Consider the following 143,621-nt stretch of genomic DNA (forward strand, 5'->3'; position numbering starts at 1 on the left):
CACTAGGAAATCCAGGTCTCTGCACAGCAGCATGTTTTAATATTTTATCATTTAAATAGTAATCCCTTTTGCTGCTGTTCCTACCAAAATGGATAACCTCACATTTGTCAACATTGTATTCCATCTGCCAGACCCTAGCCCATTCAAACTATCCAAATCCCTCTGCAGACTTCCAGTATCCTCTGTACTTTTTGCTTTACCACTCATCTTAGTGTCGTCTGCAAACGTGAACACATTGCATTTGGCCCCCAACTCCAAATCATCTGTGTCAATTGTGGGCCCAACACTGATCCCTGAGGGACACCACTAGCTACTGATTGCCAGCCAGAGAAACACCCATTAATCCCCACTCTTGCTTTCTATTAATTAACCAATCCTCAATCCATGCTACTACTTTACCCTTAACGCCATGCATCTTTATCTTATGCAGCAACCTTTTGTGTGCCACAAAAGGTCAAAAGCTTTCTGGAAATCCAGATATACCACATCCATTGGTTCCCCGTTGTCTACCGCGCTGATAATGTCCTCAAAAAATTCCACTAAATTAGTTGGGCATGACCTGCCCTTTATGAACCTATGCTGCATCTGCCCAATGGGACAATTTCCATCCAGATGCCTTGCTATATCTTCCTTGATGACAGATTCCAGCATCTTCCCTACTACCAAAGTTAAGCCAACTGGCCTATAATTACCCGCTTTCTGACCTACCTCCTTTTTTAAAGAGTGGTGTCACGTTTGCTAATTTCCAAACCACTGAGACCGCCCCAAAGTCTAGTGAATTTTGGTAAATTATCCCGAATGCATTAGCAATTTCCCTCGCCATCTCATTACATTTTCTGCATATTGAATTCTAACTTTTCACATTTACAAACCGGGTGACTGTAGTTATTGGGCGGGCAACCAAGGGCAAAGACTCTGGGTGTTTTTCTGAAATCATTTGTTAATTTTAATTGGGTTGGGACTCCGGGTCACGTGAAGCTGGAATTGACTTCCTCAGCTACCTCAGGAGGTCGTAACAATATAGTCAGTCTGATTATTGTAATCACTGCACACACTGATCTTACTCCTGGTCACTCCAGTGATATTGGGTTGCTGTTTTTAACCGTGCAATGTATTTTTGTTATTCCTTCACAAGGTTTGGGCATCACCAGCTATAAACCAGCATTTGTTGTCCATCCCTAATTGCTCTTGAGGTGGTGCTGAGTGACCTTGACCTGCTGCACTCCATATGATATAGATACACCCACACAAAAGGGAGGAAGCTGAAGGAATGTTGAACCGCCCCTGTTTATTTGATAAAGGGCCTCGGGGAAGAGGGGGGGGGGGGATTGCTGCCGCTTGAGGGATCCTGGTGGCAGGGTGTAATTCCGCCTCTAGCCGCCCGGCGGCGCTGGAGAGCAGCTCCAGTTTCAGTGACGCCGAATTGCCGCGCCGCCAGCGCATGACGTCACAAGGCCGCGCCACCATGGATTCCGCCGCTTGGTTCAGGGCGCTGGGCGGCAGCGCGGCGGTGAGTGACCCCCCTCCCCCACCCCCAGAGAGACCCTCACCCCCGGGGGGGGGCGGATGAGGGAGGGAGGAGATGGGGGAGCGGGTGGGGGAGGGAGTGAGGGCAGGAAGGAGTGGGATGATTCAGGGAGGGGAAAGAGTGAGGAAGGGAATGACCCGATGGGAGTCTGTGACAAGGGAGATGGGGAGTGAGTGAGGAACGGGTATGTTATGAGGGAAGGAGTGAGGATGGAATGGAGGAGGAGGGATATGGCAGAGGGAATGGAGTGTGAGGGTGGGGAGAGGAGGTGGCAGAATTTGTAATCCTGGGAGGAGCAGGGCTAAGGTGGGACGGGAGAGGCGGGAGAGGATGTGTGGCTGCGAGTGAAGAGAGGGTTTTCCTGCTGCAACTCTCCCAAATGAAGCCTTTGGAAACAGGGGATCGGGGTCACGGACAACACCAATAGCTGTCAGCCTCTATCTGGTGATCTGTCATTCTCCAGCTGTGATGTGGAGATGCCGGTGTTGGACTGAGATGGGCACAGTAAGAAGTCTTACAACACCAGGTTAAAGTCCAACAGGTTTTTTCAAATTACTAGCTTTCGGAGTGCAACTCCTTCCTCAGGTGAATGAAGAGGTGGGTTCCAGAAACACATATATAGACAAAGTCAATGATGCAAGACTATACTTGAATGCAAGTCTTTGCAGGTAATTAAGTCTTTTCAAGTCGGAACAGAAGACCGAGAGATCTGCGGTGCAGCAACCGAAGAGGAAAGAGTCAAATTGGACCCCTCCGAGGGTCGCTGCCCTAGACTCGACATGTATGCTCAAGTCGTCAAGTGTCGCGTCAATGCCAGATTCATCAATTGCATTCTTAAGACAGCCCAGAGCGTCACCCAAGCACAACACAACGGCATCCGCGCTCTCAAGACCAACCGCAACATCGTCAAAACCAGCAGACAAAGGAGGGACCATGTCATACTGAACAGAACGGACTACTGCAAAGAAGTGTACCAACAACTCAGCAACCAGGAACACGACAGACAGTTACCCGCAGATCCGACCAAAGGACACACCCGCCAACTCAACAGACTGATCAAGACCTTGGATCCAGACCTTCAGAGCACCCTACGTGCTTTCACCCACATACTCCCTGTGTTGGAGATCTCTACTGCCTCCCAAAAATACACAAGGTCAGCACACCAGGCCGTCCTATCTTATCAGGCAATGGAACCCTGTGCGAGAACCTCTCTGGCTACATCTAGGGCATCTTGAAACCCATCGTACATGGAACGCCCAGTTTGATGGACTTGTTACAGAAACGCAGCACCCATGGACCAGTTGAACCACGAACATTCCTCGTCACAATGGACGTCTCGGCACTCTGCACCAGCATCCCCAATGACGACGGCATTACTGCAACAGCCTCAGTACTCAACACCGACAACTGCCAATCTCCAAGCGCAATTCCACAACTCACCCTTTTGATTCTGGATCACAACGTCTTCACCTTCAACAACAAGTTCTTCATCCAGACACTGAACAGCCATGGGGAACAAATGCGCACCTCGATACGCCAACATCTTCATGCACAAGTTTGAACAAGACCTCCTCACCCCACAGGACCTTCAACCGACATCATACACCAGGTACATCAATGACATTTTTTCTTTGGACCCACGGTGAAGAATCACTGAAACGACTACACGATGACATCAATAATTTCCATCCCACCATCAGACCTCTCTCCAGAATCGGTTGCATTCTTGGACACCCTCATCTCCATCAAGGATGGTCACATCAGCACTTCGCTTTACGCAAGCCCACGGATAACCTCACAACGCTCCACTTCTCTCCGTGGACAAAGAATCTGCTCAGACAAGAAGGAACGTAACAGACATCTACAGATGCTGAAAGATGCCCTCGTACGAACAGAATATAGCGTTCCACTCATTGATCGACAGAATCACCTTTGTCGTCCAGTACTTCCCCGGAGTGGAGAAACTACGACATTTTGTTCGCAGCCTTCAACATGTCATTGATAAAGACAAACATCTTGCCAAGGCCATCCCCACAACCCCACTATTTGCCTTCAATCAACCGCGTAACCTCAAACAGATCATTGTTTGCAGCAAACTACCCAGCCTTCAGGAGAACAGCGACCGCGACACCACACAACCCTGCCATGGCAATCTCTGCAAGACGTGCCAGATCATCGACATGGGTACCACCATTACACGTGAGATCACCAGGTATGCGGTACATACTCATGCGACTCGCCCAACATTGTCTACCTCATACGCTGCAGGAAAGGATGTTCCGAGGCATGGTACATTGGCAAGACCATGCAGATGCTGCGACAATGGATGAACGGACATTGCGTTACAATCGCCAGGCAGGAATGTTCCCTTCCAGTTGGAGAACACTTCGGCAGTCAAGGGCATTCAGCCTCTGATCTTTGGGTAAGCGTTCTCCATGGCGGCTTTCAGGCCACGTAACAATGCAGAATCGCCGAGCAGAAACTTGATAGCCAAGTTCCAAACACATGAGTATGGCCTCAACCTTGACCTTGGATTCATGTTGCATTACATTCATCCCCCACCATCTGGCCTGGGCTTGCGAAATCCTAACAACTGTCCTGGCTTGAGACAATTCACACCTCTTTAATCTGTGATTATCCCTTTCTCCAATTGCTCCATCTGGACCTGTAAAGACTTAATTACCTGCAAAGACTCTCATTCAAAGTATCATCTTGCATCATTGACTTTGTCTATATATGTGTTTCTGGAACCCATCTCTTCAATCACCTGAGGAAGGAGCTGCGCTCCGAAAGCTAGTGATTCGCAACAAACCTGTTGTACTTTAACCTGGTGCTGTAAGACCTCTTACCATTCTCCAGCTGCACCATTTACTTCACAAACAAACACTGTTTCATCCTATATTTATAGATAGTGAGGAATGGTCACTGGCATGTAAATGTACTGGGGGGTTTTTCTCTTCATTTATCAAATCTGAATTTTTTGATTTGAATGCAGCAATCTAAACGCTCTCTAAATTGTGTCACTGCCCTGTTTCTGCTCATCTGCTCAAACCCTCACCCAGGTTATTTTATCCTCTGATTTGACCAGTGCTCTACTGGGTGGTTTCCAGTCTCCCACCCTGCATAAACGTAAAGCTCACCAAATCTTTGCTGTCCCTGACCTCACTCACTAAAGTCCTGTTCGTCCATATCCCTTTTGTGTGTTAACCCTCATTTGGTTCCCACTCTGGCAACATCTAAGTTTTTAAATTTTAACCCCCCCCTCCCTGTTCAAACCCTCTCTTCCTTATTTCTGTAACATTGCTCAACCCATTTGAGGTGTTTAAGATCATTAAAGGAGTGAATAGGGTGGATATAGAGCAACTGTCCTCTTGAGAAAACACACAACAAGAAGGAATTATTTTCAAATTAGAGCTAAATTGTTCAGGGGTAATGTGGGGAAGCATTTCTTCACACAAGAGAAAGTGGAAATCTGCAATTCTTTCCGCCAAGAAGTTGTAGAGGCTGCCATTCACTGAAAGTTTCAAAACAGATTTCATAGATTTCTGTTCGGTGGGGTGGGGTTAAGGAATACAACCCTAAAATGAGAAATGGAACGGGGGTGCAGATTATTTGTGCACTAAGTGGCAGGTGGGCTCAATTTGCTGATTGACCGACTCTAGTTGCTCATACTTCTCGATAATCATTGCATCGCTGTGCCTTGTTCGGTGAATGTTCTGTGGACGAAATTGCTGAACAGAGCTGGCTATTAACCAGCTATTCTTTCACTCCTAGAGACTCACACTTTCCAGTACGATAAGAAGAGCCTTGTCGTCACAGACCAGTGGCGAGGTCCGTCTTGCCGATGTTTTAAGAAAGAAGTTTCCACTTGCTTCTGCAGTTGAAGTTGTGGATATTTCAGGCAAGTAGAGCAAACGTGTGTTCCAAGCACTGACTTTCAGGAAGCGAACAAAGGATTGGAGAAGGGGTATTGACACTTTTATCCAAAGGGAGCTTAAAAAAAACACGCAGCCCAATATTAAAAAGTACAGGAGGGAAGGGGGACTTTGCATCTGGTGCTGATAGTCGGAATGTTTCTGACTTGTGTCAGAATCACCCTGGTGCCAACACCCTTTAATAAAAGCCTTGGATAATCTAGCAGATTATGAGCTGAGGCTTTGATTGGCAATCTCTGCGCAATCAGCGAGCAGATCTCTGCTGGGAAGGCAGTTGTAACCTTGTAGGTGGACTTCAATGCTAAATTGACCACCGTCCCTGTGCAGGGATCGGGATCTTTGTCAGGGAATCTGCTCCCAGTCTGGTAAACTCACCTGGAAATTACAAGTGTGTGTGGAGGTGTGGGTGTAAGGAGAAGGAATTCTCTAGCGATGGGGGGTGGCAGCACAGAGCAATTGCACTCAGGGAATAAACTCGAGGGATGAGACTGGATAAATGTGAGCCCAGACTGCGGGGGAATTAAATCCTGAACCGTGGTTTGGCACTTGTTTACTTGAACCCTACTCTAACTCAGTGAGCAACCTTTGCATCGCTAAGCTTAAAGAATTGAAAGCAGCATGTCTAAGATGAGATGGAACTATTGCAAAGCGGAAGTTTGAGATTGGGCTGGACTTTTTCAAATGTATTCCCAGCATCACTCCTGCCCCAGCATCCGTGTCTATACAAAGTAAATACTTTAACGCTTTTACCAGTTTCCTGCAAGCAAGAATTGACCACTGGCTTACATACAGATTGTTGTAACAGCTTTCCAGTCAAACTAACCTTTCGGAATTAAAAGTAACTGGACAGCACACAGTCACCTGGGTGGTGTTCACCGTTCAAAGCATATTGAACAGTGGGCAGCACGGTAGCCTTGTGGATAGCACAAATGCTTCACAGCTCCAGGGTCCCAGGTTCGATTCCGGCTTGGGTCACTGTCTGTGCGGAGTCTGCACATCCTCCCCGTGTGTGCGTGGGTTTCCTCCGGATGCTCCGGTTTCCTCCCACAGTCCAAAGATGTGCGGGTTAGGTGGATTGGCCATGCTAAATTGCCCATAGTGTCCAAAATTGCCCTTAGTGTTGGGTGGGGTTACTGGGTTATGGGGATAGGGTGGAGGTGTGGACCTTGGGTGGGGTGCTCTTTCCAAGAGCTGGTGCAGACTCGATGGGCCGAATGGCCTCCTTCTGCACTGTAAATTCTATGATTCTATGATTGTGGGGTGACTTTAGAAGCACATTAGCAGCAAGCCCCAGTATGTCTGACAGATAGCTGAGGTCAGGACTGTTCAGCTAACGCACTGCAGTTTCTGAGTCGGCAGGGCAGTACATTGAGAAAGATTGACGAATGCTTTCTCCAGTGAATCGCTCAAAATTATGTTCGGATTGAGATCCCAAGCAGAGATTGCCAATCAAAGCCTCACCTCATAATCCAAGGTTGGTGACGCCCGAGCCCATTTTGACTGTGCGGGCATGTTAAACATGCAACCCATGGACAAAGCCAAACAATTGTTGCAGGGCAGCAACTCGCCAAAGCTTCTTTGGCAGCACCGTACAAACTCATGACCTTTACTACGTAGAAGAACAGGGGCAACAGGTATGTCACCTCTACGTCACATACCACCCTGACTTGGAACTCTGTTGTTTATTTTTCTCTTCCTTCACCGAGTGGTGTGTACAAGGCAGACTTTCACCTGTTCCCATAATGAGGTTTTCCCATGGGACGGGTCGCTGGCCTGTCACCAGAGGCGTCCAGCTTGACAGGTGCCACTCCACATCAAGCGTGGCTGACCAGGAATTTCTCCCATTCTTACTGCCATTGGCACGCGCTGGAAGGATTTTGCAGGTTGATACTCAGCCTGTTGGCTGTGTTATGAACGCACCTTCCTTGGCGACCGAGTCCTGGGGTGGGGACCCGAACCCGGAGCTTCTGGTTCAGAAGCTGGTTCAGAAGCAGGGACGCTAAGACCTCCTTTGGAACTGTGTCACAGGCTCAAAGTCCTGAAACACCACGACAGCACTGGGAGCACCTTCACAATACCGACTGCAGCAGTTCAAGAAGGCAGCTTAACATCACCACCTCAAAGGGCAGTTCGGGAATGGGCAATAAATGTTGGATGGGGAGGCGGTGGCGTAGTGGTATTGGTACTGGACTCGTAAACCAGAGACCCAGAGTAATGCTCTGGGATCCAGGTTCAAATCCCACTACTGCAAATGGTGGGAATTCAGTAAAAATCTGGAATTAAAAGTCTAATGATGACCATGAAACCATTGTCATAAAACCCCACCTGGTTCACTAATGTCCTTTAGATTTCCTTAGGGAAGGAAATCTACCCTCCTTACCTGGTCTGGCCTACATGTGACTCCAGACCCCAGCAATGTGGTTGACTCTTAACTGCCCCCTTAGGGCAATTAGGGATGGGTAATAAATGTTGGCACAGCCTGCTCATTCATCCGATGAACGGGAAAAACATTGCCACGTTCCAAAGAACAATCTTTTTGTGAAAGGGGTAGTCTTGTGGGAGAGATTCCTGGTCAACCACACTTGATGTGGAGTGGCACCCGTCAAGCTAGAAGCCTCTGGTGACAGGCTAGCGACCCGTCCCATGAAAAGCCTCTCTGTGGGAACAGGTGTGGTATAAGGAGAGTACCTGAGGCACCCACAGTCCACACCCTATTACTGATGTAACTCTAATTATAAAGAAGGATTGGGCCTTGCTTAAAATGGTCCAGCTCTCTTCACGAAGGCCACTGTGATGATCCACAAGTCACAGTGTGCCACCAGATGTATCACATAGAGGTTATGGAGCCACTGAATGTGATGATTTCTCTCCCACAGGCGGATGCGGGGCCATGTATGAAGTCCACGTGGAATCAGTGGAGTTCAAAGGAAAGCGGGTTGTCCAGCAACACCAGATGATTAATCAGGTATTGGCAGCTTTACATTTTTCCAAGTGTGAGGTCCCAATGTAACTTAAACCAGAATTAGTTTCCAGTTTAGCCTAAATCTAGTGAAAGCTGCACTCCTCACAGGCAGTACAACATGTGCTGATGACTTCCAAAAGCACATAAACAATTTTTTAGAAACATTTACGTTTGTCGTATTTCCACTGAGAACAGTATTCATAGAACATTACAGCGCAGTACAGGCCCTTCGGCCCTCGACATTGCACCAACCTGTGAAACCAATCTAAAGCCCATCTACACTATTCCCTTATCATCCATATGTTTATCCAATGACCATTTAAATGCCCTTAATGTTGGCGAGTCCACTACTGTTGCAGGCAGGGCATTCCACGCCCTTACTACTCTCTGAGTAAAGAACCTACCTCTCACAACTGTCCTATATCTATCTCCCCTCAATTTAAAGCTATGTACCCTCGTGCTAGCCATCACCATCCAAGGAAAAAGGTTCTCCCTGTCCACTCTATCTAATCCTCTGATCATCTTGTATGCCTCTATTAAGTCACCTCTTAACCTTCTTCTCTCTAACGAAAACAGCCTCAAGTCCCTCAGCCTTTCCTCATAAGATCTTCCCTCCATACCAGGCAACATTCTGGTAAATCTCCTCTGCATCCTTTCCAATGCTTCCTCATCCTTCCTATAATGCGCCGACCAGAACTGAACGCAATACTCCAAATGTGGCCGCACCAGAGTTATGTACAGATGCAACATGACCTCATGGCTCCGAAACTCAATCCCTCTATCAATAAAAGCTAACACACCGTACGCCTTCTTAACAACCCTATCAACCTGGGTGGCAACTTTCAGGGATCTATGTACATGGACACCGAGATCTCTCTGCTCATCCACACTACCAAGAATCTTACCATTAGCCCAGTACTCCGTATTCCTGTTACTCCTTCCAAAATGAAGCATCTCACACTTTTCTGCATTAAAACTCAATTTGCCACCTCTCAGCCCAGCTCTGCAGCTTATCTATGTCCCTCTGTAACCTGCAACATCCTTCCGCACTGTCCACAACTCCACCGACTTTAGTGTCATCCGCAAATTTAATCACCCATCCTTCTACGCCCTCCTCCAGGTCATTTATAAAAATGACAAACAGCAGTGGCCCCAAAACAGATCCTTGTGGTACATCACTAGTAACGGAACTCCAGGCTGAACATTTCCCATCAACCACCCTCTGACTTCTTGCAGCTAGCCAATTTCGGATCCAAACCGCTAAATCACCCTCAATCCCATGCCTCCGTATTTTCTGCAATAGCCTACCGTGGGGAATCTATTCAAACGCTTTACTGAAATCCATATACACCCCATCAACTGCTTTACCCTCGTCCACCTGTTTGGTCACCTTCTCAAAGAACTCAATAAGGTTTGTGAGGCACGACCTACCCTTCACAAAAACGTGTTGACTATCCCTAATCAAATTATTCCTTTCTAGATGATTATAAATCCTATCTCCCATAATCCTTTCCAAGACTTTGCCCACAACAAAAGTAAGGCTTACTGGTCTATAGTTACCGGGGTTGTCTCTACTCCCCTTCTTGAACAAAGGGGCAACATTTGCTATCCTCCAGTCTTCTGGCACTATTCCTGTAGACAATGACGACATAAAGATCAAAGCTAAAGGCTCTGCAATCTCCTCCCTAGCTTCCCAGACAATCCTAGGATAAATCCCATCCGGCCCAGGGGACTTATCTGTTTTCACACTTTGCAGAATTGCTAACACCTCCTCCTTATGAACCTCAGTCCCGTCTAGTCTAGTAGCCTGTATCTCAGTATTCTCCTCGACAACATTGTCTTTTTCCTGTGGGAATACTGATGAAAAATATTCAGTTTAGCGCCTCTCCTATCTTCTCGGAATCCACGCACAACTTCCCACTACTGTCCTTGCCTGACCCTACTCTTACCCTAGTCATTCTTTTATTCGTGAATTCTCACCCAGCTTTGTATCATCAGAAAACCTGCATACATTACTCCCAGTTCTTCCACTAAGTCATTAATAAAGATTGTGAGTAGCCGAGGCTCTAGCACTGTTCCTTGCACCACTCCACTAATTGCAGTCTGCCAACTTGAAACTGCCCGTTTATCGCTACTTTCTGCATCTTGTCCATTAACCAGTCCTCTTATCCATGCTAACATATCGCCCCAACTCCAAAAGCTTTTATTTTGCCTTATTTGCAGCACCTTATTGAAGGTCTTTTGGAAGTCCAAGGTTCCCTTTTATCTACCCTACCAGGTACATCCTCAAATAAGCCATGTTGACGTGTTCTTAGAAATACTGTTTTTCTCAGTACATTATTAAGACTTCCTTAATACTAAATTCCAGCACTTCCCTTCTGTCAGGCTACCTGGCCTCTTATTCCCTCTTTTGTCCTCCCTCCACGGTGACGCAGTGGCTAGCACTGCTGCCTCGCAGTGCCAAGGGCCAGGGTTCTATTCCGGCCTTGGGTGACTGTGTGTGGAGTTTGCACTTTCCCCCCATGTCTGCGTGGGTTTCCTCTGGGCGCTCCGGTTTCCTCCCACAGTCCAAAGATGCACAGGTTGGGCGGTTTGGCCATGCTAAATTGCCCCTTAGTGTCCAGGGATGCTCAGGTTAGGTGGGGTTATGGGGACAGGGCGGGGGAGTGGGCCTAGGTAGGGTCCTCTTACAGAGGGCCAGTGCCAATTCAGTGAACCAAATGGCCTCCTGCACTTCAGGAATTCTATAGTTCTAGTCTATGGTTCTCCTTTCTTGAATAGTGTGGTACGTTTGCTAGCTTCCAATTTGGGAAATTCCAGAATTTTGGAAAATCACAGCAGCTGCATCTGCAGTTATTCCTTTGAGAACCTTAGACTGTCGGCCATGTGTTTTGGATTTTAATCCCTTGAATTTTTCCGCTTTTTTTCCCTCCTGGTATTAATTATCCTGATTTCCTCACCCTTAATCACCCCTTGGTTACCCTCTTTCTCTGGTAAGTAACTTGTGCATTTTATTGTGAAGACTTACGACTATTATTTGCAGCATTATAAACCTTTTAACCGAATATTCTTAACTTTCTTAGTGTGCCACATGTAATTTTGTTGAAAATTTTGACCTGTTTCTTTATATGTTTATATGTTTTCCACTGTTTATTTATCACCGTACATTTTAGTCTATTTATCCAATCAACCGTATCTGCCTCTTCCCTCATACCCATGTAAAGGTTGGGTGGGGTTACTTGGTTGCAGGGATAGGGTGGAGGTGTGGGCTTAAGTGGGGTGCCCTTTCCAAGGGCCGGTGCAGACCCGATGGGCCGAATGGCCTCCTCCTGCACTGTAAATTATATGATTCTATGTTTAAGGTTTAAGATTCTTAAGTTTTCAAACTTTTTATGAAATTCAATTGAATTATGACCACAGTTTTCCAGTGGATCTTTTACAATAAAATTATGAATTGACCATGCCTCATTGCACAATACTAGATCTAGAATAGCTATCCCTAGTTGGTCCCACAACATATTGTTCCAGGAAGCTGTCATGAAAGCATTCTGCAAATTCTACAAACCCATCTTCTGGTCCACCCACGCCATTATGATTGGTCCAGACTACATGTAGAAGTTCCCCAAATATTACATTGCCTTTATTACGGCTCCATAATTTCTTGTTTAGTGCTCTGTCTAACAGTATAACAACTATTAGGGGGCCTATAAATTATTCCTACCAACATTTTCTGCTATTCCTAATCTCTGCCCATACTGATTATACTTCCTGATTTTCTGAGCAGAGATCCTTTCCCACTAATGTCCTTATGTCATCCTTTATTTGCAGGGTTATCCCTCCTTTTCTAGCCTTCCTGTCTTTTCGAAATGTTGTGCACCGTCAAATATTTATTTCCCAATCTTGGTCACCTTGTAACCATGTCTCTATAATGGCGATTAGATCTATACCTTTCATCTTAATTTGCGCTAAAAGTTTATCTATCTTGAGATGAAATATCTTGACTATTAATAGAACAAGAACAAAGAACAAAGAAATGTACAGCACAGGAACAGGCACTTCGGCCCTCCAAGCCCGTGCCGACCATGCTGCCTGACTAAACCACAATCTTCTACACTTCCTGGGTCCGTATCCTTCTGTTCCCATCCTATTCATGTATTTGTCAAGATGCCCCTTAAATGTCACTATCGTCCCTGCTTCCACCACCTCCTCCAGTAGCCAGTTCCAGGCACCCACTACCCTTTGCGTAAAAAACTTGCCTCGTACATCTACTCTAAACCTTGCCCCTCTCACCTTAAACCTATGCCCCCTAGTAATTGACCCCTCTACCCTGGGGAAAAGCCTCTGAGTATCCACTCTGTCTATGCCCCTCATAATTTTGTAGACCTCTATCAGGTCGCCCCTCAACCTCCTTCGTTCCAGTGAGAACAAACCGAGTTTATTCAACCGCTCCTCATAGCTAATGCCCTCCATACCAGGCAACATTCTGGTAAATCTCTTCTGCAGCCTCTCCAAAGCCTCCACATCCTTCTGGTAGTGTGGCGACCAGAAATGAACACTATACTCCAAGTGTGGCCTAACTAAGGTTCTATACAGCTGCAACATGACTTGCCAATTCTTATACTCAATGCCCCGGCCAATGAAGGCAAGCATGCTGTATGCCTTCTTGACTACCTTCTCCACCTGTGTTGCCCCTTTCAATGACCTGTGGACCTGTACTCCTAGATCTCTTTGACTTTCAATACTCTTGAGGGTTCTACCATTCACTGTATATTCCCTACCTGCATTAGACCTTCCAAAATGCATTACCTCACATTTGTCCGGATTAAACTCCATCTGCCATCTCTCCGCCCAAGTCTCCAAACAATCTAAATCCTGCTGTATCCTCTGACAGTCCTCATCGCTATCCGCAATTCCACCAACCGTTGTGTCGTCTGCAAACTTACTAATCAGACCAGTTACATTTTCCTCCAAATCATTTATATATACTACAAAGAGCAACGGTCCCAGCACTGATCCCTGTGGAACACCACTGGTCACAGCCCTCCAATTAGAAAAGCATCCTTCCATTACTACTCTCTGCCTTCTATGACCTAGCCAGTTCTGTATCCACCTTGCCAGCTCATCCCTGATCCCGTGTGACTTCACCTTTTGTACTAGTCTACCATGAGGAACCTTGTCAAAGGCCTTACTGAAGTCCATATCGACAACATCCACTGCCCTACCTGCATCAATCATCTTTGTGACCTCCTCAAAAAACTCTATCAAGTTAGTGAGACATGACCTCCCCTTCACAAAACCATGCTGCCTCTCACTAATACGTCCATTTGCTTCCAAATGGGAGTAGATCCTGTCTCGGAGAATTCTCTCCAGTAATTTCCCTACCACTGAAGTAAGGCTCACCATCCTGTAGTTCCCTGGATTATCCTTGCTCCCTTTCTTAAACAGAGGAACAACATTGGCTATTCTCCAGTCCTCCGGGACATCCCCTGAAGACAGTGAGGATCCAAAGATTTCTGTCAAGGCCTCAGCAATTTCCTCTCCAGCCTCCTTCAGTATTCTGGGGTAGATCCCATCAGGCCCTGGGGACTTATCTACCTTAATATTTTTTAAGCCACCCAACACCTCGTCTTTTTGGATCTCAATGTGACCCAGGCTATCTACACACCCTTCTCCAGACTCAACATCTACCAATTTCTTCTCTTTGGTGAATACTGATGCAAAGTATTCATTTAGTACCTCACCCATTTCCTCTGGCTCCACACATAGATTCCCTTGCCTATCCTTCAGTGGGCCAACCGTTTCCCTGGCTACCCTCTTGCTTTTTATGTACGTGTAAAAAGCCTTGGGATTTTCCTTAACCCTATTTGCCAATGACTTTTCGTGACCCCTTCTAGCCCTCCTGACTCCTTGCTTAAGTTCCTTCCTACTTTCCTTATATTCCACGCAGGCTTCGTCTGTTCCCAGCCTTTTAGCCCTGACAAATGCCTCCTTTTTCTTTTTGATGAGGCCTACAATATCCTCCAAAGGAAAGTTGAAAATTAAATCGCATTGCTTCCTTCAGGCCAACAGTCAGTACAAGTGGTTAAGGTGGCAAATGCTCAGAAATGTCCCAATTCTCAGAAAAGATTAGTGCCTTATTCACTGGTATATGTTATTTTTAAACTATAATATTTCCCGCAACCAAGTGGGAGGCAGTGCTGTCGTGTTATTACCGCTGAACTAGTAATCCAGAGACCCAGGGTAATGCTTTGAGGATTGGGGTTCGAGTCCCTCTGCGGCAGATGGTGAAATCTGAATTCAATACAGATCTAGAGTTAACAAAGACTAACGATGACCAGGAAACCATTGTCGATTGTCTTCACAATCCATCTGGTTCACTAATGTACTTGAGGAAAGGAAATCTGCCATCCTTACCTGCTCTGCCTTAGATGTGACTCCAGACTCACAGCATTCACTACTATCCTGTGAAATGGCCTAGCCAGCCGCCCAGTTCAAGGGCAATTAAGGATGGGCAATAAATGCTGGCGGCCCTGCCTGTGCGCCCACATCCACTGAATTAATAAAGAAAACTTCTGAGTTTCTCCGTCTTTGGCAACGTAATGTATAGGTGGGTTCAATAAAACTTGAGTGGACAGCCAAGTTGGCTTCTGTCCTTTTACTTCACGGAATCTGGGTTCTGTAGAGTCTGGGCAGATGGCGATGCTGGATATGAGTGCAAGGGGTCAAGATGGTTAATCGTCTGTAGTGTGGCTAAAATGCACTCTGTTAATTTGCTTGAGACTGTTTTGATGAGATTTGTAATTAGTCAGGGAATCAAGGGTTATGGGGATAAGGTGGGAAAGTGGAGTTGAGGATTCTCACAACAGATCAGCCATGATCACATTGAATGGCGGAGCAGATTCGATGAGCTGAATGGCCTCCTGCTCCACGTCTTATGGTTTTATGTCAGTAATGCCACACTGGTGGATGCACAGGGCATTCTTGTGAGATTGGGGCTGTATGTACTTAACGGGAAAGTTTTAGACAGCAGCATTCGGTCGGTCATTCTGTACCTGATTCAGGGAATGCCACATGTTCCATTCGCTAATGCTGACACCAGTGGTTTTCACGACTGTCAAGTGGGAGAAGGGATCAAAGGGGACTTCACACTTTTTATGAAGCCCATGACACTGTCGCAGCCTTTATGGCATCAGCTGTGGGTCGCTGAGTCGCACTTACACCCATGAGTCAGAAAGTCATTGGTTCAAGTCCCACCCCAGAGATTGGGGCACGTAATCTGGGCTGACACTGTCAGTGCGGTACTGAGAGAGATCTGCACTGTCAGAGTTGCTGAGATGTTATCCCGAGAACCCACCTGCCCTCCAGCTATTTTGAAGTATCTCCCTCCGTTGTATCCTGCCCACTATCTCGCGATGTTACAAAAATATATTATCTGGTCATTATCCCATTCTGTCTGTGCAACCTTACTGTGAAAAAATTAACTTGCCAAGTTTTCGGCATCACAGTAATGACGACACTTCAAAAATGGGTTTCGTTGGCTGTAAAACGCGGTAGGGCACTTTGTAAATGTCAGTTTTCTTTTTCTTGTTTAATACAGGCACTGAAAGATGAAATCCAAGCCATGCACGGACTGAGGATATTTACTACTGTTCCTAAATAGCCAGAGTTCGTGATGGAGGAGAGGATTCTCGGTAGAATGTAGCAGATAACAGACGAACAAACACTCAGCCACGCAACAAACGCACAACAGGGGCAAGGAGGAGGACGTGTGGTGGGCCGGGGAAGTCTTCCAAGCTGCTAAATGTCCCAGGATTACCTCAAACTCTTTTGTTCTTGAGTTTGAATGCTGCTCAAGAACCCTCCCCCCCCCCCCCCCCCCCCCCCCCCACACCGCTCAGGATTTTGATATTGAATGACTCCAGGTCGATTAAAGTAGCCTTTAAAAAGAAAGTATTGTAAAGAGAGAATGAAGTATTTGTGGCAAATGGTGAATGCGTTGTGATCTTTGTACTGCCTGCAAAATAATTCAAGTTAAGAGGACTTGGGAATGCTGGCAACACCCAGCAGGTGAGTTAGCTTCTGAAAAGGGAAAACGCAGGGTGGGGTTGTCCTTCCTAGAACTGAAACAGTGGGTGTAGCACATCTTGGAAAAGCCACGGGTGAGCTGCTAATTCGTATCACAGTAGTTTAATATTCTACAGTCAAGGCTATTAAACCTGTTAACAGGATTTAGCATTTTCCAGTGCTTTCCTCTTACTTTGTTATCCTTTTTGCACCCTGTGCTTCTTTAAAGGGGGTTTTCTGGTGCTTGTACTGACCTCTGCCTGCTTACCTCAGCTTTTCCCTTTTCACAAACTGTTGGGCCTGCTGCCAGTAATTGGTATTTTGTTAAAGGTAATGGGCTGGATTCTCCGGTCCCCCAGCCGTTCGCTGGCAGCATGATTCTGTACACCCGCAGCTTGTCAATGGGATTTCCTATTGAGGCCACTCCCCCGTTGCCGGGAAACCCGCAGGCGGGGGTGCGCTTCCGCTGCCGGCAGAAAAAGAGAATTCCGGCCAAGATTGCTGTGGCAGTAACTGACTCCCATTTCGGCGAGTTGCATTGGTGTTATATCAGGCCGTGGCACTGAGGTGCACAGACAGACACGCTGCCTGCCCTTTCTCCTCTCGGACAGTGGCGCTGTTCATCATGGCCTCCATGCGTGCAGCCACGGAACTGACCTCGCGGAATCGAGAGCAGTCAGAATCACTGTCTGCGAGAGAGGAGAGGGTCAAATTAGAAACAGTGTTAGCTTCTGAATTGTTTCTCAGTTTTATAAATGGCTGCAGCTGTTTTAATTAGTTTAAACATGAAGGATTAATCTGTTAAATACCAATCTCTGTGTCAGCAAATGTTCCTTTACGGCCAGGACTAAAATGTGTGCTCGTACTAAAAATGATTCCTGTTGAGATTACTTCACAGCCTATAGTGTTGAAACATCTGAAAAGATATTTTGTTTTGAAAGCAGGCAGTAACTGCAGCAGTTATACCACACCAGCCAAATCCGACAAACAACATTAACCCCATGTTTCTCAGTTGAAGAAATAAAGCCACCTCACGCGGGGCTCGTCTGAGATACACCTTAATGGGAGATGGGTTTAACATCTTGTTCACGGAATGGAGCCCCCCAGCACGGCAATGGGCTCTCGGTTACTGCACTCGGAAGGCTGTGTGTGCATGTGTTTGAGCCCACAGCCGTCTTCTGAATCTTTGGTTATAGTCGAGTGAAGGAAAGGCCAGGCATCCTTAAGTTTAATACTGAGAGAAATTTTTAGCAAGGAATTGACCTCACTGAATCTCGGGTTTAAACCTTTGAGGAGGAATGTTATCCATTGTGTGTGTGTGTGTACATTATTCACTCGCATCCTGGTGTTTCAGTGGAATTTCCAACCTTGGTTAGATCAGGCAGTACGAACAAATGTCTGTGTTTAGATGTCTTCCTCAGGGAGCTTATTAACATTTTTACTTCCTTTCATTCAGAAAGGGAATATTTAGTGCAGTTCTGGTGCACAGCCTCCAGAGGGCACTGTTGCTAAACAGCTGAACAATCTTTGTTCCTCAGTCTGCAGCATGCGTATAATCCCCACACCACACAGCAAAGATAAGAAATCAACAGTGACAGGCATGCTTTGGCTGAAGAACCAAGGACTGTCCATGACTCGCCACAGCAGAATATTTTAAACCACTTCTACCACAAAGCTGTTTTTGTAACTGTTACTCTGCATGTGGGAGAGGACTGATATTGCAGTGGGTTACATACTCTTCATTGCTGGGATTAAATCGAACACTGACGAATTAAATGAGATGCCCTCTATTGTGGCGCGCTCGATACAGTTCCGACAGGGTGGGAGTCCACAGCTTACGGAAAATTGTCCATAAATCAGGATAAATGGGGACTAAATTAACAACCGCTGGGGTGGAAAATAGAAGCTTCACACCCTCTCTCTTTGGTCGGTCTTGTATCAGAGTATTACACGGCTACCAAGTCACCTGTTCTGAACATTAATGTGGCTTTCTTTTCACCATGGGTGGCACGGTGCTTGGCGCTGCTGCCTCACAGTGCCCGGGACCCCGGCTTCAGTACTGGCCTAGGGTCACTATGCAGAGTTTGTACGTTCTCCCCATGTCTAGGTGGGTTTCCTCCGGCTGCTCCGGTTTCCTCCCATAGCCGAAAGATGTGCAGGTTATGTGGATTGGCCATGATAAAATTGCCCCTTAGTGTCCAGGGATGTGCAGGTTGGATGATAGGGTGACGGGGATAGGGCAGGGCAGACACAGGTAGAGTGCTCATTCGAAGGGTCAGTGCAGACTCAATGGGCTGAATGACTTCCTGCACTGCAGGGAATCTGATATTGATCTGACATCCAAACATTCACTGTTGTTAATTGTGTTCACCAGGGCCCTAGACACTTCAAATAAAATGTGTACAGTGTTGGGGCTCATAACAAGGACAAGTTCATATGTGTGTCATGGACTGTGTGAAGAGTATTGACCTAGTGATGTATTTTTTTCCCTCCCCACGTGCAGATAGCACCAACACTTGGTACAATATGTTTCTGACTGCTATATTAAGTTGTTTCGATATTTCTGTTTTCCAGCTGTATTTCTCAAAAGTCCCATAAAACCAACCCCCTTCATTGTGCCTTTGTCACCTTCCTGAATTTGCTTTAACTTCTGCTGAATAAAACTCACTTTCTGTCTGACTATTGACGTGGGCATAAAAGATCCCATCGCAGGAATTGAACAGTCGGTTCTGACGCCCTGGAACCAAGATTCCCCTGTTAGCTGATAAGAGATCAACTGATCGCTGGTCTTATTTGATGCCTGTGGGATCTTGCTGTGTGTAAATCAGCTGCGGTTATAACCGCACAGCTTCACTTCAGAATAACCCATTGGCATGACAAAACACTATATGAATACAAGTGCTTTATTTCTGCTCTTGTCATAGTATTAATGGACGTGTGGAAATGCAAAGTTGTGGATGACGTGTGAATATATTGTCTGTATGAAGAATGAGAGAAAAAATTGTGGATAATGGAAAACCAAATTAAAGAATGATTTACTTGATTCCCTATTCACTGATTTCTCAATGGATGTTTTGCTCTTGTTTTTCCTTTGGGTTGTGAAGGTGGCTGCTCCCCAGCTGTGGGTGCTCGTTCAATAACAACTTATGTTTATACAGCACTTTCAGTGTGATAAAAATGTTTCACAGGAGAGTTAGAAAGTTTAATTAGACACATAAGACAATATTAGGGCAGCTTGGCCAAAGAGGACGATGTTAAGGAGCAAGAGGCAGTGAGGTTTAAGGGGGGAATTCCAGAGCTCACGGCCCAGGCAGCTAAAGGCATGGCCACCAATGGTGGAGCGATTAAAATCGGGGATGCTCAAGAGGCCAGAATACGATGAGTGCAGGTTTCTCTTGAGTGGGACTGGAGGAGGCTAGCAAGATGGGGGAAGGGTGAGTCAGTGTAGGTCAGCAAGCGTGGGATGATGAATGGATAGGATCTGCCGTGATTAAGGCAGCAGGCCTGGGTGAGGTAAGGGAGGGCAGCATATGGGAAACCAGCCAGGAGTGTATTAAAATTGTCAAGTCCAAAGGCAAGAATGAGGGTTTCAGCAGCAAATGAGTTGGGGCTAGGGCAGGGACAAAGTTGGGCGGTATTATGTTGGTGGTGGTGCGAATATGTGGTCAGAAGCTCATAATGAGGTCCATAATCAAGGTTGCAAGCAGTCCGATTCAGTCACAGACAGTTGCCAGGGAGAGGGATGGAGTTGATGACGAGGGAACAAGGACAATAATGTCCATCCTCCCAACATGTGTTTTCATATCAAGGCCCCTACCTCTGGGGCAGCATGTGGTGCAGTGGTTAACACTGGGACTGTGGCGCTGAGGACCTGGGTTCAAGTCCCGGCCCTGGGTCACTGCCCGTGTGGAGTTTGCACATTCTCCCCATGTCTGCGTGGGTTTCACCCCCCATAACCCAAAGATGTGCAGAGTAGATGGATTGGCCATTTTAAATTGCCCCTTAATTGGGAAAAAAAATGATTGGGTACCCTAAATTTATTTTTTTTAAAGACCCCTGCCTCCAACAGCCCCACCCTCACACTTCTGCTACTGGACAGCCAACATCAGGGTGTGTTACTTTCCCTGGCCAATCAGAAGCAAAATAGACGTAAAATTAACCTTTTGAAATGAAAATCGCTTATTGTCACAAGAAGGCTTCAAATGAAGTACTGTGAAAAGCCCCTAGTCGCCATATTCCGGTGCCTGTTTGGTGAGGTTGGTACGGGAATTGAACCGTGTTAGTCCTGTGCTAAACCAGCCCCTTTTGGATAACGATTGACCCTGTATTGAAACAGGTTTCCACTATTTTTATAACGTATTCAAAGAATTTGTCTTTTAGTGAAAAACTAAATTGTCTTAACAAACGACTTATCTCCTGTGCTTCTAGCGATGCTCTGCAGGCCAGGCTTAAATATCTGGAGACTCCAGGACAATCCTGGAAGGTTGTTCACACTATCCTCCCTTGATGCATTAACGGGGTAATTTTCTGAGTGCACGGTGCAAATGCAGATTCTGTTCCTTAATCGTACATGACAGGAAATCGAGGGCAGCTCTTTTCCCGAGGTGGCCACCAAGTGCCTCTGAGCTTAGCAACAGCAGAGAGCATTACCTGAAGGGGGACAGTGAGACACCAACAGGTGAAAGTGGCAAAAGTCAGTGAGTGTGTCTCTCAGAGGTCAGTTTCGAAGTATGGATCCAAGGTCGGGCAGCACGATCCTTTGGGGGGGGGGGGTGCGCTGGAGGTGGTTATGGGACAAAGAGAGCAACAGGAGACTTATAAGCAGCAAATCCCTGAGGGTAGACCTCAACAAGCCTGGGGGTAAGGGAGTGAGAGAAAGAAAACACCTGAAGTCACTTCACAAGGGAAGGAATTGATTAATGAGCAATTGGTAAGAGGTTTTATTTATGTCCATATCGGATTGGCTACGAATCAGATTGATAAGGTAGCCAGGAAAATGAGCTTGTAGAGTGTATGCAGGAGAATTTCTTTAAGCAATATGTTCCAGGGAGCAGGCACGGTAGCATAGATGGGCAGCACGGTAGCACAGTTGTTAGCACAGTTGCTTCACCGCTCCAGGGTCCCAGGTTTGATTCCCGGCTTGGGTCACTGTCTGCGGAGTCTGCACGTTCTCACCGTGTCTGCGTGGGTTTCCTCCGGGTGCTCTGGTTTCCTCCCACAGCCCAAGATATGCAGGTTAGGTGGATTTGGCCATGCTAAATTGCCCTTAGTATCCAAAAAGGTTATGTGGGGTTACTGGGTTATGGGCATAGGTTGGAGGTGTGGGCTTGGGTAGGTTGCTCTGTCCCTGGGCCGGTGCAGACTTGATGGGCCAAATGGCCTCCTTCTCCACTGTAAATTTTAATGATTCTATTTTAGACAAACAAGAAGACAGGATTAATCAATAGCCTCATGATAAATGAGCCTTTAGGTGATAACAATCATAAAACAATCAAGTTTTATGTTCAGTTTGAAGGGTCTAAGACTAGTGTTTTATACCAAGGCCATGGTGGCTTAGGTGAGCTGGGAAGATAAGTTAAAATGCAGGACAGTAGAGACGTCGTGGCAGACTCTGAAGGCGACATTTCATAACAGCAAAGATGTGTCCCAGTAAAAAAGAAAGACTGGGAAGGATACATCATCCGTGGCTGAATAAAAAGTTAAGAAAGAAACTCTACAAACCTGCAAACATTAATGGTAGTTGAGAAGATTGGTAGATTTTAAGAACCAACAAAGGATGACTAAAAATAATGAAGAGGGATATGAAAGAAAACCAGCCGATAATGTAAAAACAGATAGCAAGAGTTTCTGCAAGTATTTAAATGGAGAAAAAAAAAAACTAAAACTAGTGTTTGTCCTCTAGAGAGTGACTATGGGGAATTGATCATGGACGATAAGGGTGTGGCGTTGAACAGGTATTTTGTGTCTCTTGACTCCAAAGATACTTTAAAATCAAAACGTGAATACGAGGGTGGAATGTAAATCAATCACTATTAAGAAAAAAGTGCTGGAAAAACCTCAAACTAAAGGCTGGTAAGTCCCCGGGATGGCCTACATCTTGCAGAGAGAGTAGATGCATTGGTTGTAATCTTCCAAAAATTCCTTAGATCCTGGAAGGGTCCCAGTGGATTGGGAAATGGCTCATGTAACATGCTTATTCAAGACAGGAGGAAGATAGGATGTGAAAATTACAGGTCAGTTGGTCTAACATTTGCCATAGGAAATTGCCAGAATCCATTATTAAGGAGGTTATCGCAGGAAACTTAGAAAATCATAATGTGATGAGGCAGAGACAACATGGCTTTGCGAAAAGAAAATTATGTTTCATTTAGTAGAGGTTTTCGAGGAAGTAAATAGGTAGATAAAGGGGAACCCTGTGGTTGTGGTGTACTTAGATTTCCAACGGCATTTGATGAGGCGCCGGGTCAAAGGTTACGATGATATGGAGTTGCCGGTGTAGGACTGGGCTGAGCGCAGTAAGAAGTTTTACAACAGGTTAAAGTCCAACAGGTTTGTTTCAAATCACTCGCTTTCGCAGCACTGCTTCTTCCTCAGGTAAAAAAGGTTACGACAGAAGAGTTCATGGTGCACAGGGTGTAGCATTAGTCTGGATAAAGGATTGGCTAGCGAACATAGCAGAGAGCAGGGTTAATTGGGTCTTTTTTGAGTTGGCAAGCTAATACTAATGGAGTGGCACAGAGATAATTGCTGGGGCCTCAACTATTTACAAACTATCAATGATTCGGATGAAGGTTGAATGGTAGCTAAATTTTCAATAACACCAAGATAGGTAGGAAAGTAAGTTGCCAAGAGGAGGCAGAGACGCTGCAAAGGGATAAAAACAGGTTAAGGGAGTGGGCAAAAGTTTGGCAGAAGGAGTATAAAGTGGGTAAATGTGAACTTATCCACTTTGGCAGGAAGAATGAAGCTGGGCAAGTAGCGGGCAGCATTTTGGTTGTACTGAACGTACACATTGCCTCAATATGGCCTTGGCTTCAACAAATGTTGAACTTTAAACTTTTGATGAAATGAGTCAGAGTTTTACTCCACAGAAAGCGGCCCTTCGGCCCATCATGTCTGCCAGCCATCAAACACCTATCCTAATCCCATTTTCCAGCACTTGTTATGCTATGGCGTTCGAAATGCTCATCTAAATGCTTCTTAAATGTTATCAGGGTTCCTGCCTCTACCACCCTTTCGGGCAGTGAGTTCCAGATTCCCACCACACTGGTTCAAAATGATTTTCCTCAAAACCCCTCTAAATCTGCTTTTACGATCCCAGTTGATGTCATAATTGGATGGGAAGCTCCCAGAATACAACCCTGGCTCAAACAACCATCACTTTTTTTAAGAATAAAACATGGAGGTTCAGAATCATAGGCCCACTAATTTGTTTTAACAACTAGGAAAAAATATTTATTAAACATGAACCAACTGTCCTTCAGTTCCTCTGGAGCTTGCTTTCTTGCATATTACTCCTTTGTACAGCTTTTCCAGCTCTGAGCAGAGCTATGAGAGCTGCCTTCAGCTCTCTCTCCCTGTCTCCAACTGCTGTGGCTTTCAGTTGAAACTGAGAACAAAAGAAAGCTCTCCCCAGAGGGACTAGGCCTCCTGTTGCTAAGCAACACCTCATGCTTATGCCTGTTTTATTGAGCTTTCACACCGTAGCCCTTTCTAAGCACAATTGAAACCCAGATGGAACTGAAACCAACCCCTACACGTACAATTACCCTTTGTCCAGCATAAACCTCGCTATAGGTCAATCCAGGCACAGAAACATTAAATTAAACCCACCTAAAAGTATACCTTACTGCTAATGTTTACCCATACAAATATACGCCCCTAAACTACCGTTGTTTTCCGAACAAAATGAATGTTTAAGTTTGTGGATATGGTCAAGTGGGGCTGCTTTGACCCGAATGGTGTCGAGCTTCTTCGGTGTTTTCGGAGCGGTGCTCATCCAGGCAAGTGGAGAATATTCCATCACACTTAAGATTTGTTCCTTGTAGATAGGTAGAAAGGCTTTTGGGAGTCAGGAGGTGAGTTATTTGCTGCAGAATTCCCAGCCGCTGAACTGTCCTTGTAGCCACAGCATTCATGTGGCAGTTGTATTTCCGGTTGATGGATGTTGATGACGGAAGATTCAGCGATGATAATGCCATTGGATATCAAGTGTAGGTGGTCATTGCCTGGCACTAGTGTGACACAAATATTACTTATCTATCCAAGCCTGAAAGTTGTCCAGAACTTGTTGCACTGACTGCTTCAGTATCTGAGAAATTGACAGTTCGACTGAACGCTGTGCAAACATCAGCGGACATCCCCACTTCTGACCTTTATGATGGAGGAAAGGTCATTGTCCATTGATCCATCTATTGGATTTGGAATCGTTGTGTTAACATTATGGAACCATTAAGAACACTGTGCTAGTCGGCACTGTGGTTAGGAGTACTGCCTCACAGCGCGAGGGACCCAGGTTCGATTCCGACCTTGGGTCACTGTGTGGAGTTTTACACATTCGCCCTGTGTCTATGTGGGTTTCCTCCGGGTGCGCTGGTTTCCTCCCACAGTCCAAAATGAGCAGGTTGGTGGATTGGTCATGCCAAAGTGCCCCCCCACCCCCCACCCCCAGTGTCCAGAGATGTGCAGGTTAGGTGGTGGTACAGAGCTATGGGGTTTAAGGTGGAGGAGTGGGCCCGGGTAGGCTGCTCTTTCAGAGAGTCGATGCAGACTCGATGGGCTGAATTGTCTCCTTCTGCGTTGTAGGAATTCTTTGATTCTTTGGCCCGGAGGTCAGATAAAAAGGCACCCCTGCCAAAGTGATGATTTGAGTGTGCCATGTTAGGTGCTGGCATTTGTTGCTCGCAATGACATCGTGGAATAACACACCCAAACTGCACATGTGCGGCAATGGCAGAAAGAAATGGCCCCTGGGTTCCCTTCCTGGTTTAGGGGCTGGTTTAGTACAGGGCTAAATAGCTGACTTTTAAAGCAGACCCAGGCAGGCCAGCAGCACGGTTCAATACCCGTACCAGCCTCCCCGAACAGGTGCCGGAATGTGGCGACTTGGGGCTTGTCACAGTAACTTCATTTGAAGCCTACTTGTGACAATAAGCAATTTTCATTTCATTTTCATTCCCATCTAACCAGTTTGGCTGAGAAGCATCCACCAGAGGGGGTTCACACTGTTATTCAGCTCCAAACTGCCGACAGGACTGGAGAGTCAGACAAGGAAATACTTCTACAAGCCAATCCCTTAGTGACGGGGTGGAAAGGCAAGGAAGAATGGAGGGTGTAGATTGTAATAGGTGGCTGGGGACTGCCACTCAAATAGAATACTGTGAGCACTCTGTTACAGAGAGGATAGAGTAGCACTAGAGCAGGTGCTAAAATAAAAAGATTCATCAGAATGATGCTGGAACTGAGAGGATAGAACTATCATCTCACCCTTTAGAAACTAGTGCTTATGGACTTCCGGTTACGGCCATGCCTGAATAGGTTGCACGTTCGGCAGCTCCCGCCGGGAACGGACTTTAGGGCTCTCTAGAGGGGCCCCAACGGCACTTGTTCGACGGCTTCCAGTGGGAAGGTGATAGCAAGGTCCCCCCGACAGTATACGGATTGGACCAGGAGTGGAGCGGTGAAAAAAGAGATCTTGGAGCAGCGAAAAGTGAGAGGGGGAAAAGCAAGATGGCGGCGGGTGGAGAGCAAGCAGTGTGGGCGCAGTGGGCGCAGGAGCAGCAGGAGTTTCTTAAACGCTGCTTTGAGGAGCTGAAGACAGAAATGCTGGCGCCAATGAAGGCGGCGATTGAGAAGCTAGTGGAGACCCAGAGGGCCCAGGGGGCGACGATCCGGGAGGTGCGACAGAAAGCCTCGGAGAACGAGGATGAGACCTTGGGCCTGGCGGTGAAGGTGGAGGCACACGAGGCGCTGCATAAGAGGTGGGCGGAAAGATTTGAGGACCTGGAGAATAGGTCGAGGAGGAAGAATCTTCGGATTCTGGGTCTCCCTGAAGGAGTTGAAGGGCCTGATACCGGGGCATATGTGAGCACGATGCTCAATTCGCTGATGGGCGCAGGAGCTTTCCCGAGGCCCCTGGAGCTAGATAGGGCTCATCGGGTCCTGGCAAGGAGACCCAAGGCCAACGAGCCGCCAAGGGCTGTAGTGGTGAGGTTTCACCGCTTTATGGGTAGAGAGTGTGTCCTGAGATGGGCCAAGAAAGAGCGGAGCAGCAGGTGGGAGAACACGGAGATCCAAATCTACCAGGACTGGAGTGCAGAGGTGGCCAAGAAGAGAGCTGGCTTTAATCGGGCCAAGGCGGTGCTCCATCGGAAGGGGGTGAAGTTCGGTATGCTGCAGCCAGCGCGATTGTGGGTCACATTCCAAGATCGGCACAACTATTTTGAAACGCCTGAGGAGGCTTGGGGCTTTATACAGACTGAAAAGTTGGACTCAAATTGAGGGTCTGTGGTTGTGGGGGGGATGTCTGCTGTATATATGGTTTTAACAACGTGTAGGGAATGTTCCCTTGGTTGGGTGCTGGATGAGGATGGATGAAGGGATTTGATGGGGAGACTGTGGGAGAGTGTGGGCGCCGGTGGTGGAGGGACGAGAGATCCGGGGATGGGGGAATTGAGATAAGGCCGCAAAAGGAGCTGCGCCAGAGGGGGCGGGGCAGGATCAGGAAAGCACGGGCTTTTTCCCGCGCTAGGGAAGGACGGCGGTGGGGGTCGGAGGAGCGCACACTGAATGCTAGGGGGGATTCCCACACTGGGGGGAGGGTCGATGGGAAGGTGGGAGAGGCCGCGGTCAACAGGAGTCAGCTGACTTACGGGAGTGTTATGGGGGGAGCAAAAGAGCTGGATATGGATCTAGCGGGGGGAGGGGGGTATAGGGTTGCTGCTGCATTGGCCAATGGGGAACTGGAAATAGGAGAGGTGGTCGGGGCGGGGGTCCGCCGTCTGGGGGACTGGAGGTTGCGGGAGGCGCTGGCACGTGACTGGCCTAGAAAAGGAGATGGCTAGTCGGCGGGGGGGGGAAGGGGGGTGAGAAGCCCCCCAATCCGGCTGATAACTTGGAATGTGAGGGGCCTGAATGGGCCGGTTAAGAGGGCCCGAGTGTTCGCGCACTTAAAGGGACTGAAGGCAGACGTGGTCATGCTTCAGGAGACACATTTGAAGGTGGCAGACCAGGTCAGGTTGAGAAAGGGATGGGTAGGACAGGTATTCCATTCGGGGCTGGATGCGAAGAACAGAGGGGTGGCAATACTGGTGGGGAAGCGGCTGTCATTTGAGGCCAAGAATATTGTAGTGGATAATGGGGGTCGATGCGTGATGGTGAGCGGTAGGTTGTAGGGGGTGTGGGTGGTATTGGTAAACGTATACGCCCCGAACTGGGATGATGCTAGATTTATGAAGCGCATGCTGGGTCGGATTCCGGACCTGGAGGCAGGAAGCTTGATAATGGGGGGGATTCCAACACGGTGCTGGATCCAGCATTAGATCGCTCCAGATCCAAGACGGGGAAGAGGCCGGCTGCGGCCAAGGTGCTTAGGGGGTTTATGCACCAGATGGGGGGAGTGGATCCGTGGAGGTTTGCTAGGCCCCTGGCCAGGGAATTCTCATTCTTTTCCCATGTACATAGAGCCTACTCCCGGATAGATTTTTTTGTTTTGAGTAGGGCGCTAATCCCGAAAGTGGAAGGAACGGAGTATTCGGCCATAGCCATCTCAGACCACGCCCCGCACTGGGTGGAGCTGGAGTTAGGAGAGGAGAGGGACCAGCGTCCGCTGTGGCGTCTTGATGTGGGATTACTGGCGGATGAGGAGGTGCGCGGGAGGGTGCGGGGGTGCATTGAGAGATACTTGGAGGCCAATGACAACGGAGAGGTGCAGGTGGGGGTAGTCTGGGAGGCGTTGAAGGCGGTGGTCAGGGGAGAATTAATCTCCATTAGGGCACACAGGGAGAAGAGAGAGGGCAGGGAAAGGGAGAGGTTAGTAGGGGAGATCGTAAGGGTGGACAGGAGATATGCAGAGGCCCCCGAGGAGAGACTACTTAGGGAGCGGCGAAGCCTCCAGACGGAGTTTGACCTGTTGACCACAGGGAAGGCAGAGGCACAGTGGAGGAAAGCACAGGGGGTGAAGTACGAGTATGGGGAGAAGGCGAGCCGGATGCTGGCACACCAGCTCAGTAAGAGGGTGGCAGCGAGGGAGATAGGTGGAGTTAAGGATAGCAGGGGGAATACGGTGCGGAGTGCGGTGAGAGTAAATGAGGTATTTAAGGATTTCTATGAGGAACTGTACAGATCTGAGCCGCCAGCAGGGGAAGAGGGGATGCGACGATTTTTGGATCAACTGAGGTTCCCGAGGGTGCAGGAGCAGGAGGTGGCTGGTTTAGGGGTGCCAATTGGGTTGGAGGAGCTGGTTAAAGGATTGGGGAACATGCAGGCGGGGAAGGCCCAGGGGCCAGATGGGTTCCCGGTCGAGTTTTATAGGAAATATGTGGACCTGCTAGGCCCGTTGTTAGTGAGAACTTTCAATGAGGCAAGGGAGAGGGGGACCCAGCCCCCGACAATGTCCGGGGCGCTGATCTCGCTGATTCTGAAGCGGGAGAAGGACCCGCTGCAATGTGGGTCGTATAGACCGATCTCGCTCCTCAATGTGAATGCTAAGTTGCTGGCAAAATTGCTGGCTACGAGAATTGAGGACTGTGTCCCTGGGGTGATTCATGAGGACCAGAGGGATTTGTAAAGGGCAGGCAGCTAAACACTAATGTGCGGAGGCTCCTGTGGTAGTATGCATTAGGGGTCATGTGGGACTGTGAAGCCGTGATGTCATTGGCTGACAGATCCAGGGTCCTGGTTGGCTGTTGACCTCTAGCTCCGCCCTGAAGGCGGAGTATAAGAACCAGGAGTTCTCCCCCGCAGGCCAGTCTGCTACTGAACTGCGGGGAACAAGTCACGCTTAATAAAGCCTCATCGACTTCATCTCTATTCGTCTCTCGTGAGTCTTTGTGCGCTACAGCTCCTCAACGTGATTATGATGCCATCGGTGGAGGGAGAGGCGGAGGTAGTGGCAGCTATGGACGCGGAGAAGGCCTTCGACCGGGTGGAGTGGGAGTATCTTTGGGAAGTGTTGCAGAGGTTTGGGTTCGGGGAGGGGTTTATCAGTTGGGTTAGGCTCCTATATAGAGCCCCGGTGGCGAGTGTGGCTACGAATCAGCGGAGGTCGGAGCACTTTCGGCTGTACCGAACGACGAGGCAGGGGTGCCCCCTGTCCCCCTTGTTGTTTGCATTGGCAATTGAGCCTTTGGCCATGGCACTAAGGGAGTCCAGGAAATGGAGGGGGTTGGTCCGAGGGGGAGAGGAACATTGGTTGTCGCTGTATGCGGACGACCTGTTGCTGTCTGTGGCAGATCCAGTGGAGGGGATGGCGGTGGTCATGCGGATCCTAAGGGCGTTTGGGGACTTCTCGGGGTATAAGCTCAGCGTAGGGAAAAGTGAGCTCTTTGTGTGGTGCATTCAGGGGACCAGGGAAGGGGGATAGACGACCTACCATTGAAGAGTGCGGAAAGGAACTTTTGGTACTTGGGGATCCAGGTGGCTGGGAGCTGGGGGGCCCTGCACAAGCTCAATTTGACGCGGTTGGTGGAGCAGATGGAGGAGGATTTCAAAAGATGGGATGTGCTGCCACTCTCGCTAGAGGGCATGGTGCAGTCGATTAAAATGATGGTCCTCCCGAGGTTTCTCTTTGTGTTCCAGTGCCTTCCCATTGTGATTACCAGGGCCTTTTTTAAACGGGTAGGTAGGAGCATCATGGGTTTCGTGTGGGCAAAGAAGACCCAGAGGGTAAAGAGGGTGTTTCTGGAGCGTAGCAGGGACAGGGAGGGCTGGCGCAGCCGAATCTGTGTGGCTACTATTGGGCAGCCAACGTGGCGATGATCCGTAACTGGGTAATAGAGGGAGGGGGGTGGCGTGGAAGAGGTTGGAGATGGCGTCCTGCAGGGGCACGAGCTTGAGGGCGCTGGTGACGGCACCGCTGCCGCTCTCGCCGACAAGGTACACCACGAGTCCGGTGGTGGCGGCAACATTGAAGATCTGGGGGCAGTGGAGACGGCATAGGGGCGAGATGGGAGCCTCGGTTTGGTCCCCAATTCGGGAGAACCATCGGTTCGTCCCGGGAAGGATGGATGGGGGGTTTCGGAGCTGGCATCGGGCAGGGATCAGAAGGATGGGGGACCTGTTTATAGATGGGACATTTGCGAGCCTAGGGGCGCTGGAGGAGAAGTTTGGGTTACCCCCGGGAAATGCGTTCAGGTACATGCAAGTGAGGGCGTTTGTGAAGTGGCAGGTGAGGGAATTCCCGTTGCTCCCGGCACAGAGGATTCAGGACAGGGTGATTTTGGGTGTATGGGTCGGAGAAGGCAAGGTTTCGGCGATCTATCAAGTGATGAAAGAAGAGGAGGAGGTTTCGGTAGAGGAGCTAAAGGGCAAGTGGGAGGAGGAGCTTGGGGAGGAGATTGATGAGGGTCTGTGGGCTGATGCCCCGAGTAGGGTTAATTCTTCCTCCTCTTGCGCCAGGCTCAGCCTAATACAATTCAAGGTTGTTCACAGAGCGCATATGACAGGGGCGAGGATGAGTAGGTTCTTTGGGGTGGAGGACGGGTGTGGGAGGTGCTCGGGGAGTCCGGCAAATCACGTCCACATGTTCTGGTCGTGCCCGGCACTGGATGGGTTTTGGAGGGGTTTCGCGAGGACTATGTCCAAGGTGGTGAAAGTCCAGGTCAAGCCGAGTTGGGGGTTGGCATTATTTGGGGTAACGGATGAGCCGGGAGTGCAGGAGGCTAAAGAGGCCGGTATCCTGGCCTTTGCGTCCCTGGTAGCCCGGCGGAGGATCTTGTTATCTTGGAGGCCTGGATAAATGACATGGCAGAGTTCATTAAGCTGGAGAGGATAAAGTTTGCCTTGAGAGGGTCTGCGCAGGGGTTCTTCAGGCGGTGGCAACCGTTCCTAGACTATCTCGCGGAGCGTTAGGAGGAGGTCAGCAGCAGCAGCAACCCCGGGGGGGGGGTCTCTTTCGGTGGGGTATTTGGGCGGGTGGGGGTGTCCCCAAGGGTACTCCTGAATGTCATATGGGGGGGGGGGGTTAATATATGCGGGAGAAACCCAATGTATAAGTAGTTTATTATTTTTGATTGTGGTGTTTGTGTTCTTTCTTCTTTTTGTTATGGGGGGGGGGGGGCTTGTTTGTTAAAAAATGTTGTTGGAAAAAGTTGAATAAACATATTTTAGAAAAAAGAAACTCGTGCTTATACAAAGGAAAATATCACCACACTGGACTGGCAGCTAATCAGGATTTCAGTTCAGACCTTTCCAAGCAGGTAATACTTATGACTGACACTGAGACACAAACAGTAACGTCACAAACTAGAAGCTCAGGATAAAGCTGCGCCCTGCAGGCACACTGTCATTAACACCAGCATCACCAAGGAGCTTGTTTTGGGAGGAAGAAAAATGAGCACAAGCTGGAAATGTGGAGGCAATACGAGACTAGAAATCTAAACTGGACATGGAAAAGCACCCAGAGATACCCGCCAGCTCATTAGCCATGAACCACCCACACACCACGTCGAACCATTCACTACTGGCGCACAGCGGTCGAAAAACTGAAATTAAATAAAAGGCTGTGAGAGAGAGCTGGAATGTGATGTGTTTATTAAAGGACTGTATAATTGAAATGTTATTCGCGACACCAGCCTCATGTTTTCCAGGACATCTTAAGGCAGTGAGCATTCAACAGCTCACTCGAACGTTCACATCCTAAACCATTCAGGTGTATGTGGTTCGACGGAACAGGTGATCTTGGACTGCCAAGCGGTAAACTTTTCTTTACACAGTCCATTTATTGTGTTGCGTGGTATACTCGAGATTGATACAAGACCGATCACCCACCCGCTCAATTTAAAGGTAGCGTTGAGTGCCAAGGTGGTAGAAGGTCCTTTGTTTGTCTGCCAGGACCACTGAGAACTGCAGTCTCAGAGGCTCGAGATCGCATAATCAGGATCCCAAATTTCACCTTTTCGACATATTACACGTTGGAATAGGCGTACACGCCTCCTGCAGCTTATTAGCTTTTAAAACCTAATGTTAGCCTCACCTAAATTCAATGGCCATGATGCCATTTTTTGGTGTACACTTTAAATCTCTCTCAGGTGGAAAAGATCCCATGCCTCTGTAAAAGAAGAGTAACAAATTGACTGGTCAGCCTTTAACCCTTAGCCACCACCATGAAAGCAGATTCTTCGTTTATCAAATTGCAGCTTGTGGTATTGTACTGTGCCTAAACTGGCTAACGCACTTGTCTGCAACAGTGATGACACAGTGATGAAAAACAGAATGCCAAACACACTAGCTCACTGGCCCAGATTTCAGGCCGGTTTCATGATTTTTAAAAGCAGAAGTGAACTGCGCCATCGGGAACTCGGCCCATCGGAGACGGTGAATCGCGGAGACCCTGGAGAATACTGGGACGGGTCCGCGAATGATATGCAATTGATGCCTAGTGTACGTGTGGAGTGAAATGCATTGATGCCGTTTTAGAGGTAATGGAGAATCCCGATTTCGGCGTCGGAAGTTATTCTCTGCCGAACCGCATTTCCCGATTTCAGTGTCGGCTAACGGAGAATCCCGCTCAATGTGTTTGCTGTCGGTGTGGAGGAAACAGCAGCAATGAAGGTACTCTTCCCCTTGACCGGGATGCCAGGGGGCACTTGCTCCGCCGGGAGGGCAGGAGGCGCTCGCTCCGCTGGGAGGACAGAAGGTGCTCGCTCCGCCGGGAGGGCAGGAGGCGCTCACTCCGCCAGGGGGTGCTCGCTCCACCAGGGGGCGCTCGCTCCGCCGGGAGGTCAGGAGGCGCTCGCTCCGCCAGGGGGCGCTCGCTCCGCCGGGATGCCAGGGGGCGCTCGTTCCGCCAGGGGGCGCTCGTTCCGCCGGGAGGCGCTCGCTCCACCAGGGGGCGCTCGCTCCGCCAGGAGGCGCTCGCTCCCCCAGGGGGTGCTGGCTCCGCCGGGAGACGCTCGCTCCGCCAGGGGGCGCTCGTTCCGCCAGGTGGCGCTCGCTCCACCAGGGGACGCTCGCTCCGCCGGGATGCCGGGTGACGCTCGCTCCGCCAGGGGACGCTCGCTCCGCCGGGAGGCGCTGTCGGAGGAGCCGTTCACGCCCCAGTTCTCTCTCGCTCCGCTCGGTCGCTGATTGTTGTTCCCATTGGAAGGCGCTCGGCGGAGGGATGGCGGATGCTGGAAGGTCTCTCGTGTCAGCCCAAGTAAATCCGCGGTGTGTGGGGGGGTTCATTGTGGTCCACAGCCCGGGGAGTTGGGAGGCAGGGGGGGGGGGGGGGGGAGCCGGGAGCCGGGAGCCGGGAGCCGGGACTGAATCTGGGAACTTTGGCAATGAACCGCCAGTAACGACTGCCGGTGGGGCGGGGTTGGGGACTAAGGGGCGCGGCCTACAAATAGGGACGGGGCTAGCGTCTAGAGGAGTGACAGGGGCGTGGTCCCAGTTCGGCCTGGTGACGGTTGGGGGCAGGGCGGGGCGTGAGGGGCCTGGGGCGGGGCCTGGTGACGGTTGGGGGCAGGGCGGGGCGTGAGGGGCCTGGGGCGGGGCCTGGTGACGGTTGGGGGCAGGGCGGGGCGTGAGGGGCCTGGGGCGGGGCCTGGTGACGGTTGGGGGCAGGGCGGGGCGTGAGGGGCCTGGGGCGGGGCCTGGTGACGGTTGGGGGCAGGGCGGGGCGTGAGGGGCCTGGGGCGGGGCCTGGTGACGGTTGGGGGCGGAGTGCCTGTGGGGAGGGGCGTTGGGCGCTGGAAACAGCTGCACAGGGGCGCCGCCAGAGGGCAGGGCATGGGGAGGGCAGTGATACTGACAAACCCCCCACACTCATTTAAACACCAGTATGTTAAACATATAATATTTACACATTTACTTAACTACCCTTTCATCACAGAGAGGGACAAATGTATTTGTTTTGTTCCAGGAGAAGGTTTAAGTTTAAGCTCTGCTTCCTAACTGGACAAAGTACGAAGTCTTACAACACCAGGTTAAAGTCCAACAGGTTTGTTTCAATGTCACTGGCTTTCGGAGCGCTGCTCCTTCCTCAGGTGAATGAAGAGGTCTGTTCCAGAAACACATATATAGATAAATTCAAAGATACCAAACAATGCTTGGAATGCGAGCATTAGCAGGTGATTAAATCTTTACAGATCCACAGATGGGGTGACCCCAGGTTGGCCGAGTCATGGGACACAACCGACAGAATACCCTTCGTCGTCCAGTTCTTCCCCGGAGCGGAGAAACTACGTCATCTTCTTCACAGCCTTCAACACGTCATTGATGACGATGAACATCTTGCCAAGGTCATCCCCACACCCCCACTACTTGCCTTCAAACAACCGCGCAACCTCAAACGAACCATTGTTTGCAGCAAACTACCCAGTCTTCAGAACAGTGACCACGACACCACACAATCCTGTCATGACAATCTCTGCAAGACGTGCCAGATCATCAACATGGATACCACTATTACACGTGAGAACACCACCCACCAGGTACGCGGTACATACTCGTGCGACTCGGCCAACGTTGTCTACCTCATACGCTGCAGGAAAGGATGTCCCGAAGCGTGGTACATTGGCGAGACCATGCAGACGCTGCGACAACGAATGAACGGACATCGCGCAACAATCACCAGGCAGGAATGTTCCCTTCCAGTCGGGGAACACTTCAGCAGTCAAGGGCATTCAGCCTCTGATCTCCGGGTAAGCGTTCTCCAAGGCGGCCTTCAGGACCCGCGACAACGCAGAATCGCCGAGCAGAAACTTATAGCCAAGTTCCGCACACATGGGTGCAGCCTCAACCGGGACCTGGGATTCATGTCGCATTACATTCATCCCCCACCATCTGGCCTGCGAAATCCTACCAACTATCCTGGCTTGACACAATTCACACCTCTTTAACCTGGGGTCACCCCATCTGTGGATCTGTAAAGATTTAATCACCTGCTAATGCTCGCATTCCAAGCATTGTTTGGCATCTTTGAATTTGTCTATATATGTGTTTCTGGAACAGACCTCTTCATTCACCTGAGGAAGGAGCAGCGCTCCGAAAGCTAGTGACATCGAAACAAACCTGTTGGACTTTAACCTGGTGTTGTAAGACTTCGTACTGTGCTCACCCCAGTCCAACGCCGGCATCTCCACATCATAACTGGACAAAGCCAATGTTTATGCCCCACTATCAAAGGCCTTTTAAAATTCCTAATCTATCACATCGACTATGTAATAATAATATAATAATAATCACTTATTGTCACAAGTAGGCTTCAATGAAGTTACTGTGAAAAGCCCCTAGTCGCCACATTCCGGCGCCTGTTCGGGGAGGCCGATACGGGAATTGAACCCGCGCTGCTGGCCTTGTTCTGCATTACAAGCCAGCTGTTTAGCCCACTGTGCTAAACCATCCCCTACCCAATTAACCTTGTCTACTCTTTTTTTTTTGTTTTTCAAATAATTCAGTAACTATTCTCAAATATATATATTTTCTTTTGAAATCTGTGCTGACTATTACATTTTCAGTTTCCAGATCATTCCCTGTTGCAAATTTGAGCAAAAGGTCCATTATCCTTCCCGCCATGGATGTTAAATGAATCAGTTTATAGCTCTCTGGACTTACTCCACATCCCTTTCTTTAAAATATGGAAGTTTGTCTGTCCGTCTTTTGGCAATATTCCCTTTTCTTCATAATGTGTATAACAATGCCTCCGCTCGGACTTCCGATGGTAACTGAAGGTGGATGTCGCACGTTGCTCCTGCTCGAGCTTTCGGTTTTTGGCCCTTTTCACCCAGATTTGAGGGCGGGGGATATTTTATATGATCAGTCTTCAGAAAAGTTGTGGTAATTGGAGGATGTTGAAAACCCAGCTGAAGAATGTGAGACAAAAATGAACGAGCGCAAGTCTGCCAGAGAACTCATGTATTTGCTTTGTTCCACACCGTAACCGATCACTATTTGTCGATGTACTATTTGTCGATGTATTCTTTTTGTCTACTGTGTACGTACGTGTACATTTCCTTGGCCGCAGCAAAATACTTTTCACTGTATCTCGGTATATGTGGCAATCAATCAATTAAGGTTGGGTGCGGAGTTCTGTGGGAGGAAAGATGACGGGAGCAAGCTCGCCAGTTGGGGCTGCGCCCATTACAGTGGACACGCTGGCCGAGGTGATGGCAGTGGAGTTTGAGCGGCAGTTTTCCAAACATATTGAGCGGCATGGAAATGAGATGATGAAAACGCTCAAATAGCTGGTGGACGATACATTGGCTCCGATAAAGGTAGATCCTGGAAAGATGTTGGCGGGAGCAAGGAGAGATATTGATAGGGGTGGAGGAGGCATTGTCGTGGCACAGCGACCAGCTCGCCTCGATGGGAGAGGAGCTTTGGAGGAGAATAATAAAGGGTTGAGAGCCAAGGTGGAGGACCTGGAGAACAGGTCGCAGCGGCGGAATATGCGGATAATGGGTCTGCCCCAGGGGCTGGAGGGCCGTAGGATGACGGAATACTTTTCAGAGATGTTCGGCAAGTTGTTGGGGAAGGAAGAGAACGCCTTCCTCTGAGCTGGATAGAGCTCATTCGTTACTCCGGCTGAAGCCGAACTATCCACCGAGAGCTGTGATAGTTTGTTTCCACAGCTATCAGATGAAGGAGAAGGTGTTGAGATGGGCCAAGCAGAATCGAGCGGTGAGGTGGAAAGGCAGTGGTATTCGTAAATACGAGGTCGTCACAGTGGAGCTGGCAAGTCAGCGGGCGGCCTTTAACAGGGTGAAGGCACGCTTTGCAAGAGTAATGTGTGGTTCGGAGTGGTCCACTCGGAGAAGTTGAGAGTTATGCATAATTCCAAGGACTATTACTCTGAGATGGCTGAGGCGTTCGTGAGGGCTGTATCCCTCTAAATGTGGACACCAAGATTCTTGCCAAGGTATTGGACCTTCGGGTGGAAGGGTACCTTCCGCAGGTGATGGGGGGGATCAGACGGGGTTTGTAAAGGGTAGGCAGTTGTCCTTGAATGTGAGGCGCTTGTTGAATATGGTGTTCTCCCCATCAGAGGGGGGGGGGGGGGGGGGGGGGGGGAGGTGGGCGGTGAGTCCTAGGTGGTGGCATTGGAGAAGACGTTTGATCAAGTAGAGTGGAGTTATTTGTTTGCACTATTGGGCAGTTTGGGATTGGGTCTAGGTTTGTATCGAGGGTCAAAATGTTGTATAAGGAACCAAAGGCGACTGTTCGTACGAATGATGTGAACTCGGAATATTTTCCTCACCCACATTTCTCCAGCTGCCTACCCCAGCACCTTCTTACCGTTCGCCTCCCAATAGTAATACAACAGATTTGGAAGAGCATAGGGGAACGAGGTAGGGGCGTTCCATGTCCCCCCTCTTGTGTGCGCTGGCGATAGAGCCCTTGCCCATTGCACTGAGGTGCTCAGAGAGATGGAGGGGGATACTGAGGTGGGTTGGAGTACAAGGTATCCCCGTGAGCCGACAATCTTTTGTTATATATTTCTAACCCGGGTCCAACGGCGGGGGATATAATGGGGCTGCTCAAGAGGTTTGGGGCTTTATCAGGATATAAACTGAATTTGGAAAAGAATGAGTGCTTTTTGGTTTCTTCTCCGGGATAGGAGCTGGCTTGGGGATTGCTGCTTCGTGCGGCGACTACTCATTTCAGGTACTTGGGAGTGCAGGTGGCTTGAGACTGGGCCCGGCTCCGTAAATTGAATTTGAAAAGCCTGGTGGGTAGGGCCAAGGCAGATTTGTTGAGATGGGTCAGCTCTCCCATTATCATTGGCAGGCCGGGTGCAGGCAGTTGCCGCGATTTTAATTTTTATTCCAGTGCTTACCGGTCTTTTTGCCGTGGGCATTTTTTGTGGGGGTAAAATAGTTGACATTGTCGTTTGTATGGGCGGGTGGGGTGGCAAGGATTCGGAAGACGGTGCTTCAGAGTGGGCGACAGTTGGGAGGTGTTTGGCTCTTCCAAATCTGTTGTATTAATATTGGGCGGCGAACGGCGAGAAGGTGCGGGGCGGGGATAGGGAGCTGGAGGCGATGTGGGTGAGGCAGGCTCTTGTAGGGGGTTGGGTTTGCGGATGCTGGCAACGACGCCGCTTCCGTTGCCCCTGGGAAATACTCGGGTAGTCCGGTGGTGGTAGCCACACTGAAGATACGGAGGCAATTTCGGCAGCAATTTAAGTTGGGGGGGTGGGGTCGAGGCTGATGCCAATCTGAGAGAATCGTGTTTGAGCCGGCGAGGCTGGATGCTAGATATCAGGGGTGGGAGGGGGCGGGGGGGGGGAATGGAAATGGAAATGAAGGACTTATTTTTGGAAGGGTGGTTTGGAGGAGAAGTTTGGGGTTCCGCGGGGGGTGGAGGTGGGGGTGGGGGGGAGGCTTTTTGGTACATGCCAGTGCGGGACTTTGCAAAAAAGATTGTTCCAACGTTTCCAGTGACACTGCCCTCATCGTTGTCGGAGAGGGTATTGTCGGGGATGGGATTGGGGGGGGTCATCTCGGTGAATTATGGGAGGATTATGGAGGAGGCTATGGCGTCGCTGGAGTGGTTAAGGCCAGTGGGTGGAGGAGCTGGGGGTGGCGCTAGAGGAGGGGTTGTAGTATGAGGGGTTAATACATTTAAAGGTGGTGCACAGGGCGTACCTGATGCGGTCGAGGCGGTTTGAGGGGGTGGAGGACACTTGCGAACGGTGTGGGAGAGGACCGGCCAATCATGTACGTAAGTTCTGATCCTGCCCGAAGTGGGATAAATGTCGGTGATCTTTTCCAACACCATGTCGGCGATCCTGCACGTGGATTTGGAACCTAGTCCTCTGGGGGCCATATTTGGGGTGTTGGACTTGCTGGCTTTGCGGACAGGAGCGGGGGCAGATGTTTTAGCCTTTGCCTCACCAATTGCTCTAGCCGGGTCTTGCTGGGTTTGAGGTCAGCTTCTCCACCCTGTGCCTCAGTGTGACTTGGGGACTTGGTGGAGTTCCTGAATTTGGAGAAGGTGAAGTTTGCTTTGAGGGGGGTGATGGAGGAGTTCCACAAGTGATGGGGTCTGTTCATTCTACACTTTGAAGAGTTGGACACTGTCAGCTGCTAGGGGGACGGGGGTGGTTGGTGGGAGGGGGTGGGTTAGGGACGGGTGGGGTTACTTTGAGTTATTGGGGTGTTGGTTAGTGGAGTTGGGGGGGATTTCTGTTGTTCTTGATGTATTGCATTTCTTCCATGTATAAAATGTTGAAAACCGAATAAATATATATTTTTAAACAGTTCCACACTCACTCCCTGGTTTAAATACCTATGGATGCAATCTTACTGCGTAGGGCCTTTCTTGTCTTGTTTGGTTACATGATATTTACATTATGTTTACATCACAAAACCAGAACCTTTCGCCCAGTTGGTCTACACCCGTGTTTCTGCTCCACACAAACCTCCTCCCAGATCCTCCTTAATATAATCCTATCATCATATCCTTCTATTCCTTTCCCCTTCGTATTGTCGTCTAATTTCCCCAAACGTGAACCTCCTACCCCAATAAAATCTTGATTTTTGTCTTCCAATGACACGCCTACCTTGAGTTTGTTTCCCTGGTAAATACTCAGGTGAAGAACCTTCTGTATTTTACCTGTGAATTAATCACGTGCAGTGACGTAATCTCGCAGTGATCCAATAGCCATCTTGAGTTTTCTCTTTTTTTTAATTCATTTATGGGATGTGGGCGTCGCTGGTTAGGCCAGCATTTATTGCCCATCCCTCGTTGCCCTTCAGAAGGTGCTGGTGAGTTGCATTCTTGAACCTCTGCAGTCCTTGACGTGTAGGTACACCCACTGTGCTGTTAGGGAGGGAGTTCCTGGATGTTGCCCCGGCGACTGAAGGAGCGGTGATATATTTTCAAGTCAGGGTGGTGAGTGACTTGGAGAGGAACCTCCAGGTGGTGGGGTTCCCAGGTATCTGCTGCTCTTGTTCTTCTAGATGGTAGTGGTCGTAGGTTTGGAAGGTGTTGTCTCAGGATCCTTGGTGAGTTACTGAAGTGCATCTTGTAAATGGTACACACGGCTGCCACTGTTCGTCGGTGGCGGAGGGTTTGAATGTTTGTGGAAGGGGAAGCAATCATGCCGGCTGCTTTGTCCTGGATAGTGTCGAGTTTCTTGAGTGTTGTTGGAGCTGCACAAATTCAGGCAAGTGGAGAGTATTCCATTACACTCCTGACTTGTGCCTTATAGATGCTGGACAGGCTTTGGGGGTTCAAGAGGTGAGTTACTCATCGTAGGATTCCTAGTCTTTGACCTACCTTGATAGCCACAGTATTAATGTGGCCAGTCCAGTTCAGTTTCTGATCATGGTAACCCTCAGGATGTTGATTGTGGGAGATTCAGCGATGGTAATGCTATTGAATGTCATGGGGTGGTGGTTAAATCGTCTGTGGGTAGCATAGTGGTTAGTACTATGGCTTCACAGCACCAGGGTCCCAGGTTCGATTCCCGGCTAGGGTCACTATCTGTAGTCTGCACGTTCTCCCTGTGTCTGCGTGGGTTTCCTCCGGATGCTCCGGTTTCTCCCACAAGTCCCGAAAGACATGCTAGGGTTGGTTTAGCACAGTGGGCTAAACAGCTGGTTTGTAATACAGAATAAGGCCAGCAGCACGGGTTCAATTCCCGTACCGGCCTCCCCGAACAGGCGCTGGAATGTGGCGACTAGGGGCTTTTCACAGTAACTTCATTGAAGCTTACTTGTGACAATAATAATAATAATTATTATTATTATTAGGTAATTTGGACATTCTGAATTCTCCCTCTGTGTACCCGAGCAGGCGCCGGAATGTGGCGACTAGGGACTTTTCACAGTAACTTCATTGCAGTGTTAATGTAAGCCTACTTGTGACAATAAAGATTATTATTATCTTGTAGGAGATGGTCATTGCCTGGCATTTGTGTGGCACAAATGTAAGTTGCCACTTGTCAGCCCCAGCCTGGATATTGTCCAGGTCTTGCTGCATTTGGACACGGACTGCTTCATTATCGGAGGAGTCACGAATGGTGCTGAGCGTTGTGCAGTTATCCACAAACATCCCCACTTCTGACCTTATGGTGGAAGGGAGGTCATTGATGAAGCAGCTGAAGATGGTTGGGCCCAGGACACTACCCTGAGGAACTCTTGCATTGATGTCCTGCAGTTGAGATGATTGACCTCCAACCACCACAACCATCTTCCTTTTTGCCAGGTATGACTCCAACCAGCGGAGAGTTTTCTGCCTGATTCCCATTGACTCCAGTTTAGCTGAGTTCCTTGATGCCACACTCGGTCAAATGCTGCCTTGATGTCAAGGGCAACCACTCTCACCTCACCTCTGGCATTCAGCTCTTCTGTCCATGTTTGAACCAAGGTAATGAGGTCAGGAGCTGAGTGACCCTGGCGGAACCCAAACTGAGCGTCCGTGAGCAGGTTACTGCTGAGTGTGTGCCACTTGATAGCACTGTTGCTGACTGCTTCCATCACTTTGCTGATGATGGAGAGCAGATTGACAGGGTGGTAATTGGCCTGGTTGGATTTGTCCTGTTTCTTGTGTACAGTACACACCTGGGCAATTTTCCACGTTGCTGGGGAGATGCCAGTGTTGTAGCTGTTCTGGAACAGCTTGGCGAGGGGTGTGGCAAGTTCTGGAGCACAAGTCTTCAGCACTATTGTTGGGATATTGTCAGGGCCCTAAGCCTTTGCAGTATCCAGTGCCTTCAGCCGTTTCTTGATACCACATGGAGTGAATTGTATTGGCGAAGACTGACATCTGTGTTGCTGTGGATCTCTGGAGGAGACCGAGATGGATCATCCACTCGGCACTTCTGGCTGAAGATTATTGCAAATGCCCCAGCCTTGTCTTTTGCACCTATGTGCTGGGCTCCTCCGTCATTGAGGCTGGGGATATTTGTGGAACCTCCTCCTCCAGTAAGTTGTTTAATTGTCCACCACCATTCATGACTGGATGTGGCAGGACTACAGAGCTTAGATCTGATGCGTTTATTGTGGAATCGCTTAGCTCTGTCCATTACTTGCTGCTTATTCCATTTGGCACACAAGTAGTTCATCCAGGGTGGCACGGTAGCCCAGTGGTTAGCACTGCTGCATCACAGCGTCGAAGTCCCAGGTTCGATCCTGGCTCTGGCTCACTGTCCGTGTGGAGTTTGCGCATTCTCCCCGTATCTGCATGGGTCTCACCCCCACAACCCAAAAATGTGCAGGGTAGGTGGATTGGCCACGCTAAATTGCCCCTTTGGGTACTGTAAATTTAAGAAAGACAGAGAATCCAAATAACTAAAATTTTTGGGAGCACAAGTGGATAGCACTGTGGCTTCACAGCGCCAGGGTCCCAGGTTCGATTCCCCGCTGGGTCACTGTCTGTGCAGAGTCTGCACGTTCTCCCCGTGTCTGCGTGGGTTTCCTCCGGGTGCTCCGGTTTCCTCCCACAGTCCAAGGAAGTGCAGGTTAGGTGGATTGGCCAAGCTAAATTGCCCTTAGTGTCCAAAAAAGTTAGGAGGGGTTGTTGGGTTATGGGGATAGGGTGGAAGTGAGGGTTTAAGTGGGTCGGTGCAGACTCGATGGGCCGATTGGCGTACTTCTGCACTGTATGTTCTATGTTATAGTCCTGCAGTTTGGTTTTAGCTTTCCTGATTGTTTTAACTTTTTTCCTTCATCAGAATACATAGCTCAGTGCATCCCCCCCTATAGAATCGTTTTACTATTTCAAAGACTTCAACTAGTTCATCCCTCAGGCTTCTAAATTCAAGAGAGTAAAACTCATGTGTTTGCAGTCTGCCATTATTTGACCCTTTAAACCCCCCATGGAAGATTAGTGTGCTGAGTGGATGCTAATCTTAATCTTTTGTTCCTGGATAGTTAGGTATCAAAGCACTATAAAAGTTGTGAATCTAAACTAACAAAGTTCAGTGCGATGACACTACTTGTCCAATATTATTCACTAATTACATAGAACATAGAACTGTACAGCACAGTACAGGCCCTTTGGCCCACGATGTCGTGCCCAACTAGTCTGAAACTAAGATCAAATCAACCTACTCCCAATCATTCTAGTGCACTCCATGTGCCTATCCAATAACCGCTTGAAAGTTCCTAAAGTGTCCGACTCCATTACCACAGCTGGGAGTGCGTTCCACCCCCCAACCACTCTCTGAGTAAAGAACCTACCTCTGACAGCCTTCCTATATCTTCCACCATGAACCTTATAGTTATGCCCCCTTGTAACAGCTACATCCACCCGGGGAAAAAGTTGCTGAACATCCACTCTATCTATCCCTCTCACCATCTTAATTACTCTAAATTGTTCCAAGGGAGAGAGCTGTAATCGCCGGTATTTCATTTTGTGTTTTGCAGCTCAAATTTAGATGCAGAACGTCTATAACAGTAATGCTGGGCTTTTGACCAGTCTTGTTGATTTAGCAGAGAGATTTCACTGCTGGCGTTGCAGCAATCCCAGGGATTGCTCCCCTCTCAGCTACCTTTCATTTTTATTTCCCACATCATTGGTTCCTCAGACATTTCCGAAAACTATTGCCCAATTTGCGCTGGATTATGGCTGAGGCCCATCTCTCCGCTGGGTTCTGGCCAGGCACATTTGTACTGAGGAGCCTTAAATATGACGAGAGCAAGGAGAGACAGCATCCGTACATGCAGAATTCAAAAAGAAGGTTGCTGGAGTAAAGATTTTGGAAAGCTGCAGACAGGAGGCATGGGCTTGGAGAGTTACATTGCTAATCGTCTTTTGCCACTGTGCCACCGTTCCATATAATAGCACGCTGAGGAAGATTGCAGCCTCCAGGGAGCATTCCCTGCAAGGGCAAGCGGGGGTGTTGGTTTAAAGTCTTATGTAAAAGAGAGCAGCCCCAACAACATGGTGCTCCCCCCATTACAGAAATTCCAGCCTAGATTTCATGTCCCTGTCCCTGGATTGGGACTTAATCCACAATTTTCAGACTTGGAAGTGAGAGTGCTAACCACTGGGACACCCTTCCCCAATGTCAGAGGAAGGTTTAGACTGAGCGTGAATCTTCATCAATGGAGAACGGCATCTGGTGCTCGTTATTTACCTTTTCCAATTCTTGCTGTTCTCCCAAACATTGAGAAGCTCCGTGCTATTGGCAACAAAGTGGTATGAGCCTCTCATTAGTCTTGAGAGCGCTCCCTGATAACTTCTGGTTTATAATGCGGACTGTGTTAGTCTCAGAGCATTCTTTATTTGTTCTATCACTGGTTGTCATAGTAACTGACCGGTTACACCTCGTCCTCAAAAGAAGACTAACAATGCTCGGGCCTTTACTCCAGGTGTAAGAGTTATATGCAAATCAGATTCCAGGAGAGTCTCTGAAGTGCGCACCCAATATTTAATTACTGTTTAAACATTTGAAAATCCTAACAATGATTATGCAGAATAAGATGCATCGCGGGGTTGCTAAGAATTTTCATAGAATTTACAGTGCAGAAGGAGGCCATTCGGCCCATTGAGCCTGCACCGGCTCTTGGAAAGAGCACCCTACCCAAGCCCACACCTCCACTCTATCCCCATAACCCAGTAACCCCACCCAACACTAAGGGCAATTTTGGACACTAAGGACAATTTAGCATGGCCAAACCACCTAACCTGCACATCTTTGGACAGTGGGAGGAAACCGGAACACCCGGAGGAAACCCACGCACACACGGGGAGAACGTGCAGACTCCGCACAGACAGTGAGCCAAGCCGGGAACCGAACCTGGGACCCTGGAGCTGTGAAGTAATTGTGCTAACCACCGTGCTACCGTGCTGACAAAGAGTGCTAAAATCTACAGCGATGCTATGCCTGTGTCTATTTTGGATACCAGAAAGCTGCCGGCTGATTGCAAGGTTGTAATTAACTGAGGATTTTATTTGCTGATAAATGATTAAAGCAAAGTGTGTGCATTTTGAATCGATTATCTGAACCCCCCCCCCCCCCCCCCCCCCCCACACACACACACAAGTTAATATTGTAGCCATGAAAACACACATTTCAAACAGTTTTCTGACCAGCTTGGCTCACCCATCAAAATTCTTCCCTGTCCCAGTTCATTTTTGTGCCAGTTTCTGCCTAAATGCCATACCTGAAATCCCCGGATGTTCCCCAGTCGCCCACAGGAAATTTTATCCCACACCTCCCATCCATTGACTCGGTCTACACCTCCCGCTGCCTGGGGAAAGCGGACAGCATAATCAAGGACCCCTCCCACCCAGCTTACTCACTCTTCCATCGGGCAGGAGATACAAAAGCCTGAGAACACGCACTAACAGATTCCAAAACAGCTTCTTCTCCGCTGTTACCTGACTCCTAAACGACCCACTGTGGACTGATCTGATCTCTTCACACATCTTCCCTACTGAGTAGTGCTACATCCTGCATTCTTCACCTGATATCTGTGTATGTATTTACATTGTGTATTTTATGTTTGCCCTATTATATATTTTCTTTTTATGTACGGAATGATCTGTTTGAGCTGCACTCAGAACAATACTTTTTACTGTACCTCGGTACACGTGACAATAAACCAATCCAATTTCCTCCCTACACTGTGATTATGACCTTGAATCAACGCATAGCTGTCATTGGAACCAGGAAGGAAATAACTTCATTTCTTTCATTGATTTTTTTCTCATTTTCACCGCGCCAAGATTCAACCCTGTGGCCAATTTGCATTACTTTGTAGCCAGTTGCAAAACCTAAACCTTGGGCTGTGGTTCAACGTGTGATGTTTCTTCTTTTTTTTAAATTTCTTCATCAGAACGTCAGTGAAGGAGAAGGCCAAGCATGTGCTGAAGACTTACGATGTCGGAAATAAATACTCAGACTTGACCCTTCCCAGAGCATCAGTGCTTGTGCCTCTGTTGATCAAAAATGAGGAGCTGCAAGTTCTGCTCACGGTCCGATCCATGAAGGTACGGGTAAATGGAGAGCGTAGGAACGATGATCTTAGTTTGTAGGACCGGTGGGGAGCTTAGCTTATTGGTCACTCTGATCCAAGATTTGCAGGCACGCTGCCCTCACTCGTTCCATCCGTTTGAATCGATGTGAAGTTGGGCAGCCAATCTTCTGGTTGGCGAGAAGTTCTTCGATTACCTGTAATTAGATTTTGATTGTTTATACATTTATTTTTCAAATGTATAATCAACTTTATAATCTAGGTTAGACTATTCTTTAAGGGAAGTGGATTGCTTCATTACAAGTACTGTACATGGTAAGCACTTACTCAAAGGTGTGACCCAGTTCGCAATTTATTGAACTTTATTTAATTTTGGAAGTATTCCCATTTATACTACACTTTGACATGCATGCCAACCACTCATGTCTCACACGGACAGCCAGAATGCTCAGGCTGGGCTCTGCTTGTCCAAGTTCACAGACAAAAATCAATACTGTTTCCCGACAGCATCCTTCCCTGTCACACTGTCAACATAATGCAGCTCCTGGCTTCTCACAGTAATTTAGTGAGATTGAATGGTTTGTGGCGTTGAGAGGGGATGTGAATATCAGTGATTCAAGAAGACCTTCTCAAAGCAGCTAGAGATGAGTAATAAATGCTGGCCTTGCCAGTGACACCAACATTTCTCGAATGAGTATTGAAAAAAAAGACAATCATGGAAACTGGTTGAAGGTAACTTAAACTTGGCAACAGAATCACAACACTGCAATTCTTGCTGCCACTGATGGATATCCCGGCGATGTAAATGCTGGCCAGCCATTTCCGACTGCACTTTGAGCGTAGCTGCAGGGCTGGACTGAAAATACAGCTCTATATTCAAAGCTGGTTTTGAATTGCTTTTCCGATAGTGTCAGCTTCCTTGAAGGTCTTGGCCAGATTTTTATCAGCTAACAAGCTGGCATGTATACATTTGTGGAGGCATCAATGTTACTCACTCAAACAGTGAAGTGACTATCTTCTGGTAATGACCAATAAATATTGAGTGTGGCCACCTTGCTGTTTATTTGCCATTAAGGTTTGTTTGGAAAAAAAACTGATGGAGACTTGAGAAAATCAGGAGGTAATTCTTTTTGTGGGGGGCCTGGTGGAGTGGGCTGCAGTAGGGCATGGGAGCGAGGCCGTGTGGTAGAGTGGGCAGGGATTGGGGCAGTGGATAGTTTGGATAGTCAGAGGCTTTTCCCCAAGGTAGAGGGGTCAATTACTAGGGGGCATAGGTTTAAGGTGCGAGGGGCAAGGTTTAGAGGAGATGTACGAGGCAAGTTTTTAACACAGAGGGCAGTGGGTGGCTGGAACACGATGCCGGAGGAGGTGGTGGAAGCAGGGACGATAGTGACGTTTAAGGGGCATCTTGACAAATACATAAATAGGATGGGAATAGAGGGATATGGACCCAGGAAGTGTAGAAGATTGTAGATTAGACGGGCAGCATGGTCAGCACGGGCTTGGAGAGCCGAAGGGCCTGTTCCTGTGCTGTACTTTTCTTTGTTCTTTGTTCAGTGGGAGTGAGGGTGTGGTGAAGCGGGCAGGGATCGGAGCGGTGGGAGTGAGGGTGTGGTGAAGCGGGCAGGGATCGGGGCGGTGGGAGTGAGGGTGTGGTGAAGCGGCAGGGATCGGGGCAGTGGGAGTGAGGGTGTGGTGAAACGGGCATGGATCGGGGCGGTGGGAGTGAGGGTGTGGTGAAACGGGCAGGGATCGGGGCGGTGGGAGTGAGGGTGGTGAAGTGGGCAGGGATCGGGTCAGTGGGAGTGAGGGTGTGGTGAGGCGGGCAGGGATCGGGGCAGTGGAAGTGAGGGTGGTGAAGTGGGCAGGGATCGGGTCAGTGGGAGTGAGGGTGTGGTGAAGCGGGCAGGGATCGGGGTGGTGGGAGTGAGGGTGTGGTGAAGCGGGCAGGGATCGGGGCGGTGGAAGTGAGGGTGGTGAAGTGGGCAGGGATCGGGTCAGTGGGAGTGAGGGTGTGGTGAAGCGGGCAGGGATCGGGGTGGTGGGAGTGAGGGTGTGGTGAAGCGAGCAGGGATCGGGGCGGTGGGAGTGAGGGTGTGGCGAAGCGGGCAGGGATCGGGGCAGTGAGGGTGTGGTGAAGCGAGTAGGGATCGGGGCGGTGGGAGTGAGGGTGTGGCGAAGCGGGCAGGGATCGGGGCGGTGGGAGTGAGGGTGTGGTGAAGCGGGCAGGGATCGGGGTGGTGGGAGTGAGGGTGTGGTGAAGCGAGTAGGGATCGGGGCGGTGGGAGTGAGGGTGTGGTGAAGCGGGCAGGGATTGGGGCGGTGGGAGTGAGGGTGTGGTGAAGCGGGCAGGGATCGGAGCGGTGAGGGTGTGGTGAAGTGGGCAGGGATCGGGGCAGTGGGAGTGAGGGTGTTGTGAAGCGGGCAGGGATCGGGGCAGTGGGAGTGAGGGTGTGGTGAAGCGGGCAGGGATCGGGGCGGTGGGAGTGAGGGTGTTGTGAAGCGGGCAGGGATCGGGGCAGTGGGAGTGAGGGTGTGGTGAAGCGGGCAGGGACCGGGGCTATGGGAGTGAGGGTGTGGTGAAGCGGGCAGGGATCTGGGCGGTGGGAGTGAGGGTGTGGTGAAGCGGACAGGGATCGGGGCGGTGGGAGTGAGGGTGTGGTGAAGCGGGCAGGGATCGGGTCAGTGGGAGTGAGGGTGTGGTGAAGCGGGCAGGGATCGGGGCGGTGAGGGTGTGGTGAAGCGGGCAGGGATCGGGGCAGTGGGAGTGAGGGTGTTGTGAAGCGGGCAGGGATCGAGGCGGTGAGAGTGTGGTGAAGCGGGCAGGGATCGGGGCGGTGGGAGTGAGGGTGTGGTGAAGCGGGCAGGGATCGGGGCGGTGAGGGTGTGGTGAAGCGGGCAGTGATCGGGGCGGTGGGAGTGAGGGTGTGGTGAAGAGGGCAGGGATCGGGGCGGTGGGAGTGAGGGTGTGGTGAAGCGGGCAGGGATCGGGGCAGTGGGAGTGAGGGTGTGGTGAAGCGGGCAGGGATCGGGGCAGTGGGAGTGAGGGTGTGGTGAAGCGGGCAGGGATGACTTCCGGTCGCGGTGATGCCTTGCTAGCCACACGTTTCGGCGGCTCCAGCTCCGACGGACCCAGCCCCAACGGGGAATTTTTTGACGACGCAACCCGGTGTGGGGTGTGTGAGAAGGGAGTCCCCCCCCCCCCCCAACGAAGGAGGAAAAAACCGGCGGCGGCGGCTGCAGCGCGAGGAATCGTCGACCAAAGGGTCAGAAAGAGAGAAGCACAAGATGGCGGCGGAGAAAGCGCAGGCGACATGGGGGCCTGAGCAGGATGAAATTTTGAGACGGTGCGTGGAGCTGCTGAAGAGGGAGGTGCTGACCCCGATGCTACAGGCAATTGAGGGGCTCAAGGAGACACTAAAGACCCAGGAGGCAGAGCTCCCCGTGGTGGAGCAGAAGGTGACAGATAATGAGGACGAGATCCTGGGCCTGGTGGTTAAGACACAGACGCACGAGGCACTTCATAAAAAGTGTACTGAAAGGATCGAGGCCCTAGAAAACGGAGCGCGAAGGAAGAACCTTCGGATACTGGGTCTCCCTGAGGGTGTGGAAGGAGTGGACTGTGGAGCTTATGCAAGTACGATGCTGAGCTCACTGATGGGTGCTGAGGCCCCTACGGGCCCCTTGGAGGTGGAGTGGGCACATCGGATCCCGGCGAGAAGACCAAAAGCGGGAGAACCACCCAGGGCGATAATCGTGCGATTTCACCGCCTTAAGGATAGAGAAGAGGTCCTAAGATGGGCTAAAAAGGTGCGGAGTAGCAGATGGGAGAATGCAGTGGTACGGGTGTACCAGGATTGGAGTGCGGAGGTGGCGGGAAGGAGGGCGAGCTTTAACCGAGCCAAAGAGGTGTTGCATAAAAGGAAGGTGAAGTTCGCGATGCTGCAGCCGGCAAGACTATGGGTCACGTATCAGGAGAGACACCATTATTTCGAGACGGCGGAGGAAGCATGGACCTTTATCAAAGAGGAGAAATTGGATCGGAACTGAGGGACTGATGCTGCAGGAAATGTTATTGTTAATGTTATGGTTGAAGTTAATTGAGAAGTAAATTGGGAAGGGGGGAGACATGGGGAAATGTGGGCGCCGGCGAGGGGGGAAAGACGGGACATAGTTGGAGAATGGGGAAGGGGAGGGGGAGGGGAAAGGGAGCTGCGCCATAAGAGGCGGGTCAGGTAAAGGGATGTTCCCGCGCCAGAAAGAATAAGGCGGGAAGACAGGCGCAAGGCGGATGGGAATTCCCCACACGGGGGGGTCGAGGAGTGAGCAGGAGTAGCCGGGGTCAGTTGAAGTCAGCTGACTTACGGAAGTAATATGGGGGGAGCAATCACGCTAGAAAGAGATCTAGCGGGGGGGGGGGGACAACTGGGTTGCTGCTGCGGAAATCCAAAAGGAAATGGCTAAAGAGTGGGTGGACGGGGATGGTGTGCGACGCTGGGGGAGCGAGCGGGAGCGCGGAGGCGGGATATGGGACTGGCCTAGAGAAGGTAATGGCTAGTCGACACGGGAGGGGGGCAGGTAGCCCCCTAGTGAGGCTGATCACGTGGAACGTGAGAGGCCTGAACGGACCGATAAAAAGGGCCCGAGTGCTCGCGCATTTGAAAGGACTAAGGGCAGACGTGGTTATGCTCCAAGAGACGCACCTAAAGGTGGCGGACCAAGTTAGGTTAAGGAAAGGATGGGTGGGACAGGTGTTCCACTCAGGACTAGACGCAAAGAACAGAGGGGTGGCCATTTTGGTGGGGAAACGGGTAGCATTTGAAGCAAAGAACATCGTAGCAGATAGCGGAGGTAGATATGTAATGGTGAGTGGCAGGCTGGAGGGAATGGAGGTCGTGTTGGTTAATGTGTATGCCCCAAACTGGGACGATGCGGGATTTATGAGACGGATGCTGGGGCGTATACCGGACCTGGAGGTAGGAAACTTGATTTTAGGAGGGGACTTTAATACGGTGCTGGACCCGGGGCTAGATAGATCCAGCTCAAGGACCGGAAGAAGGCCGGCAGCGGCCAAGGTACTTAAGGGGTTTATGGACCAAATGGGGGGAGTGGATCCATGGCGATTTCTTAGACCTAGGGCTAGGGAGTTCTCCTTCTTCTCCCATGTCCATAAAGTGTACTCCCGGATAGATTTTTTTGTTTTGGGAAGGTCGTTGATCTCTAGGGTGGAAGAAGCTGAGTACTCAGCCATAGCGGTTTCGGACCATGCCCCACATTGGGTGGACCTGGAATTAGGAAAGGAAAGGGAGCAGAGAACACTCTGGCGATTAGATGTGGGACTGATGGCGGATGAGGGAGTGTGTGCAAGAGTGCGGGGGTGTATTGAGAGATACCTGGAGGTCAATGACGACGGCGAGGTCCCTGTGGGAGTGGTATGGGAAGCACTAAAAGCGGTGGTCAGAGGAGAGCTGATCTCCATTGGGGCCCACAAAAGGAAAACAGAGGCCAAGGAAAGGGAAAGATTACTGGGGGAGATTTTAAGGGTGGAAAGGAAATTTGCAGAGACCCAGGAGGAGGAACTGTACAGGGAGAGGAGACTACTCCAGACGGAATTTGACCTTCTGACCACCAGAAAGGCGGAGGTACTGTGGAGGAAGGCACAGGGGAGGAAGTATGAGTATGGGGAAAAGGCTAGTCGCCTGTTGGCTCATCAATTGCGAAAGAGGACAGCAGCGAGGGAGATAGGAGGAATTAGAGACGAAAGGGGAGACACGGTGTGAAGGGCAGGAAAGATAAATGAGGTGTTCAAGACCTTTTATGAGGAACTGTATAGGTCTCAACCCCCAGAGGGAGAGGAGGGGATGCGGCAGTTCCTGGACCAATTGAGGTTCCCGAAAGTGGAGGAGCAGGAGGTGGTAGGCCTGGGGGCACCGATTGGGGTGGACGAGGTTATTAAGGGACTGGGAAGCATGCAAGCAGGGAAGGCCCCGGGACCAGACGAGTTCCCGGTGGAATATTACAGAAAATATGTGGATTTGTTGGCCCCGTTGATGGTGAGGACGTTCAATGAGGCCAGGGAAGGGGGGACTCTACCCCCGACGATGTCGGAGGCGACGATATCGCTAATTTTGAAGAGGGTTAAAGATCCGTTGCAGTGAACGTGGACGCCAAATTGTTGGCAAAGGTACTGGCATCGAGGATAGAGGACTGTGTCCCGGGGGTGGTGCACGAAGACCAGACAGGGTTCGTAAAAGGGAGACAACTGAATGTTAACGTGCGACGACTTAGAGGTGATAATGATGCCCCCAGTGGAGGGGGAGGCAGAGATAGTGGCAGCAATGCTTGCAGAGAAGGCATTTGATAGGGTGGAGTGGGAGTATTTATGGGAAGTGTTAAGGAGGTTTGGGTTCGGGAACGGGTTTTTAGCTGAGTTAGACTTCTTTATGGGGCTCCAACGGCAAGTGTAGTTACTATATAGGGGAACAAGACAGGGATGCCCGCTGTCTCCATTGTTGTTCGCGTTGGCAATTGAACCTCTGGCCATGGCGTTGAGAGACTCCAGGAAATGGAGAGGGGTGATTAGAGGGGGAGAAGAACACCGAGTCTCGTTATACGCAGATGACCTATTGTTATACGTGTCGGACCCAGCGGGGGGATGATAGAGGTTATGCGAATGTTGAGGGAGTTCGGGGATTTCTCGGGGTATAGGCTAAACATGGGGAAGAGTGAATTATTTGTGATACATCCAGGGGACCAGAGTAGAGAGATAGAAGGCTTGCCTCTAAGGAAAGTGGAAAGAAACTTCCGATACCTGGGGATTCAGATCGCTAGGAGCTGGGGAACCTTGCACAGACTTAATCTGACACGGCTGGTAGAACAAATGGAGGAGGACTTCAAGAGGTGGGACATGCAGCCTCTGTCGCTGGCGGGCAGGGTGCAAGCAATTAAGATGATGGTCCTCCCGAGGTTCTTATTTGTATTTCAATGTCTCCCTATACTAATCACTAAGACCTTTTTTAATAAAATAGACAGGAGCATAACGAGCTTCGTGTGGGCAGGGAAAGTTCCGAGAGTAAGGAGGGGGTTCCTTCAGCGTAGTAGGGACAGAGGAGGATTGGCACTACCGAACTTGGGCGATTACTATTGGGCCGCCAATGTGGCAATGATACGTAAATGGATGATGGAGGGTGAGGGAGCGGCGTGGAAAAGACTGGAGAGAAAGTCCTGTAAAGGGACGAGTTTAGAGGCGCTGGTGACGGCGCCGCTACCGTTCTCACCTAGAAAGTTTACCACGAACCCGGTGGTGGCGGCAACATTGAATATCTGGGGACAGTGGAGGCGACAGAGAGGGGTGCGGGGAGCCCTGGTGGGGTCCCCAATCAGGAACAACCATAGGTTTGCCCCAGGAAGAATGGATGGAGGATTTCAGAGCTGGCACCAGTTGGGAATTAGGAGGGTGGGAGATTTATTTATAGATGGGACTTTTGGGAGCATTGGAGGAAAAGTATAAGTTGCCCCGGGGAAATTTCTTGAGATATATGCAGGTGAGGGCGTTTACTAGACAACAGGTGAGGGAATTTCCGTTGCTCCCGACACAGGGGATTCAGGACAGAGTGCTTTCAGGGGTGTGGGTCGGAGAGGGCAAGGTGTCAGAGATATACCGAGAGATGAGGGAAGAGGGGGAGGAGTCGGTGGGCGAACTAAAAGGAAAGTGGGAAGAAGAACTAGGGGAGGAGATAGAGGAGGGTATGTGGGCTGATGCCCTAAGCAGGGTAAATTCCTCTTCCTCATGCGCCAGGCTTAGCCTGATTCAATTCAAGGTGCTACATAGAGCACACATAACGCGAGCAAGATTGAGCAGGTTCTTTGGAGTGGAGGACAGATGTGGGAGGTGTGGCGGGAGCCCGGCAAACCACGCACATATGTTTTGGGCGTGCCCGGCACTGGAAGGGTATTGGAAGGGAGTGACGGGAGTGATTTCGAAGGTGGTGAAGGCCCAGGTCAAACCAGGCTGGGGGTTAGCTCTATTTGGAGTTGCGGATGAGCCGGGAGTGCAGGAGGCGAAAGAGGCCGACGTTGTGGCCTTTGCGTCCCTAGTAGCCCGGCGCAGGATCCTACTCATGTGGAAGGATGCGAAACCCCCCGGACTGGAGGCCTGGGTAAATGATATGGCGGGGTTCATTAAATTGGAGCAGATAAAGTTTGCCCTGAGAGGGTCGGCTCAAGGGTTCACCAGGCGGTGGCAGCCATTTCTCGACTACCTAGGGGAACGTTAGAGCGAAGACAGATGACCTGCAGCAGCAACCCAGGGGGGGAGGGTTAGTTTAGTTTATGTCAAAAGATAATGGGGTTTTGTTATTTGTGTATTGTTAAAAATTTCTTTATTGTTACGTTTGCTTTGTAAAAAGGGAAAAATTGTTGTCTGGAAAAAATTTTGAATAAAATATAATTTCAAAAAAAAAGAAGCGGGCAGGGATCGGGGCAGTGGGAGTGAGGGTGTGGTGAAGCGGGCAGGGATCGGGGCGGTGGGAGTGAGGGTGTGGTGAAGCGGGCAGGGATCGGGGCAGTGGAAGTGAGAGTGTGGTGAAGCGGGCAGGGATCGGGGCGGTGGGAGTGAGGGTGTGGTGAAGCGGGCAGGGATCGGGTCCGTGGGAGTGAGGGTGTGGTGATGCGGGCAGGGATCGGGGCAGTGGGAGTGTGGTGAAGCGGGCAGGGATCGGGGCGGTGGGAGTGAGGGTGTGGTGAAGCGGGCAGGGATCTGGGCAGTGGGAGTGAGGGTGTGGTGAAGCGGGCAGGGATCGGGTCAGTGGGAGTGAGGGTGTGGTGAAGCGGGCAGGGATCGTGGCAGTGGGAGTGAGGGTGTGGTGAAGCGGGCATGGATTGGGGCAATGGGAGTGAGGGTGTGGTGAAGCGGGCAGGGATCGGGGCGGTGGGAGTGATGGTGTTGTGAAGCGGGCAGGGATCGGGGCAGTGGGAGTGAGGGTGTGGTGAAGCGGGCAGGGATCGGGGCGGTGGGAGTGATGGTGTTGTGAAGCGGGCAGGGATCGGGGCGGTGAGGGTGTGGTGAAGCGGGCAGGGATCGGGGCGGTGGGAGTGAGGGTGTGGTGAAGCTGGCAGGGATCGGGGCGGTAGGAGTGAGGGTGTGGTGAAGCTGGCAGGGATCGGGGCGGTGGGAGTGAGGGTGTGGTGAAGCGGGCAGGGATTGGGGCGGTGTGGGTGTGGTGAAGCGGGCAGGGATCAGGGCGGTGGGAGTGAGGGTGTGGTGAAGCTTGCAGGGACGGGGCGGTGAGGGTGTGGTGAAGCGGGCAGGGATCGGGGCAGTGGGAGTGAGGGTGTGGTGAAGCGGGCAGGGATCGGGGCGGTCGGAGTGAGGGTGTGGCGAAGCGGGCAGGGATCGGGGTGGTGGGAGTGAGGGTGTGGTGTAGCGGGCAGGTATCGGGGCGGTGGGAGTGAGGGTGTGGTGAAGCGGGCAGGGACCGGGGCGGTGGGAGTGAGGGTGTGGTGAAGCGGGCAGGTATCGGGGCGGTGGGAGTGAGGGTGTGGTGAAGCGGGCAGGGACCGGGGCGGTGGGAGTGAGGGTGTGGTGAAGCGGGCAGGGATCGGGGTGGTGGGAGTGAGGGTGTGGTGAAGCGGGCAGGGATCGGGGCGGTGGGAGTGAGGGTGTGGTGTAGCGGGCAGGGATCGGGTAGGTGGGAGTGAGGATGTGGTGTAGCGGGCAGGGATAGGGGCAGTGGGAGTGAGGGTGTGGTGTAGCGGGCAGGTATCGGGGCGGTTGGAGTGAGGGTGTGGTGTAGCGGGCAGGGATCGGGGCGGTGGAAGCGTGGTGAAGCGGGCAGGGATCGGGGCGGTGGGAGTGAGGGTGTGGTGAAGCGGGCAGGGATCGGGGCGGTGGAAGTGAGAGTGTGGTGAAGCGGGCAGGGATCGGGGCGGTGGGAGTGAGGGTGTGGTGAAGCGGGCAGGGATCGGGTCCGTGGGAGTGAGGGTGTGGTGATGCGGGCAGGGATCGGGGCAGTGGGAGTGTGGTGAAGCGGGCAGGGATCGGGGCGGTGGGAGTGAGGGTGTGGTGAAGCGGGCAGGGATCTGGGCAGTGGGAGTGAGGGTGTGGTGAAGCGGGCAGGGATCGGGTCAGTGGGAGTGAGGGTGTGGTGAAGCGGGCAGGGATCGTGGCAGTGGGAGTGAGGGTGTGGTGAAGCGGGCATGGATTGGGGCAATGGGAGTGAGGGTGTGGTGAAGCGGGCAGGAATCGGGGCAGTGGGAGTGAGGGTGTGGTGAAGCGGGCAGGGATCGGGGCGGTGGGAGTGAGGGTGTGGTGAAGCGGGCAGGGATTGGGGCGGTGTGGGTGTGGTGAAGCGGGCAGGGATCGGGGCGGTGGGAGTGAGGGTGTGGTGAAGCGGGCAGGGATCGGGGCGGTGAGGGTGTGGTGAAGCGGGCAGGGATCGGGGCGGTGGGAGTGAGGGTGTGGTGAAGCTGGCAGGGATCGGGGCGGTAGGAGTGAGGGTGTGGTGAAGCTGGCAGGGATCGGGGCGGTGGGAGTGAGGGTGTGGTGAAGCGGGCAGGGATTGGGGCGGTGTGGGTGTGGTGAAGCGGGCAGGGATCGGGGCGGTGGGAGTGAGGGTGTGGTGAAGCAGGCAGGGATCGGGGCAGTGGGAGTGAGGGTGTGGTGAAGCGGGCAGGGATCGGGGCGGTCGGAGTGAGGGTGTGGTGAAGCGGGCAGGGATCGGGGTGGTGGGAGTGAGGGTGTGGTGAAGCGGGCAGGGATTGGGGCGGAGGGAGTGAGGGTGTGGTGAAGCGGGCAGGGATTGGGGTGGTGGGAGTGAGGGTGTGGTGAAGCGGGCAGGGATCGGGGTGGTGGGAGTGAGGGTGTGGTGAAGCGGGCAGGGATCGGGGTGGTGGGAGTGTGGGTGTGGTGAAGCGGGCAGGGATCGGGGCGGTGGGAGTGAGGGTGTGGTGAAGCAGGCAGGGATCGGGGCAGTGGGAGTGAGGGTGTGGTGAAGTGGGCAGGGATCGGGGCGGTGGGAGTGAGGGTGTGGTGAAGCGGGCAGGGATCGGGGCGGTGGGAGTGAGGGTGTGGTGTAGCGGGCAGGTATCGGGGCGGTTGGAGTGAGGGTGTGGTGTAGCGGGCAGGGATCGGGGCGGTGGGAGTGAGGGTGTGGTGAAGCGGGCAGGAATCGGGGCAGTGGGAGTGAGGGTGTGGTGTAGCGGGCAGGGATAGGGGCGGTGGGAGTGAGGGTGTGGTGTAGCGGGCAGGTATCGGGGCGGTTGGAGTGAGGGTGTGGTGTAGCGGGCAGGGATCGGGGCGGTGGGAGTGAGGGTGTGGTGTAGCGGGCAGGTATCGGGGCGGTTGGAGTGAGGGTGTGGTGTAGCGGGCAGGGATCGGGGCGGTGGGAGTGAGGGTGTGGTGAAGCGGGCAGGGATCGGGGCAGTGGGAGTGAGGGTGTGGTGTAGCGGGCAGGGATCGGGGAGGTGGGAGTGAGGGTGTGGTGTAGCGGGCAGGGATAGGGGCGGTGGGAGTGAGGGTGTGGTGTAGCGGGCAGGTATCGGGGCGGTTGGAGTGAGGGTGTGGTGTAGCGGGCAGGGATCGGGGCGGTGGGAGTGAGGGTGTGGTGAAGCGGGCAGGGATCGGGGCAGTGGGAGTGAGGGTGTGGTGTAGCGGGCAGGGATCGGGGCGGTGGGAGTGAGGGTGTGGTGTAGCGGGCAGGGATCGGGGCGGTGGGAGTGAGGGTGTGGTGAAGCGGGCAGGGATCGGGGTGGTGGGAGTGAGGGTGTGGTGTAGCGGGCAGGGATCGGGGTGGTGGGAGTGAGGGTGTGGTGAAGCGTGCAGGGATCGGGGCAGTGGGAGTGAGGGTGTGGTGAAGCGTGCAGGGATCGGGGCAGTGGGAGTGAGGGTGTGGTGAAACGGGCAGGGATCGGGGCAGTGGGAGTGAGGAGACTAGGGGAAGGGCCAGGAGAAAATTCTTAATTGGGCTGACACCATAGAATGATGCCAGTGAGAGGAAGCAGGCAGGACTCAAGTGGTTCCCGGGACTGGCATCACTAGAATATATATATTCACCAGCTGTTTCACTGGGCAAATGAAAAAATATCGACTGCTGTTGGAATATGTTTGTACAGGGGGTGTTTTCGAGGGCGGCACAGTGGTTAGCACTGCTGCCTCACAGCACTGAGGACATGGGTTCGATCCCGGATCCGGGTCACTACATGGGACTCACCCGCACAACCCAAAAAGATGTGCAGGGTAGGTGGATTGGCCACCCTAAATTACCCCTCAATTGGAAAAGCATAATTGAGGACGCTAAATTTAAAAACAATGAATAAAAAAATGTGAGGATGTTTTCAATCTTAGTGGCTATGAACCTATTTATCGGGGGCAAGTGTTTGGAGTAAATGCTTGCCATTCACTGTGCTTAACCTTTGAGTTGCTTTCTCATTACAAAAAATACCTTTTCAATGCAGCAAGGCTGCTTGGGGCTGGTTCATTTATCAAAAAATGCATCAATCTTTATAATTAAATGAAATGAATGACACACCTGTATTCATGGACCATCTTTCAGGATACCCTGAAACATTTTACAGCTAGCAAAGTACTTTTGTAAGGAAGAGAAACATAACACACTTGCGCATTGCAAGGTTCCACAAAACAAAATGGAAGGACCAGGCATCTGTTTTACTGATGTTGGTGAAGGGATAAATGAAAGAGAAGTGTTGGTGAGGACATCAGAAGAACTCCCCTGCTCTTCTTTGACAGCAGCATAGAAGATTTTATCTTCTCCGGAGAGAGCACATGAGACCTCGGTTTAACACCTCCCAACAGTACAGCACTGCTGTGAAATGTCAGGCTAGATTCTCTGTTTCCAGTCCTGGACGTGGGGCTTGAACCTACAACCTGCTGACTACAAAGCAAGATTGTTATTACTGAAGTAAGCAAAATATTGAGTATGCATCCGTGTTGCCCAGCGCGAACTGAAACAACAAGACCTTCCAATCAGACATGTTACAGTCTTCTAGACTCAATATTCGGTTAACTCAATGTAATTTTGGGCTCGATTGACGGGGTGTTTCGTGACGGCCGCGTTGGCATGATTGCACCCTGTATCTAACGCCACTTAGTGCTGGAAATGTGCCTCCACAAGCTTCTCGCCATTACTGGCTGTCTCACTGTCTGATTCACCGGACTGGTGCCTCAGCGGCTCGTCGCTAACAAAGGGAAGCTGCTTTTAAACACTCCTTCCCCACTGACTCCCAGTCAACACACAAGCATAGCAGTACGCAGACCTGCTCCTTGTTTTGGGGAAGTCAACCTGGCCAGGCTTCTCGACGCTGTGAATAAGGGCATCCTATTCCCCCAAGCAGGTTAGATGACCAGCAGCAGGGTCACCAATACCGCCTGGGAGACAGTGGCAGCAGTTGTCAGTGTGGGCAGCATGATCAGGAGGACCAGCGGCCAGTGTCGGATGAAGACCAAGACTTCCACCGAGCTGCAAGGGTAAGTTACCACCTCTCTCCTGGCATCAGCTCCGCCTGTCAACCCTCAAATTCCCAACCCACCCCCCTCCTCCCACAAATCACTGGCTGATACCCCGCACCCTCCCCACATCTGATCTTCGTGCTTGCTCCTCAGAACCCGCTGGAAACCACCAGCAGAGCCCCTTCATGTTGAGGTGCGGTGCCCACACATAGACCCCCTGATCCAACAAGCACACGGCTTACAATGCACTCTCATTGTCCCTGCAGGAGATGATAGCCCATAATGAAAGGGAAAGGGCCAAGACGGGGCGGGGCACCAAGATCCGAGTCCTCACCCTCTTTAAGGAATGGGCCCTGGAAATCGCGGGAGAGAGCAGTCACCGACAGCGAGGGTGACCTGTGCCGCAGAGGTGAGGATTCACTGCCCCTCCACCTGAAAGTGCCGACACTGGCCCATCACCCAGGGGTGATGTTACACTGAACCCTGGAGGGGGGAGCAGAGTAGTCGGGGGTTGGGAGGGTCAGGGAGTGGGGGGGGTTTGGGAGGTGAGCTGACGGACAAAGCCTCGTCCTATGAGAAGCTGGTGAGTATGAGGGCCTCTCTGGCCCTCCTGGCATGCCGGACCCTTGCTGCCTGTCCTTCATCCTCCGGCGCCACTTGTGGGTCCTCCCTGGGCTCGCCCACCTAGTCCTCCTCCTCAAATGAGGCCAAATATCCCTGCTCCTCCAGCATGTCTCTATGTTGCTGTGCCAGGTATAGAAGGCACCGCAGATCACCACAAAGCGGGAGACCCACTTTGGGCAGCAGGGTAGCACAAGTGTCTAGCACTGGCTTCTCGGCGCCAGGATCCCAGATTCGATTCCCCGCTGGCGAATGCGGAGTCTGCACGTTCTCCCCGTGTCTGCGTGGGTTTCCTCTGGGTGCTCCGGTTTCCTCCCACAGTCCAAAGACGTGCAGGTTAGGTGGATTGGCCATGCTAAATTGCCCTTAGTGTCCATAAAGGCTAGGAGGGGTTATTGGGTTACAGGGATAGGGTGGAAGTGAGGGCTTAAGTGGGTCAGTGCCGACTCGATGGGCCGAATGGCCTCCTTCGGTACTGTATGTTCTATATGTATGTTCTATGCTCAACCCTCTGGGGGGTTTACTGCAGTGTCCTAGGCCCAACCATCAATGACCTCCCATCCAAAATAAGGCCAGAAGTGGGATGTTTGCCGATGACTGCACAATGATCAGCCCCATAGGCGATTTTTCAGTAATGAAGCAGTCCATGTCCAAATGAGCAAAACCTGGACAATACATAGGCTTGGACTGACAAGTGGCAAGTTACATTCGTGCCATACAAGTGCCAGGCAATGCCCATCTCCTACAAGAGATGATCGAACTAATGCCACTTGACATTCAATGGCATTACCATCGCTGAATACCCAAAATCAACATCCTGTGGGGTTACCATTGATCAGAAACTGAACTGGACTAGACACATTAATACTGTGGCTACCAGGGCAGGCCAAAGACTAGGAATCCTACAGAGAGTAACTCACATCCTGACCCCCTCCAAAGCCAGTCCACCATCTACAAGGCACAAATCAGGAGTGTAATGGAATACTCTCCACCTGCCTGGATGAGTGCAGCTCCAACAACACTCAAGAAGCTCAACACCATCCAGAACAAAGCAGCCCGCTTGATTGCTCCTTCCACAAACATTCAAACCCTCCCCCACCGACGAACAGTGGCAGCCGTGTGCAACATCTGCAAGAGGCACTGCAGTGACTCACCAAGGTTCCTTCGCCAACACCTTCCAAACCCATGCTCACTACCATCTGGAAGGACAAGAGCAGCAGATTCCTGGGCATCTGGCTGGCTGGGCTGCCACCAATACTGCGAGGGCAACCTCTCCAAGACCGACAACACCAGTCATATTGTCATGTCTGTAAGGAATTGGAACAGAGAGTCTGACAATCAGATAGGGCTTCCACCCGGGATCCTCAAATCCCCCCAAACCTTGCCCACCCTTACATGTCCTGCCTTCTCTCGGAGTGTCACCAGCGAGCCAGTTGTGCTGGAAAACTTTGCTCTGCACACTCACCCCCGGCTTCAGCAGGAGCCCTTAGACCACAGACCCCTGCAGTGAACATTAGGTAGATCATGCTCAGGTGGCCTCCCCTGATCTACACACAAACTTTGGTCACGAGGATACCCCCAGTGCTGAAGCTCAGCTCGAGTGTTTGATTGTTGGCTTGTGCCTTTATGCTGCTGTTAAGGTAGAGGCTGCCCACAGTCAAAGGGAGTTAAAGTGACCATCAGCATATACAAGAACAGGGCTCTGTCCTGGAAGTTCTTCGTAGGACAGACAGGCTGCAGCTGTAGTTGCTCCTATTATGGATCTCCACAGTTTTTAAAGATGGCTTGAGATCTCATAGACGAAAAGTCCCTCATCCGCGGGGCGACCCCTGACCTGGAATGCTTCATTCTACCTGACCAAGCCCAATCCTCCTGAGGGGTCCCCCACCGCCAGCAATGGGGCAGCAGCTCCGGTGCCCTTGAGCTGCATGCTGGAAGATGGAAATGGCTACTCACCTCCTCAGTCCCCCTCAGCAGCCATCTCGCCAGCTTCACGTTTTTAAAAAGGAGTACTAAACGACGGCTGCGTGATTTCTCACGAAGAAGCCGGTTAATTCCCGGGAGATCGTCGCATTTAACGTCAAAAACAAAACAAAGAAAAGTACAGCACAGGAACAGGCCCTTCGGCCCTCCAAGCCTGTGCGGACCATGCTGCCCATCTAAACTAAAACCTTCTACACTTCCTGGGTCCGTATCCCTCTATTCCCATCCTATTCATGTATTTGTCAAGATGCCCCTTAAATGTCACTATCGTCCCTGCTTTCACCACCTCCGGCAGTGAGTTCCAGGCACCCTCTGTGTAAAAAAACTTGCCTCATACATCTCCTCTAAACCTTGCCCCTCGCACCTTAAACCTAAGCCCCCTAGTAATTGACCCCTCTACCCTGGGAAAAAGCCTCTGACTATCCACTCTGTCTATGCCCCTCATAATTTTGTAGACCATTCGTTCCAGTGAGAGCAAACCAAGTTTATTCAACCGTTCCTCATAGCTAATGCCCTTCATACCAGGCAACATCCTGATAAATGTCTTCTGCACCCCCTCTAAAGCCTCCACATCCTTCTGGTAGTGTGGTGACCAGAATTGAACACTATATACTCCAAGTGTGGCCTAACTAAGGTTCTATACAGCTATAACATGACTTGCCAATTCTTATACTCAATGCCCCGGCCAATGAAGGCAAGCATGCCGTATGCCTTGACTACCTTCTCCACCTGTGTTGCCCCTCTCAGTGACCTGTGGACCTGTACACCTGGATCTCTCTGATTTTCAATACTCTTGAAGATTCTACCATTCACTGTATATTCCCTACCTGCATTAGACCTTCCAAAATGCATTACCTCACATTTGTCCAGATTAAACTCCATCTGCCATCTCTCCGCCCAAGTCTCCAAACGATCTAAATCCTGCTGGATCCTCTGACAGTCCTCATCGCTATCCACATTTCCACCACCCTTTGTGTCGTCTGCAAATTTACTAATCAGACCAGTTACATTTTCCTCCAAATCATTTATATATACTATGAACAGCAAAGGTCCCAGCACTGATCCCTGCGGAACACCACTAGTCACAGCCCTCCAATTAGAAAAGCACCCTTCCATTGCTACTTTCTGCCTTCTATGACCTAGCCAGTTCTGAATCCATCTTGCCAGCTCACCCCTGATCCCGTGTCAATCTAGCTAATGAGATGGAAATGAATGCAAATGAGGATTAATTATATGCTCACCATATTTGGGCGAGATCCGGAACTTGCCATCCGGAGCGGGCTGGTTAGATAGCAAACCGATTCGAGCCTGGCGTGAATCTCGATTTTGGCCTTTCCCGCTAGTTAACCAGCACGCCCAGATATGCGCTGGGCGGAACTTGGTGGTTAAATCGCGCCCTCTATTTCTCTCTCCACAGATGCTGCCAGATCTGCTGTCTTTATCCAGCATTTTCCATTTTTATTATTGTTATTACTGAACAAGGCTGACTCAGCAGTACGAGTTCACTGAATGGATTCCTCCTCTCTGCAATATTAACCCCTCAGCATCAATAATAACAGTAACCACCTGGTGAAGCATCAGTGGTACTGATTTTACTGCCCCATCCTCACGGTCATTGACCAACAATCCAAACCGATCGTACTCTGATTCAGAGACTTATTGTCATGCAAATTAGATCAAGGTGGAAGATGAGACAGTATTCAGTGAAACTAATTAATGTCAAAAAATTGAATAGCATAATTCAGATAGGCATTATCTTAATCTGCAAGCTGTAGGTAATTAGCTACTATTTATATATAATGGGGGTCGGTTAGCTCAGTTGGCTGGATGGCTGGTTCATGATGCGGAGAGAAGCCAGCAGCGCTGGTTCAACTGCCTGAGGTTATCGATGAAGGCCCTGCCTGAGGTGTGGGGATCCTCAAGTTAAATCGCCACCAGTCAGCTCTCTCTCTCAAAGGGGAAAGCAGCTGACGGTCCTCCAGAACTGGCAACATTTCACTTTCATTTTTCATATATAATGAATAATACAACACGCAGGCCATCGTGTGTTAAAGACAGCTTCCTGCAAGAATTTCCCCGACGAAACTGCATTTTTAACTCCAAAGTGACATGGCTGCAAAATGTTTCAGAGCCACAAGTATCGGAATATTATAGATGTGAGAAACAGGGATAAAAGATCGGGAGTGGACGCCAACTGATAGGTAATCCAATTAAGGTGATACAGATGGCTCAGGTTTCAACTATTTTCTGAACTATGAATAAAGAAAGCAGCAATCAGTCCCGTGCAAAAGTGTGTTTTGGAAATATGAATATATTGTGCATGGCAGAGGCTTTGTTCCAATCTGAGCCCTTATGTTTGTCTGCAGCAGATGTGTCAGTCGATTTGACAGGTGGATAGAAATGTGTGTGAAGATGTGTGCTGAAGGTTCCCAATTCTGATATCAGGGCTGCGAATGAATCCATACCTGATTAAGGAGGAATATTAAACAGTGTACTGTGAACTGTTTCCCCTCGGAGCAGTGGAGGCCGGGTCCTCGGATATTTTTAAGGTTGGGTTAGGTAGATTCTTGATTGATGAGGGAGTTAAAAGGTTACGGGGCAGGCAGGCAGGTAGAGTTGAGACCACAATCAGATCAGCCACGATCTTATCGAAAGGCAGAGCAGGCTTGAAGGCCTGAATGGCCGAATAATAATAATCTTTATTGTCACAAGTAGGTTTACATTAACACTGCAATGAAGTTGCTGTGAAAATCCCCTGCTCGCCACACTCCGACGCCTGTTCGGGTACACAGAGGGAGAATTCCGAATGTCCAATTCACCGAACACGCACGTCTTTTGGGACTTTTTGGAGGAAACCGGAGCACCTGGAGGAAACCCACGCAGACACGGGGAGAACGTACAGACTCCGCACAGACAGTGACCCATTCCAGTGGCCAGGAATCGAACCTGGGACCCTGGTGCTGTGAAGCAACAGTGCTAATCAATGTACTACCCTGCCGCCAAACTCCTGCCTTGTTTGTTTATATGTTCATACATGGCCCACAGATTGGAGGCTTTTATAGGCTGATACACTTTGCGAGATTCAGATGATGTCTAAATTATAATGTCTATATCCTGGAACTGTATATAATATATTTTGTATTGGGTAACAAGAGGGTTACACTTGGGCTTTCTTCTTTCTGTTGATGGCAGCATTTTCCTGGTAGAGAAGAATAACAGGCTGTTCTGATTAAATGTGAACTGAAATACCAGTGAGCTGCCTGACTCATCTACTGCGGCGATGCTGGATTTTATTGCTGGCTCCTGCAGGAAAATACTTTATCCTAGATTCAGAGCATTGAAAGGACAACACTCATTTGAGGTTTCAAATGACCCTTTAGCAATGTGCAGGCTGCAAATATGAAAGAGGCAAAAGGAACAGAAGTGTGCAGCATTCATTTGACTTCTGAGCACCACCATTGCAGTCAGAGTACCCAGTAGTCTAGCAATATATCACCGTTGACGTTCTGCATCCAGAACGATAATCTCACAGACACAGCTTTGGAGCAATTGAGCATACACATTCAATGGCATTGCTCTCCTTGTTTACCCCACCGCCATATTGACAGTGGCCATGCCTCTCACCGCACCAATAAACTACTCAAATAAACACTTTAAAAAAAAAACTTAGAGTCCCCAATTATTTATTTTTTACCCTACACATCTTTTGGGTTGTGGGGGTGAGACCCACACACACACACACGGGGAGAATGTGCAAACTCCACATGGACAGTGACCCGGGATTGAACCCGGGTCCTCGGCACCGTGAGGCAGCTGTGCTAACCACTGCGTCACTGGGCCGTCCCCCAACCCAAATAAACACGCACTGGATAAGTTACTCCAGTTCTGAAAAATTCTAAAATTAACAGACGAGATTGGTAAGAATCCTGCCGGCGCCATTAGTGAGAAAAGTCACCGTATATTCAGACACTTACAGAAAAAAAATGTTTTCTCGAGTTTCACGCTCTCGCCGTGGCGGCTTGGCTCTGATTCGCTTGTCCCAGTAACACTTAATCTCTGCATTCAGTGGAATGCGCTCTTTAAGCCTCACCAACACTCCCCAGCATTCTTTTCAAGCCCGATCAAAGGTATGGCTGCCAGCAAGACAGCACACAACGATTCACGGAGGGACCCCCCTCACCAAACGTCTAGATGGTGTCGAGCAGAGGCGTGACATCCTGTACCCATGATTGGCCAGACATCCAGCAAGCAAGGTCATTAACCCCGCCTGGGAGGCTGTGTTTGCGATTGTTAGCGCCAGCTCCCTCGAGGAGAGGACGGAGCTACACTACCGAAAGAAAATGAATTACCTTCTTTGTGCAGCCAGGGTACGTCTGTTTCTTCGTGTCTCCCGCAGCAACCCTTACCACACCTCCACGGTCATCACACTCTCAGCCATCTCACAGTGTCCCCACACTTATCATGGTGCCCTCTCCAACCACGTTTGAGGAAAGAACCCTTGAGTTGGCCAACAGGGAGCAGGATCACACCTGTGCAGGGGGCAAGGTGGGTCAAGGAACACAAGTGTAAACATTCAACACATCCAGCCATGATGCAAGCCTCGTGTGAGTTTACTTTCTTCAATCAGTTTGTACCTGCCCCGCACTGGTGCCAGCTTGCTTCCCTTGCAGGTCAATCAGTCGACCTGCCCGGATCATCGCCGCACTCTCCGAGGGAGGCATCTCGCACACGATCATTGAAGAGGTGTCACTCGCACCCTCCACTAGCAAAGATACACACACTCCTGTTGGTGTAAGCAGTAGGCAGGCTTCTGGGCCACTCACTGGTGAGCACCTCACACCTGATGACCCACAGCAGGCCGAGGCAGGGACGTCCCAGGAATCGGGCCCTCGGAGGGATGCTGGAGCCCAGGACTCTGCTGATCCCCGGAGAGCTGATGTGCCCCTGGACTCGTCGCCTCACAGCTGCTGGAGCCACAAAAGCAGAGTCGGGAATATCAGGAATTCATGGCAGCAGCCCTCCTCGAATTGCAAGACCGATCCGAGGAGTCCCATTGCTTTCTGTCCGAGGAGATGGTTCCGCCACTTTGATGCACTGAGGCCAACACTGCGAAGGTGGCATCCGCAGTGGAGATCTTGGCGCAGGACATGCGCTCCATGGCGGGCGATGTCCACTCAGTTGTTCAGGTCATGAGCTCCATGGTGCAGGGCTTCAATTGCATGGTGCAGGCACTTGTGGGAATCCACAAGTGTCAGCGGGGCTTCTGGATCTCATTCCAGCTGCCCCTAAACCATGAAGCAGCCCAGGGGCCCCAGGGAAGAGGATCAGCCCGAAGCTTTCCACTCAGGAGACCTGGGGGCATCCAGCCCTCCTGACACCCCCCGCCCTGTGACTGGCACAGCTCCAGCCCCGTACTCTGCGGAGGGTAGCACTGCAACACCCGTGCTGCCCAAAAGCAGGCCGGGACCCTCAAGGCATGTACCTTATCCATGTTTACATTAGCTGCTGTGTACAAGTAATTAACTGTGAACTGGCTGAGTATCTAATGAGTTTGACTGCATGGCCCCTTTGTAGAATGTCATGAGGTGAATTGCATTGCTTGCTGTTTATGTGTCAGAACAACAAAGCAAGGACAGAGAGAAGATATCTGCTGTGATATTTCTAGTCTTTGACACACATTCACAATTTTGATATAAATAGCAATCAGGAGAAACCTTTCAATGAAGATTTACAATCCAAATGCCCCAGCCATCTCATCAGTTTGTATTTAAAATGTTAAAATGATTGGTAAGGTAAATGAAGAAAAACTTTCCCCTGGTGGGGGAATCACAAACAAGCTCACATAATCATAAAATTAGAGCTGGACCCTCCAGGAGCAAAATAACTTTTACACACAAAGCAGTGGAAATCTGGAACCCCCATCCTGAGAAAGTTGGGAATGCTGGATAAGCTGAATCTTTCAGGTAGATTTCCATGAGGAAAGGGTTATTGTGGGGGGGGGGAATAAATAAATGGAATTGAGGTTCTGTACAGCTCTGACCTAACTGAATGGCGGAGCAGACTCGGGGGGGACACTTCTGCATCTGTGCCAGTTCTCTCATGACACAAATAGGATATTTGCTGCCCGCTGAATTCCTGGTTTTTCCCTGAGCTGCTGGTCTGGAATGCGGATGGCAGTTGGGCTGCTACACTTTGTCTCAGCGGCCTTGGGGTTATGGAGCAGGTAAATCATAGAACATACAGTGCAGAAGGAGGCCATTCGGCCCATCGGGTCTGCACCAACCCACTTAAGCCCTCACTTCCACCCTATCCCCGTAACCCAATAACCCCTCCTAAACTTTTTGGTCACTAAGGGCAATTTATCACGGCCAATCCACCTCACCTGCACGTCTTTGGACTGTGGGAGGAAACCGGAGCACCCAGAGGAAACCCACGCAGACACGGGGAGAACGTGCAGACTCCGCATTCGCCAGCGGGGAATCGAACCTGGGATCCTGGCGCTGTGAAGCCACAGTGCTATCCACTTGTGCTACCCTGCTGCCCAGCATGCTTTCTGCATCCAGGGTGCTCTGTATTGACCCTTGCTTGTGAGTGCAGCATTGTCAGCACCTGGAGAGGACAGCAGTGGCCCCATCCTAACAGTTCAGACTTAAAAAGAATGACCAGTCAGTGACAGTACTGGAGGGAATTCTCAGTACCATTTCCCAGCCTGACTAGGGACGACACGGTCGCACAACGGTTAGCACTGTTGCTTCACATGTCAGGGTCCCAGGTTCAATTCCCAGCTTGGGTCACTGTCTGTGCAGAGTTTGCATGGATTTCCTCCGGGTGCTCCGGTTTCCTCCCGAAAGACGCGCTTGTTAGGTGAATTGGACATTCTGTATTCTCCCTTAGTGTACATGAACAGGCACCAGAATGTGGCGACTAGGGGACTTTCACAGTAACTTCATGTAAATGTTAATGTAAGCCTACTTATGATATTAATAACGATCATTATTACTTATCCTCAAGAGAGTAGGGAGAGAAAGAACCTGCATGACTGACAATGTGTCCAACATAAAGAGTGATTAAGACCAAAGCAGATGAAGTGCAGTTATGCCAAACTCTTAAAAAGCAGGTGAAATTCTGTAATGGGGGCCAGAATTCTCCGGTTGCAGGGGTTCACTCTTCCCGCTGGCCGCGCATCTCCACCAGCAGATTTTGCAGTGGCGGGAGGTGGTTTAAATGGAAAATCCCATTGACAAGCGGCGGGGGAGCGGAGAATCCCAAGATTTCTAAACACTGTAGAGAGAAATTCCAATGATTCAGCTTTGCTCACTAACCTTTCTCAACAACTGACTTTGGTTTCACAGATGCGCAGCAGCCGTGGCGAGGTTTGCTTTCCTGGCGGGAAGCAAGACACAAGGGATAGGACTGAAATAGATACAGCTCTTCGTGAAGCACAGGAAGAAATCGGCCTTCCCCCAGATCAGGTGGAAGTTATCTGTAAATTGGTCCCCATAATCAACAAGGTAAGTGACTGCAGGCATGTTGCCAGTCAACTATTAGCACTGGACTATCGAGTATCCAGACAAATCAATACCTGCACCAAATAAAAACAGAAAGTGCTGGAAAACTGCAGCAGGGTTGGCAACATCTGTGGAGAAACAAGAATTAATGTTTCAAGTCCAGTCTGACTCTTCTTCAAAGATCATTTCAGGTCTGCAGTATTTTGCTTTTATTTCGCTGTTTAATTCAGGACGCAGTCCAGCGTTTCGAGCTGAGACATGCTGATATGTTTGTACCACCCGTGTTTCACAGAGTCAGCAGGGCATGAATTGTGTGCCTGTCATGGTCCAAGTTCCGATCTTGGAGGCCAGGCACATCTGCAAGGAAGGAGGGTAAAGCTAGGAGGTCGAGTCACTCACTCCCATAGTCAGTCCACCTCCCTGTCACCAGGGCAAACATGCTGTTGTAGATGCCTGAACGTAAGAGATTTCAAGTAGAGTGGTGAATCTTCGAAAGGATAAGGGAGTAGAAAGCAGTCAGTACAAAGCTGACACTGCAAATTGATGTATTGTGATTCACTAAGTCATTCTGCTTTTTCAACTTGGTTGACTATTGCAGACATCTGCCAGAATAAACATCAGTGAAGAAGTCTTTTTGTGCAGAGTGTGGCTGTTTTAGAAGTCAGTGACGGTAAAGATCAAAGATTGATTTCTTAAAGAAAGGAGATTAAATTTTAATCTAGTGGGAGATAAATAGGTTTGTCTGTAAATCAAATTGCAACAAACTGAAATTCCTGCCACTGGCTTCGTGCTTATGCTTCCCTATAAAATTGTGATCAAAAGCCTAAAGACTAAAGTGCTGGGAAATGAGATTAGAATAGATAGGTGTTTGATGGCCGCACGGTAGCATTGTGGATAGCACAATTGCTTCACAGCTCCAGGGTCCCAGGTTCAATTCCGGCTTGGGTCACTGTCTGTGCGGAGTCTGCACATCCTCCCCGTGTGTGCGTGGGTTTCCTCCGGGTGCTCCGGTTTCCTCCCACAGTCCAAAGATGTGCAGGTTAGGTGGATTGGCCATGATAAATTGCCATTAGTGTCCAAAATTGCCCTTAGTGTTGGGTGGGGTTTACTGGGTTATGGGGATGGGGTGGAGGTGTTGACCTTGGGTGGGGTGCTCTTTCCAAGAGCCGGTGCAGACTCGATGGGCCGAATGGCCTCCTTCTGCACTGTAAATTCTATGATAATCTATGATGGCCGGCGCAGATACGATGGGCCGATGGGCCTTTTTCTGTGCTGTAAAACTATGATTATTATATACACGGCAAGTGTTGATGTGTAAACTCCTTACAATTAGTTTTTGAAATGGCACCAAGTCAGAGAGCAAGGGCGATTCCATCTGTTCTAATGTGGATGGTACGCTGGCCTTAAGCATCAGAGGTGTGACATTTGGAGACCTCCTTTTGTGAATTTGTGAGAATATTTATCCTAGAGAATGAAACACTTCTCCATTTTGAGTCACCACATCAGCATCCGGCACTTGTGGATCAGCTGTAACGTCTCAAGCTAAGTAGAGCTCCTGCTCCCTGCCCCACCTGCGACCTGCAGCTTTGCCCTTGTTCCTTACTGATCAGCGTGACATTTCTTTTCCTTTTTTCATCTTGTAGCCTCTCTGAGTGAGGCAGACAATCCAGTGTCTATATTAAGTGTGGTTCTCTATGTGTATGAATTGGAGCATGCATAAAATATTTTGCACATGCTAGTCTCGCCGTACGTCTCCCGTTGTAAAGGCCCGGAAGAAAGTCAGTCTTGTTTGGTTCACATGGTTTGCTGACATATTTTACCCTAACATCTGGCTTGTATTCACCCCACCTCCCCACCCACAGGATGACATTCTGGTGACGCCAGTGGTGGCATTTATAGCTGATACGTTCCATCCACAGCCCAACGCTGACGAAGTGAGTGATGTGTTTATCCTTCCATTGTACCACTTCTTAAAGTCGGAAGAGCACTCTTCAACTCTTTACGATGCGGGAATGTTGCTACACTTCTTCACATTCAAGGACCAGCAGCTGAACAAGTCATTCACTGTTTGGGGCCTCACTGCCCAGATTTGTATTATTGTGGCCTTTATAGCTCTAGGCCAGAGCCCTTTGTTTAAGGTCGATTTTGACATAGATAATCCCTTTGCAAGTTTGGAAAAATATCTTATGGTAAAATATGCCACCAGTAAGCTATGAGTTTACTAATTCCTTGCTCTATCTTTAAACAGGCGGTGGTTAAACACTAATCTCTCAGTAAAATCTGAAGCCCGAATTTATGTTGGCCAATTACGTGCCATATTAATTGTTCAACCTTTATGTAAAGTCTTCTCAATTTCTTCATTTTTAATTTGTCGTTTTCTAAACAATTGCCTTGGCATAAGCCAGCGGTTAACTACAGTAAGAAGTCTTACAACACCAGGTTAAAGTCCAACATATTTCTTTGGAATCACTAGCTTTAGGAGCATAGCTCCTTCATCAGGTGAGTCACTCACCTGATGGAGGAGCTACCCTCTGAAAGGCAGCGATTCCAAAGAAATATGTTGGACTTTAACCTGGTGTTGTGAGACGTCATACTGTGACCACCTCAGTCCAACGCCGGCATCTCCACATCATAGCGTTTAACTAGGTTGAGTCTTTTGTGATGTTACTGCAGTGTTTAATGGTAACTTTTGTTCTGATCTCATGCTGTGGACCAATTTGAAATCTTGGCAGAGTTTGTGTCACTTAAACAAATATGTATATGTTATGTAATAAATTGATACTTATGCAGAAAAATAATAAATTGTTTAATTTACAAATATATGCTTGAATAGACTATCCTACATTATTAATAATAATAATAATAATCTTTATTGTCACAAGTAGGCTTACATTAACACTGCATTGAAGTTACTGTGAAAAGCCCTCGTCGCCACATTCTGGCTCCTGTTCGGGTACACAGAGGGAGAACTCAGAATGTCCAAATTACCTAACAGCACGTCTTTTGGGGCTTGTGGGAGGAAACTCCGGAGCACCCGGAGGAAACCCACGCAGACACGGGGAGAACAGGCAGACTCCACACAGGCAGTGACCCAAGCTGGGAATCGAACCTGGGACCCTGGAGCTGTGAAGCAACAGCGCTAACCACTGTACATTACTTGTGAGCCTGCACTTCTTATCAGTTCACTGGCTCCGTCATCCACTGAGACACACATTCAGAATGGCCAGGGTGGCTTGCCTGCTGAGTTCTTCCCCCATTAGGTTCAGTTCCCTCCAGTAATGCGCTGATAATTTTAAATGGATTAATGGCTTTGTTGAAGTAGCACACACCAATCTGTCAAGCAGAGAAAATTGACGAAGCTTCTCTCAAATGGCCCTGTCACCTTGCAATCCTATCTCACCACGTTGCACATGAGCCTTTCCACCACACCCACCTACCCAAGAAAATAATTCTACTCTTTTCTTGCTTCATTGTCAGCTGAGTTCCTTCCCCCTTGCTTCTACGTTTTTACACAGTTCATGCTGGCTCTCGGCTGGAGCAGCTTTCAACAACGCGGCGCACTGTCAAAAAATGCTTCTCCTACAGGTAGCTGTTTCCCAGGATAATCAGTTCACAAAATCAGTTGCCTGCGGTGTGTTCTGCTGTAATTAGAATTCGGTCTTTAGGCCAGCTACAGCGACTGAAACATTGGACAAATATCTCAAACCAGTGGATTCCAAGCGTATCGGCATTCTGGGGGCTAAATCAGACATGCCAGAAGGCCACATGAAATGCACGTTTCTTGCAGTCGAGGGTGACATGTGTTGTGTTTCCTTCACTGGTTCCCCCCAGTCCATACAAATGCGGTTGAATGGACCATTCAGTGTTCTAGCTGCCAGTTTTCTCCTCTCCTCCACTTAAAGAATTTGACATCTTGCAGTTTCACGGGACAGTTGGCATCGTACAGAAGTCAGATGCCCAAGCTTGAGTTCCACGTGGAGACTGTCCCACCGGAACATGGACCTGTCTTCAGCCGACGTATCGGAAAGCACGTGCTTCCAGCTGATCGATTACCCCCACCTTCCTCCTCACTCCACACCCAGCCATGAAGTGCTGAGATATATCAGCTGAGCAAGGAATGCAACACAAACCAAGGATAGAAAATAGGGCCCCTCCCGATCTGTACAGATCAGCTGCTCACTGAAAAAAAATATATCTCTGGGGGCTCTCTGGGCTTTGCAGTGTTGATGATTTTTAAATTTCAAAACCGGTCAATGTTACCCTTGTAAGATTTTGAAGTCTTGTTATAAAAATTGCAGATTTTACTAACAACTGGAGTTAAAGCTGCAGAGCTTTTGAGTTTTGTTTTCAAGGATATATTTTCAAGCAGAGGAAGAGGGAGGAAACCGGAGCACCCGGAGGAAACCCACATTGATATATACAGGCCAGAAATATAACTCCATGGATTTGTAACATTCCTCATGGATCTTTAACATTCCCTGGATGCTAATCACCTTGCTCCTACCTGTAATGAAAGCTACTCCACACTATAGGTTCCTGGCAGTGTTTGAAAAAAATACATTTTAAAGATCTGAAATACATTGTTGAACACCTCTTACGTTTTTAGGTCACAACAGGAATTCCTTTTGGTTAACCACATGCACTAAGCATTGACCATTTCCTACAAGGGAGAAACTAACCCACTCCCCTTGACATCCAATGGCATTACCATTGCTGAATCTCCCACTATCAACATTCCAGGGCAGGTTTTCCCAAACATTTCCAGTCACAGAACCCTTTCGACCTCCCAAGAGTACTGACAAAACCCCTGAGAAACTTATTATGCTGAAGGATTGATTGTGTTTTGTGCAATAGGCACAAACGTAGAAAAACAAACGAGAAAGGTATTTTCTCTTTCACAAACACAAACATACAAAATCAAATTGAAAGAAGTGTAGAGGGTTCCATCTCTGCTACTCCACTACTGGGCCGATATCTGGGGTTTGAGTATCTGTGTGTGTCTCTCTCCAGCTGGCACTGAAACTTCAGAGGCCAGGGGATGCCGCACTGGGACACCTCCACGGAAGAGAGCACTGAATCAAGCCTGCCGTTTATCCCTAACCGGAAGCCTGAGGCTTATATCACACAGATATCCAGACCCCCACCAATGCCCAGGTGATTCTCTCTCTTGCCGGTGGTGCAACACCCACCCGGTTCCTACTTCGCTGGAGTAGCTTTCCCAAGAGAGAGAATAGGACACTGCTGTTTATTACCTAACCAGCAGCCTGTCCTGAGTGAACGGGTTCGAATCGTTCAAGATGACCCTAGATTCTCGACCCCGGAATTAAGGTGAGGAATATCTTAACAATGACTTGGTCAGAGATCGCTGGTGAGAGATTGAAGAATTTAAACGATTCCAATTATCAGCAAATCGAGGTTTATTGCAAAACCCAGGTCAAAATCATCAAACAGAAGAAATTATAATAAAATCTTAAACTCTAACACAAACTAAGTCTATTCAGAAAGTACTATAACGGACACAACGTAAAATCTTATTGTTACACAATTTTAGCAATGACACAAAACACAAATCAAGTCCCCTTCCCCAAAGCCTCAACCACTATCAAAGTCAAGGGAGTTTCGCAAGCTGCTGCAGGGTACTTACAGTCACAGGCTGCAGGAGGTCAAGTCAAAGGTGGAGAGGACAAGCCAAGAGACCCTCAATCGAAACACAGCCCCTTTTATATCCGTTTTACCTGGCTTTCTCCTGTGTTCGGCCAGCCCCCTTTGCATTGAATTGGTAAGGTTTAAAGTTCCCGCTGGTCCCGCCCCCTTTGAGCCAGTCAGAGCTGTCGACTTCCGGGTTTTCCTCCCCTTTTGCGTTGTATCGGTTCAAGTTTAAAGTTCCCGCTGATCCGCCCCCTTTGAGCCGGTCAGACCTGTTAACGTCCGGGTTCTCCTCGCAGGTCCGCTTCTTCCAGCCAGGCAGACCTGCCGCGATTTGAATTTGGCGCAGAATCCGCCCCCTCCACCCAGTGAGTTCCTGCCGGTGGCTTCTGTCAGGATTGGAGTACCTCCCCCAGGTCCGCCTCCAACTTGGTTTTTTTCTACCGTTTATCTTCAAGGGGCTTTTCCAGCGCAATATACTGAGCCCAGACTGTCTGCTTTTTGGGATAACAAGGTTAAGCTCTCTTGTGAAGATTTTCAAAGTCTTCCATCTGCTCCGGAGATCGCTGCTATTCTCACCTTGCTATGTTGATGGGGTGTTGATTGGATTCTGCTCTGGTGGAGGCCAAGTCATTTACATCTGCATGGGGCTATGACCATCCCATTGTCCTGCTTGCAGGCAGGCCCCCCTGTGTATTCCCGTGCCCCTTTGTCTGTGTTTTAATCTTATCTAGTTGTCTGGCTCCTTCTTCCTTGTAGCTCCTGGGGGGGGGTTGTAAATACCTATACCTATGCCCCTACTTGGCTCAGCGGACCAAGCCTGCTGGGAAATCTGGTTACGTTCTTTTGGCTGACAAGTGTCCAGTTTACAGTCTCTGGGTTTTATTCCTGGGCAGTCCAAAAAAGGCCGGATTGCCCGAAAACCTTACAGAAGTATTTTCTATTTATTGTATATACATTTATGATAATTAAGAAGTTCTCTTCTTGAACAAAGTACTTACATCTTAAACCCTTTCTGTCATTTTTCGTGGGAGGAGTGATGGTGCTTCTTTCGGTCACAAGTGTGTTTAATATTAAGTGTATGTCTCTCGGTCTCTCTCCCTCTCTTTCACTCACATTCCCTCTCTCTCACACACACTTTCTCTCTCACACGCACATTCACAATCCCACCTCTGCCTCACGCATACACACACTCACCTCTCTCTCATACACACAACTTTCACCGCTCCCTCATTCCATGACCACTGCCTCTCTTGCCCACGGCAGCTTCACCTCCTAGCCCCACGGCAATACCTACCTCGCTGCACCTTTTGCTCTCTTTCTCACTCCACCTTTTTCTCTCTTCTTCTCCTGGACATTTGATGATTTACTTTCCCAGTTTCCAGCCTGTCCAATCAGAGGCTGGCTTCTCACAGGTCAGCTTGACGGCCACCGGGAGCGGGAGTGCTCCCCCATTACCCCGCATTTCCAGATGCGCCATGATCCCGCACAGGTATCGCACAGTCTCCCTGTTCAGCGGCGGCACACCTGGTCCGGCAGTGTGCCAGGGAGGGTGACAAGGGGCACAGTGCATACGTCCGCTATTCTGTAGATCCCCAAATTTCTTTCTCTGTCAGTCTGGCCTCAATAAAAGTTGAGACGGATTCGCACGTAAAAAGAAGTTATTTATTTAGCTTGCAAGCTTGAATCATCTTACAGAAACGTAAAAGACATCCAGCCTCTTACATCCCAGAAAACGACTGACTAAAAGACAAAGGGATCTCTGCAAAATCAATTCAAATGTTATCAAGTTTCACATACTCGACGGACATAGGTCAGCCTATGTCCCTCCTGACCTGTTCGATCTATTCTGATTGGCTCACTTCCAATCCCTTTCTCTGGCCCCTATCAATGCAGCATCACTCTCATAGACACACCTCTTCCTGCTTTTTCCATGCGGTCTCAAACCCCTTTGTCTCTAACTGCCAGAATCAAAGTGGCTTATTTCTACATTACATTAACTAGTAACTCTAAAGTAACTATTTTATATCACATTCGTCATTCCCTCCTTTTATCATTCCATGATAACCGAACTATCCAATCCATAGCTACGGTTCCTCATCTAAAAAGATCCGTCGCTGCATTTCCAATTCCTGTCTTAGCCCCCCTTCATCTGCCTCACCCTCATGGATTTTAACAGTTAAATTTTTTTTCCGGTGATTGGGGCGGTGATCTGATCTAGTGCACCCCGCATTCTACCCATCACACATTTAAGGATGGCCAGGCCCACAAAGATGCAGCCGATAGCTACCACTAGATACATGGCCATATTTATCAACCAGTCCTTCCATCCTCCAAATCCCCAGTTACCCCAAGAGTCAGGATCCTGCATCCCGTCCAAGTGATCCCGTATGCGATCCATAAATTTAGTAATGTTAGCGGTCAAGTCCTGAACACCCATGATACACTTGCCCTGTACTATGGCGCATACCCCACCCTCACGGGCCAGAAGATAGTCAAGAGCATACCGGTTCTGCATTGCAAACAACCGTAGCTGAGACAACTCCTTAGTTATTGCCCCGAGGGCTCCCAAGGTTTCATTTCCCAAGATGGTAAGGCCGCAAATAAAATAATTCCGATCACTAACAGCCAATGAACCCCCCACACCTCCCAGTGTCAATACGCTCAGAATGCCCCACCCGGCTGAGTGGCCCCGGTTGGGTGCAAGAACCTGAGGTTTTTTCCAGTTCTCGCAAAATTCAGCAGAGACTGCCCGGCGTGCTAACTGATTATGCAGGTTCCACGCCGAAGGGCAGGGGACTGTGGTAGGGACTAGAGTCCCTATAGCAATTCGGCGGGGAAATGGGGGTGACAAAACGTTGGTCGCCGTACCATTAAATAAAAAGTAGTATCCTTGTTCCGTGTGGAGACTAGCATCACAATCAGCATATCGGTTGCGTAAGGACCTCCCAGTAGCCCAGTTTATCCAATTTTGAAATGCCCATTCGGGCCGCCCAACAATGCGGAAAGCCCTATTCCCAACAGTGATATGAGAGACATTCGCCCAGCCACAAAGGAGCTGGAGGCCAGCGTTCAATGGAACGCAAGTGGTGTTATAACAAACGCATTGGCCAGACGCCTGGGTGATATGGCACCTCCTGTCCGTACAGGTGGGAAACAGACATGTTATATTTGTGTCCACCTCTACCAGCAAACAGCCATATCCTTCACTGCTGAAGCAATTCTCGTACAACCGGGAATCCCTATTGGGAGTGAAGTGGCTAGGTATGTACGCCCTCCACCGTCGCAGCCTATCGTACTGTGAATGGGAATTATCCCGAGGGAGGGGAAGGCAAATAGCCGGTGGTGCTGAATCCGGATCGTAAGGAAGAGTGACGTGCTCGGGCAATGGCTCGGAACGCTGACAATGAACCACCGTTTGGGGAGTGCCCCAAAGCGGTGAAACAGAAAATAACCTAGACACCGCTGCGGGGTTTGGGTAGCAGACAACCCGTCCCTGGCCATACAGACGGTGGTAAATCTGGTAGAAGAGATTCATACTACCCGGGTTTTCCTCAGTTTGGCCTTTAATTAACTTAAGTGCATCTCCCGGTAACCTACGTTCTAGCTGTACTTCCCTTCTCACACGCCCCGTCCTCTCTCTAGTCCCTTTCTCTTTCTCATGGTCTCTTCCTACACTCTTCTGACAGCCTGATGTTACCTTTATTGTACCACTTTTAACACATCCAAAATCAAATTTACATGTATTCCAAAAACAAGGCAATGTCCATATAATGTTCCCTTCCCATCGCCGGGACCGGTGCAGCTGCTTCATGACTCCCGCATTCTCCTTAACTTTGATGACCTTCCATGAGTCGATACCATGTCCTCGTATATGGGGGCAGTGAAGAACATCACCTTTGCATAGGTGATGTATCCTTGTAGATTGGTTGGGGCTACACAGATACATAATATTCCCCTTTTCCATGTCCATCGCCAATAACACGCCAAGCGAAGTGAGGCCAAATATCAGACAGACGATGCGTAGCCACTCCATCATGCTCCACACCTGTAAAATAGCACTGGAGAAGGGAGGCAGGTTAGTATCCGACCTTTTACAGTAGTGGAGATGGACTCAATTTACAGTGATGTAGGTGGACCCAAGCACTTTGCCCCTCCACTTTAACTGCTGTGGGGGTGGTAAGGAGAACTTGGAAGGGCCCGTCCCATCGCGGCTCCGACCCCTTCCTAGTCCAATTTTTTGACCATGACATAACTACCGGGCTGGACTGAAAGTGAGCTAGGTACTGGGGCAATGGCTGGTGAGCCGCACGGACTGGGCCATGGAGTTCCTTGAGCACTTGCGTAAGGGCTAGAACATAGGTGGTCATTTCTTCAGTCATCTGATGAAACTGAACCCGTCTGGGAACCTGCAGGCTCCAAGGAGTTCTAAGAGGCCTGCCATAAAGAATCTCGGCGGGAGAGAGCCGGGCTGGTCCCGCAGGTGTAACCCGCAGCTGGAAGAGGGCAACGGGGAGCAACTTAAGCCATGTCAGTCCCGTGTCTGCTCTTAATTTAGCCAATTTAGTTTTGAGGGTCTGATTGTGTCTCTCAACCACCCCGGCTGCCTGCGGTCTGTAAGCACAGTGTAACTGCTGGCGTATGCCCAACTGGGAGCAAAACTCCTTGTTAATTTGTCCAATAAAATGAGGCCCATTATCAGAACTTAACTGAGCTGGTATACCGTACCGGGGAATGATTTCCCTCATCAAGACTTTAACCACAGGAGCAGCTTTACTATAGATAGTCGGATACGCCTCGACCCATCTGCTGAACACATCCACAATGACCAAAACATATTTGTAACATTGACACCTTTCCAACTCAATGTAATCCATTTGGAGCGTCTCAAAGGGACCACTGGGCAACGGGGTTTGCCCCTTCCCACAAGGGATACCTTTTCCGGTGTTATATTGCTGACAAATCAAACACCGATTACTGATACTTTGGGCCAACCCCTGCATTTTAGGGTGCCACCAAGTGTCCAGCAACAAATCACTAGTCCCTCGAGCCCCACAATGAGTTGCAAAGTGTACACATTCGATGACCCATAAAGCCAGTACATCAGACATACAAGTCTGATGTGCAGGCGTGGTCCATAAAGAGGAAACAGAATCATATGTACAACCTAACCGTTTCCACATTTGTTTATCACTCTCAGGAGCGTCCTCCTGTAACCTTATGACGTCTTGGATGGTTGGCATTGGCTTGTCAGAAGCAGACACATTCATAGTAGATCGTTTAGTCTGACTTAACATTTTAGGCACCATCACTTGCTGAATTTGTGCGGCTGTGCGCGCTGCACAATCTGCTCGTTCATTACCAACGTCAACTGGGGTTGTACCATTCGTGTGGGCAGCGCATTTAATAACGGAAATCTGCGCTGGCAGAAGGAGGGCCTGCAGTAGGTCATTAACTAAACCCCGGTGGGATATTTGACCACACATAATCATGTCAGGTTGTTCTGACGAAATGTCACTCAAATCGCCCCTTATTGTGGTAGTTTCCTGAATCAAGGCTAAACAGTCGTGGCCAGGTGCGTCTTCATGGACAGGGGGACCACTAAGAAAACAGGCTGGATTGATAGTGGTACAGTATTTAAATGTCAGACGTGGATTGTTCAAAAGGTATATCTCATACCTATTCTGACGAGCTGCGGTAAGATGCTGACCATTCGCCCCATATCCCTGGCATGGTACTGGTCATGGACCTGACGTGTAATATGAGGGCTTACCGAAGCTGACTGTGGCCATAAATGTGGTGATATTGTAACAAAATCGGCTGTACCTTCTTTTCCCGTGACTGTGGCTGTAACCTTGACTGGCCATTCGGTCTCAAGTAATGGCCGGTATTTGTCCTCCAACTCCCTGTTTCGTCCAGTTCTGTCATAGGCCAGGGTAACGTGATGCAGTGACTGTTCAATGTCTAACGTCCACCACTGGGGGGTGATAGAAATATAGCACTGTTGTCTCATCCTCCTCTTCGCTGATCCACCCACCCAAAGTCACTATATTGGAGCTCCTGCTGGTAAACTACCATTTCTGCCGCTTGTTGGGGTCGCAGATCATCCTTTTTCATTACATACTCAGTCTTAACCTTTGTAACTGAGCCTCCTTCTTGGCCTACACCCTCCTTCCAGTAAAATCTGACTGCCCTTGCCATCTGGGAAGGGTCGTTCTCTGTCCAATTCATGTTATTACATTTCACAGCAGTAACCACAGAAGGTGGTAGGCAATGCATTAACATAGCACAGTATTGAGGGGAATTCTGACCATTTTGATACAGCAAATCGCCTGACTGCCCCCGGTAGATTTCATTAAAACGCCCCAGAAATTCCTCTGGCTCGTCAATCTTCCTAGGTTTTAGGTCTAAGATAACAGAAAGATTTATGGGCCTTTGAAATGTGCTATTCAACGCATTCAAGATCTGTGTCCTTCTTTTCTCTATTTGCTCTCTTTTTTTTAAAACTTAAAAATGTTTGAAAATTCAAATTGAATTACTGCAACTTGCAAGCTTAGCTCTGATCTCAACTCAGAACTAAATTTACAATTTGCTTAACACAAACTTGTATAACATTTACAACTTAATTATTTCTTTATCTTAACAATTTTTCTTTTAACAAGTTTTTTTCTTTTACATACACATAAGTATTAGCAAAATCAACTATCATAAGTATTAGCAAAATCAACTATCATCTCCAGATTGACACTTTTTAAAATGGTGTCCATGATCTTCTTTAAGTTTCTATTAATCTCCAGATAAAATGAGATAAACCTTATTTCAAGTAAGTAAAATTTAAGATTCTGGCAATTTCAATCAATTGCTTTCGAAAATAATAACTTTTATCAAAGAGGTGGAGAAACCCACTGGTTTCCTTTAATTAATTCAAAACGTAACTTTGCTGGTGTTCACTGACTCAAAGGAAAGGTATCCGATTACACTACGGCTGCTGCTGTTATCTCAAAGCCTGAGTGAGAAGCACTGTCTGTTTTCAACTCCGCCTGCTGCTGTTAACCCTTTGAGAGACTTCTGCTTCAACCAATATGCAGCATTCCTCACAATCTCAACTAGACCTCGGAACTTTACAGTCCAAGGAGACAATTTTAGCTTAATCAACTATATATTTAAAACACTCACACATAGAGTTGAACCATCTTCAGATTTAAAAACAGTTATACTGGACTGAACCTTCATTAATTAAGTCACATCAGCCTCTGAACCCTTATAATAGACTGAACCTTCATTAATTAAGTCACATCAGCCTCTGAACCCTTATAATAGACTGAACCTTCATTAATGAAGTCACATCAGCCTCTGAACCCATATAATAGACTGAACATTCATTATTAAAGTCCCATCAGCCCAAAACCCTAACCCAAGCCGAAACAACAATATGAAATCCCATCAATTAAAGTGCTAATCCCCAGACTGACCTGTGATTTCGTCGAGGCGGTCTTTCTGTGCCAACCGCGAGTGACCAGACTAATCAGACGATAAGAAGAGGGGAACAATCAATGCGCGGTCGTTTTCCAGTTCTACATTGAGGGCCCTTTGTTCCCCATCCTCCTGTTCATAATCAGTCTAATTCTGATTTCGCAGTTGGATCAGGATCGCCCAGAGAAATCCCGGTTTTCGGCACCAAATGTTGATCCCCAAATTTCTTTCTCTGTCAGTCTGGCCTCAATAACAGTTGAGACGGATTCGCACGTAAAAAGAAGTTATTTATTTAGCTTGCAAGCTTGAATCATCTTACAGAAACGTAAAAGACATCCAGCCTCTTACATCCCAGAAAACGACTGACTAAAAGACAAAGGGATCTCTGCAAAATCAATTCAAATGGTATCAAGTTTCACATACTCGACGGACATAGGTCAGCCTATGTCCCTCCTGACCTGTTCGATCTATTCTGATTGGCTCACTTCCAATCCCTTTCTCTGGCCCCTATCAATGCAGCATCACTCTCATAGACACACCTCTTCCTGCTTTTTCCATGCGGTCTCAAACCCCTTTGTCTCTAACTGCCAGAATCAAAGTGGCTTATTTCTACATTACATTAACTAGTAACTCTAAAGTAACTATTTTATATCACATTCGTCAATTCGGGGTGTGCTCTGCGTTCCCCACCCCCGCTCTCCTTGCAGTGGGGCAGCACCTTGGATGCGTGCACAGAGGAGTGTCAACACCTGGTGCGCCACTGGCTGCGCTGGGCCACGCACATCTCGTTAATGGGTCGGCTGGGGTCGAGGGGCTCCTTGGGGGGGGGGGGGGGTAACCTGGGGGAGGGCGGGGGCACCCTTACAGCTGGTGGCGCTCCGCACATTTACAGCTCACAGTGGGCAGTCAGTGGTGTGCACAGATAGATGGCTGCCTTGCGGGGCGCAGCAATGGCATTCCACGCCCGGCATCCAGGCCCTGGGGGGAAACCCCGGAGGAGGTCTTGGTTTTGGAAGGTGTTGTCGAAGGAGCCCTGGTGAGTTGTTGAAGTGCATCTTGTGGATGGTACACAGGGCTGCCATTGTGCATCAGTGGTGGAGGGAGTGAATGTTTGTAGAAGGAGGAAGAATCAAGCGAGCTGCTTTGTCCTGGATGGTGTCGACCTTCTTGAGTGTTGTTGGAGCTGAACTCATCCAGGTCCTTCTGATTTCAGGGAACTGAGGTGAACTTAGTTAGAGCTGTATTTAGAATAATACATTTAATAAACCAAAATAGTGCCAATGGATTTTGGGAGGCTAAATAAGTATATGAAGGAGAAAGTAACAGAAGAGCATAATAATAATCGCTTATTGTCACAAGTAGGCTTCAATGACGTTACTGTGAAAAGCCCCTAGTTGCCACATTCCGGCGCCTGTTCGGGGAGGCTGGTACAGGAATTGAACCCACGCTGCTGGCCTTGTTCTGCATTACAAGCCAACTGTTTAGCCCACTGTGCTAAACCAGCCCCTAATATATATAGGACGGGTATATAGGGCCTATATATAGAGCGGGATTCTCCGCCGCCGTGATTCTCTGTTTTGCCGGCGCCCGGGGGTTTCCCGACGGCGTGGGGCTTCCCCACAATGGAAAACACCATTGACTGGCCGGCGTAACGGAGAATCCCGCCGGTGGGTTGGGGCAGAAATGCGGCGGGGCGGAGAATCCAGCCTACGGTGTCAGATAAAGTGAGCTTGGAAGAGGCTTACGTAAAGCATTAGCACTAGTATATATGAGTTGGGCCGAATGGCTGTTTCTGTGCAGTAAATTTTATGTGTTTTTTCTCCCATGATAACATCTTAAACTGAGGCTTTTCCGAGCTCAGTATTTCCATATGCGTCTCTTGAAAGAAATGTACAAGATTTAAATGCAAACATCAAACTGCCGAAAAGCTTGAACAGCTGTGTATCTCATTCACTTTTTATGTATTATCATGAAGAAATATAGTGTGTTAAGAAGATCAAAGGTTGGCCATCTTCTCTGCATGAAGTGCCCTGAAGCTGAGGAAATCATACATGGGATTGGACAGCAGCTTGTGAGGAATTATAGGCGGAAATCCAAGTCCCAACACCCTGTAGTGTAATGAAGCATCAATAAACTCTGTCACCACACTGTTGCTGCTACCCAGGTCCTTAAAAATGGAACTGTCGCATTTTCAGCTCTTTCCAGTAATACTTAAATATTGTTTAATCATTATTTTAAAGGCAGCCTGCTCCGTGGTTTGATTTTATTGAGCGTTACAAACAACTGGCCACTCACCCCATAACCATTATGTAATAAACGGTTTCACTCTAATGAAATGCCAGGTAGAGGCCATGGAAACCAAACAGGCCGCGAAGATCCCAAATTGGTCGCCACACTACCAGCAGGCTGTGGAGGCTTTGGAGAGGGTGCAGAGGAGGTTTACCAGGATGTTGCCTGATCTGGAGGGTGTTAGCCTAGCGGAGAGGCTGAATAAACCCGGACTGTTTTCATTAGAATGACGGAAGTTGAGGGGTGACCTGAGAGAGGTCTACAAGATTATGTGGGGCATGGATAGAGTGGATAGGCAGGCACTTTTTCCCAGGGTGGAGGGGTCAGTCACCAGGGGGCATAGGTTTAAGGTCTGGGGGGCAAAGTTTAGAGGAGATGTGCGAGGCAGGGTTTTTACACAGAGGGTGGTGAGTGTCTGGAACAGGTTGCCAGGGGAGGCAGATGTGGAAGCAGATACATTAACGGCGTTCAAAAGGCATCTCGGCGTATACATGGATAGGATGGGTATAGGGATACGGCACAAGGAAGTGTTGAGGGTTTTGGGCAGGGGTGGTATCATGACCGGTACAGGCTTGGAGGGCCGCAGGGCCTGTTCCTGTGCTGTATTGTTCTTTGTTCTTTGGGATCACGTCTACAAAATTACATAGAATATCAGGCATAGAAACAAACCATTCGTTCCAACCAGTCCTTGCAAACGTTTAAGATTCATTCGAACTTCCTTTCATCTTTCCTCATCTAAATCTACCGTAGTAACCATCTGTCGCCTTCTCCCTCATATGCCTGTTTAGTTTTCCCTTAAATGCATCTATATTATTCAACCTTTCTCTCTGGTAGTTGAGCTTCACATTCGCACCACTGTTGGGTAAAGAAGTGTCTCCTGATTTCTTCTTCTTGGTTTCTCTGCCCCAAGGCAGGTCCAACACCCAGAATACCAGCAGGGGTTGGGCAAAGAGGTAGCGCCCAAACCCGTGGTAGCCGGAATGGCGAATCGAATCCTAAGCCTTTGGCACCAATTTGATCCACACGGGCCATCCAAGCCAGCAATCCCGAAGGAGTGCGCGTTGCAGCCTGGAGCTGTGGATAGTGATACAAAGAACAAGGAAAAGTACAACGCATGAACAGGCCCTTCGGCCCTCCGAGCCCATGCTGATCATGATGCCCTCACTAAAAAAAAACTTCTGCCCTTACTCGGTCCGTACCCCTCTATTTCCTCCCTATTCGAGTCTCCATCCACATGCCTCGTAAATGTTGCCATATGCCTGCATCCACCACATCCTCTGGCAGCGCGTTCCAGGCACCCATCATTCCCTTCATCAAAAATGTACCCTGCCTACCTCCCTTGAACATTCCCCCTCTCACCTTGAACCTGTGCCCTCTTGTAATCGACACTTCCACCCTTGGAAAAAGCCTCTGACTATCCACCCTGTCTATGCCTCCACTCTGTCTGTGCCTGATGTTAGAGACCATGATTTATTTCCATCACACGGCTGACCTGGAATCTCTCCCGCTCTTACTACCTGCCATTGGCAAATGTGGAAAGATTTACAGGTTGTGCAGTTTAGGTGGGTTGGCCTTTCTAAATTGCCACTTAGTGCCCAAAGGCTAGGTGGGGTTACAGGGGTAGGGCGGGGGAGCAATCCTAGTTTGGGTGCTTTTTCAGAGGTCAGTGCAGACGGTGTAAGGGGGCAAGGTAGCACAGAATGGGGGGCACGGTCGCACAGAAGGAGGGCACTATAGCACAGTGGTTAGCACAGTTGCTTCACAGCTCCAGGGTCCCAGGTTCGATTCCCGGCTTGAATCACTGTCTGTATGGAGTTTGCACTTTCTCCCCGTGTGTGCGTGGGTTTCCTCCGGGTGCTCCGGTTTCCTCCCACAGTCCAAAGATGTGCAGGTTAGGTGGACTGGCCATGCTAAATTGTCCTTAGTGTCCCAAAAGGTTGGGTTGGGTGGGGTTACGGGGATAGGGTGGGGGCGTGGACCTAGGTAGGGGCGCTCTTTCCAAGGGCCGGAGCAGATTCAATGGGCCGAATGGCCTCCTTCTGCACTGTAAAGTCTATGATTCTATGATGGGCCAAATGGCTTCCTTCTGTACTGTAGGGATTCTATAAATTCTATAAGTTGATACTCAACCTGTTGGCCACGAAGCCCTGGAGTGGGACTTGAACCTAAACCCTCTGGCTCAGAGGCAGGGATGCTACCCACTGCATCTCGAGACCTCTTCTTCTGAATTCCCAGTGGGATTTGTTGGTGACCATCATATATTGACCCTCCAGTTATACTTTTCCCCACAGGAGAAAACATTCTTTCTGCATCCACTCTATCAAAACTTCTAATCATTTTAAGGATCTCTATTAGGTCACCCCCTCAGCCTTCTTTTTTCAAGAGGGTAGAGACCAGCTTGTCAATCCTTTCCTGATATGTGTACTCACGTATTTCTGATATCATTCTTGTGTATCTTCTCGCCAACCTCTCCACCGCCTCCCATTTTCAGTGCCGAGTTAGCTGATCTCAGATGTGCATCAACAGTCATCGGGGTGGGGCAGTGTAAGAAAAATATGCTAATGACCACTCGAAGAAAGTGAACGCACATGTAACTGAATGATGGTAGCATGATCAATTCTGACAGTGATGCCCCAATGGTGCTATCTTGGTTTACGCATGTAGTACGGCCATTTGGATGAGATCCAGAGTCCTGAGACCACATTGCAACAAGGATCAACACTTTTCAAAAGAAAAGAAGCGAAACTGGATGAGAACACAAACAAATGTCTCTTGAGTCATTTAACTTTGCCAATTAACTTGGTTTCTATAGATCTCTCACAAAGGCACCTTTCTCCATTCAAAGCTTGCTGGCGTCTGATGACCCTTGGCTCGAGTGCTCATTAATCAAGGGTTTCTTACAGCTTCACGCTTTCACGAATCTGTGGGGAAATCTGTGCACAAAAGAAAAGCCAATCTGATCAATTGTTAAATCCCGTTGAACATTGCAAGTAGCCACCTCGTGGGCCCGAGGCTTAGTTGTGTCTGCCGCAGCATCCCACACTCTTTTCCCAATGATTAATTTCCCTGTGGCTCAACTGATCTGCATAGGAGCAGCCTTGTGGTCAGATATCCCGGCGGGGGAAGTGGGAATTGGTGTGTTGGCTATCGCTTTAAAAATTTGAAATACTTCAGCCTTGTTAATCAAATTTAAGTCCACGAGAGCGCATGAAAAAAAAAATCAAAACCATTCCCTCCACAAAATCTTCAGTAAGTCACCCAAGTTTTATACAACATGAGGATTGCATGGAAACTGTATCACAGAAAGAAGCCATTCAGTCCAGTTGGACCCAACCCGTCTCCTTCCACACCATCTCCCCCCACACTATTTTGTCTTATCCTATCAATATATCCTTCTGTTCCTATCTCCCTCACAATTTGATCCAACTTCCCCTTAACTATGCTCACACTCCTCTCACGAACGACCACAAGCAAAGTGCTGAACAGAGGCAAGTTGAATTTTATTCCACTATCTGTAATTTTTAAGTTGTAATGCTTTTTAAAAAATAATAATCTTTATTGTCACAGTTAGGCTTACATTAACACTGCAATGAAGTTACTGTGAAAATCCACCAGTCGACACGTTCTGGCGCCTGTTCGAGTACACTGAGGGAGAATTCAGAATGTCCAAATTACCTAACAGCATGTCTTTTGTGGGAGGAAACCGGAGCACCCGGAGGAAACCCAACGCAGACACGGGGAGAACGTGCAGACTCCACGCAGACAGTGACCCAAGCCGGGAATCGAACCTGGGACCCTGGTGCTGTGAAACCACTGTGCTACCTATTTGCAATGTATTCTTAGAAATTTATGCCTGAAGCATATTCTTGGGGTGAGTGGCAGCTAACCAAATAAAAACGAGACAGAAAATAAAAAGTATGAGGAGTGAGTCTCAGAAAATCATTTCATCAACAATTCAAATAAAGTCATGAAGTGCCAGAACAGGTCCCCAGATGCAATCACAAGATCACCTCTTGATTCAGATTCTCTCTCCCATCAACTGTTTTGAATTCAAAAGATGCCTCGGTGACGAATTCTGCTGTCGGGATGACATTTTCATTTGTATCATGTAGCCCGTATTATTTTACATTGCAACGATAAATTTTTATTTGATAAACTTGTTTCCATAACCCTCTATTGTTCCCACAGATTTGGATCAAACTGAGGTGCCTGGAGCTGTGAAGCAACTGTGCTAACCACTGTGCTACCATGCTGTCCCTAATACGCTAACGGTTAATCGGATTTCCAAGCTGGATAGATCCCTTGAATTGAAGACCTGTACACCAAGCCATCAGGTGGCCAGATGTTCACTATGTTAGATAAGAGCCATGCCTATCTTCAACTTGAATTAGGCAAGCATTGCCGCAAGTGTGTTATAATCAAAACAGACAAGGGCTCTTTGGGGGTCTCGTCAGCATGCACCATATTCCAGTGGATCATGGAGAATATAGCCCTAAAGTGGCGGTGTACTTGGATGACGTTCTGGTCACTAGGACATCAGAAGGAGAACACCTGGCGAACCTCGAAGTGGCCTTACGGCAATTATCGAAGCTGGGGTACTTCTGAAAAGGGAAAAATATGTTTTCCAAGCGAGTGAACTGACTTATTTGGGCTATTGGGTGGAAAAAGTGTCTGTATCCAATAGACGACAAGGGAGGGGCCATCAGGGAAGCCCCAACTCAAGAAACACCACAGAGATTAAATCCTGCCTGGGATTAGTAAATTATTATCGAAAGTTAATCCCACATTTCATCTCCTTACCGACCCCTTACGTACACTACTGAGCAAGTACCAACAATGGTCTTGGGAGGAGGCCTTCAACAAAGTGAAACAACAGCAGCTGTCATCCAATTTATTGGCCTGTTTTGATCCCAGGAAAGGAACTCATCCTGACATGTGACGCTTCCCCTTATGGGGTTGGGACGGTACATTCACACCGCTGTAAAGTCAGAACAGGAAGGCCCTCGCCTACGCATCCCAGACCCTTTCGGATGCCAAGCGGAGGTATTCTCAAATCGATAAGGAGGGCTTGGCTGTAGCGTTAGGTGTGAAACTGCTTCAGCTGTACGTCTACGGCAGGCGTTTCATAATAGTGACCGACCAGTGGGGAGTTCCAAAGCTTTGCGCAATCCAAGGGCATCAGACCCATCAGAACGGCACCTTATCATCCGTCATCAAATGGGCTGGCTGAATGGGCGTGCAGACCTTTAAAATCGGCCTGAAAAAGCAATCGGCAGAAACCATGGAGGCAAAATTAGCACGTTTTTTATTTGATTGTAGGACCACTCACTCCTCAGATAACAACAGAAATCGCCCCAGTGGAACTGTTAATGGGACGGTGGCTTCACGCAAGATTAAGCCTACTATTCCCAAACCTGGCGGGCAGGGTGGAGTGTCAACAAGAGAACCAGAAAACACATTATGATTCTGTGAGAACCAAAAGGATATTCAAGACACATGATCTGGTTTATGTGAGCAACTTCAGCGATGGTTCCAACTGGGACCCTAGAACCATAATGGAGAAAACAGGACCAGTGTCTTACAAAATCAAGGTCCAGAATAAGGTCATGAGGAAACACACAGATCACCTCAGAAGTAGGGTGCCCGCCCCTGGCCGGGTCTCATCACTGGCCATGGAGGTGGCCGCACTAGCACGGGGTCACAGCCTGAAGCAAACCCTGCGCCCAACTCCCCTGAGAATGAGAGCACGGATTCCCAGATGGAAGCAGAGGAAGCTGACTGAGTCAGATCCTGAGGAGGAATCCACGTACAGTTACCCTTCGACACTCTCTCCACGGGCAAAGGTCTCCATTTGGTTTACAACTCCAGATCCAGTTCCATCCTCAATGGACCTCAGACTGTTTGCTGAGTGGTGGAAGAGACTTCCTCGCTGCAGGAGTACTGATGGAGAAACAGATTTGGAATGGTAGGAATGTTCTGGTGGCCACGAAGGACATGGGGGATCACAAATAGATCTCTCCGTGAGCTTTGTGAAATATGAATTGCCCTATTAAGTGGGCAGTAGCTCGCTCAATAGGAACTGTAAAACCCGCTGCTCCAATCCTGCAGGTATCTCGTCGATCACCGGGCTTTGACTTGAGTGCTGTAAGTCAAGGCAGTAGTCCTTTTCATTATTTTAATAAAAGGGTTTGGTGCTGGAAGACTGGCCTTGGAGAGGTTATGATAGGGCCCATTGTCTTTGCAGTATCCAGTGCCTTCAGCCATTTCTTGATATCCCGTGGAGTGAATCAAAGTGGCTGACAACTGGCACCTGTGATACTGGGGACCTCAGGAGGAGGCCGTGATGAATAATTCCCACCTGGCACAAGATGGCTGCAGATGCTTCAGCCTTGTCTCTTGAACTGATGCGTTGTGCTCCCCTGTCGTTGAGAATGGGAATATTTGTGGAGTGTGCTGCTCCTCTTGGGTGTTTAATTGTCCACCACCATTCGTGGCAGCACGGAAGAGCTTAGGTCTGATCCATTAGGTTGTAGGATCACTTAGTCCTACCTATCACAGGCTGCTTCTGTTGTTTGGCACACAAGTTGTCCTCTGTAGCAGCTTCACCAAGCTGATGCCTCATTTTTAGGTGCGGCACCTGGCATACAATCCTGCACTTTTCATTGAACCAGGGTCGATCCCCTAGGTTGAATATCATTGCGGAGTGGTGGATATGCCGGGCCATGAGGTTGTGGTTGAGTCCAGTTCTGCTGCTGCTGATGGCCCACAGTACCTCATGGATGTTCAGTTTTGAGTTGATAGATCCATTCATAGTGCAACCCATTTTACATACTGATAGTGCCAAACAGTGCAATGCAGGCCTATATGTAAATCCAGCCCCATGCTTAATTGTTTTCTAAAGTATCCTGGCAAGTTACTCAGTGATATCAAACTGCTGCAGAGGTTCACAAGAAGGTCCAACAACAGCATCTTAGGGCAATCAGGGATGGGCAGGTTGTTATGTATCAGGGAATACATTCCTGTTGGTTCTGCTTCACATGATGTATTGTGACGTCAGTAGAGTGTTTGTGCGGGCTTTGGGTAGATCATCATCTTGATTGTATGAGCACCACCCTTAATAAACTACTCATTGTGTTTTACAAGAATGCAGAGCCTTGGCACATCCACACCTTTTCTCTTTGTGGCAACAAAGAAATATAACAAAAGAGAAAATTGGCGATGAGGATTGAGGCATAAAAATCGCTGGGGAAAAATAGAAGATTTTCGTTGACTAACAGTGAGTGGCAATGGGAGCAATGGAAGATTCTCGGGACCATACGGATACACACATACACAGACATTGGGAGACGCACAGCCGCTGGTGTAAAGGTTTAATAAGTTTTTCGGCAGTAACTGTAGGAGGCTGACAGTCGGTGGAGACTTGCGTGCGTCAAAGTGAGGGCTGCAGGGACTGCACAAGTGACAAAGGTACATGGGTTGCGGGGAATGGGGATTCCGAAGTCTGCCAGCTTTGCCTGGGCCATTACCTGGGACAAAGGTCGAACTGCAGTCAGGCAAGATGGGAAAAGAATTCCTAGTTGTTTGTTCAATGGATTGTTTTTGCCATACTTTCGATTAAAAATCGGAAGGGAGGGAGGGTAGACCCGAGAAGTCGGGATACAAAAATGGCAGGAAAAACAAATGCCATGGACGTGTTTGATGAGGATAATGAATTATTAAATTAACATGAGGAAAGATTCCAATTGTTTGTAATAGCAAGTGAGACACCGGAGGACCTAAAGGTTGCAACCTTACTCAGCTCAGTATGGCGTAAAACATTTATGCTGCTTCAGAATCTAATTCACCCAGCAAAACCAGGAGACAAGCTCCAGATTAAAGTAATGAAAATCTTAAAGGGATATTTTGCTACGAAAGTGCGATTGATTGCAGAAAAGCTTCGGTTCCCCATAGTCAGGAAGAAGGTGAAAGCAATTTTACAGTTCACCCTGTCTTTAAGACGATTAGCTAAATACTGCGAACTTGGTACAGCTCTTGAATACTCTTTGTGACAGGCTGATTTGAGGACTCTGCAGTGAAACTATTTAGAGGATGCTGCTGACTGCAAGTGATAACTCTGAATCTGCCTGTGTACAATGGTGAAATGATTGTACATTTGCAGGTATGCCTTTTGGAGATCTTCGCTCCAGCGCCTATCTGCGAAGCTTCTCTTGTGGTGAGTGGTGAAGAAGCTGCGTTCCAAAAGCTAGTGATTCCAAACAAACCTGTTGGACTTTAACCTGGTGTTGTAAGACTTCTTACTGTGCCCACCCCAGTCCAACACCGGTATCTCCACATCTTGATCATTCACAGGCATATCTGCAGATGAATGTGGCTGCTGAATCACAGCCACTGCTCACCATCATAACACACGAAGATCGGTTTCATTACCGATTTCCTTTTGGAATGACATCTGCGCCTTCTTTTTTTCTAAGGTTCATAGATCAAATTCTAAGTGGGTTGAATGGAGAGTAATGTTATTCAAATTCACACTCATCACTGGTTCGAGTGAACAGAAACAGTTGGAAAATTTGGAAGCTGCCCTGAAACGGTGACAGAGCCAAATTAGAGAGTTAAGAAGGAAAAGTGTGACTTTTTCATTGTCATTCATAAATTACCTTGGGAATAAAGATGGTTTGCACAAAGAGTTGACGAAAATGCCAACAATCTTGGAAGCACCATGTCCTCAAATGTGGCACAATTCAGGTCATTTTTAGGATTGATCAATTATTATGGTAAATTTGTGCTGAATTTAGCAACGCAATTGAAGCTTTTTCACTCTTTGCCATGTGTCGAACAGGCATGGCACTGGTCTGAAGAATGTGAGAATGCATACAATGAAGTGAATGAAGCCTTGTTGGTTCATTATAATTGAACGATGAAGTTGCAATTAGCTTACAATGCCACACTCTATGGGGTTGGTGCAGTCGTCTCGCTCATTATAACTTCAGGAGAGGAATGACAGATAAATACTTGCTTCCCACACTTCCTAGCGCAGAAATGAATTACGCTCAGCTAGAAAAAGAAGCTTTGAGCATTACTTTCGGTGTAAGAAAATTCCACCATTACCTTTGTGGGAATCATTTTATCCTTTTGATGGATCGTTAACCCTTGAATCTTTGGGCCGTATAAAGGTCTCCCTTCTTTGTCGTGTTGGGTGTTCCGCTATACAAACAAACCAACACGGTTGTAGATGGTACAACTCTGTTTTATTATTCTTGATAACATCTACTGGCTGTGGTTCGTACATTACCAGTTAACCTGTGGACCCAGCCCTTGCACTATCTTAGAGGGGACATGGTGTATGTCTGAGTGGCACGCTGTGAGCTCTGTGCCCTGAGCTATCTCCTGCTGGAAAGAGCGGGAACTGTGGTGTTCCCCGTTTTATAGTGCGTGTGCTCTCACTGGTGATTGGCTGTGATGTTGTGTGTGTGTTGATTGGTCCGTTGATCTGTCCATCAGTGTGTGTGTGTGTTTGCACCATGATATGTTTATATGAATATCATGACACTTTGGCAGCTAGAAGATTGCAAAGATGGTCATTGATATTGTCGGCACACACTTAAACGATATCCAACATCACAAGTCCGAGCAGCAAGCAAATGCTGGTGCTTTATCACAATGGCCATTACAAGTTCAGCATGACCCAGAAGGAAATGTTGTCAATATTTTGTATTTCCCGCTCGTGGATAGTGTACCTGTGACTTCATCTCAAGTTCAAAGATAAAAGAACTGAACCAGTGATGGGGACGTTGATGAACTTGGTCCAATTAGGAACGCTGTCAGACGTTCATACGAAAAATTCAGACCTCAAGTCCTACTTCACATGCAGACATGAGTTGACCATACAGAATGGGGCATCCATGTGATTATTCCTCTGTGCTTGCATAGCACAGTCCTTGACCAACTGCATGAGGGAAATCCTGGTTTGACAAGGGTGAAGATATTGGCATGCAGTTAGTTTTGATGGTCCGGATTAGATGCTCAAATTGAAGAAAAAGTTGTGCAATGTCAAACTTGAGCAAAACTAAGGAACACTCCACCATTAAAACCAGCACATCTATGGGAATGGCCATCACAGCCATGGCAGAGAATACACGTCAATTATGCTGGTCCACTGGAGGGACACATGTTCTTCGTGATTGTACACGTGTACGCGAAATTGCCAGAAGTCGTGATAATAAAGTCAATGACGACGGAGCAGACCATTGAGAAAATGGATGAAATATTCACAAGATTTGTAACACCGGAGCAGATTGTCAGCGATAATGGTACGCAGTTTACCTTGAAAGAGTTTGAGAACTACTTGAAAGGGAACAGTATACACCGTATCAGGTCAGCCCCATATCACCCAGCAGTGAATGGACTATAGAATCATCGAATCACTAGTGTGCAAAATGGGCCATTCAGCCCATCGAGTCTGCACTGGTCGCCTGCAAGAGCGCCTTCCTTCGGCCCAATTTCCCACCCTATCCCCATAAGCCCACCGAGGGGCAATTTAGCATAGCCAATCCGCCTAACCAGAACACCTGGAGGAAACCCACTCAGACAGTCACCTGAGGTTGGAATCGAACCCCGGCCTCTGGCGCTGTGAGACAGCAGTGACAACCACTGTGCCACCTTCCCGCCTTTTGTGCAATCATTAAAACATTCTATCAAAGCACCGAAGGACCAGGGGACGTTATCAAGAAGAGTAAACAAATTTCTACTATCTTACCGGAACACCATACATGCGACCACACAATGTTCACCACCAATGCTGATGTTGAAGAGGAAACTACAGACACAGTTTTATTTGTTGACTCCACCTGATACTTCACATATTGTCAAATGATAACATCAAGCACAAATTGCTCGGCTTCAGAAAATCACTAAAAAGTGAGTATTCAACCAGGCAGAGTGAATGCTAGATAGGAGCTACACAGCCAACGAGAAAAGGGTACTAGCTATGTTCCAGCAAAGACAGATCCAATATCATACACCATATCGACGGATGATGACAGAGTTTGGCAACGTCATGCTGATCAGTTACTTCCTGCACGAACTGAGCTTGCAGAAAGTTATCAAGAGGTTCTACGCTTGGAAAATCGAGAGAGCAATACCTCGGAACAGAGACCAGACAGTGGTGAGTTCAGATTCTGTTTCTGAGGACATCTCAATGCCTATAGTGACACTGAAATAACTACTTTCGAAGTACCATCTACAGAAAGGAATGAGGACACGTCTGAGGTCGTAAGTAGCCAAGTACAATAATGCCAAATTCTACCAAAAAGAAATTGGACATCCACCACAGATACTGTCTTATGGAATTGTACCTATAAGACCATAAGGCATTTGACCAGAATTAGGCCACTCGGCCCATCGAGTCTGCTCCGCCATTCAATCATGGCTGATATTTTTCTCACCCCATTCTCCTGCCTTCTCCCCATAATCCCTGATTCCCTTATTAATCAAGAACCGATCAATCTTGCCGAAAAGACACTCAGTGATTTGGCCTCCACAGTCTTCTGCGGCAATGAGTTACACAGATTCACCACCCTCTGGCTGAAAGAATTCCTCCTCATCTCTGTTTTAAAGAATCGTCCCTTTAGTCTGTGATTGTGTCCTCTGCTACTAGTTTTTCCTACAAGAGGAAAGATCCTCTCCACGTCCACTCTATCCAGGCCTCGCAGTATCCTGTAAGTTTCAGTAAGATCCCCTCTCATCCTTCTAAACTCCAATGAGTACAGACCCAGAGTCCTCAATGTAATTCATAAGTGGGCCTGTTGTACTAATGTTAATCATTGTCGTTGTACTAATGAAGTAAAGGGGGAGGGTGAATACATTCCTGCGGGTTAAGCACCACATGACGTGTCGTGATGTCAGCAAGAGTGTTTGTGTGGGTTTAGGCAGATCACCATCTCAGTCTTACTCTTTCTTGCACACATTTATCCATCCGGCTCCGCTCTCAGTCTCACTCTTTCTTGCTCTCCTTTATCCATTCGGCTCCATTCTCAGTCTCACTCTTTCCTGCTATCCTTTATCCATCCAGCTCCGTTATCAGTCTCACTCTTTCTTGCTCTCCTTTATCCATCCGGCTCCGTTCTCAGTGTCGCTCTTTCTTGCTCTCCTTAATTCATCCGGCTCCATTCTCAGTCTCACTCTTTCTTGCTCTCCTTTATTCATCCGGCTCCGATTGCAATGTCGCTCTTTCTTGCACTCCTTTATCCATCCGGCTCCGTTCTCAGTGTCGCTCTTTCTTGCTCTCCTTTATCCACCCGGATCCATTCTCAGTCTCCCTCTTTCATGCCCTCCTTTATCCATCCGGCTCCATTCTCAGTCTCACTCTTTCTTGCTCTGCTTTATCCATCCGGCTCTGTTCTCAGTGTCGCTCTTTCTTGCTCTCCTTTATCCACCCGGCTCAGTTCTCAGTGTCGCTCTTTCTTGCTCTCCTTTATCCATCCGGCTCTATTCTCAGTCTCACTCTTTCTTGCTCTTCTTTATCCATCCATCTCCGTTCTCAGTCTCACTCTTTCTTGCTCTCCTTTATCCATCCGGCTCTATTCTCAGTTTTACTCTTTCTTGCACTCCTTCATCCGTTCTCTGTCTCGCTCTTTCTTGCTCTCCTTTATCCAGCCGGCGCCGTTTTCAGTCTCACTCTTTCTTGCTCTCCTTTATCCATCCGGGTCCATTCTCAGTGTCGCTCTTTCTTGCACTCCTTTATTCATCCGGCTTCCTTCTCAGTATCCCTCTTTCTTGCCCTCCTTTATCCATCCAGCTCCATTCACAGTCTCACTCTTTCTTGCACTCCTTTATCCATCTGGCTCCATTCTCAGTCTCACTCTTTCTTGCTCTCCTTTATCCATCCGGCTCCATTCTCAGTCTCGCTCTTTCTTGCTCTCCTTTATTCATCCTGCTACATTCTCAGTCTTGCCCTTTCTTGCTCTCCTTTATCATCCGTCTCCATTCTCAATCTCATTGTTTCTTGTTCTCCATTATCCTTCCATCTCCGTTCTCAGTCTCGCAATTTCTTGCTCTCCTTTATCCAGCCGTCTCCATTCTCAATCTCACTCTTTATTGCGCTCCTTTATCCATCCGGCTCCATTCTCAGTCTCACTCTTTCTTGCTCTCCTTTATCCACCCGGATCCATTCTCAGTCTCACTCTTTCCTGCTCTCCTTTATCCATCCAGCTCCGTTCTCAGTCTCTAACTTTCTTGCACTCCTTTATCCACCCGGATCCATTCTCAGTCTCACTCTTTCTTGCACCCCTTTATTCATCCGGCTCCGTTCTCAGTCTCGCTCTTTCTTGCTCTCCTTTATCCACCCGGCTCTATTCTTAGTCTCACTCTTTCTCGCTCTCCTTTATCCAACCGGCTCCATTCTCATTCTCGCTCTTTCTTGCTCTCCTTTATCCATCCGGCTCTATTCTCAGTCTTACTCTTTCTTGCACTGCTTTATCCATCCGGCTCCGTTCTCAGTCTCGCTCTTCCTTGCTCTCCTTTATCCACCCGGCTCTATTCTCAGTCTCACTCTATCTTGCTCTCCTTTATCCATCCGGCTCTATTCTCAGTTTTACTCTTTCTTGCACTCCTTTATCCATCCGGCTCCGTTCTCAGTCTCGCGCTTTCTTGCTCTCCTTTATTCATCCGGCTCCCTTCTCAGTCTCGAACTTTCTTGCACTCCTTTATCCACCCGGATCCATTCTCAGTCTCACTCTTTCTTGCACCCCTTTATTCATCCGGCTCCGTTCTCAGTCTCGCTCTTTCTTGCTGTCCTTTATCCATCCGGCTCCATTGTCAGTCTCACTCTTTCTTGCTCTCCTTTATCCACCCGGCTCTATTCTCAGTCTCACTCTTTCTCGCTCTCCTTTATCCAACCGGCTCCGTTCTCAGTCTCGCTCTTTCTTGCTCTCCTTTATCCATCCGGCTCTATTCTCAGTCTTGCTCTTTCTTGCACTGCTTTATCCATCCGGCTCCGTTCTCAGTCTCGCTCTTTCTTGCTCTCTTTCATCTCACCGGCTCCATTGTCAGTCTCACTCTTTCTTGCACTCCTTTATCCATCCGGCTCCGTTCTCAGTCTCACTCATTCTTGCACTGCTTTATCCATCCGGCTCCGTTCTCAGTCTCGCTCTTTCTTCCTCTCTTTTATCTCACCGGCTCCATTCTCAGTCTCACTCTTTCTTGCACTCCTTTATCCATCCGGCTCCGTTCTCAGTCTCACTCTTCCTTGCTCTCCTTTATCCACCCGGCTCTATTCTCAGTCTCACTCTTTCTTGCTCTCCTTTATCCATCCGGCTCTATTCTCAGTTTTACTCTTTCTTGCACTCCTTTATCCATTCTCTGTCTCGCTCTTTCTTGCTCTCCTTTATTCATCCGGCTCCCTTCTCAGTCTTACTCTTTCTTGCACTCCTTTATCCATCCGGCTCCGTTCTCAGTCTTGCTCTTCCTTGCTCTCCTTTATCCACCCGGCTCTATTCTCAGTCTCACTCTTTCTTGCTCTCCTTTATCCAGCCGGCGCCGTTTTCAGTCTCACTCTTTCTTGCTCTCCTTTATCCATCCGGCTCCATTCGCAGTGTCGCTCTTTCTTGCACTCCTTTATTCATCCGGCTCCCTTCTCAGTATCCCTCTTTCTTGCCCTCCTTTATCCATCCAGCTCCATTCACAGTCTCACTCTTTCTTGCACTCCTTTATCCATCTGGCTCCATTCTCAGTCTCACTCTTTCTTGCTCTCCTTTATCCATCCGGCTCCATTCTCAGTCTCGCTCTTTCTTGCTCTCCTTTATTCATCCTGCTACATTCTCAGTCTTGCCCTTTCTTGCTCTCCTTTATCATCCGTCTCCATTCTCAATCTCATTGTTTCTTGTTCTCCTTTATCCTTCCATCTCCGTTCTCAGTCTCGCAATTTCTTGCTCTCCTTTATCCAGCCGTCTCCATTCTCAATCTCACTCTTTATTGCGCTCCTTTATCCAACCGGCTCCATTCTCAGTCTTGCTCTTTCTTGCTCTCCTTTATTCATCCGGCTCCGTTCTCAGTCTCACTCATTCTTGTTCTCCTTGATCCACCCGGATCCATTCTCAATCTCACTCATTCTTGCACTCCTTTATCCATCCGGCTCTGTTCTCAGTGTCACTCTTTCTTGTTCTCCTTGATCCACCCGGATCCATTCTCAGTCTCACTCATTCTTGCTCTCCTTTATCCATCCGGCTCTGTTCTCAGTCTCACTCTTTCCTGCTCTCCTTTATCCATCCGGCTCCGTTCTCAGTCTCACTCTTTCTTGCTCTCCTTTATTCATCCGGCTCCGATTTCAGTGTCGCTCTTTCTTGTACTCCTTTAGCCATCCGGCTCCGATCTCAGTTTCTCTCTTTCTTGCTCTCCTTTGTCCACCCGGATCCGTTCTCAGTCTCCCTCTTTCTTGCCCTCCTTTAACCATCCAGCTCCATTCTCAGTCTCACTCTTTCTTGCTCTCCTTTATCCACCCGGCTCTGTTCTCAGTGTCGCTCTTTCTTGCTCTCCTTTATCCACCCGGCTCCGTTTTGAGTATCGCTCTTTCTTGCTCTCCTTTATTCATCCGGCTCTCTTCTCAGTCTTACTCTTTCTTGCTCTCCTTTATCCATACGGCTCTAATCTCAGCATTACTCTTTCTTGCACTCCTTTATCCATCCGGCTCTGTTCTCAGTGTCGCTCTTTCTTGTTCTCCTTTATCCACCCAGCTCCGCTTTCAATCTCACTCAGACTTGCACTCCTTTATCCACCAGGCTCTGTTATCAGTCTCACTCTTTCTTGCTCTCCTTTATTCATCCGGCTCTCTTCTCAGTCTTACTCTTTCTTGCTCTCCTTTATCCATACGGCTCTAATCTCAGCATTACTCTTTCTTGCACTCCTTTATCCAACCAGCTCCATTCTCAGTCTCACTCTTTCTTGCACTTCTTTATTCATCCGGCTCCGATTTCAATGTCGCTCTTTCTTGCACTCCTTTATCCATCCGGCTCCATTCTCAGTGTCGCTCTTTCTTGCACTCCTTTATCCATCCGGCTCCGTTCTCAGTGTCGCTCTTTCTTGCACTCCTTTATCCAACCAGCTCCATTCTCAGTCTCACTCTTTCTTGCACTTCTTTATCCATCCGGCTCCATTCTCAGTCTCACTCTTTCTTGCTCTGCTTTATCCACCCGGCTCCGTTCTCAGTGTCGCTCTTTCTTGCTCTCCTTTATCCACCCGGATCCATTCTCAGTTACCCTCTTTCTTGCACTCCTTTATCCAACCAGCTCCATTCTCAGTCTCACTCTTTCTTGCTCTGCTTTATCCATCCGGCTCCGTTCTCGGTGTCGCTCTTTCTTGCTCTCCTTTATCCACCCGGATCCATTCTCAGTCTCTCTTTCTTGCACTCCTTTATCCATCCGGCTCCCTTCTCAGTCTCGAACTTTCTTGCACTCCTTTATCCACCCGGATCCATTCTCAGTCTCACTCTTTCTTGCACCCCTTTATTCATCCGGCTCCGTTCTCAGTCTCGCTCTTTCTTGCTGTCCTTTATCCATCCGGCTCCATTGTCAGTCTCACTCTTTCTTGCTCTCCTTTATCCACCCGGCTCTATTCTCAGTCTCACTCTTTCTCGCTCTCCTTTATCCAACCGGCTCCGTTCTCAGTCTCGCTCTTTCTTGCTCTCCTTTATCAATCCGGCTCTATTCACTGTCTTGCTCTTTCTTGCACTGCTTTATCCATCCGGCTCCGTTCTCAGTCTCGCTCTTTCTTGCTCTCTTTTATCTAACCGGCTCCATTCTCAGTCTCACTCTTTCTTGCACTCCTTTATCCATCCGGCTCCGTTCTCAGTCTCACTCTTTCTTGCACTCCTTTATCCATCCGGCTCCGTTCTCAGTCTCGCTCTTCCTTGCTCTCCTTTATCCACCCGGCTCTATTCTCAGTCTCACTCTTTCTTGCTCTCCTTTATCCATCCGGCTCTATTCTCAGTTTTACTCTTTCTTGCACTCCTTTATCCATTCTCTGTCTCGCTCTTTCTTGCTCTCCTTTATTCATCCGGCTCCCTTCTCAGTCTTACTCTTTCTTGCACTCGTTTATCCATCCGGCTCCGTTCTCAGTCTTGCTCTTCCTTGCTCTCCTTTATCCACCCGGCTCTATTCTCTGTCTCACTCTTTCTTGCTCTCCTTTATCCAGCCGGCGCCGTTTTCAGTCTCACTCTTTCTTGCTCTCCTTTATCCATCCGGCTCCATTCTCAGTGTCGCTCTTTCTTGCACTCCTTTATTCATCCGGCTCCCTTCTCAGTATCCCTCTTTCTTGCCCTCCTTTATCCATCCAGCTCCATTCACAGTCTCACTCTTTCTTGCACTCCTTTATCCATCTGGCTCCATTCTCAGTCTCACTCTTTCTTGCTCTCCTTTATCCATCCGGCTCCATTCTCAGTCTCGCTCTTTCTTGCTCTCCTTTATTCATCCTGCTACATTCTCAGTCTTGCCCTTTCTTGCTCTCCTTTATCATCCGTCTCCATTCTCAATCTCATTGTTTCTTGTTCTCCTTTATCCTTCCATCTCCGTTCTCAGTCTCGCAATTTCTTGCTCTCCTTTATCCAGCCGTCTCCATTCTCAATCTCACTCTTTATTGCGCTCCTTTATCCATCCGGCTCCATTCTCAGTCTCGCTCTTGCTTGCTCTCCTTTATTCATCCGGCTCCATTCTCAGTCTCACTCATTCTTGTTCTCCTTGATCCACCCGGATCCATTCTCAATCTCACTCATTCTTGCACTCCTTTATCCATCCGGCTCTGTTCTCAGTGTCACTCTTTCTTGTTCTCCTTGATCCACCCGGATCCATTCTCAGTCTCACTCATTCTTGCTCTCCGTTATCCATCCGGCTCTGTTCTCAGTCTCACTCTTTCCTGCTCTCCTTTATCCATCCGGCTCCGTTCTCAGTCTCACTCTTTCTTGCTCTCCTTTATTCATCCGGCTCCGATTTCAGTGTCGCTCTTTCTTGTACTCCTTTAGCCATCCGGCTCCGATCTCAGTTTCTCTCTTTCTTGCTCTCCTTTGTCCACCCGGATCCGTTCTCAGTCTCCCTCTTTCTTGCCCTCCTTTAACCATCCAGCTCCATTCTCAGTCTCACTCTTTCTTGCTCTCCTTTATCCACCCGGCTCTGTTCTCAGTGTCGCTCTTTCTTGCTCTCCTTTATCCACCCGGCTCCGTTTTGAGTATCGCTCTTTCTTGCTCTCCTTTATTCATCCGGCTCTCTTCTCAGTCTTACTCTTTCTTGCTCTCCTTTATCCATACGGCTCTAATCTCAGCATTACTCTTTCTTGCACTCCTTTATCCATCCGGCTCTGTTCTCAGTGTCGCTCTTTCTTGCTCTCCTTTATCCACCCAGCTCCGCTTTCAATCTCACTCAGACTTGCACTCCTTTTCCACCAGGCTCTGTTATCAGTCTCACTCTTTCTTGCTCTCCTTTATTCATCCGGCTCCGATTTCAATGTCGCTCTTTCTTGCACTCCTTTATCCATCCGGCTCCGTTCTCAGTGTCGCTCTTTCTTGCACTCCTTTATCCAACCAGCTCCATTCTCAGTCTCACTCTTTCTTGCACTTATTTATCCATCCGGCTCCATTCTCAGTCTCACTCTTTCTTGCTCTGCTTTATCCACCCGGCTCCGTTCTCAGTGTCGCTCTTTCTTGCTCTCCTTTATCCACCCGGATCCATTCTCAGTCACCCTCTTTCTTGCACTCCTTTATCCAACCAGCTACATTCTCAGTCTCACTCTTTCTTGATCTGCTTTATCCATCCGGCTCCGTTCTCAGTGTCGCTCTTTCTTGCTCTCCTTTATCCACCCGGATCCATTCTCAGTCTCTCTTTCTTGCACTGCTTTATCCATCCGGCTCCGTTCTCAGTCTCGCTCTTCCTTGCTCTCCTTTATCCACCCGGCTCTATTCTCAGTCTTACTCTTTCTTGCACTGCTTTATCCATCCGGCTCCGTTCTCAGTCTCGCTCTTCCTTGCTCTCCTTTATCCACCCGGCTCTATTCTCAGTCTCACTCTATCTTGCTCTCCTTAACCATCCGGCTCTATTCTCAGTTTTACTCTTTCTTGCACTCCTTTATCCATCCGGCTCCGTTCTCAGTCTCGCGCTTTCTTGCTCTCCTTTATTCATCCGGCTCCCTTCTCAGTCTCGAACTTTCTTGCACTCCTTTATCCACCCGGATCCATTCTCAGTCTCACTCTTTCTTGCACCCCTTTATTCATCCGGCTCCATTCTCAGTCTTGCTCTTTCTTGCTCTCCTTTATCCACCCGGCTCTATTCTCAGTCTCACTCTTTCTCGCTCTCCTTTATCCAATCGGCTCCGTTCTCAGTCTCGCTCTTTCTTGCTCTCCTTTATCCATCCGGCTCTATTCTCAGTCTTGCTCTTTCTTGCACTGCTTTATCCATCCGGCTCCGTTCTCAGTCTCGCTCTTTCTTGCTCTCTTTCATCTCACCGGCTCCATTGTCAGTCTCACTCTTTCTTGCACTCCTTTATCCATCCGGCTCCGTTCTCAGTCTCACTCTTTCTTGCACTGCTTTATCCATCCGGCTCCGTTCTCAGTCTCGCGCTTTCTTGCTCTCCTTTATTCATCCGGCTCCCTTCTCAGTCTCACTCTTTCTTGCACTCCTTTATCCATCCGGCTCCGTTCTCAGTCTCGCTCTTCCTTGCTCTCCTTTATCCACCCGGCTCTATTCTCAGTCTCACTCTTTCTTGCTCTCCTTTATCCATCCGGCTCTATTCTCAGTTTTACTCTTTCTTGCACTCCTTTATCCATTCTCTGTCTCGCTCTTTCTTGCTCTCCTTTATTCATCCGGCTCCCTTCTCAGTCTTACTCTTTCTTGCACTCCTTTATCCATCCGGCTCCGTTCTCAGTCTTGCTCTTCCTTGCTCTCCTTTATCCACCCGGCTCTATTCTCTGTCTCACTCTTTCTTGCTCTCCTTTATCCAGCCGGCGCCGTTTTCAGTCTCACTCTTTCTTGCTCTCCTTTATCCATCCGGCTCCATTCTCAGTGTCGCTCTTTCTTGCACTCCTTTATTCATCCGGCTCCCTTCTCAGTATCCCTCTTTCTTGCCCTCCTTTATCCATCCAGCTCCATTCACAGTCTCACTCTTTCTTGCACTCCTTTATCCATCTGGCTCCATTCTCAGTCTCACTCTTTCTTGCTCTCCTTTATCCATCCGGCTCCATTCTCAGTCTCGCTCTTTCTTGCTCTCCTTTATTCATCCTGCTACATTCTCAGTCTTGCCCTTTCTTGCTCTCCTTTATCATCCGTCTCCATTCTCAATCTCATTGTTTCTTGTTCTCCTTTATCCTTCCATCTCCGTTCTCAGTCTCGCAATTTCTTGCTCTCCTTTATCCAGCCGTCTCCATTCTCAATCTCACTCTTTATTGCGCTCCTTTATCCATCCGGCTCCATTCTCAGTCTCGCTCTTGCTTGCTCTCCTTTATTCATCCGGCTCCGTTCTCAGTCTCACTCATTCTTGTTCTCCTTGATCCACCCGGATCCATTCTCAATCTCACTCATTCTTGCACTCCTTTATCCATCCGGCTCTGTTCTCAGTGTCACTCTTTCTTGTTCTCCTTGATCCACCCGGATCCATTCTCAGTCTCACTCATTCTTGCTCTCCTTTATCCATCCGGCTCTGTTCTCAGTCTCACTCTTTCCTGCTCTCCTTTATCCATCCGGCTCCGTTCTCAGTCTCACTCTTTCTTGCTCTCCTTTATTCATCCGGCTCCGATTTCAGTGTCGCTCTTTCTTGTACTCCTTTAGCCATCCGGCTCCGATCTCAGTTTCTCTCTTTCTTGCTCTCCTTTGTCCACCCGGATCCGTTCTCAGTCTCCCTCTTTCTTGCCCTCCTTTAACCATCCAGCTCCATTCTCAGTCTCACTCTTTCTTGCTCTCCTTTATCCACCCGGCTCTGTTCTCAGTGTCGCTCTTTCTTGCTCTCCTTTATCCACCCGGCTCCGTTTTGAGTATCGCTCTTTCTTGCTCTCCTTTATTCATCCGGCTCTCTTCTCAGTCTTACTCTTTCTTGCTCTCCTTTATCCATACGGCTCTAATCTCAGCATTACTCTTTCTTGCACTCCTTTATCCATCCGGCTCTGTTCTCAGTGTCGCTCTTTCTTGCTCTCCTTTATCCACCCAGCTCCGCTTTCAATCTCACTCAGACTTGCACTCCTTTTCCACCAGGCTCTGTTATCAGTCTCACTCTTTCTTGCTCTCCTTTATTCATCCGGCTCCGATTTCAATGTCGCTCTTTCTTGCACTCCTTTATCCATCCGGCTCCGTTCTCAGTGTCGCTCTTTCTTGCACTCCTTTATCCAACCAGCTCCATTCTCAGTCTCACTCTTTCTTGCACTTATTTATCCATTCGGCTCCATTCTCAGTCTCACTCTTTCTTGCTCTGCTTTATCCACCCGGCTCCGTTCTCAGTGTCGCTCTTTCTTGCTCTCCTTTATCCACCCGGATCCATTCTCAGTCACCCTCTTTCTTGCACTCCTTTATCCAACCAGCTCCATTCTCAGTCTCACTCTTTCTTGATCTGCTTTATCCATCCGGCTCCGTTCTCAGTGTCGCTCTTTCTTGCTCTCCTTTATCCACCCGGATCCATTCTCAGTCTCTCTTTCTTGCACTCCTTTATCCATCCGGCTCCATTCTCAGTCTCACTCTTTCTTGCTCTGCTTTATCCATCCGGCTCTGTTCTCAGTGTCGCTCTTTCTTGCTCTCCTTTATTCATCTGGCTCCGTTCTCAGTCTCACTCTTTCTTGCACTCCTTTATCCAGCCGGATCCATTCTCAGTCTCACTCTTTCTTGCACCCCTTTATTCATCTGGCTCCGTTCTCAGTCTCGTTCTTTCTTGCTGTCCTTTATCCACCCGGCTCTATTCTCAGTCTCACTCTTTCTCACTCTCCTTTATCCAACTGGCTCCATTCTCTGTCTTGTTCTTTCTTGCTCTCCTTTATCCATCCGGCTCTATTCTCAGTCTTACTCTTTCTTGCACTCCTTTATCCATCCGGCTCCGTTCTCAGTCTCGCTCTTTCTTGCTCTCTTTTATCTAACCGGCTCCATTCTCAGTCTCACTCTTTCTTGCACTCCTTTATCCATCCGGCTCCGTTCTCAGTCTCACTCTTTCTTGCACTCCTTTATCCATCCGGCTCCGTTCTCAGTCTCGCTCTTCCTTGCTCTCCTTTATCCACCCGGCTCTATTCTCAGTCTCACTCTTTCTTGCTCTCCTTTATCCATCCAGCTCCGTTCTCGGTCTCGCTCTTTCTTGCTCTCCTTTATCCACCCGGCTCTATTCTCAGTCTCACTCTTACTTGCTCTCCTTTATCCATCCGGCTCCATTCTCAGTGTCGCTCTTTCTTGCACTCCTTTATTCATCCGGCTCCCTTCTCAGTCTCCCTCTTTCTTGTCCTCCTTTATCCATCCAGCTCCATTCACAGTCTCACTCTTTCTTGCACTCCTTTATACATCTGGCTCCATTCTCAGTCTCACTCTTTCTTGCTCTCCTTTATCCATCCGGCTCCATTCTCAGTCTCGCTCTTTCTTGCTCTCCTTTATTCATCCTGCTACATTCTCAGTCTTGCCCTTTCTTGCTCTCCTTTATCATCCGTCTCCATTCTCAATCTCATTGTTTCTTGTTCTCCTTTATCCTTCCATCTCCGTTCTCAGTCTCGCAATTTCTTGCTCTCCTTTATCCAGCCGTCTCCATTCTCAATCTCACTCTTTCTTGCTCTCCTTTATCCACCCGGATCCATTCTCAGTCTCTCTTTCTTGCACTCCTTTATCCATCCGGCTCCATTCTCAGTCTCACTCTTTCTTGCTCTGCTTTATCCATCCGGCTCTGTTCTCAGTGTCGCTCTTTCTTGCTCTCCTTTATTCATCTGGCTCCGTTCTCAGTCTCACTCTTTCTTGCACTCCTTTATCCAGCCGGATCCATTCTCAGTCTCACTCTTTCTTGCACCCCTTTATTCATCTCGCTCCGTTCTCAGTCTCGTTCTTTCTTGCTGTCCTTTATCCATCCGGCTCCATTCTCAGTCACACTCTTTCTTGCTCTCCTTTATCCACCCGGCTCTATTCTCAATCTCACTCTTTCTCGCTCTCCTTTATCCAACTGGCTCCGTTCTCAGTCTTGCTCTTTCTTGCTCTCCTTTATCCATCCGGCTCTATTCTCAGTCTTACTCTTTCTTGCACTCCTTTATCCATCCGGCTCCGTTCTCAGTCTCGCTCTTTCTTGCTCTCTTTTATCTAACCGGCTCCATTCTCAGTCTCACTCTTTCTTGCACTCATTTATCCATCCGGCTCCATTCTCAGTCTCACTCTTTCTTGCACTCGTTTATCCATCCGGCTCCGTTCTCAGTCTCGCTCTTCCTTGCTCTCCTTTATCCACCCGGCTCTATTCTCAGTCTCACTCTTTCTTGCTCTCCTTTATCCATCCAGCTCCATGCACAGTCTCACTCTTTCTTGCACTCCTTTATACATCTGGCTCCATTCTCAGTCTCACTCTTTCTTGCTCTCCTTTATCCATCCGGCTCCATTCTCAGTCTCGCTCTTTCTTGCTCTCCTTTATTCATCCTGCTACATTCTCAGTCTTGCCCTTTCTTGCTCTCCTTTATCATCCGTCTCCATTCTCAATCTCATTGTTTCTTGTTCTCCTTTATCCTTCCATCTCCGTTCTCAGTCTCGCAATTTCTTGCTCTCCTTTATCCAGCCGTCTCCATTCTCAATCTCACTCTTTCTTGCTCTCCTTTATCCATCCGGCTCCATTCTCAGTCTCGCTCTTTCTTGCTCTCCTTTATTCATCCGGCTCCGTTCTCAGTCTCACTCATTCTTGTTCTCCTTGATCCACCCGGATCCATTCTCAATCTCACTCATTCCTGCACTCCTTTATCCATCCGGCTCTGTTCTCAGTGTCGCTCTTTCTTGTTCTCCTTGATCCACCCGGATCCATTCTCAGTCTCACTCATTCTTGCTCTCCTTTATCCATCCGGCTCCGTTTTCAGTCTCACTCTTTCTTGCTCTCCTTTATTCATCCGGCTCCGATTTCAGTGTCGCTCTTTCTTGTGCTCCTTTAGCCATCCGGCTCCGATCTCAGTTTCTCTCTTTATTGCTCTCCTTTGTCCACCGGATCCGTTCTCAGTCTCCCTCTTTCTTGCCCTCCTTTAACCATCCAGCTCCATTCTCAGTCTCACTCTTTCTTGCTCTCCTTTATCCACCCGGCTCTGTTCTCAGTGTCGCTCTTTCTTGCTCTCCTTTATCCACCCAGCTCCGCTCTCAATCTCACTCAGACTTGCACTCCTTTATCCACCAGGCTCTGTTCTCAGTGTCGCTCTTTCTTGCTCTCCTTTATCCATCCGGCTCTAATCTCAGTCTTACCTTTTCTTGCACTCCTTTATCCATCCGGCTCCGTTCTCAGTCTCACTCTTTCTTGCTCTCCTTTATCCACCCGGCTCCGTTTTGAGTATCGCTCTTTCTTGCTCTCCTTTATTCATCCTGCTCTCTTCTCAGTCTTACTCTTTCTTGCTCTCCTTTATCCATACGGCTCTAATCTCAGTCTTACTCTTTCTTGCATTCCTTTATCCATCAGGCTCTGTTCTCAGTGTCGCTCTTTCTTGCTCTCCTTTATCCACCCAGCGCCGCTTTCAATCTCACTCAGACTTGCACTCCTTTATCCACCAGGCTCTGTTCTCAGTGTCGCTCTTTCTTGCTCTCCTTTATCCATCCGGCTCTAATTTCAGTCTTACTCTTTCTTGCACTCCTTTATCCATCCGGATCTGTTCTCAGTCCACTCTTTCTTGCTCTCCTTTATCAACCCGGCTCCGTTCTGAGTATCGCTCTTTCTAGGTCTCCTTTATTCATCCGGCTCTCTTCTCAGTCTTACTCTTCCTTGCACTCCTTTATCCATCAGGCTCTGTTCTCAGTGTCGCTCTTTCTTGCTCTCCTTTATCCACCCAGCTCCGCTTTCAATCTCACTCAGACTTGCACTCCTTTATCCACCAGGCTCTGTTCTCAGTGTCGCTCTATCTTGCTCTCCTTTATCCATCCGGCTCTAATTTCAGTCTTACTCTTTCTTGCACTCCTTTATCCATCCGGCTCCGTTCTCAGTCTCACTCTTTCTTGCTCTCCTTTATCAACCCGGCTCCGTTCTGAGTATCGCTCTTTCTAGGTCTCCTTTATTCATCCGGCTCTCTTCTCAGTCTTACTCTTTCTTGCACTCCTTTATCCATCCGGCTCCATTCTCAGTCTCATTCTTTCTTGCACTCCTTTATACATCCGGCTCCGTTCTCGGTCTCGCTCTTTCTTGCTCTCCTTTATCCACCCGGCTCTATTCTCAGTCTCACTCTTTCTTGCTCTCCTTTATCCATCCGGCTCCGATTACAGTGTCGCTCTTTCTTGCTCTCCTTTATTCATCCTGCTCCATTCTCAGTCTCACTCTTTCTTGCACTCCTTTATCCATCCGGCTCCGTTCTCGGTCTCGCACTTTCTTGCTCTCCTTTATCCACCAGGCTCTATTCTCAGTCTCACTCTTTCTTGCTCTCCTTTATCCATCCGGCTCTATTCTCAGTCTCACTCTTTCTTGCTCTCCTTTATCCATCCGGCTCCGATTACAGTGTCGCTCATTCTTGCTCTCCTTTATCCATTCGGCTCTGTTCTCAGTCTTACTCTTTCTTGCACTCCTTTATCCATCCGGCTCCATTCTCAGTCTCACTCTTTCTTGCACTCCTTTATCCATCCGCCTCCATTCTCAGTCTCTCTTTCTTGCTCTCCTTTATCCATCCGGCTCTATTCTCAGTCTCACTCTTTCTTGCTCCTCTTTATCCATCCGGCTCCGATTTCAGTGTCGCTCTTTCTTGCTCTCCTTTATCCACCCGGCTCCGTTCTCAGTCTTGCTCTTTCTTGCTGTCCTTTATCCATCCGGCTCCATTCGCAGTCTCACTCTTTCTTACACCCTTTTATCCATCCGGCTCCATTCTCAGTGTTGCACTTTCTTGAAATCCTATCCATCCGGCTCCGATTTCAGTGTCGCTCTTTCTTGCTCTCCTTTATCCATCCGGCTCCGATTTCAGTGTCGCTCTTTCTTGCTCTCCTTTATCCATCCGGCTCCGATTTCAGTGTCGCTCTTTCTTGCTCTCCTTTATCCATCCAGCTCCGTTCTCAGTGTCGCTCTTTCTTGCACTCCTTTATCCATCCGGCTCCGATTTCAGTGTCGCTCTTTCTTGCTCTCCTTTATCCAGCCGTTCCGTTCTCAGCCTCGCTCTTTCTTGCTCTCCTTTATTCATCCGGCTCCGTTCTCAGTCTCACTCTTTCTTGCACTCCTTTATCCATCCGGCTCTGTTCTCAGTCTCACTCTTTCTTGCTCTCCTTTATTCATCCGGCTCCATTCTCAGTCTCACTCTTTCTTGCTCTCCTTTATCCATCCGGCTCCGTTCTCAGTCTCGCTCTTTCTTGCTCTCCTTTATTCAGCCGGCTCCGTTCTCAGTCTCACTCTTTATTTCACCCCTTTATCCATCCTGCTCTGTTCTCAGTCTCACTCTTTCCTGCTCTCCTTTATCCATCCAGCTCCGTTCTCAGTCTCACCCTTTCTCGCTCTCCTTTATCCACCCGCATCCATTCTCAGTCTCACTCTTTCTTGCTCTCCTTTATCCATCCGGCTCCGTTCTCAGTCTCCCTCTTTCTTGCCCTCCTTTAACCATCCAGCTCCATTCTCAGTCTCACTCTTTCTTGCTCTCCTTTATACATCCGGCTCTGTTCTCAGTGTCACTCTTTCTTGCTCTCCTTTATCCACCCAGCTCCGTTTTCAATCTCACTCATACTTGCTCTCCTTTATCCACCCGGCTCTGTTCTCAGTGTCGCTATTTCTTGCTCTCCTTTATCCATCCGGCTTCATTCTAAGTCTCACTCTTTTTGCACTCCTTTGTCCAACCGGCTCTATTCTAAGTCTTCCTCTTTCTTGCTCTCCTTTATCCATCCGGCTTTATTCTCAGTCTCACTCTTTCTTGCACTCCTTTATCAATCCGGCTCCGTTCTCAGTCTCACTTTTTCTTGCTCTCCTTTATTCATCCGGCTCCATTCTCAGTCTCACCCTTTCTTGCACTCGTTTATCCATCCGGCTCCATTCTCAGTCTCAAACTTTCTTGCTCTCCTTTAACCACCCGGCTCCATTCTCAGTCTCACTCTTTCTTGCTCTCCTTTATCCATCCGGCTCGGTTCTCAGTGTCGCTCTTTCTTGCTCTCCTTTATCTAACCGGCTCCGTTCTCAGTCTCACTCTTTCTTGCACTCCTTTATCCATCCGGCTCCATTCTCAGTCTCACTCTTTCTTGCTCTCCTTTATCCATCCGGCTCTGTTCTCAGTGTTGCTCGTTCTTGCTCTACTTTATCCATCCGGCTCCGTTCTCAGGGTCGCTCTTTCTTGCTCTCCTTTATCCATCCGGCTCGGTTCTCAGTCTCACTCTTTCTTGCTCTCCTTTATCCATCCGGCTCCGTTCTCAGTGTTGCTCTTTCCTGCTCTCCTTTATCCATCCTGCTCAGTTCTCAGTCTCACTCTTTCTTGCTCTCCTTTATCCATCCGGCTCCGTTCTCAGTGTCGCTCTTATTTGCTCTCCTTTATCTAACCGGCTCCGTTCTCAGTCTCGCTCTTCATTGCTCTCCTTTATTCATCCGGCTCCATTCTCAGTCTCACCCTTTCTTGCACTCCTTTATCCATCCGGCTCCATTCTCAGTCTCAAACTTTCTTGCTCTCCTTTAACCACCCGGCTCCATTCTCAGTCTCAAACTTTCTTGCTCTCCTTTAACCACCCGGCTCCATTCTCAGTCTCACTCTTTCTTGCTCTCCTTTATCCATCCGGCTCGGATCTCAGTCTTACTCTTTCTTGCACTCCTTTATCCATCCGGCTACGTTCTCAGTCCCGCTCTTTCTTGCTCTCCTTTATTCATCCGGCTCCGTTCTCAGTCTCGCTCTTTCTTGCTCTCCTTTATCCATCCGGCTCTATTCTCAGTCTCACTTTTTCCTGCTCTCCTTTATCCACCCGTCTCCTTTCTCAGTCTCACTTTTTCCTGCTCTCCTTTATCCACCCGGCTCCATTCTCAGTCTCACTCTTTCTTGCTCTCCTTTATTCATCCGGCTCCATTCTCAGTCTCGAACTTTCTTGGTCTCATTTATCCATCCGGCTCCGTTCTCAGTCTCACTCTTTCTTGCTCTCCTTTATCCATCCGGCTCCGTTTTCAGTGTCGCTCTTATTTGCTCTCCTTTATCTAACCGGCTCCGTTCTCAGTCTCGCTCTTCATTGCTCTCCTTTATTCATCCGGCTCCATTCTCAGTCTCACCCTTTCTTGCACTCCTTTATCCATCCGGCTCCATTCTCAGTCTCAAACTTTCTTGCTCTCCTTTAACCACCCGGCTCCATTCTCAGTCTCACTCTTTCTTGCTCTCCTTTATCCATCCGGCTCTATTCTCAGTCTCACTCTTTCTTGCTCCTCTTTATCCATCCGGCTCCGATTTCAGTGTCGCTCTTTCTTGCTCTCCTTTATCCACCCGGCTCCGTTCTCAGTCTTGCTCTTTCTTGCTGTCCTTTATCCATCCGGCTCCATTCGCAGTCTCACTCTTTCTTACACCCTTTTATCCATCCGGCTCCATTCTCAGTGTTGCACTTTCTTGAAATCCTATCCATCCGGCTCCGATTTCAGTGTCGCTCTTTCTTGCTCTCCTTTATCCATCCGGCTCCGATTTCAGTGTCGCTCTTTCTTGCTCTCCTTTATCCATCCGGCTCCGATTTCAGTGTCGCTCTTTCTTGCTCTCCTTTATCCATCCAGCTCCGTTCTCAGTGTCGCTCTTTCTTGCACTCCTTTATCCATCCGGCTCCGATTTCAGTGTCGCTCTTTCTTGCTCTCCTTTATCCAGCCGTTCCGTTCTCAGCCTCGCTCTTTCTTGCTCTCCTTTATTCATCCGGCTCCGTTCTCAGTCTCACTCTTTCTTGCACTCCTTTATCCATCCGGCTCTGTTCTCAGTCTCACTCTTTCTTGCTCTCCTTTATTCATCCGGCTCCATTCTCAGTCTCACTCTTTCTTGCTCTCCTTTATCCATCCGGCTCCGTTCTCAGTCTCGCTCTTTCTTGCTCTCCTTTATTCAGCCGGCTCCGTTCTCAGTCTCACTCTTTATTTCACCCCTTTATCCATCCTGCTCTGTTCTCAGTCTCACTCTTTCCTGCTCTCCTTTATCCATCCAGCTCCGTTCTCAGTCTCACCCTTTCTCGCTCTCCTTTATCCACCCGCATCCATTCTCAGTCTCACTCTTTCTTGCTCTCCTTTATCCATCCGGCTCCGTTCTCAGTCTCCCTCTTTCTTGCCCTCCTTTAACCATCCAGCTCCATTCTCAGTCTCACTCTTTCTTGCTCTCCTTTATACATCCGGCTCTGTTCTCAGTGTCACTCTTTCTTGCTCTCCTTTATCCACCCAGCTCCGTTTTCAATCTCACTCATACTTGCTCTCCTTTATCCACCCGGCTCTGTTCTCAGTGTCGCTATTTCTTGCTCTCCTTTATCCATCCGGCTTCATTCTAAGTCTCACTCTTTTTGCACTCCTTTGTCCAACCGGCTCTATTCTAAGTCTTCCTCTTTCTTGCTCTCCTTTATCCATCCGGCTTTATTCTCAGTCTCACTCTTTCTTGCACTCCTTTATCAATCCGGCTCCGTTCTCAGTCTCACTTTTTCTTGCTCTCCTTTATTCATCCGGCTCCATTCTCAGTCTCACCCTTTCTTGCACTCGTTTATCCATCCGGCTCCATTCTCAGTCTCAAACTTTCTTGCTCTCCTTTAACCACCCGGCTCCATTCTCAGTCTCACTCTTTCTTGCTCTCCTTTATCCATCCGGCTCGGTTCTCAGTGTCGCTCTTTCTTGCTCTCCTTTATCTAACCGGCTCCGTTCTCAGTCTCACTCTTTCTTGCACTCCTTTATCCATCCGGCTCCATTCTCAGTCTCACTCTTTCTTGCTCTCCTTTATCCATCCGGCTCTGTTCTCAGTGTTGCTCGTTCTTGCTCTACTTTATCCATCCGGCTCCGTTCTCAGGGTCGCTCTTTCTTGCTCTCCTTTATCCATCCGGCTCGGTTCTCAGTCTCACTCTTTCTTGCTCTCCTTTATCCATCCGGCTCCGTTCTCAGTGTTGCTCTTTCCTGCTCTCCTTTATCCATCCTGCTCAGTTCTCAGTCTCACTCTTTCTTGCTCTCCTTTATCCATCCGGCTCCGTTCTCAGTGTCGCTCTTATTTGCTCTCCTTTATCTAACCGGCTCCGTTCTCAGTCTCGCTCTTCATTGCTCTCCTTTATTCATCCGGCTCCATTCTCAGTCTCACCCTTTCTTGCACTCCTTTATCCATCCGGCTCCATTCTCAGTCTCAAACTTTCTTGCTCTCCTTTAACCACCCGGCTCCATTCTCAGTCTCAAACTTTCTTGCTCTCCTTTAACCACCCGGCTCCATTCTCAGTCTCACTCTTTCTTGCTCTCCTTTATCCATCCGGCTCGGATCTCAGTCTTACTCTTTCTTGCACTCCTTTATCCATCCGGCTACGTTCTCAGTCCCGCTCTTTCTTGCTCTCCTTTATTCATCCGGCTCCGTTCTCAGTCTCGCTCTTTCTTGCTCTCCTTTATCCATCCGGCTCTATTCTCAGTCTCACTTTTTCCTGCTCTCCTTTATCCACCCGTCTCCTTTCTCAGTCTCACTTTTTCCTGCTCTCCTTTATCCACCCGGCTCCATTCTCAGTCTCACTCTTTCTTGCTCTCCTTTATTCATCCGGCTCCATTCTCAGTCTCGAACTTTCTTGGTCTCATTTATCCATCCGGCTCCGTTCTCAGTCTCACTCTTTCTTGCTCTCCTTTATCCATCCGGCTCCGTTTTCAGTGTCGCTCTTATTTGCTCTCCTTTATCTAACCGGCTCCGTTCTCAGTCTCGCTCTTCATTGCTCTCCTTTATTCATCCGGCTCCATTCTCAGTCTCACCCTTTCTTGCACTCCTTTATCCATCCGGCTCCATTCTCAGTCTCAAACTTTCTTGCTCTCCTTTAACCACCCGGCTCCATTCTCAGTCTCACTCTTTCTTGCTCTCCTTTATCCATCCGGCTCGGTTCTCAGTGTCGCTCTTTCTTGCTCTCCTTTATCTAACCGGCTCCGTTCTCAGTCTCACTCTTTCTTGCACTCCTTTATCCATCTGGCTCCATTCTCAGTCTCACTCTTTCTTGCTCTCCTTTATCCATCCGGCTCTGTTCTCAGTGTTGCTCGTTCTTGCTCTACTTTATCCATCCGGCTCCGTTCTCAGGGTCGCTCTTTCTTGCTCTCCTTTATCCATCCGGCTCGGTACTCAGTCTCACTCTTTCTTGCTCTCCTTTATCCATCCGGCTCCATTTTCAGTGTCGCTCTTATTTGCTCTCCTTTATCTAACCGGCTCCGTTCTCAGTCTCGCTCTTCATTGCTCTCCTTTATTCATCCGGCTCCATTCTCAGTCTCACCCTTTCTTGCACTCCTTTATCCATCCGGCTCCATTCTCAGTCTCAAACTTTCTTGCTCTCCTTTAACCACCCGGCTCCATTCTCAGTCTCACTCTTTCTTGCTCTCCTTTATCCATCCGGCTCGGTTCTCAGTGTCGCTCTTTCTTGCTCTCCTTTATCTAACCGGCTCCGTTCTCAGTCTCACTCTTTCTTGCACTCCTTTATCCATCCGGCTCCATTCTCAGTCTCACTCTTTCTTGCTCTCCTTTATCCATCCGGCTCTGTTCTCAGTGTTGCTCGTTCTTGCTCTACTTTATCCATCCGGCTCCGTTCTCAGGGTCGCTCTTTCTTGCTCTCCTTTATCCATCCGACTCGGTTCTCAGTCTCACTCTTTCTTGCTCTCCTTTATCCATCCGGCTCCGTTCTCAGCGTTGCTCTTTCCTGCTCTCCTTTATCCATCCTGCTCCGTTCTCAGTCTCACTCTTTCTTGCTCTCCTTTATCCATCCGGCTCCGTTCTCAGGGTCGCTCTTTCTTGCTCTCCATTATCCATCCGGCTCGGTTCTCAGTCTGACTCTCTCTTGCTCTCTTTTATCCATCCGGCTCCGTTCTCAGTCTCGCTCTTTCTTGCACTCCTTTATCCATCCTGCTCCGTTCTCAGGGTCGCTCTTTCTTGCTCTCCTTTATCCAGCCGACTCAGTTCTCAGTCTCACTCTTTCTTGCTCTCCTTTATCCATCCGGCTCCGTTCTCAGCGTTGCTCTTTCCTGCTCTCCTTTATCCATCCTGCTCCGTTCTCAGTCTCACTCTTTCTTGCTCTCCTTTATCCATCCGGCTCCGTTCTCAGGGTCGCTCTTTCTTGCTCTCCATTATCCATCCGGCTCGGTTCTCAGTCTGACTCTCTCTTGCTCTCTTTTATCCATCCGGCTCCGTTCCCAGTCTCACTCTTTCTTGCTCTGCTTTATTCATCCGGCTCCATTCTCAGTCTCGCTCTTTCTTGCACTCCTTTATCCATCCTGCTCCATTCTCAGTGTCGCTCTTTCCTGCTCTCCTTTATCTATCCGGCTCCGTTCTCACTCTCACTCTTTCTTGCTCTCCTTTATCCATCCGTCTCCATTCTAAATCTCACTCTTTCTTGCTCTCCTTTATCCATCCGGCTCTGTTCTCAGTGTCGCTCTTTCCTGATCTCCTTTATCCATCCGGCTCCGTTCTCAGTCTCACTCTTTCTTTCTCTCCTTTATCCCTCCAGCACCGTTCTCAGTGTTGTTCTTTCTTGCACTCATTTAAACATCTGGCTCCGTTCTAAGTGTCGCTCTTTCTTGCTTTCCTTTATCCATCCGGCTCCGTTCTCAGTCTCACTCTTTCTTCCTCTCCTTTATCCATCTGGCTTTGTTCTAAGTCTCACTCATTCTTGCTCTCCTTTATCCATCCGGCTCCGTTCTCAGTCTCACTCATTCTTGCCCTCCTTTATCCATCCGGATCCGCTCTCTAACTTTATCTTATTTTGTCTACTTTATTACCTTATTTTACCTTAACGTGGTTCACTTTTACCTCCGTATTGCTAGTATTCCTTACTGAAACTCAAGGAGCCACCTCTTCATAAATGAAATGTTTTTTCTAGTTAAAGCTATTTAAACATAATCTCGAACAGCAACTTCTCACCAACCAATGAACTTACCATTCCGCTGTGATATCAGTCCTGGATTTCTGTTTCAAAAGCAGCCTGCTGCCTCAGTACAGGGTGTTCCTCACAGGTCCGGCTACCTGCGCTCCCGGAAGGTAAAAGTGCATCAATCGCAGCCTTGAAAATGTTCACGGACTCGGCCTCCGCAACTTCCAGGTCCTACTTACCAAGGCCACCAACTCACCTTTCTGAGGCAAGTTGGAAAATGAACGAATCACCTCGATCCCTCCTCACCGACTCCCTCAGTGACCAAACTCCAACATAAGCTCTCTACTGCAGCCCAAGACAGCACTCCAGTGCTTAAACAGTGGGGAAGAAGGCAAAGTAGGCCCCCCTCACAGTCATGCTGATAGTAAATGGCCGGACACTAAAAATGGAGGTGGTCACGGTGACGTCAGCCATTGTTATAAATGAACGTACCGACCGGTCTCAGAAAGAAAGTGTTCAACACTTAATGTTGGTGAACACGATAGCAAAATTAGCCATGTATACAGGAGAGGCTAAATACACCGTTCAATCCCTGTGAATTATGAGCAGAGATCAGCATAGCTTCTGCTGATACTGGTTTCACGCCAGACCCTGAGCTGAATGGGGCATAAGAACATAAGAATTAGGAGCAGGAGTAGGCCATCTGGCCCCTCGAGCCTGCTCCACCATTCAATGAGATCATGGCTGATCTTTTGTGGACTCAGCTCCACTTTCCGGCCCGAACACCATAACCCTTAATGCCTTTATTCTTCAAAAAACTATCTATCTTTACCTTAAAAACATTTAATGAAGGAGCCTCTACTGCTTCACTGGGCAAGGAATTCCATAGATTCACAACCCTTTGGGTGAAGAAGTTCCTCCTAAACTTAGTCCTAAATCTACTTCCCCTTATTTTGAGGCTATGCCCCCTTGTTCTGCTTTCACTCGCCAGTGGAAACAACCTGCCCGCATCTATCCTATCTATTCCCTTCATAATTTTATATGTTTCTATAAGATCCCCCCTCATCCTTCTAAATTCCAACGAGTACAGTCCCAGTCTACTCAACCTCTCCTCATAATCCAACCCCTTCAGCTCTGGGATTAACCTGGTGAATCTCCTCTGCACACCCTCCAGTGCCAGTACGTCCTTTCTCAAGTAAGGAGACCAAAACTGAACACCATACTCCAGGTGTGGCCTCACTAACACGTTATACAATTGCAGCATAACCTCCCTAGTCTTAAACTCCATCCCTCTAGCAATGAAGGACAAAATTCCATTTGCCTTCTTAATCACCTGTTGCACCTGTAAACCAACTTTTGCGACTCATGCACTAGCACACCCAGGTCTCTCTGCACAGCAGCATGTTTTAACATTTTATCATTTAAATAATAATCCCTTTTGCTGTTATTCCTACCAAAATGGATAACCTCACATTTGTCATTATTGTATTCCATCTGCCAGACCCTAGCCCATTCACTTAGCCTATCCAAATCCCTCTGCAGACTTCCAGTATCCTCTGCACTTTTTGCCTTACCACTCATCTTAGTGTCGTCTGCAAACTTGGACACATTGCCCTTGGTCCCCAACTCCAAATCATCAATGTAAATTGTGAACAATTGTGGGCCCAACACTGATCCCTGAGGGACACCACTAGCTACTGATTGCCAACCAGAGAAACACCCATTAATCCCCACTCTTTGCTTTCTATTAATTAACCAATCCTCGATCCATGCTACTACTTTCCCCTTAATGCCATGCATCGTTATCTTATGCAGCAACCTTTTGTGTGGCAACTTTTCAAAGGCTTTCTGGAAATCCAGATATACCACATCCATTGGCTCCCTGTTATCTACCGCACTGGTAATGTCCTCAAATCATAGTAGACATGATTGGCACTGGGAGCTAAAATCAAACTGGCTGAAAATACTTATAATTAAAGGAGGGGGCCAGAATTAGGTCTTAATGAAGCATCGATAGGTATTCCAAGAACTTGGAACGATTAAAGGATTATAAGCTAGGATACATGCAGATCCAAAAGCTACACCAAGGTTTTGAGGGCAAGGACCATGCCTGATGCTTTGGTGGAAGAAATTGAAACAGAATACTGGCGATTGGAAGATTTGGGCATCATCAAACCCATACAATTTACTCAGTGCAAAATAATGTTAAAAATAAAAGGATAAAGGATCTCTGAATCACTAAGCCGGTGTTCAGTTAAAGTCTTTCAGGAGTTCAAGTTTTTGTTTCAATACTTTTTCCTTCTAGGTTTGACATGGTTTACTACGGTAAGACTGTCTACTTTCCCTACAGATTCAAGATAATTTCAAATATACATCAAAGGTGTGCCAGGCTCACACTGGTTTTAATAAACAATAAAGCAGTTCTTTACTTCAGTAGTGAGAGAGAGAGAAAATAATCTATGCCTCCATTCCTCCTTCCAACGTGCATTACTTTTCCACAGTGTATCCCATCTGCCACTTCTTACCTACTATCTCCTAGCCTGTCCAGGTCCTTCTGCAGCACCCCTGCTTCCTCAATACTACCTGTCCCTCTGCATATGTTTGTCTCATCTGCAAAATTAGCAACAGGGCCTTCAGTTCATTCTTCCAGATTGTTAATGCATATTGTAAAAAGTTGTGGTCCCAGCACCGACTCCTGAGGCACACCACTAGTCACCGGCTGCCATCCTGAAAAAGACACCTTTATCCCCACTCTTTGGAAGAGTGAGATTGAGAACGAGCCAGATGGATAAAGGAGAGCAAGAAAGAGTGAGACTGAGAATGGAGCCGGATGGATAAAGGAGAGCAGGAAAGAGCGACACTGAGAATGGAGCCGGATGGATAAAGGAGAGCAAGAAAGAGCGACACTGAGAACGGAGCCGGATGGATAAAGGAGAGCAAGAAAGAGCGAGACTGAGAACGGAGCCGGATGGATAAAGGAGAGCAAGAAAGAGTGAGACTGAGAATGGAGCCAGATGGATAAAGGAGTGCAAGAATGAGTGAGACTGAGAACTATCCATTCGGCTCCGTTCTCAGTCTCGCTCTTTCTTGCTCTCCTTTATCCATCCGGCTCCATTCTCAGTCTCGCTCTTTCTTGCTCTCCTTTATCCATCACCCTTAACACCATGAGCTCTTAACTTATTTCACAGTCTCCTATGCGGCACCTTATCAAAGGCCTTCTGGAAATCTAAATAAATCACGTCCACTGGTTTGCTTTTGTCTAACTTTCCTGTTACCTGCTCAAAGAACTCAAACAGATTTGTCAGACATGACCTCCCCTTGACGAAGCCGTGCTGACTCAGTCCTACTTTATCATCCACTTCCATGTAATCCGCAATCTCATCTTTAATAATGGACTCTAAAATCTTACCAATGACCGCAGTCAGGCTAACCGGCCTATAATTTCCCATCTTCTGCTTCCCTCCCTTCTTAAACAGTGGTGTTACATTAGCCACTTTCCAGTCCTCCGGTACCCTTCCTGCCTCGAGTGATTCCTGAAAGATCACCACCAATGCCTCCACAGTCTCCTCAGCTATCTCTTTTAGGACCCTGGGGTGTAGTCCATCTTGTCCAGGTTATTTATCCACCTTCAGACCTTTTAGTTTCGCCAGAACCTTCTCCTTAGTGATGGCCACTGCAGTCACCTCTGCCCCCTGGTTCTCCTGGAGCTCTGGCATCTCACTGGTGTCTCCTTGGGTTGCAGGGGTTATGGAGAACGGGCAGGAGAGTGGAGTTGAGGCCAAGAGGAGATCAGGCATGATCGTATTGAATGGCGGAGCAGGCTCGAGGGGCAGAATTCCTACCCCTGCTCCTAGTTTAATGTTATTATAGTGATGCATCACCGTACAGATTTGGGTCTGTATTATCCCATGTAATGATAGACGGGTCTGAGAGACTCTTTGGATTGTTTATCAGTTGAGGAATGGAAATGTTCACAGATAGAAAAGGGAGGCTTGGCCATCATTTGTGGCATTAAGAAATTTCACCAATATAAGAACATAAGAACATAAGAACTAGGAATAAGAGTAGGCCATCTGGCCCCTCGAGCCTGCTCGGCCATTTAATGAGATCATGGCTGATCTTTGTGGACTCAGCTCCACTCTCCGGCCCGAAATATGTATACACCTGCCACTTAACCATTCTCACAAACCATAAGCCTCTTTTTGGAATCTTCAAAGAAGACAAAGGGCTTCCCCCAATAGCTGCACCCAGAGATGGGTGTTGTTTCGAGCAGCCTGCGAGTCTACTTTCGAGCATCGACTGGGGTCTCAAAACCAATGCAGACGTATTAAGTCACCTTCCATTACCTGAAAGTACACGACCCATCTTTGCACCGCAAGCTATTGTGATGGCCCTCAACTTTATGGATTTCTTGCCCGTCACAGTAAAACAAGTCAAATACTGGACTAACCTTTGTTGTCTAAGGTCAAGTACATGATATTGAATACTTGGCAAAACATGAAAGCTTCTGAAGAGATGAAGCCGTATCAGCTCAGAAAGGTTGAGCTTAGTTGCGAGGATCCTTTGGGGATCTAGAGTGGTCGTCCCAAAACCAGTAAGACAGTTGTCACTACAAGAGTTACATGGTGCTCATCCGGGCTTATCAAAGATGAAATTGTTGGCGAGGAGCTATGTCTGGTGGCCTGGGATTGATGCAGACATAGAACAGATGGTAAAACACTGTGACCCAGTGCCAACTACAACAGACGTTACCTGCCACTGATTGAACCTTGCACCCTTGGGAATGGGCAGGTCAGCTATGGGTGAGAGTCCACATTGATTATGTTGGCCCATTTATGGGCACAACATTCCTGTTGCTGGTGGATGCCCATTCAAAAGGGATCGAGGTTTTCAAAATGAGGTCTACAGCATCCCACACTACTTGAGAAGCTGCGTCAATGCATCAAAACCTGTGGTGTGCCAGAAGTAATAGTTTCACACATTCTCACAGTGTTCACTAGTGCCAAGTTTCAATGGTTCATAGCCTTCGATAGTTTCACACATTCTCACAGTGTTCACTAGTGCCAAGTTTCAATGGTTCATGGCATTAAACATATTTGCACCCCTCGTCGAATGGATTAGCTGAACGTGCTGTCCAAATGTACAAGGCTGACATGAAAAAACAATCACCTGCTCCATTGAAGACTAAAGTGGTGCGTTTCCTCCTGGCTTCCAGAACCACCCTGCATACTACGATGGGAGTACACCTCCAGCTGAGGTGCGACTGGGCCGCCACTTAAGTCTCATAGTTCCGGATTTGGCAGGGAGAGTGGAGACAGTGTACATGAATTATGTCTCAGTACTGCTGTTTTGTTAATGGTATAACTATTTTACATTTATATACATATAAGGGGACTTCAAGGGGGGGGATATAGGAGCTGGCCCCTTTAAGGGGTGTACACCGGGAGGGTCATGTGACCCCATCACCCAATGGGAATGGGGAGTGGGGACCTTGGTGCAGAGTGCTGTCCTTTCAGCCAGAGTAGATCATAGAGCTAGTCGTGATAACATCACGAAAGACTCTGTACAAATACAGTTTGTAAATAAACGGTTAGAATTTGCTATACATACTGACTGGTGGTCGCCAGTACTTCCTGTACGACAGATAGCCTCAAAAATCAGAGGAAGACCCAATGATTATTGCCACAGTTTTGAATGAACTGTTGGATATCAACACAGCTTAAGTTCTATAGAATTTACAGTGCAGGAGGAGGTGCAGAAGTTATGACAGTCCTGTGTACGATAGCACCTTTAGTGTAGCTATGCACTTTAGACCTATGTGAGAAATAATAGGAAAATTAAAACAGAAGTTCAGGAGTGTTTCTGAGTTGTCATCTTTTTTTTGGAAGCTGGTGGTCAGTTTTTGGGAGGTCAGATTTTGAGGGGGATGTCTATTGCTTTTTAAAAACCGATGCAGGACAAATTGCTGCTTAATAAATTATACCAGCACTTGAATCAATCCTACTGCAAGTGGAAAACAATGTTTTGTTATCGATTAACACAAGCTGGGTCTGAAAATTAGAAATCTGTTCGGATTGGAAGGTCATTAGATGCCAGCATGTTGCAACTCATGTTTGGGATAGTTTTGTTAGAATCATAGACTATGCAGTGCAGAAGTTGGCCAATCGGCCCATCAATTCTGCACTGGCCCTTGAAAAGAGCACCCCACTTAAGCCCACGCCTCCAACCTAGCCCCGTAATCCAACAACCCCACCCAACCTCTTGGACTCGAAGGAGCAATTGAGCATGGCCAATCCACCTAACCTGCACATCTTTGGACTGCGGGAGGAAACCGGAGCACCCGGAGGAAACCCACGCACACACGGGGGCAAAAGTGCAAACCCCACACAGACAGTCACCCAAGGCCGGAATTGGCGCTGTGAGGCAGCAGTGCTAACCACTGTGCCACCATGCCGCTGCAATAGAACAAAAACTGAAGTGCTCACATCTTCTTAATAAAGGGAGCCACAAGTCATCAGTCCGTCAATAAACACACCCCCTCACCATTTGTTATTAATTTGCATCTTGTGTTAAAAGCTTAACATATTTTAAGCATGATCACGGACAATGGAAAGAGATAAATGTCTCTCGGTCTCCATTAAGCTTCAGGAGGCAGAAGCTGCATCAAATGCCTCTCAGTGGGGGCATCGACTACAATGAGCCACACAGGGATGCTGAACCATCTGCTGCATCAGGATTTACCGGCCAATATATCTGACTGAGACTGGATGTGTGAATCAGGAAATTGTTATATTTTTAGTCCAATCATCCATTGGAAGGTCTGTTTGCGAAGTGAAGCTGCTGTGCAGGGATTTAGTTAAACCATTCCATGCTTGATCTTTTTAGGATCTAACAGTGGGAGTATCTGTCAGTTACAAATACCCTCTGCACTACTTTCTGCAGCCGGAAATCCTTCAGCAAACTCGTTTTTCTTTTGTTGTCGTCAAATTTTTTGATGCTCCTCAAATGCGCAAAATTATTGCAGCTTGGGAAGTCCACTCAGCTCAGCTTCATCCACAGAGATCCTAACTTCCTCATCCTTTTAAAATCCTGATCCTTCCTTAAGTGATTTTGAAGATGCCCCTTTCACATGGTCTAACTGGAGAAATATTTCACGCGTCGATCGGCATTTGTACGGAGCGGAATTTCCAGCGTCGGTGTGAAGTGAAAAATAGGGAAAAGCTGCAGATGCTGAAATCACTGCGGGTGTGGAGGGGGACCGACTCATTTACGAGCAGCAGCATTGACGGGAGGGGAAGGGTAAACACAGGCCTGTGTGTAATTGTTTTGTGGTGAATGTATTCACCTAATGCATGAGCTGCCTGTGTAATGATGTGACCTAGTGTGACCTATGACCTGGAAGTGGTGATACGAGCTTCTTCCAGGAGCTGTACTGGAACCCCGGTGGGCTCCGCCCTCATCGGGGCCATATATATGCCGGCCACCTGTGGGTGGCACTCATTTGGACAACCGACTCTGGCAGGCGAGTTCATGGTTAATAAAACCTAATGTTCACTCACTCTCACGGGCTCTCAGTGAATTGACGGTATAACATGTTTAAAACTTGCATCGGATGCGGCAGAGAAGCCAGCATTTTCCACCCCTTGAGAGGCTGGTGCCGGGCAACCTTGGTACCAACCGAATTGGAGGACAGCTGAGAGTCAAATACCACCAGTCTGAGTCTGGAGTCAAACATCGGCCAGGCTAGAGAAGGACAGAAACAGTTAGCTACTCAAAGGGATTTAGTGAATCAGATGGCTTTTTATGGCAATCTGGTAGTTTCATGGTCATCATTGCTGAGGCTGGGCTTTCTATTCCAGTTTTATTTAATTAACTGAATTAAAATTTCCCAGGTCTGTGGTTGGATTTCAACTTGCATCCCCAGATCATTAATCCAGGTTTCTGGAGTCTGAATGATGTAGCATAATAATTATGCTAATGTTCCCACGCATATACATATAGATATCTAAACATGCACACATATATATAGACGTACATATTCACACACATACACATGGATATATTACATACATGTACACCCCCCCCCCCCCCACACACACAGTACTGAGGCTGGTTTAGCACACTGGGCTAAATCGCTGGCTTTTAAAGCAGGCCAGCAGCACGGTTCAATTCCCGTACCAGCCTCCCTGAACAGGCGCCGGAATGTGGCGACTAGGGGCTTTTCACAGTAACTTCAACCTACTTGTGACAATAAGAGATTTTCATTTCATTTCATTTTCATTCATTTATATACTGTGGGTATTTAGCTGGACAACATTAATTCACAGATTTTCAGGTTGGAGAAAACTTACTTTAACATGGGAATCATATGAAGGTTGCTGTCGTCTTTCAGGGAAGCCACGAGGACTATTCCTGGGATTGTTGAGACCAACACAGCTCGAATGATTTCCTGTGCCAGCACTTCCTGATGTCCGCCAGGAAAACATCCTCCTCGAGGAACACCACCAGCTGACAGCCAATGGAACACTCCCACTAACATAGGATCTCAAAATAAATCCACGCACCCATCTGAAATCCTGTCATCGCCCCCTACTGGAACACACCCTACAAACTGATGACTGCCCCACCTCTCGGTGGCACATCTCCTGGTTGATAGCAAGCATCACCAACCACAACCTGATAGTGGGATAGTCCCAGGTTTCAACCTTCCACAGAAAATCTGGACAACCCTCGACCATTTGAGAGTGGACCGGGGAAGATGTAGCCATTGTGGTGATATGCCTGTGCACAGTTCTGTATATAGTTAGCAATGTGACCTCCAACCAGCTGGTGGCGATAGAGATCTATCATGTGACTCAAGACTGTTGGTAGTAAGACGTATAAGAGGATAGTCGCACTTAGAGTCGCTCCAGGAGAATTCACTGAATTAATTTAGCAGCCATTGTCTGTATTATAGTTCATTAGTTATCTTTCCACGTGTTTGTTAATAAATCATCTTTCTAGTTCTGTGTACATCATTACAACAGTCAGCACACAGAACAGCCACTTGATCTACAAGTGGGAGATGAGGAATAGCTCCAATAGCGGCTGTGGCCATGCAAGTCACCCACAAGCTGAACTCCTGTCCAGAGAGATCCATTCCTGGTGGCATCACCACCAATTCGCACCGTGCCAGCTGATGTTACTGAATGGAGTGTTAATCTCGACATCAAACTATAACTGTTTCCTGGACCATACAAATAAAACAAATGTGGGAGAGTGGCCTGTCATAATATACCCCAGTATATCATGGTGCAGACACACACTGATGAACACACTGTGGGACCAATCAACACACACAACACCGCAGCCAATCACCAGTGAGAGCACACTCACTATAAAGACAGGGGATGTCAGAGTTCCTGCTCATTCGAGCTGCAGCTAGCTAGGAGCACAGAGCTCACAGCCTGCAGCACAGACATTCACCATGTGCTGAGTGCATCGACTGGTTAGGACAAGGCAAAGGTCTTTAGTTAAAGCTAGTATCGTGTAAACCCACAGTGAGAGTATGTTAAACAGTTAATGATTCAATAAAATAGTGTTGCACTATTTCAAATGTTGGTGACCTGTATGTGTTCCACGGATCCAGAACACCCAACACAACATGATACCAGGAGTTGAGGGACATTAGCACTTCTTAGACCTACCTGCAAGTGATCTGCCTTCCGCCAGCATTCCGTCATCCTGCAAAATGGACAACATCAGCCCGCCGCCGCCGCTCCGCATCGCCGGCAACCTCGGGGCCAACTGGAAGATATTCAAACAGCGCTTCCAGATCTTCCTTGAGGCCACAGACAGGGAGGGCACCTCGGATACCAGGAAGATTGCTCTTCTCCTCTCCACGGCCGGAGACCATGCCATCCACATTTTCAAATCTCTCACCTTTGCGGATGATGAAGATAAAACAAAGTTCAAGACGGTCCTCCTCAAGTTTGACACTCACTGCAGCGTAGAGGTGAATGAAAGTTTTGAGCGGTACGTGTTCCAGCAACGTTTGCAGGGTAAGGATGAACCTTTCCAATCCTTTCTCACGCACCTCTGCATCCTTGCGCAGTCTTGCAGCTACGGGCCCACCTCCGACTCCATGATACGCGACCAGATCGTTTTCGGTGTTCAGTCGGACCCCCTATGACAGCAGCTTCTCAAAGTAAAGCACCTCACCCTAGCGACCGCCATTGAGACCTGCGTCTTACACGAAAACGCAACGAGTCGGTATTCCCACATCCAATCGGCTGAAATGGCGCGGCAAGGTCCCCACGAGGCGGAACGAGTCCAAGCAATTGAGCAACTCCAGGGCCTCAGCCTGGATGTGGGCGGCCATTTCGCGCGCTTTTTGTGGACTCCAGCGCTTGTGCGCACCAAACGAGGGGACAGCGACGTCGAAGACCGTAATGCGCAGGCGTGCACCACGCACGACTGCACCGCGCATGCGTGGTGGTGCAGCGAACGTGCTGACGCTACGATGTGCGGCAACTGTGGCTCCACCCATTTAAAATGGCAATGCCCTGCCAAATCTTGACAATGCCTGAGATGTGGCAAACTTGGCCACTATGCTGCCTTCTGCCGAGCAGCTCAGCCTGCCAATTCGTATCGCTTCAGCCAGCCTCGCTGGAATGTTCGGACAATTCAACCCACGGTCACCGAGTCCGATTCCGACCTCCCGCACAGCAGTGACACCGAGGACCCGAAGGTGCCTTTTCGAGTCGGTGTCGTGACAAAAAACAGGGTGTCCCCGAAGCAAAGACACCAGCCGCTGTCGGTATACAGCATCGATCCAGACAATGAGTGGTGTGCCACCCTGACGGTCAACCGGTCCCAAATACGATTCCGCCTGGACACTGGTGCCTCCGCCAATCTCATTGCGCGGTCTGACTTCCAAAGCCTTCGTGTCAAACCAGCCATCCTTCCATCAGCCTGCCAGCTATTGGATTACAATGGCAATGCCATTGCTGCTAGCGGCTCGTGCCAACTTGAAGTGACGCACAGGTCACGCAAAGCCATCCTTCCTTTTGAAATCGTGGGCTCCTCGAAAGCCTCCCTGCTTGGCGCGCAGGCATGGAAGCTGGTGAACCTAGTTCAGAGAGTTCACTCTCTCTCTCCTGATGACACGTCTACCTTTCAGGACACTGACTTCAGGGCGCAATTCGCACCATCATCAACCAGCACCACAACGTCTTTGAAGGCATGGGCACGCTCCCATATACCTACAAGACCTTATTGAAACAGAATGCCATGCCTGTGGTGCACATACCCCACAGGAGCATGTCAGTCGCCTCCAGCGCGTATTCAATGCATACGTGAGCAGGGCCTACGCCTCAACAGGGCCAAATGCTCTTTTGGTCAGACGGAACTCAAGTTCCTTGGGGACCACATCTCCCAGTTGGGTGTGTGGCCGGATGAGGACAAGGTGGCTGCTATCACAGCCATGAAAACGCCAGAGGACAAGAAGGCGGTCCACCGATTTCTGGGCATAGTCAACTTTCTAGGGAAGTTCATCCCTAACCTCGACTCTCATACCATGGCTCTCAGGAACCTGGTCAGGAAGACGACAGACTTCCAATGGCTCCCTGCCCACGAGCGCGAATGGAGAGAACTCAAAACCAAACTCACCACGGCCCCGGTCTTAGATTTCTTTGATCCAGCAAAAGAGGCCAAAATATCTACCGATGCCAGGCAATCCAGCATTGGGGCAGTGCTCCTGCAACGTAATGAGGCCTCATCATGGGCCCCCGATGCATATGCGTCACGCGCCATGACCCCCACGGAACAGCGCTACGCACAGATAGAAAAGGCGTGCCTGGGCCTTCTGACCGGTATGTTTAAGTTTCACGATTATGTGTACGGACTTCCTCAATTCACCGTTGAGACTGACCATCGCCCGCTGGTCAATATAATACAGAAAGACTTGAACGACATGACGCCTCGCCTCCAGCGTATTCTTCTCAAGCTCCGGCGATATGACTTCCAGCTGGTATACACCCCAGGCAAAGACCTCAACATTGCTCACGCTCTCTCCAGGGCTGTCAACACTCCATGTGACCCAGCGGGATTCGTCTGCCAGGTTGATGCCCATGTGGCCTTTGTGGCCTCCAATCTACCTGCCACGGATGAACGCCTCGTCCAAATTCGGCGCGAGACGGCGGCTGACCCTTTGCTACAGCGTGTCATGTGCCACCTAACAGACGGGTGGCTCAAGGGCCAATGCCCTCAGTTCTATAATGTCAGGGATAATCTGGCGGTAGTAGAGAGGGTTCTTCTGAAACTGGACCGCATTGTCATCCCTCATAGCATGCGCCAGCTCGTCCTGAAACAACTACACGAGGGCCATCTTGGCGTGGAAAAGTGCTGCCGACGGGCCCGAGACGCAGTGTACTGGCCCGGCATTAATGAGGATATAGCCAACACAGTGCTCAACTGCCCCACTTGTCAGCGCTTCCAGCCGGCCCAACCACGTGAGACCCTGCAGCTCCATGAGCTGGTCATGGCACCTTGGATCAAGGTGACCATCGACCTGTTCCACGCGCTGGGTAGAGACTATGTCCTGATCATGGACTACTTTTCAAATTACCCAGAGGTGATACGGTTGCACGATATCACATCGTCTGCAATCATCCGTGCCTGTAAGGACACCTTTGCTCGACACGGCATCCCACTCACGGTTATGACAGACAATGGCCCCTGCTTCGCAAGCCAGGAATAGCCCAACTTTGCCAGGTGGCACAATTTTGCACATGTGACATCCAGTCCCCTGTACCCACAATCCAACGGCAAAGCGGAGAAGGGCGTCCACGTAGTCAAACGGCTCCTCTGCAAGGCTGTCGATGCTGGGTCCGATTTCTACCTCGCCTTGCTGGCCTATCGCTCCGCCCCACTGTCCACTGGCCTGTCGCCAGCCCAGTTACTCATGGGGCGCACCCTGAGGACGACGGTGCCGTCCATTCATGTCCCAGACCTCGACCACGTTCCAGTCCTTCGACAGATGCAGCTGTCTCGCGCACAGCACAAGGCGGCTCATGACTCCCGTGCAGCTGATCTCCCTGCTCTGGCTCCAGATGGCAACGTCCGCATCCATCTTCCGGATGGTGGCTGGTTTGCAACCGTTGTGGTCCTTCAGCAGGTGGCCCCCGCTCGTTCCTGGTTCGTCTACCGGATGGTTCCATTCTGCGCCGTAATCAACGTGCCCTTCGTCTCGTTCCACGCTCGCTACGTGATCCTCCACTGTCGCCTCGCCCTCCTACTGACCCTGCCATGGACTATGCAGAGATCCCGGTCACTCTGCAGCCTCCTCACCCTGACGCAGTCCAGCCCGCTCCTCAGCCGGCGGCTCCCGACCCACCCTTGAGGCGGTCAACCAGAATTGATCGCCCACCTCAGAGACATAATTTGTGAACTTTGTGGACCTATAGACTTTGTGATTTGTTCTGTTCTTCCGTTTGATCCTTTACATGGTTTGTATATAGTGTTCATCTCGTTATTCTTGTGGCACACTGTTTTTCTGCACCAGGCACCTTCCCATGTAAATAGCTTAGTTCTCATGTACATAGTCCTGTAAATATTTTGCACAGACGTAGTCAGGGACATTCTCACCATACACTAGTTATTGCCACACATGTACATTCTTTTATAAAAGGGAGGATGTCATAATATACACCAGTATATCATGGTGCAGACACACACTGATGGACACACAGTGGGACCAATCAACACACACAACACTGCAGCCAATCACCAGTTAGAGCACACACATTATAAAGACAGGGGGCATCAGAGTTCCCGCTCATTCGAGCTGCAGCTAGCTTGGAGGACAGAGCTCACAGCCTGTAACACAGACATTCACCATGTGCTGAGTGCATCGACTGGTTGGGACAAGGCAAAGGTCTTTAGTTAAAGCTAGTATCGTGTAAACCCACAGTCAGAGTATGTTAAACAGTTAATGATTCAATAAAATAGTGTTGCACTATTTCAAGTGTTGGTGACCTGTATGTGTTCCACGGATCCAGAGCACCCAACACAACATGGCCTATTTAAGGGGATAGGCTTGGTGGACCACGTGAGCGGCTCAGGGCCAAGCGTGTGGGAACATGCAAACGCAGGCCAATAGTGTGTGAGTGCGGGGCCCTGGGAGCAGAACCTTGGGCTGTGTGGACTCTGGAACTAAAGTGACCGGTGGTATTGTGTTCTGTGCCTGTTACTTAAATGCCTTTGTCTTTCATTATTAAACCCCTTGCTAACTATGGGAAGGATCCAGTGTATGCCTCGCACCACCATATTGGCAACAAGGTAAAAGATTCAATCGCAGCCTGGGGCACTTTGTGATTTGAGGAGGGGGAAGGAGCACTTGAAAAAGGAAAGATGCATCAGGAACCATTAAGAAGTCTTACAATGCTAGGTTAAAGTCAAACAGGTTTGTTTTTCGAATCACTAGCTCTCGGAGCACAGTTCCTTCCTCAAGTCAGGAAAACATCTCACTCGAAGAACACCACCACCTGAGGCAGGAGCTGTGCTCCGAAAGCTAGTGATTCGAAACAAACCTGTTGGACTTTAACCTGATGTTGTAAGACTTCTTACTGTGCTCACCCCAGTCCAACGCCGGCATCTCCAAATCATAGGAACCATTAAAACAGGAGTGAAAATGCCTGTCATCGGTAAACTAGAGCCATTTGACCAAGGGTCTGAAGATTGGAGTCAGTGCATCGAATGGCTCCGCTATTTTTTTTTACCGCAAACGATATTAAGGGAGTGGACAAGCAGAAGGTGATACCTCTGTTTGCAGGTCACAAACGTATAATCTAATTAGGAATGTCACGTCCCCAGAGGCTCCTGGCTCAAAGACCTTTGATCAAACAGTTAAGTTGGCCAAAGAACATTTCAATCCTCAGCTCTAGATTATCCCCAACGATATACATTTAACTACCCGGTGAGGGACCATGAAGAGTCCATCTCAGCCTTCATAACCGGGCTACATCAGCTCGCTTAACACTGCGAGTTCGGGATCATGATTAGTGACATGTTGCACAAGCAACTGGTTTGTAGGACCTGAAAATTCAATATCCAGAAAAAACTCCTGGCTAAAACCACCATAACCTTGGAAAAAACTCAGGCGATGGAGTGCGCTGAAAATGGTACCACTGAACTCCAAAGCGTGGCTGAAGGGAGGTCAATCAAGAGTGGGGTGGTGTGGCCACGAGGTGCACGGCACGATCATCAGGCACAGCAGAGAACCAGACAAAGTCCTCGGGACTGGACCGGAGTCAAAGGAGCGGGAACAAGATGGGGGGGTCAACCCAAGTCACAGGTGGCCTGCTAGCATCGGGCGGCATGGTGACACAGTGGTTAGCACTGCTGCCTCACGGCGCCATAGACCCAGGTTCAATTCCAGCCTTGGATGATTGTCTATGTGGAGTTTGCACACTCTCCCAATGTCTGCGTGGGTTTCCTTTAGGTGCCCCGGTTTCTTCCCAAAGTCCAAAGATGTGCAGGTTAGGTGGATTGGCCGTGATAAATTGTCCATTAGTGTCCAAAGGTGGGGTGCTCTCCCAAAGGGAGAGCATAATCGATGGGCTGAATAGCCTCCTTCTGTACTGTAGCAATTCTGTAGTTCTTGGATCATTGCGGGGGTGGGGGGGTGGGGGGATGGTGGCGGGGACATCCCCAAGAGACCTGCCATGTTCAAGTGTTGGTGTGTTTCCGATGCAATCGCAGGGGAACATTCAAGCATGTTGCCGCGCCAGTCACACCGCGCCAATTGTGAAGGAAAACCAACAGCAGCAGCACAACGCCACTGAACATAATGGAGAAGTTATGTTAATGGTAAACCCCTCTAAATTGAAGTCTTTGGTGATCATTATGGGAGAACAGACCTTCAAAGATATCCGTGATGAAACTCACTTTTAAGTTTGAACAACATCACATCCAAAGCTTTCCACCTACACTGGAGAGACCTTGAAAATCTTTGGAAGCACCATCACACCAGTGGCACATAAAGCGTAAGAGGCCAACCTGCCCTTGGGTGTCGTGGAAGGACACAGACCCAGCCTGATGAGAAGACACTGGTTGTAGAAAATCAAACTCCATTGGCTGGAAATATTTATAATTATCAACGGTGTCCTTCAAGAAGTACTGAGGACGTATGAGAACGTTTATCACAAAGAACCAGGCCAGATCTGCGGCGTCAAAGCCAAAATATATCAATCTGGATTTGACGCCCAAGTTCTTTAGAGTCATTGATGAATGTCCTCTGAAGAACAGTTCTTCATTGATATAATTTCAACAAAGGACATGATGAGTCTGACCATAAAAAGTGAAGAGGTCTTATGGACCAGTTGTGACAATAATCATGATAAATCTAATACCATCAGAACCAGATGGACCACCCTAGTTATACTGAGCGACACATTGAAAAAATGGCATCTCAACACAGGAATGAGAGCCAACGCCCTCAGTCTGTCCGATTTGCATGGGCTGGAGGTGAAAACGAAAGTCGTCAATCAACCAAGACTACTGATAGACTACAGTGGGAAGGAGATTGAGATGTTGGGTGCACGTGAGTTCGAATTTTGGGTGCATGATAAAACTCACCGTTTTTCATTTTGGACATGAACAGCGAGCCCATCATAGGAGCGGATACGTGTGAGGCCTTGGACCTAGTTGAGCGGCTATACATTTCGGAGAGCAAGGCGCCAGGAGACTACTGTAATGCACAATGAGACATTGCGCAGTTATACAAAAGTCAAAGTGGAGGATGAAAAATCAGATGAAAAGATGAAAAAGCCGAAGGGAATTCCAGAATTCTGGTTAAGGGACTTCAAGAATGTGAATGTACTCAGTGGCATGATACAGGAGCATGATGAGCCTATCTTAAAGCACCTACACGATGTTAACGTTAAATGTTCAGAGCTTGAACAGCCAATGAGCTTCACTCTGAAGTTCAAATTCGAGCCCAATGAGTATTTCACAAATAAGGTAGTCACAAAAGTATATCAGCTGGAATCGCGACCTGACGAGTTCGATTTCTCATTCTTTTGACGAACCAGAAATCGCTGATGCACAGGGTGTGGATTGACTGGAAAGAAGGAAAAAAGGTCACACTGAAAACTATTAAAATGAAACAGAAGCAAAAGGGTCAGAGTGCTCGTAAAACTGTTTCGCAAACTGCACCAAATGAATCATTCTTCAACTTCTTCAGTCCTCCTGAAGTTCCAAAGCATGGATTGTTAAGTCAAAGTTCTGCAGCGAAACCCGCTGATGACTTCGAAATGGGTCGCCTTTTGCTTGAGCACATAGTTCCGTGTGCAATGTGGTATTTTACAGGAGAAGCCATTGCAGATTACAATGACTCCGAAGACGATTATTACGATGATATCTATGAGGATCATGAGTACGATGAGAAAAGCGGAGACTCAGACGGTGAGCTAGATGAGGACGACTATGAAACTCTATACCGGGGGTTTGGCGGGAATGACAAGATGATCACAAGGGATGCCCAGTCTGCGCAGGACACCAAGAAGTGTGAAAGATGTACAGTGGCGCATGGAAAGCTCTTCAAACGAGAGCAACTCAGCTCCGACCAGATTGATAATGGAAGAAATCGCCCCCATCCTAGAAAGACTGGCCCCAGAAGCATACGGTGAGACATCTCAGTCTCATGGAACGGTTCAGGTAGTGCACTCCCCGAAACCCGAGGCCACTCCACTAAAAGACGTGTTAGAGGAGCAAATGGCTGGATCCATATGCAGCTCCACAACAACAGACGATACATACATTATACTGCCAGATAAGGGTGAGCCACAATGCAGATCTTCAGGAAAAGAAGACCTGTACATTCTTATTTCAATGAACCATCGCTTGGAGCTCAGACACAGGATGAAGGGCCAGCACCCAACATGGAGGACATAGATCTAATCCAGACGCCAGAGTGCGAGGCTCTGCAGCCCGATACTGAAGATGCAGACTTGACCACGACTGAACAGTCCCTCCCAACGATACCTGCACTGAACGTCGCCACAGACGATCCACAAGCAGCCAATCCCATAATACACTCCAGCGGCAGGATGGGTGCAACCAAATGCAAACAGAAAAAGAGGCGTACACACAGGATACCTCCTACAAAAAAGAAGAGGAAGAGAAGGAGAGTGGGGGATACCATGAGTCCCACGTATAGTGATAAACAAGAAGACATCAGCAATGTGGCTGACAGGCCAGAAAGTGAAAGTGTACAATGATGTATAAAAAAGCATTGCATCAAAAAGTTAAGGAAGCTGATGATGCAGGCAAGGCAAGCAAGGAAACCGGTCTTTAGGACCCATCGAGTCAAGAGGCTAAACACAATGTTAAAAAAAAAGAACTGCTGAAAGCCGGTATTCCACAAGCGAAAGCGACTTTGGGAAGCTGATAAGAGCCCAGAAGATCAAAGGGGTGATGCTGTGGTAGATGTAAAATAAGCTGTGCACCAGGGGCATGGTCATCTGGCATATCATATTGTTTGAAGCACAGTTATGTCTGTATATCTGAAACCTGTGTACATTAGTAATATAACTCATCTTTCTGTAAGACACAGTTATATGTAAATGTTAACATTAACATTTCCAAAGGAAGGGGGATGTGGCGATTTGCCTGTGCACAGTTTTGTAGACAGTTAATAATGAGACCTCCAACCAGCCGGTGGCACCAGACATTCTTCACATGACTTGAGATACCCGCCAGTTGGTAGTAGGTTGTACGAGAGGATAGTCGCAGTTAGAGTAGTTCCAGTAGAATTCATTTAATAATTATTGTCTGCATAGTTATCTTCCCACATTTTAGTGATAAATCATCTTTCAAGTTAAACAACTAGATGTTCTGTGTACGGCCATCACACAGAACACAACAAGCGCCTCAAGTGACTCAATCCAACTCTACTCAAGAGAGCTAGAATACAAGACCAGGGATGTACTTTTGAGGCGCTGGTCAGACCCCATTGGGAGCATTGGGAGCAGTTTTAGGCCCCGTAACTAAGGAAGGATGTGCTGGCCTTCGAAAGGGACCAGAGGAGGTTCACAAGAATGATCCCTGGAATGAAGAACTTGTCGTATGAGGAATGGTTGAGGACTCTGGGTCTGTACTCGTTGGAGTTTAGAAGGATGAGGGGGGATTTTATTGAAACTTACAGGATACTGCGAGGCCTGGATAGAGTGGACGTGGAGAGGATGTTTCCACTTGTAGGAAAAGCTAGAACCAGAGGACACCATCTCAGATTAAAGGGACGATCCTTTGGAACAGAAATGAGGAGGAATTTCTTCAGCCAGAGGGTGGTGAATCTGTGGAACCCGTTGCTGCAGAAGGCTATGAAGACCAAATCACTGAGTGTCTTTCAGACAGAGATAGATAGGTTCTTGATTAATAAGGGGATCAGGGGTTATGGGGAGAAGGCAGGAGAATGGGGATGAGAAAATATCAGCCATGATTGAATGGCGGAGCAGACTCGATGGGCTGAGTGGCCTAATTCTGCTCCTCTGTCTTATGGTCTTACTCAGAGCAAAGACAGTATTGTAAAACGTGGTCTCAAAAGTTCCCCAAACCCCAAAGGTGGTTGGAATCCCGTTAAGACTGATCCAGATATTGTCCACATCTCTTCGGCAAATGGGATGCAAGTAAGGACTGTTTCTTAAAACTAGGCCCAGGCTTCTTGTCATTCCTCCCAGCCAGATAAGCACTCACTAGGCTGCTTTCCCACCTGCAAGTACCAATCACCCCTGTTGTGTCGCCTGCTCGCCAATTGTAATAATAATAATAATTGCTTATTGTCACAATTAGGCTTCAATGAAGTTACTGTGAAAAGCCCCTATTGTCCTATCTCTTTGGATTCAATGTTGGAAATGGATGGGAACTCATTAAAATCTAAAACTGCAATATTGGTGTGCAAAACTCAGGTTATGGTGAAAACTTGATTCAATGCTCTTCGTTGTAGCTGGAGTGAGAACATTTGAGACACACACCCGACTCCATCAGGCTTTCAATGAACCACAGAGACATATTTTAGGCCTATTTGTCACACCACCCCAACTCAAACTTGACTTGACAGGATCTCTGCTGGGTGGCTGGGGAGCCTGGAACTGGAGAGCCTAGTTTCAGAATGCACACTCTGTACTTAGGACTGAACGGAGGAGAAATGTCTGCACTCAAAGAGTTATAAATCTTTGGAATCCGCGATCCCAGATTTCTGGTTACTAAGGGAGTGAAGGGATTTGGGGATAGTCTGGGAGGTTGGAGTTGGAGGTAAAAGATCAACCATCACCTTATTCAATGAGAGAACAAGCTCAAAGGACCGAGTTGCTTATTCCAATCATATTTTTAATGTCCTCAGATTCTTACATGGAACAGTATCAGTGCTTGTCGATCTGGCTTGGTCTGGAATAAACCCTCCCCCACTTCAAATTAACAAACACACACACACACACACACTAGCACAGAGCCCAGTAACACACACCAACCCACTAACACACACCCATACCCACACACATATACAAACAGCATATACCAATGCCAGAATCGCACAGTGAATATTGCAGTGACTTTATTAAGAATTCATAGTAATTGATCATAAAGCATGGAGATAAAAATGGCTCCAAAACAGAATAAATCAAATTGTATTGTGATAGGATTATGAAGCCCATCAGATGCTTGAGCGAAGAGCTGAACTGTGAGGGTAATCTTTAATATAAGGGTGAATTCTGGAAGTTAAAACAGTTGTCATCTCTGATTTGTTTATTCAGAATACAAAGTAAATTACATTGTTTTGAATGGTAGGCATAAGATTTGAACATCGTCATAAATCAGGTGAGCATATCCGTCTGGTTTATTTGGCCGGGGTGAGATATTATTCAGGGATACAGATGGATGAAAATGGCACAGAAAGCTTAAAATTAACTTTTAAAGAAACGCATTTATTAATTATCCCCAGGAAACTGATAAAACTTCAGTGAAACAGAGTGTTTCAGATCAAACTCGGATATTTGATGTGATTACAAGGCTGTCAACGTGTTGAATGGATCAAAGTCTGAAAAAACCCACAAGGGCACTGAATCTAAAAGCGGTGAAGCAAATCGTATCAACAAACTCAAACTTTATTTGTTTTGCGAACATATGAACAAATGCAAGAGCAGGTCATTCAGTCCCTCGAACCTGCTCTGCCATTGAATAAGATCATGGTTGATCTAATAGTAACCTCATATCTACATCCCCACCTACCCTCAATAACCTTTCACTTCCTTGCTTACGAAGAACCTATCTGCCTTAAAACTGTTGAAAGGCTCCACTTCCATCATCTTTTCAGGAAGAGAGTTCCAAAGACACTCAACCCCCGAGTTCCAGATTCTCCCACAAGAGGAAACATCCTCTCCACATCCACCCTGTCAAGACCCCTCAGGATAATTTCTGTTTCACTGAAGTCGCCTCTTACTCTTCTAACCTCCAGCAGATACAAACCTAGCCTGTCCAATCTTTCCTCATAAGACAACCCAACCAGTCCAGATTTTAATCTGGTAAACCTCCTCTGAACTGCTTCCAGCACATTTATATCCATCCTTAAATAACGAGACCAATACTGTACATAGCATTCCAAATGGGGTCTCACTCATGCCCTGTACAACTGAAGCATAACCTCCCAATATTTGTATTCAATTCCCCTCGCGATAAATGATAACATTCTGTTAGATTTATTAATTAGTTGCTGTACCTGCAAACTAAACTTTTGTGATTGATGCACTAGGACACCTCAGAGCTCTGCAATCTCTCACCATTTAGACAATAAGCTTCCTTTTTATTCTTCCTGTCACATTATACTCCATTTGCCAGATCTTTGCCCATTGATACAATCCCGGTTGGTGTTACTAGAATCATAGAATCATAGAAGTTTACAGCATGGAAACAGGCCCTTCGGCCCAACCAGTCCATGCCGCCCAGTTTTTACCATTAAGCTAGTCCCAGTTGCCCGCACTTGGCCCATAACCCTCTATACCCATCTTACCCATGTAACTATCTAAATGCTTTTTAAAAGACACAATTGTACCCGCCTCTACTACTACTTCTGGCAGCACATTCCAGACACTCACTACCCTCTGAGTGAAGAAATTGCCTCTCTGGGCCCTTCTGAATCTCTCCCCTCTCACCTTAAACCTATGCCCTCTAGTTTTAGACTCCCCTACCTTTGGGAAAAGATGTTGACTATCTACCTTATCTATGCCCCTCATTATTTTATAGACCTCTATAAGATCACCCCTAAGCCTCCTACGCTCCAGGGAAAAAAGTCCCAGTCTATCTAGCCTCTCCTTATAACTCAAACCATCAAGTCCCAGTAACATCCTAGTAAATCTTTTCTGCACTCTTTCTAGTTTAATAATATCCTTTCTATAATAGGGTGACCAGAACTGCACACAGTTTTCCAAGTGTGGCCGTACCAATGTCTTGTACAACTTCAACAAGACGTCCCAACTCCTGTATTCAATGTTCTGACCAATGAAACCAAGCATGCCGAATGCCTTCTTCACCACCCTGTCCACCTGCGACTCCACCTTCAAGGAGCTATGAACCTGTACTCCTAGATCTCTTTGTTCTATAACTCTCCCCAACGCCATACCATTAACTGAGTAGGTCCTGGCCTGATTCGATCTGCCAAAATGCATCACCTCACATTTATCTAAATTAAACTCCATCTGCCATTCGTCGGCCCACTGGCCTAATTGATCAAGATCCCGTTGCAATCCTAGATAACCTTCTTCACTATCCACTGTGCCACCAATCTTGGTGTCATCTGCAAACTTACTAACCATGCCTCCTAAATTCTCATCCAAATCATTAATATAAATCACAACTGGGTGATTGGTGTTTATTACTACTGGGCGGGGAAGTTCCAGAATGGAACTCTGACACAAAAGACTGTAACTTGTACTTTTGTTTTTGGAAAATGTGGACGATCAGAGTCACCAGACTGCCAATTAGCTTATAACATGAAAAGTTTGACCATAATGCAATGCTCCTTCAGTCCCACTTATCTTCACAAATGTACATTCGTGGGTTTCCTCCGGGTGCTCCGGTTTCCTCCCACAATCCAAAGATGTGCAGGTTAGGTGAATTGGCCAATGATAAATTGCCCTTAATGTCCAAATTGACCTTGGTGTTGGGTGAAGGTGTTGAGTTTGGGTAGGGTGCTCTTTCCAAGAGCCGGTGCAGACTCAAAGGGCCGAATGGCCTCCTTCTGCACTGTAAATTCAATGATAATCTATGATTAATCTAGGACAAAGGTTCGGCACAACATCGTGGGCCGAGGGGCCTGTTCTGTGCTGTATTTTCTATGTTCTATGTACACGGATTTTAAGGATAAAACAGGTTACAAAATATATCTTATGCTACAGTGTTCTCAGTCAATACACAGTCCCTGTAACCCAACAGGCTAACTGTGGTCAGACACACCCCACTCTGAAACCAAATGGTAGATGCCACCCAATCGAACCTCAGTGGATTTCTCCTCAAATCCCTTACCCTGCGAGCTAATTGATCTCACTGCACTCCGACTTCCACATGAATGCTTTCAAACTCCACTCTCGAACAAACCTTACAATCTTCTTTCAAACAATGTTTCCCTTCAGCTGTTCCTAGCAAGGATTCCACTTCCAGGATTCACAACTCTCCTTTCAGAAATTCATTTATCTTGAATAGCCACCAGTTTGGATTTTTATTTTGTCACGAGTACCAAGGGACAGTGAAAAGTATTTTTCTGCGAGCAGCTCAACATATCATTAGGTGCACGGAAAGAAAAGGAAATAAAAGAAAATACATAATTAAAAAAATACACCATAGGGCAACACAAAGTACACAATGTAACTACAAAGCACCGGCATCAGGTGAAGCATATAGGGGTGTAGTGTTAATGAGGTCAGTCCATAAGCGGGTCATTTAGGAGTCTGGTGACAGTGGGGAAGAAACTGTTTTTGAGCCTGTTCGTGCGTGTTCTCAGACTTCTGTATCTCCTGCCCGATGGAAGAAGTTGGAAGAGTGAGTAAGCCGGGTGGGAGGGGTCTTTGATTATGCTGCCCGCTTTCCCCAGGTAGCGGGAGGTGTAATGGAGTCAATGGATGGGAGGCAGGTTTGTGTGATGGACTGGACTGTGTTCATGACTCTCTGAATTTTCAAACTTTCACTCAACCTCTCTGGGATTAAGCCACCAGTTGCTCCGCAATTGCTTCAATTATTGTGTCTCAGGCTGTAGGTAGAGATCACCAAATTATTTCAGATCTATGGCTTCTCGCCGGCCAATGCCACCAGGTCTGGGCTTTGCAGCTCTCTTCTTAACTTCAATGTACAGTTGACGTTCCTGTTTCAATTCCAGTTCCTGTTTTCCTTTATACTTCAATTTCCTAAAGCTTCTCTTTTTCATTCTCTGGTTCCGCAGACCTAACTGTTCTCTATTTTCTCTGGGACTTGCTTTCTTACCCATTACTCCAGTGTTCTGCTTCTGCAGCGCTAAGAGAGAACTGTTTTCTCCCTAGCTACTAAGATCCAACAGCCATGAGTTCAGCAAAAACTAAACACAAATACCCTAAAATTGTTCCTGGTTGCTAAGCAACAGCTCACTCTTTCTCTAAACTCTTTTCGCGCCATAAACTCAATGCACAATAGAGACACAAATTAAAATGAAACTAAAAACCTCCATACTTGCAAAGATCTTTGTGTAACATGAATCTGACTAGAATTCTACTCTTTCTTGCATAGACATGGTAAATATAACTTACTTAAATCTATGCCTTGATTCTAATATCCGACAATACAAACATAGATCACTTAAAACTGCATCTGCATCCTGACACCACTCACTCAACGTATCTATATCCTTTTGTAGTCTCTTTATGTCCTTTTCACACCTTAATTTTCTACGTATCTTTGTGTTATCAACAA

The 143,621-nt window shown here is 48.5% G+C and overlaps 3 protein-coding genes across 4 annotated transcripts; 2 read left to right on the plus strand and 1 right to left on the minus strand.

The window, feature by feature from the left end:
• The first annotated feature begins 1,440 nt into the window (after nt 1–1,440).
• bola3 (bolA family member 3) lies at nt 1,441–19,532 on the plus strand. The gene is made up of 4 exons (XM_072517827.1): nt 1,441–1,510; nt 5,303–5,429; nt 8,340–8,428; nt 16,023–19,532. The coding sequence occupies exons 1-4, from the start codon at nt 1,442–1,444 to the stop codon at nt 16,083–16,085; spliced, it is 348 nt and encodes a 115-aa protein (XP_072373928.1). The 5' UTR covers nt 1,441; the 3' UTR covers nt 16,086–19,532.
• A 14,159-nt stretch (nt 19,533–33,691) lies between these two features.
• On the plus strand, nt 33,692–72,960 carry LOC140430369 (peroxisomal coenzyme A diphosphatase NUDT7-like). Of its 2 annotated transcripts, none has more exons than XM_072517829.1 (4): nt 33,692–33,826; nt 46,426–46,579; nt 69,985–70,143; nt 72,003–72,960. In XM_072517829.1, exons 1-4 carry the CDS (start codon nt 33,810–33,812, stop codon nt 72,354–72,356), a joined length of 684 nt encoding a protein of 227 aa, XP_072373930.1. In that variant the 5' UTR covers nt 33,692–33,809; the 3' UTR covers nt 72,357–72,960. The 2 variants fall into 2 exon arrangements, with proteins under 2 accessions (XP_072373930.1, XP_072373929.1); XM_072517828.1 differs by having other exon boundaries at nt 33,693–33,856.
• A 4,477-nt stretch (nt 72,961–77,437) lies between these two features.
• Nucleotides 77,438–88,475, minus strand: LOC140430370 (uncharacterized). The gene is made up of 2 exons (XM_072517830.1): nt 87,978–88,475; nt 77,438–79,847 (listed from the first exon to the last, which is right to left on the minus strand). The coding sequence occupies exons 1-2, from the start codon at nt 88,250–88,252 to the stop codon at nt 77,966–77,968; spliced, it is 2,157 nt and encodes a 718-aa protein (XP_072373931.1). The 5' UTR covers nt 88,253–88,475; the 3' UTR covers nt 77,438–77,965.
• Nucleotides 88,476–143,621: the final 55,146 nt, after the last annotated feature.

Source organism: Scyliorhinus torazame, chromosome 10 (genome assembly GCF_047496885.1).
Source record: "Scyliorhinus torazame isolate Kashiwa2021f chromosome 10, sScyTor2.1, whole genome shotgun sequence".
Classification (NCBI taxonomy): domain Eukaryota; kingdom Metazoa; phylum Chordata; class Chondrichthyes; order Carcharhiniformes; family Scyliorhinidae; genus Scyliorhinus; species Scyliorhinus torazame.

Coding starts and splice junctions, on each gene's coding strand:
- bola3 (XM_072517827.1), top strand. CDS start 1,442: ATGACGTCACAAGGCCGCGCCACCATGGATTCCGCCGCTTGGTTCAGG. Junction 5,430..8,339: donor TGAAGTTGTGGATATTTCAG/GCAAGTAGAGCA, acceptor TCTCTCCCACAG/GCGGATGCGGGGCCATGTAT. Junction 8,429..16,022: donor AACACCAGATGATTAATCAG/GTATTGGCAGCT, acceptor TGTTTAATACAG/GCACTGAAAGATGAAATCCA.
- LOC140430369 (XM_072517828.1), top strand. CDS start 33,810: ATGGCGGATGCTGGAAGGTCTCTCGTGTCAGCCCAAGTAAATCCGCG. Junction 33,857..46,425: donor TCAGCCCAAGTAAATCCGCG/GTGTGTGGGGGG, acceptor TTTCTTCATCAG/AACGTCAGTGAAGGAGAAGG. Junction 70,144..72,002: donor TGGTCCCCATAATCAACAAG/GTAAGTGACTGC, acceptor CCCCACCCACAG/GATGACATTCTGGTGACGCC.
- LOC140430370 (XM_072517830.1), bottom strand. CDS start 88,252: ATGTGGTCTCAGGACTCTGGATCTCATCCAAATGGCCGTACTACATGC. Junction 79,848..87,977: donor AAGAATGATATCAGAAATAC/GTGAGTACACAT, acceptor TCCCTTCTCCAG/TGCTATTTTACAGGTGTGGA.